This window comes from Melospiza melodia, chromosome 13, assembly GCF_035770615.1.
Source record: "Melospiza melodia melodia isolate bMelMel2 chromosome 13, bMelMel2.pri, whole genome shotgun sequence".
Classification (NCBI taxonomy): domain Eukaryota; kingdom Metazoa; phylum Chordata; class Aves; order Passeriformes; family Passerellidae; genus Melospiza; species Melospiza melodia.
In genome coordinates, this window is record NC_086206.1 from 20216762 (window position 1) to 20357990 (window position 141229).

The 141229-nt window shown below is 48.2% G+C and overlaps 4 protein-coding genes and 1 long non-coding RNA gene across 7 annotated transcripts; 2 read left to right on the forward strand and 3 right to left on the reverse strand.

Moving 5' to 3' along the window:
* Nucleotides 1-14556: 14556 nt before the first annotated feature.
* On the reverse strand, nt 14557-17485 carry FOXL1 (forkhead box L1). The gene is made up of 2 exons (XM_063167573.1): nt 17408-17485; nt 14557-16585 (listed from the first exon to the last, which is right to left on the reverse strand). The coding sequence occupies exon 2, from the start codon at nt 16451-16453 to the stop codon at nt 15608-15610; it is 846 nt and encodes a 281-aa protein (XP_063023643.1). The 5' UTR covers nt 16454-16585; nt 17408-17485; the 3' UTR covers nt 14557-15607.
* Nucleotides 17486-23439: 5954 nt separating this feature from the next.
* FOXC2 (forkhead box C2) lies at nt 23440-26334 on the reverse strand. The gene has a single exon (XM_063167574.1). It carries the CDS (start codon nt 25817-25819, stop codon nt 24335-24337), a length of 1485 nt encoding a protein of 494 aa, XP_063023644.1. The 5' UTR covers nt 25820-26334; the 3' UTR covers nt 23440-24334.
* A 4197-nt stretch (nt 26335-30531) lies between these two features.
* On the forward strand, nt 30532-49238 carry MTHFSD (methenyltetrahydrofolate synthetase domain containing). The gene is made up of 7 exons (XM_063168130.1): nt 30532-30660; nt 32014-32127; nt 33303-33416; nt 35849-35939; nt 36709-36821; nt 37032-37157; nt 45604-49238. The coding sequence occupies exons 1-7, from the start codon at nt 30532-30534 to the stop codon at nt 46090-46092; spliced, it is 1176 nt and encodes a 391-aa protein (XP_063024200.1). The 3' UTR covers nt 46093-49238.
* A 10982-nt stretch (nt 49239-60220) lies between these two features.
* On the reverse strand, nt 60221-64419 carry FOXF1 (forkhead box F1). Its single transcript, XM_063168129.1, has 2 exons — nt 63298-64419; nt 60221-61705 (listed from the first exon to the last, which is right to left on the reverse strand). The coding sequence occupies exons 1-2, from the start codon at nt 64355-64357 to the stop codon at nt 61545-61547; spliced, it is 1221 nt and encodes a 406-aa protein (XP_063024199.1). The 5' UTR covers nt 64358-64419; the 3' UTR covers nt 60221-61544.
* Nucleotides 64420-65599: 1180 nt separating this feature from the next.
* Nucleotides 65600-89020, forward strand: LOC134424393 (uncharacterized). Of its 3 annotated transcripts, none has more exons than XR_010029406.1 (4): nt 65600-65830; nt 82637-83944; nt 85608-86696; nt 87575-88280. It is a non-coding gene; the product is annotated as an uncharacterized LOC134424393 (long non-coding RNA). The 3 variants fall into 3 exon arrangements; XR_010029405.1 differs by lacking the exon at nt 87575-88280 and adding an exon at nt 88764-89020 and having other exon boundaries at nt 65601-65830; XR_010029407.1 differs by lacking the exon at nt 87575-88280 and having other exon boundaries at nt 65605-65830; nt 85608-86739.
* Nucleotides 89021-141229: the final 52209 nt, after the last annotated feature.

The following is a 141229-nucleotide window of genomic DNA, read 5'->3' on the forward strand; positions in this document are numbered from 1 at the left end:
CTGTATCTTAATGAGTCAAAATGGCAAGAGCTGACAGTGACTCGAGCCTGTGAATTTTATTCCAGTTAGCAAAGGAAACCTTTGTGAGATGAGAAGTTTCTGTGGCATTTCTGAAGACAGACAAGCTCTGAGTTCACCTGACACTCAGGAGAGGCAAAGCTGATTTAGGAGGAACAAAATGTCTGGGGATGAGCCAGGCAAACCCTTCATCACCTGCCTTCACCCAGCACCTCTGACTGGCATCCCACCAAATCACCCAACATTCAAAACACTCCCTTGTTTTTCTTTTGGTTTTTTTTTTTTTTTCTTCTTTTCAATTTCTTCACTTCTAAGTCCCAACCAAGATGAGAAGAGCCCAGAGCAGTGTCAGAGACAACAGCTCACTCTTCACCAGGAACAGGGCGAGAAGAAAATCAGAGCATATTTTCAAACCAGATAAACCAGTTCCCAATATTTATCTTCTGTGATGCACCAGTTTCATTTTTCTAAATGAATGGCTCATTCTCTCTTCAAAACCCACTTGCCAGAAAGAAGACTGATTAAATCAAAGGGAAGAGGACATCCCCAGAGCCAGGATTTGGTCAGTGGATGAACTGTCAGAAACTGAGGAAGGTAGAGGATAATTCCTAGTCAGAGACAGTGAAAAAGAGGGGGAAAAACAGGGAAAGTTTAAGACAGGATTGACTAAAAGATCCCCTGAAGTGGTGATTGTGTCTGCGTGAAATCCCCCACTGCCTTTTTCTGCACAATCTGCACCTTTTAAAGAAAAACCTAAAAGTGTCTCCCAGAGGTGGATGATTTGGTTTCCATGTGAGAGCCTGCAAACTGTGAATCCTGCAGCATCTGGTGCAGGGTCAGGGATCTCTGAGCTGATTGTTCCACTGTGTTCCACTGTTCCCAGCTCTGCTGGGCCAGGCTCTGACTGCAGAGGGGGGCTACAGCTGCTCCAGGCAGTAAATGTATTAAAGCAGCAGTGCTGGTACTCCCTGAGACAGCAGCCAAGGGAATCTGATTTCTTCTCTGCTGTGCTGTTTGCTCAAAGCATTTATAATCTTTATAACCTTTTCCATTTAGGAATGGAGGAGGAGAGGTGGGCAGCAACCCTCCAGCTGCTGGTGGCACCTCCAGGCTCCTCTGCCACAAGCTTTGAGCACTCAGAAGCAGCACAGCAAACAGAAAAAAGGGGTTTACTCCCTTAGGTAGCTCAGGGGGTGTGAGAAGAGAGGAATGTGAGCTCAGGGAGGCAAGGGGAAGGCCTTGAGCCCAGCCCAGCATCCCCTGTGGGGTGGCAGGAGGAGAAGGAGGTGCAGGAGGCCTGGCTCTCACCCTCTAATTTAGAGAGAGGAGCTCCAGCACAGAGGGGCAGCACTGAGAGCTCCCTGCTGAGGGTTCAAAAGGCCAAAGGGGCTGAACCCCAAGCTGATTTATTCACCCTCACAGGCATCAGAGGATGCCGTGTGGGGACAGGACGTGCAGGCTCTGTTCTACCCGGTGTCACCATCAGAGGGATCCTCTCGCCCGTCCCTGGAGGCTCTCCTGACATTTCTTCTGGAAATCAAGCGAACAAAGGCGTGCGAGTTGAGTGAAAGTGCAATTACACAAGGCTTTGAAGTGTCCTGCTAATCCTCTCCTCCCTCGGGACATGAGGCACAGCTCTGAGCGGTGACAGCCACGGAGCTTCACCCAAATGTTGGCTCTGGCTCAGAGCAGAGGTGCTGGAGGAACTTCTGCCTCAGGACAAAGCCACAGAGAGCGGCCCAAAAGCCCTTTCCAAACCCCCCCCCGCCCCCCAAAAAAAAAACCCTTTGTTTCCACCATGAGAGAGGAGGAAGGAGCCCAGAGAAGGAGGAGGAACCCCAGCAGGGATGAGAACCCCATGGAGGCGGCAGCAGCACCAGGACTGTGATGTTTGGGGAGCCCATCTCACCTCCTGGGATTGAAGGCTGTGGTAGCAATGAGGTCCCCACGTGATTTTAGGATGCATCAGTGCAGCTCCCCGGATGCTCTAAAGAAGAATAGGGCCACCTGAGGCTGGTGTGTAGCACACAAATCCTGTCTTCAGCTCCGAAATGAGCTGAGATTTTGCCTCCTGCCTTCCACCACCTTGGACCTCAGGGGTGCAGAGACAGCAGGAAATCACGGAGCTCACTGAGGGGCTGGGGAGAGGCGTTCCCACCTGCCTGCAGCACCTTGGCAGTGCTGTTTGCCCCAGTATTTACACAGCCTTTAATGCTCCTGATGTCAGCGTGGAGATGTGTTAATAAACCAATTAAACTGCTCACCCAGCTGCGCCAAATCCCAGCGCTCGGGGAAGGCCGGCGGGTTCGGCCTTGCAATCCTTGGGCCGCGTCACAGCACGGCTGCCATGTAACCCCAGCTTGTCCCCACAGGGATCTTGAGGAGGGTGGAGGCAGTGAAGAGCTAAAATCTAAAGCTGGATGGACATTGAACACCACCAGCACTTCCTGGCCATGTCAGGGGGACAGGGACGTGCGAAGCCAGCGGGTTCGGCCTTGAAATCCTTGGGCCACATCGCAGCATGCCAAAGCCACATCCCCATGGCTACCACATAACCCCAGCTCATCCCCACAGGGATCTTGAGGAGGGCGCAGGCAGTGAAGAGCTAAAATCTAAAGCTGGATGGACACTGAACACCAACAGCACCTCCTGACCACGTCAGGGGCACAGGGATGCGCGAGGCCGGCGGGTTCGGCCCTGCAATCCTTGGGCCACATTGCAGCACGCCAAAGCCACGTCCCCGTGGCTGCCATGTAACCCCAGCTCGTCCCCACAGGGGTCTTGTGCAGGGTGGAGGCAGTGAAGAGCTAAAATCTAAAGCTGGATGGGCATTGAACACCAGCAGCACTTCCTGACTGTGTCAGGAGGATGGGAGCATGCAAGGCTGTGTGTGAGACGTGGCAGAAGGTGCTCAGCTCGTGGCCTTCAGAGGTGAGAAACACCGACTGCCCTTGTGCAAAGGATGGAATTCCCATGGCAAAGGCACTGGGGGATGGCAGAAGAACCCAGCAGCTGGTGGGGAAGGTGCAGGGCAGACGTGGCACTGCCCACATGGGATCAGGGCTCAGGGCTGCCTTGACTTGCCCATGCAGGGTTGTCATTACTGTGCCTCTGCTTCTCAGCACCTCAGGAGAGCAGGAATGTTTCCCTGCCCCACTGGGAGACTCCAGTCACTCCTGTCCACTTGTGCTTTGAGCTCCCTAGAAGGGTGGGAGGGGGTGGTGTCCTGTCCCTGGGCTGCTTTTGGACCATTTTTTACTTTATTTTATTTGAGTTAGTATTTTTGCTGTAGTTGAGGTAGAGTTTGCTGAGCTGACCTGAGTAAATATCTTATCATGTGTGCAAAGTTATCAGCACAGCAAAAAAGGGATTTTTACCCAGCTTGAGGGAATCTTGAGAGCTGGGACAAAGGTTATTAAAAAGATTCGTCTGCTGGCTGTTCCTCCACTTCCCTCAGGTGTCCCCCATCAATGTAACCTCCATCCCCTTGTGGGACAAGGCTGGAAGAAAATTGACTGATTTGTGAACCAGGGGGACACCTCTGCATCCAAACTGATCCCAAACTTTTTGTTTTAATTCTACTTACTTGAGTTGAGAAAATGGGAAGAGGAGAAACAAGCACAGCTATCTCCCTCAGTTATCCTCTCCCTCCCTCCACCAGCTCTGTTTTGCAGAGGTGTTTGCTGGAAAGGATCAGCTGTTAATGTCCCTCCGTGGCTGTCACCCTCTGGATGTGTCTGTATGTCCACATAGACAATGGATCCATGTTTATATCTCAGTGTATCAACCACAAATATTTGAATATTGTGGTTTGTATTTCCTTTAGATTGATCCAACTTCCTTCTGATCAAAACCCATAAGCTCGAAATGCCCTCAGCGCTGTCCTCTGAGCTATGAATTTAATAAAAACTCCTGCAGGACCAAAGAAATTGAAAATTGTGTTAATTACTTGGTCCCACCAGAAGGAAAAGCCTCCCCTCTCAAGAGTCCTTAAGCTTGGATTTACCTGTGGGCATGTTTAGTGCCAGCTGAGATCCCCAGAGCTGAAAAACACATCCACGAAGCTGAAATTCACTCAAGAGCTGCTCCAAACTGGGACCAGCCTAAGCCTGTGCTTAAATATTTTCTTGAATCTAAGCCTGTATTAGTGGAAAAGTCATTGTTCCATAGTAGGTTTTTATAGGTCTGTGACTTTGGGATAGTTTTAGTATTCTCAGTAGTTTTTTTTCTTTGGATGGCTTCCTCCACTCATCATTAATATCTGGCGTCAACTGTCTTTCTTTCTCATCCATTCCCAGAGACAAGGAAAAATTTTCCCTTCTTTCCACAGATGTATTTATGTTCCCCATGGAAATTCCTCTCTGTGATATATGAACTATTTTCAGAGAAGTTTAGCAAAGCCTAAATCACAAAGGGGAAGAAAACCTCCTCGGCTTGAGTTCACGAGGGGAAAAGTTGGGATTGCAGTGACCTGTAGTGTGAATTTTTTCTTGAGTTTAATTGTTATTTCCATTCAAATCCCTTATATCCTTAGCCATAAATAACATTCCTGAATAATCCTTAATTTTTTGTCCCTGTTTCTGCCTCCCATAAAATTAGGAGGGAATATTTAGGATCTGCCAAGATGACAAAGTGTCCTTTATGGTGGCCGAATGAAAGGAAGAATATAACTTTGGGAGAAAGCAACATGCTTTTCTTCAGCGTAGGATTTCCTCCACAGAGACATCATCACAGACTGTCAGAAGCTGGGCAGCTCTCCAAAGGTTAGAGACAGGGCCAAAACTTACAATTTCTGCTCTGCACAGGGCCAGTTCTGTCTCGGAGATTTTAAAGGCTGTCTGACCACAGCTGTGAAATTCGGAGCTCGCGCATCGTGGCGTTATCTCACCAGCCTGGGCCAGCTCCCAGCCAGGCTGTTCCTGGGGAAAATAGCTGGGAATTGGTTGTAAAACTAGTTGGGAATTGGTTGTAAAACTAGTTGGGAATTTGTTGTAAATCTAGTTGGGAATTGGTTGTAAAACTAGCTGGGAATTGGTTGTAAAACGTGGCTGGCAGAAAGGACACAGGGAGTCCTGGGAGATGACTGCTGCAGCCACCATGGGAAAGCTCAGCTCCACATCCCTCTGCCTCCCTCCCTCCTCTCCCACACCAAACCACCCCAAAGCCACTTCCTACACCACGTCCCTTCCCCTTGCAGAGCTGATTGTGGGCCTCAGCTGGGTGTGAAGCTCCCTGTTGGGCAGCTGGGTCACCTCAGAGCTGTTGGGGTGGTGTGGGGCAGGACTTGGTGTGAGAGCTGTGTGGGGGCACAGGAAGGAGTGTGGGCTTGGATATGTCACATGTGGAGCTTCTGTGGTCCATAAGGTCATCATCCTCTGGGTTGGACACCCCTCAGGGCTCAGCTCCCACGCCTGCCCAAGCCAGGAGAGCTGTACAGAGAGGCCAGGCTCTGCTCAGGCCACCCAGGAGAGATGTTCTGCTCCCAGAACCCAAAGACTCCCTTGTTAGCTGAGGGTGCAGCTGACCTGGACAAAATGTGGGTGACTCACCTTCAATCCCACAGCATTCCTTAAGAAAAGAAGGAACCTCCTGGAGAGACAACCTTCACTGTCAAAACCTCCACGTTCACATCTCTGTGCCACAGCCCCAGGACTGCAGAATCCACACGGGACTGAGCAGCCACGACCTTGGGTTTGCATCCCAGCACTTTCCAGTGGACACAGAGCAGTCCAGGGAGAGCCTGAGCCTGGGAAAGCTCTGCACAGCCCAGCCCAGCTCTCTGGTGGTCACCCTTTGGGCCACAGCAGAGCTGCTTCTCTTACCCTGGCTGGGGCAAAGGCAGCCAGGATTTATGACTTTTGGATTTTATGGATTTTATCGGCTCCCAGTGCTGCTCCAAGCCCCAAAATGAGCAGACAGGAACCCCCAGCTCCCTGATCCTGCCCAACCTTAGGAAATCAGAGGAGATGGATTTTCCCTCAGACATCAGAACTGCAGTAGAGTTTGGGAGGCAAACACAGAGCCTCTGGCTCTGAGCCAAAGGAGTAAGCCTGGGATAGGTTTTCTTTCAAGAATTCCAACTCATTCATGTACTTTCTTAATGATCCAAAGTCTTCAAGGAGTTGCCTTTCAGCTTCAGCTCCCTTTCAATATTTGTCATGTATGTCAGAGTTGATTCTTCATGTTTCCTCTGTAGTTTTAACATTCTCAAAGAGAAACTTCATTCCTTGGATATTTTAAAGGTATTTTTTTCCCCCTATTGGTTTCTTTTCTTTTTTTTAATGGAAGAAAAGAAGATCCCTTTTAAAGCAAACAGGGGTGAGAGCAGAGGGAAGCTTGTCTCATTTGGAGATGCTAACAAAGAAATCTTAACAAAATCTGACTGGAAAAGGCCATGGAGCCACTAATTCCTCATCTTATTTGGATGAACAAGCAACAATCTATGAACAGTGACCACTTGTCCACCACTTCTGAGTTCTGGGAAACCCTGAGAGAATGCTGAGGAGCAGGAGTGGGAACAGAAGCCTCCCTTCATCCAGCTTTTCTCACAACCTGCCCCCACCTTTGGAAACTCAAGGAAAGGCCAAAAGGTCTCTGCTGAGCCACCAGGGTGGAGTATGACGAGTCCTGTCTTGATGAGAGACTTGACAAGAGCAAGGCAGAGAGGGCAAGGTTGGGAGGCCAACCCAACAAAGCTCGGTAGGTGCCTGCCCAGGCAAAGCCTGAGTGTTGCAAATTAAACACTCAGCAAAGCTTGGCTGAGCCCTGAGAGGCAGAACCCCCTCCAAACACCTCCAAGGGAGTCACAGCACAAGGAGCTTCCACAGCCAAGAGATACAGGAGAGCACCTGGGGTTCTGGGATGTGGGATGGGACTTTTTGTTTTCCCCAGCAACGGAAATCATGTATGGCTGCACTGAGAATTAGATCAGAAGACTTCAAAGGGCTGAATCACATCTCAGTCTGCTCTAGGGCTGGCTCTGCTCAGCCTCAAGCCTTATCAGGCAAGTTTGGCTAGGTGATTGCATTTCACACTCTAAACACAGTTCTTCTCCTAATTGTCTATAAACTACGCCTACAGCTTTTTGCCACTTGCTTTTGCCAGCAGCTGACCTGTTGATGCTCAAGCAAAGAAAAATATCTCTGAAATTAGCTAAGAAAATAAAACTGGGCAATCAAAGACTTCAAGACAGGCAGCAAAGCTGTGCAGAGCAGCAGCTGGGTGCCCTGGTTCAAGCTTTAACTTTGTCTGCTACTATTTACTCTCATTAAATCCAGAGTCGTCTGGCTTCATTTGGTTTGCCAGAAATTTGCTTTAGGATAATTTAGATCAGAGTCACCAGGCTTTCCCCCACCACCACCTTTTTAGGACAGAGGATAATAATAGAGGATTTTTTTTTTCCATGAAAGCATATGCAATTTCCTCTCTAACCATCCAAAACAAATAATCAGGAGATTTCCCTGTGTTTACAATGGGTCTTTCTACTGACCTTCCCTGCAAAGCACTTTAGGAGAAATCAGTGAAAAATACTCCATGAGAAGTGGGTCACAATTGCTGTTATTGTTACTCAGAAATTATGTAGTGTCTAATCTGAAACCAGACACAACAACTGAGGGCTTCTCTTTGCCCTTTTCATAACAAACCAATTCTATTTAACAGTAAATACAGTTAGATGGGAATAAATCTGGTTTGTACCGAGAGACGTTGCATGTTTATTAATAATCTTTGTGTTTAGTGTTTAGAGCAGTTCCAAATCTGAGCTGTAGCAATGTATAAAAACTTTTCTCTTGGCATGGTTGAGTCACTGTGACTGACTTGGCTCTGCCACTCTTTTTGAACAACCATAATTACATCAGTTTCAAACTGGCTACATGAGCCTCAATTTGGAGCAAAGCGAAGATGGGCAAAATTGAGGGTAGTTCTTTCAGATGTCTTGGGCAAAGGGATTTATTCAGCCCCTGATTTGAGGAGTTTTGACAGATTTCTTTACCTTTTACCTCAGTTTTGGGAGGAAGTGATGGGGCTGCTTTTAAGTCACATCACTGGGATTTGGGAGTTCTTGCTGTGAATCCTCAGCACAAGGAAAACAAGGATGCCTCACCTGCACTGCCAAGAACAGGTTGTAAGGAAAATAAATAATTTTGGGTGAGTGTAGAGAGGACAGTTTAGGCAAAGGTTGCATTTGCTGCAAGTGAAATTTCACCTCCCCTAATTCCCTAAACCACAGATTTATTTTATCCAGCCCCTCCACATAAAACCAAAGGGTGATTTCACCAAAGCTTGAGCCTCAGTGATTGGGAGTTCCAGCCCTCTGTTTTTGTGTCCTGGCAGGTTCTGGAGATAATTCTGATGGCCAGCTCAGAGCAGGAACTGAGCTGTTGTGTGATGAGCGTTGATGGAGGTGAATCTACACTAAGTGCCCTGCCCAGCTTTGTGTGAGTAAGGATGAAAAGAGATCCCTGGGAACCAGAACCCTCACCTCTGAGCTTTCATGTTTTGGGATGTGATTATGAAATGTTCATAATCATCACCAGGTCCTGCCAGGAGCTGTGGGTCCATACTGCTCTCAGGACGCAGATCCTGTCATGGAAATGAGGGAGTGCATCTGTTGAGCTCCAAAAACACAGTTTGAGGCTCTTGGTGTGGCTGATCCTCAGTGCCTGCTCCTTCAGGGGGTCTCACTCCTGTGGGGCTGTTAATGAGACAGGGACCAAAAGGAGAGAGATCACAGGATCATGGAATGGTTGGGGTTGGAAGGGACCTTAAAAATCATCTCATTCACCCCCTGCCATGGGCAGGGACACCTTCCACTGTCCCAAATGGCCCCAAGCCCCATCCAGCCTGGCCTTGGGCACTTCCAGGGATCCAGGGGCAGCCACCTGTGCTAGGGCCTCACGAAGAAGAATTTCTCCTTAGCATCCAATGCAAGCCTGTTCTTTTCCATTGTAAAGCCATTCCCCCTTGTCCTGTCACTCCAGCTCCTGATGAAGGATCCCACTCCAGCTTCCTCATAGCCTTTACAGATACTGGGAGGTGCTGTGAGATCTCCACACAATTTTGTCTTCTCCAAGCTGAGCAGTCCCATCTTTCTCAACCTGTCTTCAAGAAGAGGTGCTCTAGTCCCTTTATCAACTTTGTGGCCTCACCTGGACTTTTCCCAACAGCTCCATGTTCTTGTATGGGGGGCACCAGAGCAGGATGAAGGTGGGGTCTCACAAGAGCAGAGCAGAGGAGCGGAATCCCCTCCCCTGGCCTGTTCTCAGGTTGATTTTCAGGTGGAACAGGGAAGGGAGCTCTCCTCCATTTAATTTTCTGCAGGACTACCATGACCACCCAATCCAACCCTGCACAGCTCAGGAGTACAGAGAAAGGCACAACAAGAAATGAGAGAAAGTAGAGATGACAAAAGCCAACTTTTCCTATTTTATCTGTTTACCTTTAGGGAGGTGGATGCTTTCTGGTGCCCAGTCCTCACTCCTGGCTGGGTTTCTGCTGTGCTGAGGGATGGGTGCAGCAGGACAGCACCAGCTTCTGCAGGGGATGAAGAGCTCCTTACACACTGTGAGATCCCAAATCCATCACATGGAGCCTAATGAGGGGGCTGAGCCAGGCCAAATACAACTGTCTAACAGTTTATTTTAACCATCCAATGAGAGCAAAACAACTTAAAAGGATTCATGCTGCCAACAATCTTTTCCTTTTTTTTTTTCCTCTTCTTCCCCTCCTTGCATGGCATTTGTTAGAAATCAGGATTTTTCTTAACTTAATGTCTTGTGGTCTCCTTAGCTTTGTTTCTTAACAGGGTTGTCTTTATGTTAGTTTTCTTTGGCTTCCCAATAGAAGAGTAACAGATTTCTTTTGAAGTTTTTATTGATGAATGAGCTCCTATAAATAACTCTCTGTGGCAGCAGCTTGATCTCAGAGTTTACTCTGGAATAATAGTAGCAATGGGAATGGAGGAAATTTATGGCAGCATGACATGAAATAGTTTAATGGGCTTCATACTGTTTAACTTAATCTTTACAGATGTAAAAACAGAAATATAATTATTGTAACAACTATTATTACATATTGCTCTTCTAAGGAAAACAGAAACTCAGTAAGCAATTGGAGATAGGTAGTGAAGGATTAGGGGATCCAGCTCACTGTGGGTTTGGGAATTGCTAGGTTGGGCCAGTGGATTTGCAAAGGCTCATCTGGAAAGCTCTGGGAAGGATGGGTCTGCAGGTGGGAATTGGCACTGCCATGGAAAGCTGAGGCACAGGATGAAGGTGCTGGAAGCTGCTGGAACCACTGGAAGTGGTGGAGCTCTGACTTTGGAAGGAGAAGAAAACAACCCTGTGCTTTGCTCCACACCCCCTTATTCCACCTGTGTGCTTGGGGAGGAGCTGATCCCAATCCCACCAGAGGCAAGGGGGGTGCTTGGACACGTCCCTTGTGCCCTGCAGCCCCATGAGGGGCACAGCTGGAACCCTCCCACTCCAGGAGCAGGAACACCCCACTCACAGCAACCAAAGGATGGGAAGGATGGAGGGAGATCATCAAAAGTCACCTGATAAAAGAGAATTTAACTGCTCATCATGTCTGCTCATCACAGGTTTGCTCAGGTCTCTCAGAGAATATCACTTGAGGCAAAGGTGACTCAAATGTGTCTCTTTAAGCTGTGGAAGCTTAGGGAAGTGAAAATTTTCTGTCTGAAAAACCAGAAAATGAAAATTTTCTGTCTAAAAAACATTAAAATTTTCATAAATTTCTTCATAAAAATTTTCTGTCTAAACATCCAACCCAGAGGCTGGATGGCATTTCACCCAGCCCCGCATACAGCTGGGGGATGTTTGAACCAATGTGCAAGAGGTGGGTGTAAAATCCAGGATCAGAATTCCTAGGAAAGGTCACAAGACCTAATCCAAACCCGAGATTTGGCTCGTGCCCAAGCCCAGCTCCATTTGCTTCTTGGTGCTTTGCAAAGAGCTTGGGTAAATATTGAAACATGTTGGTGCTCTGCGTAATTTCTGTTTAAAAAAAAAGCTGACAGCTTTTGTTTCCTCCTTGAAGGAGCATTATTTGAAACCAAACTGCAGTGAAAATGATCGGCATTGTGCATTTCCAACTGTCTGTTCAGTGGGAAATTTGTGTCCTCCAATCCACGGAAATCGCCCATGCGAGAAAGAGCTCGCAAATTCTCCCTCCATTTCCAAAAATGTGGGAAAGTTTATTTATTTCTCCATGCATTCCTGATTCGCAATGTGCTCTCTAAAAATGTCCCTAAGATTTAGGCTAACCGAGCTCATGCTAAATTTAGCAACTATATTTTAAATAAACATTCTTTACGCTTTGCTGAGCCGGCTTTGAAGCTGGCTTAAAACAAATGGTGCTCGCATGAACACGAGCAATGTTTGACTTTGGCCTAAGAGAACATCTGAATAAGTAATAACGTATTATTCACTGTAATCCGAAAATGAGATTTTAGAGGTCTCACTCAGTCAATTTAGGAGATATTCCTGTGAGGGATAGCCTGGATTATTTCTGGAAGGACCCGTTCTGTTCTCTCTGACCACACAAAACTTCCTCTTGGTGTCTTGTTAGACACTGGAGCTGCGAGGCTCAGGGAAATCAGCTGTGACTTAGCACGCACTGCATTTGAGGAATCTGGCCCATTTTAAAGCACTTAATGATTTGTCTGGATAAAGCACTAAAAATATACTGTGGGGAGCAATTATGCAACGTCCAGACTGATGGATTGCATAACCTCATAGACCTTTTCCATCTGTAACTTCTCTCATTCTGTGATCTTGTCTTCTTGGTCTTTCACTTCAAATCAAATATGTGATCTGTTTAATATCCTGAACACAGTCTCCTGGGAGATCTCTTCTCTGGGTGTGTGGGGCTATGAATCAAGTGAGGAAGCAGATCCTTCTTCCCTTTTTTTGCTTTGGAAATTGGCTGCTTCTCACACCAGGCTTAGGAGGGGGCAACAGGAAGCCAGTGAGTTTTGGTGTGGAAAGGGATGGTCCCTCCTTTGTGTGTTTTCTGTGGTAAGGAATAGAAAGAGAATTAACTTTTAAAATGTGTGAAGGAGAAGAGGCTACAAAGTCCCTGAGATTTATGGCACCTTGGAATCAGGCATGGACAGCCACACCTTGAGTGACAAACCCTGAAAGTGGCTTCTGCTCATGCTTAAATACTTGATTATATTTTATCCATGCTTTGAGACCAACTTTAGGAGAACACACACTGAGCCTATTTAAAGACTGGAAGCCCCATTTATGAGGAATTAAACTCCGGAATTATTTTAATATGCCAAATTTTCAGTTCCCCTCATAGGAAACTCACGTTTGGAGCAAAGCCCCTCTGGGAACCAAACTCCTCTGTGATCTCCGTGCTCCTAGGAGTTAAAATTGGCTGCAGAGCTGGGAGAGGAGAAACCTTGCTGGGTTGGGAGAGGTCATTCCTCTGCAGAGGAAGGGGAAGGCATCTCCATCGCCCACACAGGCTGTGTGCTGTTTATCCTGCATCCCAGGCTGCTTCCACTTCTCCCCACTATTCCAGACTGGTGTTTATAGCCAGCCCTGAGAGGCTGGGAAAGCCAGGAGGAGGAAGATTGCAGGGACCAGTGAAATGCTGGGTGGCATTTCTGTGCTTGGCAGCTGCGTTTTTGGCTTGTGAAGCAGGTGTGAAACCACTGGCACCAGTTCCTTGCAGCTCCTCAGGTCCTCGATTTTTCCATGGCACCAAAATCCACGTGGATGTGGAGAGGATTAAAGGATGCTCAGCCCCATGCAAAGGGCAGGAATCGGTGAATTGACTGCACACTCATTGCTCTGCTGTTGTTTTCACTGTGTGTTTTTATTTTATGTTTTTACTGTATGTTTTTATTGTACCATGACTTCTCCCCTCTCTATAAACAGATGACGTGCAGAAGCCGTGTGTGGTTACTCATCCAGCCTGCTGGCAATAAGACCCTTTTTCTTGGTATTTATCCCCTGTAACAGCACTGGCCTGATCCCAATTAATTCCAAATTGCCCCTCAGAACTGCTCACCGGGTTCTGAGCTCATTGGAGTTAGTGTCACTTTTGTGCAGAGCATGTTAAGTTTACTAATTTCACTCCCTCAAGCAAAACCAAGATCAAGCTCAATGTGGCTTTTAAAGGCTGCAGCTGCACTTGGTCCCACTCCACTCCACCAAAACAGAAATAAGATCAAATGTCAAAGCAAAGCTTCACAAAGAAACAAATTCCCATTGCATAGAAAAAGCTGGGTCTCCAAAAAAAAGTGTCTGTGATAAAAATATACATTGTGTATTAAACTGAGACTGATTTTTTTCACCACTAAAAAACTGCTCTTGTGCAGAAAGGGCTCAGACAGGGAGAGGTCCCACATGGGTGAGTAGGAAAGGAATAAAAGCCCTGTTTGCAGACCCGAAAAGGTATTTTGGGGGCTGGAACAGGAGCTGAGAGGTGACAAAACTGGGGGTCACAGCTGGGAGACCAAGTCAGGATAAAGGGAAACAGAAGAGCTGAAGATGCAGGTTAAAAGTGGTGACTGAGAGCATAAATATCCAATTTTGGGGGGTGAAACCTTTCCATGGGCTGGGCTGTGGGGACGCCAGGGATGCAGGGGAAGGGCTTGATGGAGACCATCAAACAATTCCTGGGAGGGAACATCAACCTTCCACCCCACCCCAAACCCAAATCAGCACTGCTGGGCTTATTTTCCTCTCCCTGCAGCCTCCTGTGGCTGATGTCAGTGCCAGGCTGGAATGAAACCTCCTGGCCAGGTGGCCCCTTGTGTACCTGGCACCTGTCCCTAATGCCACACAGGGCCAAGAGTGGCACACAGGGACATTGAACCCTCACAGCACTCACCCAGCCCTGGGAATCACGCTGGAGACCAAGCAGTGACACCTTCACAACCTTTTGCAAGTGTTTCTTCATTTTCTAATTCGGTGCCAGAACTTTAAGCAACTCAATATTGAAACAGCAGCTGCAAGAAATAGGAAGCTAATAAAATAAAGTCTGTCTTGCAAATCTGATTTTAAAAAATAAAAAATATTTTTTATTGTCTTTTTTATTGAGAAACTCCAGCTCAGCCCATCCAGGGATCTGCCTATGAGCATCATTTTTTGGGGAAGCTAAATAGCAATTCTCACCTTTTGGAGATTTTCTGTCCTTCCCCACATAAGAACTCTTTGCCTTGGGCTGGAATGAGCAACCCTGGTCCAAACATCAAGGAATTGATGCCAACCTTCCTCTGCAAAACTGAATCAAAACTCACCTGAAAACCCCACATTTCCAATATCCAGGTGCTCATTTAAGAGCAAGCTTTGCTTTTGAGATGGGGTGGGATGAAAAAAGGGAAGGAGAAGGAGGAACAATCATTTTGGGGAAAGACTTCATCAGTTTCAAGGAACAGGCAATTTCCCAGGAACCTTTTTGTAGCCTCTCCCATCTTTTTGTGGCCCATTACATCAACAGCAGGCCCCACTCCTCCATCCTCCAGCACAAACCAAGGGGTGTTTCACATCACACCAGCCACAATCCTGAACAAAAATACCTTTATTGGATATAGGTTTAGTTTCATAATGAAAATTGAGAATATAATTTTTTTTCCCCAAAAGGGCATTTATCCACGAATATACAAAAAGCCTCTATTTACGGCAAACAAAAATACAAAATATTCCTTATTTCTTGCAGTGTGTCAGGATTCTTCTTTCTTTACAAAAATCTTTAGAAACGTTGCTGATGTCTCTTTTTATCTTTTTTTCTCCTGGCCTCCACAACCCTGCCTCAGTCTTTTTTGGTCATAAGAAACCAATCCCAGTAAGAGTTGGAAAAAGACAAATTTTCATGTTTGCACATCCATCTCCTTCTTTTTGGCCACATCCATGATTAGAAACTCTGTGGGGACACTCCAAAGCCCCAGTGCTGAGCAGGAAACCAGTTCCACACCATGCTGGGTCAAAGCAAGCAGGAATATTCAGGGTGAGCCTGGATTGCTTGGTTTGCCATGAGTTCAGCTCCAGTTACCCACTGGGAGGACTGGGCCAGCGGGGAACATCAGGAATTATCATGTGCCTGTGGGTATTGATGGCAAAATTACGGGCATTATTAACACCTGTGGCTATGGATGGCAAAACAAAAGGATGGCAAAACAAAATGATGGCAAAACAAAACCCTGCCTCCTCCCCCCGGCACGGGGCTTGGCTTTCAAAGGAAAAATAAAAGAAGAAAACAGAGACCTGAAGGGCTCGGGGGAAGCCTGCTCTGAGGAACCTGAGGGATGCAAAGAGTAAAGGTGCAGAGCAAAGCCCTCGGGGCTTGGGGCCAGCGTGGTGCTGCCTCTGCCTCCACCGCCCACGGGAGCACAAAGCCGCTTTTACCTTCCAAAGTCGCTCCGGCAGGGGCAAAAGAGAGTCCGCAGCAAAACGCGCCTTGAAAATGCCCTGAAATCCTGAGTCACCTTTCAAACATCGCTTTTGGGGGGGGATTTTTTAGGTCTTTACCCGCGTGGTGAGGTCTGAGTCCGATCTCTCCCTCCCAGCGCGCCCCCCGCTCGGCACCGGGGGCGCGTTCATTGGGGAGGGGGGAACTACTGGAAATTAAACATCGCCTCGGAGAAGGGCAGCGGGAAGCAGGAGAGGAAGGGGATGCCGATGTGGTAAAGCCTCCCGTGCACCTGGGAGTCGAGCACGAGCGAAGCGTTGAGGGCCGGCCCGAAGGCGCCGCCGGCCGCCAGCGATCCGCCGCGGCAGCCGGGGCTGGCCCGGGCCGCCTTGGGCGCCGCTGCCCCGGGCGGCGGCGGCCGCAGCCCCTGGGCCAGGATGCTCTCGATGCTGAAGCTGCGGCCCCGGGGAACGCTCTTGTGCGGCGGGGCGGCAGCGGGGGGCACCGGGGGCTGGGGACAAGGCGCCGTCCCCTCACTCGCCCGCGGCACCGCCGCGTCCCCCTTGGCCCGCTTGGGCTCGACGGGGCGGGCGGGCGGCGCCGGCTGCTCGGTGCCCTTGGCGTCCGGAGGGTTCGCGGCTTTGGGCTTCCTCTTCCTGCGGCGGTAGTTGCCGTTCTCGAACATGTCCAGGCAGCGCGGGTCCAGGGTCCAGTAGCTGCCCTTGCCGGGCCGGCCCTTCTCGCGGGGCACCTTGACGAAGCAATCGTTGAGCGAGAGGTTGTGGCGGATGCTGTTCTGCCAGCCCTGCTTGTTGTCGTGGTAGAAGGGGAAGCGGTCCATGATGAACTGGTAGATGCCGCTCAGGGTCACCTTCTGCTCCGGAGCCTCTTTGATGGCCATGGCGATGAGGGCGATGTAGCTGTAGGGGGGTTTCTGAGGGGGGTCCTGCCGGGACATGGCCCCGCCGGGGGTGAAGCCGAGAGCGGCGGGCAGGTAAACCATGGACGGGCTGCCCAGGGGGGACAGGTGGCTGCTGTAGATGTGGCTCATCGCAGCTCCGCGCCTTCCCCCTCGGAGCCGAGCAAAGCACGATCGTGAGTCCACCGGGGAGCTGTTTGTGCGAGCTCAGCTCCCAGCCCTGCCTGAAGGAGCTCGCTCTGCCTCTGTCCCTGCTTCATAGCTCTTAAAAAAAAAAAAAAAAGAAAAAAAAAAAAAAAGGGGGGGGAGGAAAAAAAAAAGTTAAATAATTGTTGTAAGTTTGCTATTATATGTTGACTTAGCGCTGGAAAATAAATTGTCTCTGATAAACAGTCGTTTGTGTTCTCAGCCCACCCACATTAATTAAAATTTCATTGCTACAAAACTCCGAGCTCTCTCCACGTGTCTCGCTGGTACCAGCCAATGGTCTCCGGGTTATTCCTTCATTTGTTTATAGAATTAGTCTGTTGATAAGTCTGCCCACCCAAGTCGAATCAAGCTGTGTTTATTTGGAAAAATTTCCGGGCACCCAATATATAAACGCACTGATCTGATGTTTGAAATATCACGTCCACCCTTTGACGCTGTAAGCACACACAGCAGAGCAGGATGTTCACTGCTGGAGCTGGGGAGCAGCGGGCAGGGATCCCCGCAGCCAAACCGCCGCATTCAACAACACAAAAATTTAAAAAAAAATAATTAAAAATGGAAGAAAAGAAGAGAAAAGGGTGGATGAGGGGAGGAGGCAGAGCTGCGATGAGGAAGGAAAAGGGAAGGGGGGATCAGGTGTGGAGGGGTCCTTGGCACCTCCCGATCCAGGTTTCCACCCCGAGGAGACCCCCGGGAGGGCGAAGGGGACCCCCGTGCAGCCCAGACTGCAGCAAGAAGGGGAATTTGGCAGGCCCGGGGAGGAGGGTCAGTATTTGTGAATGCGGGCCTGTTGCTTTATATTATGTACTTTCCTGTTTATAACAAGGAGGGGGATTATAACAACTTTACAAGTGCACACAGCTGGCCGGTGCTTACATTAGCAATTTGTGATGCTCTTTTTCTGTATAAACGTCCAGGTTTGGGGCTGTGTTTTCTGTTGTCGGATTTTTATTTTTTTTTTTTAATATATAATTTACTGACGTAACAGTTTTAATGCGAGGCCCCGAGGGATTCCGATGCAGTTGGAGGTGTCGCCTGTGTGTCCCCAATCCCCCCGCGGGTTTAGACCTGTCCTGTGGAGCATCTTGAGGCTTGAGGGGGATCCTTTTCTCCTTCAAACAGAAACATCCCAACAGCACAGCAGCTCTCACGGGATTTTTACCTGGCCGGGGAGGAGGTAAAAGCCGAGGTCCTGCTGTCCCCCAGCGCCACCCTGCCCTGGCCACGCCATCCCCGATTTCCCTGCAAGCCCCCCTTCACCCCTGGTGTTTCTGACTCAATGTCTCTCCCCTGTCAGGAGAAGGATTTTTAATCTTAATTTTTAATTTTGTAAAACCCAGCGCGATGCTGTGGAGCTCCGGGTAGGTCCTGCAAGCTGCAAATCGCCAGGAGAGCCTGGGAAAGGCAGCCGGGGTGAGCGGGGAGCGGCTTCTGGGGCGGGGGTGCGGGGCTCTCCCCTCTCAATGGCTGAGCCCACGCGTGGGAGGGGAGTTCACCCCTCTAACACCGCCCTCGCCCGTGATTCCGCATCCCTCCCGCACCCCCGGCAGCTGCAGCACCCGCCCGCCGTGCAAAAGCGCAATAAAGCCCCAAATAAATAAAGAAAGAGGTGAAAGGAGGGGTTTGGGGAGCAGCACCCACCCCCGAGCCGCCTCCCCGCCCCTGGAGCATCCTCACCGGGGAGGGATGGGATGGAGCATCCTCAGAGCAGCCACCGAGGGTCTTCCCCCCTCACCCTCCTCCTCCTCCTCTCCCTCCTCGGGGAGTCCCCCGCTCCTTGAGACACTCCAGGCACGGATTGGCAGCACAATAAATACTCGCGTGTACGGCCGGAGACAGTCCCGGGGCTCCCGCTCTCTCTCTCTCTCCCCGAGCTCCCTCCCCCAGCCAAATTCTCGCTTCCTCCCTTGTTTTCCCCTCTCGGCGGTGGGAAATCCTTGAAGGCGGGGATGCGGCTTTTCTCTCCGTTCCTTTTTCCCAGCTCGTGTGCGCTGCAGTGTTATTTATCCCTGTTATCCCTTCCCTGCCGGCGGCATCGCTGGAGCTCCGAACGGGATCGGCATCCGAGAGGCTCCGATGGCCGGGGAAAAGAGACAGAGGGGGGTTCTCGATGCTGTTGGTTCCATCGCTCTTTCCCTAAATTGAAAAAAAAAACAAAAACAAAAACAAAAAACAAAACAAAACAAAAAAAAAAAAACAACAAAAAAACCCAAAAAAAACCCAAAAAAAACATAAACAAAAACAAAACAAAACAAAAAAAAAAAAACCACACACACACAAAAAAAAAAAAAAAAAAAAAAAAAAAAACACAAAAAAAACCCAAACCAAAACAAAACCAATAAAAAAAAATAATAATAAACAACGCGGCGACGGAGGCGCTCCTGGATGGGTTTCCCCTCCTCTCTCAGGCTGACGAGCCCCTTTTAAAGCAGCAGCGAGGAGCGGTCCCGCCCGGAGCCCCCAGCAGGAGCACGGCACAAATGAGCTCTCCCCGTTCCTGCTGCATCCCGGGAAACGCGGGAAGAAAGGGTGGAAATCAGGGATTCCCAACCCTGCTGCACCTCAGGATTGGGGGAGCAGGAGTGGAAATCAGGGATTCCCAGTCTCGAGGGAAGAAGGGTGTGAATTAAAGCTCCCCTTTCCTGCTGCATCTCGGGAAACAGGGGAAGAAAGGGTGGAAATCAGGGATTCCTAATCCTGCATCCCAGTCTTGGGGGAAAGAAGAAGGCTGTGAATCAGGACTCGCCTTTTCTGACCCATGCCGGGAAATGGGGAAGAAGGGGTGCAAATCAGTGATCCCCCATTCCTGATCCATGCCGGGAAATGGGGAAGAAGGGGTGCAAATCAGCGATCCCCCATTCCTGATCCATGCCGGGAAATGGGGAAGAAGGGGTGCAAATCAGCGATCCCCCATTCCTGATCCATGCCGGGAAATGGCGGGAGGAAGCCAAAAATCAGAGTTCCTCACTCTGTCTGCATCACGATTTTGGGAGCAAGAAGGGCGGTAAATCAGCGATCCCCACTCCCGCATTAGTCCTGCCCGGGGGAAATGGGGGGTAAATCAGAGCTCCCCATTCCACCTGCATCCCAGGAAACGGGGGAAGGAGGGGTGTAAAACCGAGGTCCCCATTCCTGCTGCATTGAGGGAACTGCAGGAAGAGAGGGTGTAAATCACAGCTCCCCATTCCTGCAGCACCCCGGGATGTGGGGAGCAGGGCAGAAAACATTGTTCCCCATTCCTGCCGCATCCCGGCCTGGGGTAGAGCGGGATGTGAATCAGAGTTCCCCATTCCTGCTGGATCCCAGGATGTGGGGAACAGGGCAGAAAACAGTGATCCCTTCTCCTGCTTCATCCCGGCCTGGGGTAGAGCAGGAATGTGAATTTGAGCTCCCCATTCCCGCCGCATCCTGGCCTGGATAGGAGAGGGAATGTAAATCCTTGTTCCCCATTCTTGCCCCATCCCGGCATGGAGGGGAGCAGGATGTGAATTTGAACTCCCCATTCCCGCCGCATCCTGGCCTGGATAGGAGAGGGAATGTAAATCCTTGTTCCCCATTCTTGCCCCATCCCGGCGTGGAGGGGAGTAGGATGTGAATTTGAACTCCCCATTCCCGCTGTATCTCGGCCTGGATAGGAAAGGGAGTGTGAATTTGAGTTCCCCTTTCCTGCCCCATCCCAGCTGGGCACCTCAGCAATGTGAATTTGAGTTCCCCTTTCCTGCCCCATCCCAGCTGGGCACCTCAGCAATGTGAATTTGAGTTCTCCATTCCCGCTGTATCCCGGCCGGGCTCCTCAGGGATGTGAATTTGAGTTCCCCATTCCTGCCCCATCCCAGCTGGGCACCTCAGCAATGTGAATTTCAGTTCCCCATCCCGGCCGGGCTCCTCAGCAATGTGAATTTGAGTTCCCCATTCCTGCCCCATCCCGGCCGGGCTCCCCAGCGATGCCCTCCCGGTGGGCACTGCCCGCCCCTCGCCCCGGCCCAGCACAGACCCCGGTCTCTCGGTGTGTCCCCGGCATCAGGGATGTATTTCCTTCCAGTGCCCGCTATAGATTTCCTGCGAAGTCCCTTTGGAAATGACAGAGGAGCTCGTGGCCTTCCCCAAAAACCGCTCTCCCGAGCTCCAGGAAGGTGGGAGTGCTGGGGAGGGACGGGACGGCTCTGCTGGGCTGTGCGGGCATTCCCGGGGGGAATGTGTTTGTTCCACCGGGGAAACGCTGCCTTGGCCGGGCTGTGGGGAGAGATGGAAAACCGCTGGCTCGGCTCCCCAGGACCGAAACTGGCTGGGGTTTGGGACTGGTTTGCAAACCCGGTGGTGGATGGCAATACAATAAAAAAAAAAAAAAATTAGGAGACGAATCCACCATCCTCATCCTGTTCCCTGAGCCCCACGCAGCATGAGCCAGTGCCGGGGCCGAACCTGCCCCCTGAGCTGCGGGAGAGGGGCTATGGGGGGGTTGTGCTGCTCCTCCGGGGACTGCAAGACAAATCTGGTCATGGCTGCCTTCAAAAGTTACCCTGGGCCCTCCTCCTTCCTTCACTTCTTCATTCCATCCCCTCTGCTCCGGCCAGGCTGGAGTCACCTGTCGCGACAGATTCTGATCGCGGTACCGAGATCCCTATGGCAGCTTTTAAACAGTCAGCAAAGGATCCTCTCGCCTCTCCTGTGACACCAGCCCGCCCCAAAGGGCTGTCATGAGACAGCAACCCACCCTAAAAGTCTCTCCTGTGAAACCAGCCCACCCCAAAAAGCTCTCATGGGACACCAGCCCACCCTAAAAGTCTCTCCTGTGAAACCAGCCCACCCCAAAAAGCTCTCATGGGACACCAGCCCACCCCAAAGGGCTCTCCAGAAACACCAGCCCACCCCAAAAGGCTCTCCTGAGATATGAGCCCACCCTAAAAGGCTCTCATGAGACACAATCCCACCCCAAACGGCTCTCCTGAGACATGAGCCCACCCCAAAAGGCTCTCCAGAAACACCAACCCACCCCAAAAGGCTCTCCTGTGAAACTTGCCCACCCCACTGCGACAGCAGCCCACCCCAAAAGGCTCTCATGAGACACAATCCCACCCCCAAAGGCTCTCCAGAAACACCAACCCACCCCAAAAGGCTCTCATGAGACACCAGCCCACCCCAAAAGGCTCTCATGAGACACCAGCCCACCCCAAAAGGCTCCCCGTGGGGTGTTTGGGGTGACAGGGGACGGAGCCCGGGGACAGGAGGGGACACAGCAAGGGGACACAGCAAGGGGACACAGCAAGGGGACACAGCAAGGGGACGATGCTCGCAGCCCCACAGGAGCGGGGCAGATCCCGTGCGGGAGCGTCCTGCGGGGCGAGGTGGGGAAAGAAACACCAAAAAAAAGGAGTCTGGGGGAAAAAGGACATGCCAGGAACTGTCCAGCAGCAGCACGGGGGTGTCCCCGATCCCGGAGCCACATCTCATCCCTGAGGAAAAGGATCCCCAAATTCCCATCTTCCCAAGGAGCAATCAATCCTGGGATTGTTCCACGCGGGTGGGAAAAGCCACAGCAGGCACCTGACCGCGGCCATCCCCCCCAGAGCCACCCCGGGACCCACGCAGGAAAAAAATCCCACAGGAAGATGGTCTGGAGCAGGGAAGAATTCTTTCCCAATTCGTATTTCCCCCCTTTATTTCTCCTATTTATTTTCTTTTCATCATTTTTCCCCTTTATTCCCCTATTTTTTCATCCTTTACACTCTCTATTTTCTCTTATTAAGAGAGCACTTTGACTTTTATTTCATAAAAAACTAATAAAAAAGAAGAAAAATATAAAATTAGATAAAAAACTCCCTCCGACAGCCAGGAAAAACGGCGGGGAGGATTTTTTACAAGAATGTTCCTTAAAGTACAGATCAACTGAGGTTCAGACATTTTTTTCTCATTTAAATCGAGACTTTCGCTGCTTTTTGCCAGCTTTCAAGCGCAGGCGAAATTTAACCGGTCAAAACCAATTTAGATCATCGATTTTAACAGCCTGACGTGGGTATAACCCAAAAAATAAAGGATTTGAGGGGCACTGGGGGGTTGAGGGGGTGGGATGGGGTACGGGTGGGATTTTTTGCTGCATGGATGTGATTTTACAGCTGGGAAAGGAGCCTGGCTCCAGAAATCTGCGCTTGAAAAGTTCCAAAGATCTCCTAAACTCGGCTTTAGGCTTTGCCGGCATTCCCAGGCTCTCGGGATTGCTAAATCCGGCGCTTTGCCCTGGATTAAAAAGCTTGAACAGGTTCAAATAAAATTTGGGAAAAGTCGGAATATCTGACAGAGTCCGGCCTTGCGAACCTGAGCATCAATAAATGAAAATAAAAAGTTAAAATCAGCCAATTCTTCCGCCAAGAGAGGATTTCAAACCCGAAACGATTCCCGAGTGAACTTTCCACCTTTCTAAGACTCCGCGGCGAGGCCGGGTTGAAATGATCGCTCTCACTCCCAGGCACTCGGGATTCCTTTCAAGAAAACCAAATAAATAAATAAATGAAATGGATTTTTTTTTTTAGGGGTGGGTGGGTGTTTTCTGCCCTGGGAAGAGGCGGCTCCGGGCGTGCAAGGAGGGGGCGAGAGGAGCAGAAATTCCCCTCCCTGCGCCTCCTGTTTTCCTGTTTTCCCCATGGCAGGCCTGGGAAGAATCCCGAAATTTCACCCTGGCAGGGATTTGGGATTGAGCCCCGCTGTTTTTCCTTCCCCACCCTCCCCAGTTGTACAATTCCAGCTCTTCACGTGAATTCAACCTCGTCTCCAAGAAAGAAACCTCCAGGAAAATCAGTTTTTGTTTTAAAAACAATCGCTGCCATGTTTTCTGCGTGAAGGAAGGAAAAATAAAAAAAACCTGTTAAAAAATCCCCAGCTTATACACAGAGAAGCGGCAGACTTGGAGCAGAAAAAACCAGCATGGATTTATTTTAAGGTAAGTACAACAATTAGGACCACATAAGACAAACGAACTTTGAAGCAGGTTAAAGCAAATAAGTCCTTAGGAATGGTAAAGGTGAAATCTATTATACAAAACATCACACGTCGTAAATAATAATAAAAAAGTATCAGATACTTTGTCTATTTTTTTTCCTTAAAAAACAAAATCCACCAGCAAAAAATAAATTATTTCCTCGTCTTGAGAAAAGAACAGCTCTAAAACGAAAGAAAAATCTATTGCATAATTGTACAGAGAAGAAGAAGAAGAAGAAATCACTTGTCATGAATTTGGAAGTTAGGAACCGTTGGGCGAGACAAAAATAATCCAGTGAACTCAACTTTAAATATTATATTAATGGCTCTGAAAATCAGCCTGATTAGAAATCCACATATTTTTTACAGCACAACAGAGAACTCAAAAAATACCCAGGACATATATTTATATATATATTTATAAACTTTTTTTTTTCCTTTTAAAACGTATAAATGGTCGTTGTGATATTGGTCCATAACTTATTTTTCTGAGACCCCCCTATACTTTAGCATATAAAATTTGCCACTTTTAGATAAACATATATATAATTTTAAAAAGTTTTTTATTTTCTCTGTTTTTTTGGTTTTTTTTTTTTTTTTCTTTTTTAAATGAGAGATCCCCCATTTGTTTCAAGTAAAATCTACTTGTCCGCAATTTAAGGAAGCCTTTTTGGGATCTTCAAACTCTGTGGCCGCAGGGTCCACGGGGAAGCTGTGTCAGATTTATTTTTATTGCCGTGGGTTTATTTCTCCCGATTTTTTAAAAAATAATTATTATTAATAATTTTTATTTTTTTTTAATGGGTCTTAGCGGGGGTTACTGGCGGCTACTCAGTACTTAGTGCAGTCGTAGGAGTAGGGGGCGGCGTGGCGGTATAGGGAGGGCGCGGACCTGTAGGGGATCTGACAGGCGGAGTTGCTGCTCACCTGGTGCTCGCTCAGCGCCGCGCTCTCCATGCCCAGCCGGTGCGACGTGAACATTTCGCGCACGTTGGGGAAAGTCTGCTGCTGAGAGCCGAACGTGTGCCCGGGCAGGTGGCTCAGCTCAGCGCCGTGGTTCAGGTACCAAGAAGCCGCAGGTTGTCCCCCCGCCGCAGCCGCCGCCCCTCCGCTTCCTCCTCCTCCTCCTCCTCCTCCGTGGGGATGCGCGGTGCCCAGCGCTCCGTCCTGCCCCGCGGGCAGGCTCAGCGTGCCCAGCGGCGACGGAGGATGCTCGGCCATGCCGTCCTCCAGCGGGGCGCACATGTGCGCCGTTCTGTCGCCGCTGTAGAGGCTCATGGCCCGCATGCTGCAGTGGTAGCTCCCACTAGTGTCCAGCGCCTGGCCGCAAGCCGCGCCGTAGCCCGACGGCTGCCCCGCGGGGTACCCCAGCGCCAGCCCGCCGCCCGTGCGGCCCGAGGCGGCACTCACCGGGCTCAGCTCGGCCGCGGGGGAAGTCCGCAGGGTCATGATGCTCTCCACGCTGAAGCCCGGCAGCCCGTTGCCCGCAGGGTGATGCTCGGGCAGCGCCGCGTCCGGAGAGGCGGCGGCGGCGGGCGGCGAGGCGGCGCTGCGGGGGCTGTCCCGCACGGCCCCGCCGCTCGCCGGGCTCAGCGTCTCCACCTTGGTGATCACGGGCAGCTCGGGAGAAGCCGTCTCGCTCTTGATCACCACTTTCTTCTCGGAGGCCGGCGCCGAGGCGGAGGAAGAGGAAGAGGAGGAGGAGGCTTCCTTGGGGAGGTCGGCGCCGGGCAGCCCGGGGGGCTTGGGCTGCTCCTTCAGCAGCCGCTCCCGGGCCTCCTCCTTCTCCTTGGACACGTCCTTCTTCTTGAAGCGTCTCCGGCGGCGCAGGAAGCTGCCGTTCTCGAACATGTTGTACGAGTCGGGGTCCAGGGTCCAGTAGCTGCCCTTGCCCGGTTTCTTGTCGTCGCGGGGCACCTTGACGAAGCACTCGTTGAGCGAGAGGTTGTGGCGGATGCTGTTCTGCCAGCCCTGCTTGTTCTCTCGGTAGAAAGGGAAGCGGTCCATGATGAACTGGTAAATCCCATTGAGCGTGATCTTCTTGTCGGGGGCGTTCTGGATGGCCATGGTGATGAGGGCGATGTAGCTGTAAGGTGGCTTCACCAGGTCCTTGGGGGCGGTGGGTTGGTGCGGGTGGTAGGGGCCGTAGGAGCGCCCCATGCCCGCCGCGTACTGCTCGGCGTGGCCCGAATAGACGCTCATGGGGTTGCCCATGCCGCCGTAGGTCCCGGCAGCCCGGTAGTAATTCTGCTCGCTTAAATACGGCACCACTCCCAAAGCGTTGGGGTCCGAGACGGAGTAGCGAGCCTGCATCATGGAGAGGGGCTGCCCGCGGCCGCCGAGGACAGGAGGAAGAGGAGGACGGTGGAAAGGCCTCACCCCCGTCCGGGACCCCTCCGCGGAGAAGGGAGAGAGGGAGAGAGCGGGAGAGAAAGAAAGAGAGAGTCTCGGAGCCGAGCTCAATCCCAGCGTGTCCTCTAGCAGCGGCACCGCAGCGGCATCCTCCGGGTCGCCGGGGGCAGGGTGGTCTCTGGCGGCCTCTCCCTCCCTCTGTATGACAGTGATTCTGCTACACACGCCTACGGCCCGCTGGGGAGCTGGGCTGATGGTGGGGGGGGCTGTTCTCGCAGGAAAAGGGAATTTAAAAAAAAAAAAAAAAAAAAAAAAAGCAAGGCACAAACAAAACAAAAGTATAAAAAAATTTTTAAAATTTGGGGAAAAACGTAGAAAGAAAAAGCCGAAAAAGCAGCCTCGCGGAAAGCCCAGTCGTTGTCACGAGAGCGGCCCGAAGCGGTGCGGAGCCCCCGGAGGGGTGCGGGAGCCGCCGCCGAGCTCCCTCCCGGCCGCGCTGCGCAGCTTCAAAACCGCCCCGCGCCGCCGCCGCGCTTTTACTGCCCGCCGGCCCCGCCCCCCGGCGCCGCCGCCAGCCAATGGCAGCCCGCGGCGCCGCGGCCGCAGCCAATGGGAGCGCGGGACGCGGCGGCGCTGCCGGGCCGGGCCGGGCCCCGCTCCGGCACCCCCGGTACCCTCGGCCCCAGCCCCGCTCCGGCACCTCCGGGCCCGCCGCTCCTGCCCCAAAAACAGCCCCGAGCCGGGCCGGGGGTGTGCCCGCTGCCCGCTGCCCGCTTCCCGCTGCCCGCTGCCCGCTGCCTGCCCCGCTGAGTGCGGGCAGGTTGATGGCGGTGTCCCCGTGTCCTCCCCGGCCGTCCCGGTGCCCGGCCGTGCGTGCGGTCACGGTTTTTAATGTATTTCTATGGAATTCATCCGGAGAAGCCGCTGGGTGCTCGCACGGTAGCGGGGACATCGCGGCTCGGCCCCGGTGGTGCCGTCGTTGCGGGTTCAGAGCGCTTTGAATGTTGTGGGTTCAGCGGGCTCTGCCGCTTTTGGGGGAGTTTGGGGATATTTTATTATTATAGGAAAACCCCAACAAACCCCACAAAAAGCAGCGAGCGCATTTAAGTGTCTGTATTTTATTTTCGTTCCGGGCATTGAGGTGGATTTTCTCGTGGCTGTGAAATCCGCCCCTGTGCCTTGTCCCTAATGAGTTCATTAGAGGCAATCAGAGCGGGACAATTAGGGACGCACGGTGACCAAGTGTAAACTCAAGTGTTGGGGGAAACTGCTGAGAATTGTTCTGTTCCACCCGGGAGAAGCGTGGATCCGCCGGGAGAAAGAACCGAGGTGGAAAACCAGCGATTTCCCCGCTCCGCAGGGAAAAAAAAAATAAAAATCAGAATATATCTATAATAAAAAATAGCGCTGCAAAATCGATTTGAGCTGGAAAAGAGAGAGATAAGGTCGGAATGATTTTGCTGTCACTTCTCTCGGGCTCCTTCCCGCCGCCTCCCCGAGCCTGGCTGCTGCCGCTGTGATTCCCGAGCGGTGATTTTTGGGTTTCTTACACTGTAATTTTGCCTTGCCCTCCTTGCAATTTGTGCGGTTTCGTAAGGCTTTAAACAAAGATATTTTTTGCCCCCAAAGCCGGGCTGGGATTTTGGGCGGCTGCTGGCACCGAGGGTCCCTTTCCCGTTCGTGGGAACCCGGCGGGGCTCTTAATTACCGGAGATTTTCTTAATAAGAAAGGAAACGATTTTATGCGATAACTAAAGGGAGGGAAAAAATTAAATTATGAGGCAGGTCCTCTACAAGGAGGGATGGTTAAAAATGATCTGCGGTGGAAAAATTGATTGGGGAGGTTCTTCGGGTGTTTCAAAATTGTTATTTAGTTTTGACGGAAATAATTTTGAATGTTCGGGGAGGGTTTCATCCACGGAGAAAATGTGCGGGGATATTTTGTTTGGGAAAACAAATAGTGGATTCAGCGAGATAAGCTGATACTTTTCATGCAAATGTATGACCATAAGAGAAAACTTTTTTTTTTTTTTTTCTGGAATAATTTGAGAACGACTTCACACTTTTATGTTCGGTTTTCAAATAAATCACATTTCTCGTAACAGCTCGGGCGGCGTCTCATTGTACACAAGCAAATTGCATTTCTTTAACGATATACGTTTATAAAATGTTGGAATTTTTAAAAAGAGAGCTTGAGCAAAGCCGCCCCTGCGGTGTCGCAGTGCTGTCCCTTCCTAGAAGCCTGGAGAAATATCCTTGATGGAATCTTACCTCCCCTCGGCTGAAAACTGTACCGAGCTGGATTTCTACAGAACCCCCAGAAGCAGCAAAAGTTCTTTGCTTGCTGGAGCTGGGCACCGAGCAGAGACCGAACCAGCGGGCTCGGAAAAACCCAAAATTCGAATGGCTTGAATAAAACAAAACAAAATAAAATAAAAATTCGTATTATGAAAAATACGGGGGGGGGGGGGGAGCGCGGGGAAAGGAGCCCCTTGGAGGAGGAGGAGAGCGGGAGGCGCTTGGAAATGCGGGATTTTCCCTGCGGGGCTCCCTTCGCCCGTTTCTCCTCTCGCAGCCTTTACCGGCAGCGGCAGCGGAGATTTCGGGGCGCTCTGGGGGCCGTTCCCGGTGTTGTTCCCGTGGCCGCTCTGGGTGAGCTCCGGAGCCGTTTCCAGGGTCGTTGCCGGGCTGTTCTTGGGGTCATCCCCGGTATCATTCCCGGGCCATTCCCGGTGCCGCTCCGGGACAGTTCCCGGTTCTATTCCCGTTGTCGCTCCCGGTGCCGCTCCCGGGCTCGCTCCGCTCCCACCTGCCCGCGGGGGCTCCGCGCGGCGTGTGTCGCCTCCCAGGGGACACCGCGGGGACTGCAGCGCTCCCCGGCACCGCCCGGACACGGCAGGGGACGGGGACAGGACAGACGGACAGAGATAGGGACAGGGAGACACCGAGCAGGAAAAGAGGAAAGAGGGAGAGAGGATGGGAGGTGGGAACAACGGAGAGAGAGGGTGAGTGGAGAAAATGAGTGGGTAAAGGAAAAGTGGGGAAGGAAGGAGCAGAGAAAAGAGAAGGAAGGAAATGGAAGGAAGGAAGGAAGGAAGGAAGGAAGGAAGGAAGGAAGGAAGGAAGGAAGGAAGGAAGGAAGGAAGGAAGGAAGGAAGGAAGGAAGGAAGGAAGGAAGGAAGGAAGGAAGGAAGGAAGGAAGGAAGGAAGGAAGGAAGGAAGGAAGGAAGGAAGGAAGGAAGGAAGGAAGGAAGGAAGGAAGGAAGGAAGGAAGGAAGGAAGGAAGGAAGGAAGGAAGGAAGGAAGGAAGGAAGGAAGGAAGGAAGGAAGGAAGGAAGGAAGGAAGGAAGGAAAGGAAATGCAAGAAAGAAGAGAGAAGGAAAGCAGGAAAGAGGAGGAGAAAAAAGAGGAAGAAAGAGGAAAGGAAAGGAAAGGAAAGGAAAGGAAAGGAAAGGAAAGGAAAGGAAAGGAAAGGAAAGGAAAGGAAAAAGGAAAGGAAAAAGGAAAGGAAAAAGGAAAGGAAAAAGGAAAGGAAAAAGGAAAGGGCTCTGTCTGGCGCCAGTACAGCCAAGGCCCATTGATGCACATGAATCGCTCAGAGCTGGAGGGAAAAATTCCTGAATTCAGCAGAGTCATGGTCTTTGTGGAGAGAAAACAACTCAGAAAAGGAGTTTGCATCTGCAGCCGTCAGAGAGGAGCGTCCCAATTTATTCTGATTTTTTGGGGTGGCACAGCTGCAGCTGGCTCTGACCGAGGATCCGCAGCATCCCAGCCAAGTGGGGTATAATAATAAATATGATAATAAATAATATAATATCATATCTACAATATAATACAATACAACATACTACAATACAATACAACATAATAAAAATAATAATAAATATACCAACTCTGAAGACATCTCCCCCCTTCTCCAGCACGCTTTAAAATAAACCTTCATGAATTTTATTCGCCATTTCATTGTTCCTATGACCCCTCCATCCCTCCTCAGGAATGTTGAGATTCTCAAACTCCTTTTTTTGTGGTGGTTTTAGTAGAATGCTCTAATTCTATAAATAATAAATCGCACAAACAAATAATTTATTATCCAATTAAAGGCGAGCAAGAAATGAACTTGTGGGAAGGCGGCAGATTGGGGAACCCACGTGGAGGCTGGACATCGTTTTATTCACCACCGGCCAGTTCTAAATGGAAAATCAACTAATGTGAGGGATATTTTTACAAAAAGAGGGGTGGGATTTTACTCCCAGCCATAAAACGTGATGGAAGGCCCGTGATGTTTGTATAATCTCCCGTTAGTGCGCCAGCACAGCCTTTTTAATGTTTAATTCCATAAAGAAATCGGGCCCTCAGGGACCTTCCCTCACGGCGCTTCCCCAACTTTGTCTTCGAGGCGTTTTGAGCCCTCAGCGCCGCCGTAGCCGCCGCGCTCCCACCGGGGGCGTGGCCAACGTGGCGGCTCCGCCCCTCAGCGCTGATACGATGAGGGGCCTGGTTTATCTGCAGTGACGTCACTGTTTTGTGGGGCAGACGCGGTGCTGACGTCACGGTGATGAGTTAGTGAGGGGCGGGGCGTCGATGACGTCACGGCGCGGCGGAGAGAGCGGGCATGCGGGCGGGGATGGCGGTGACGTCACGGCGGGCGGGTGCGGGATGGCGGTGACGTCACGGCGATGGCGGCGGCGCTGCCCCCAGCGGGCCGCTCCAAGGGGGACATCCGGGAGCAGGTGTGGGAGCACCTGGAGGCCTCGGGCCTGGCCGACTTCCCGCGGCCCGTGCGCGGCCGCATCCCCAACTTCAAGGTACGGCCGGCGCTGGGCCGCGTCCTCCTGCTGCTGCTGCTGCTGCTGTTGCTTCCCTGCCCCGCTCCGCTCTGCCGGGAGTGGCGCCCAGTGCCCCCAGTGCCCCCAGTGCCCTTCCAGATCCCCCCCTTAGTGCCCCCAGTGCCCCCTCACTGCCCTTCCAGATCCCCCCCTTAGTGCCCCCTCAGTGCCCTCCCAGATCCCCCCCAGTGCTCCCCATTGCCCCTAGTGCTCTCCCCAGTGCCCCCCAGTTCCCCCCCAATGCCCCCCCCAGTGCCCGCAGTTGCCCCCCCAGTGTCCCTTCAGTGTCCCCAGTGCCCCCCAATGCCCTCATTGAACCCCTAGTTCCCTCCCAGAGTCCCTCAGTGCGCCCCAGTGCTCTCCAGTGCCCCCCCAGTGCCTCCAGTTCTCCCCTAATTCTTCCCCAGTGCCCCTCAGTTCTCCCCCAGTGCCGCCCCCAGTGCCTCCAGTTCCTCCCCAGTGCCCCTCAGTGCCCTCCAATTCCTCCCCAGTGTCCCCAGTTCTCCCCAGTTCCTCCCCAGTGCCCTTCAGTGCCCCCCAGTTCCTCCCCAGTGCCCTCAGTGCCCTCCAGTTTCCCCCTGGCTCTCCCCCAGTGCTCTCAGTTCCTCCCCAGTGTCCCCCAGTTCCTCCCCAGTGCCCTTCAGTGCCGCCCCAGTGCTTCCCAGTCCCCCCCCATGCTCCCCCAGTGCTTCCCAGTTCCCCCCAAATTCCCACAGTGCCCCCCAATTCCCCCCCCAGATCCTCCCCAAGTTCCCCTCAGTTCCCCCCAGTGCCCTCCAGTTTTCCCCCAGTTCCCCCTCAGCGCCCGCCCAGTGCCCTGGGCAGCACCTAGCAGCCCTGCAAGGAAAGCAAACAAAACCCCCTTGTCAATTCCTGAGCCACAGAGCGGTTTGGATATTAGGAAAAAAAAAATTCACCGAAAAAATAATAAAGTTCTGGAATGCTCTTCGCAGGGAGGTGTTGAAATCACCATCTCTGGGTGTGTTTAAAAGAAGACTGGACATGGCACTGGGTGCTGTAGTCTGGTTGAGGTGTGAGGGCATGGGTTGGACTCAATGATCTTTGAGGTCTCTTCCAACCTCGTTATTCTGTCATTGTGTCATTCTGGGATTCCATCATTCTGTGATTCTGTTTGAATTGGAAGGGAATTTAAAGCTCCCTCAGCAGCAACACCTTCACTATCCCCCTCCCACCCCTGTCCAAGCTGGCACTGGACATTTCACAGAAAATTAGCCACCCCTCAATAAAAAATCTGCAGAAACCAGCCTGTGCAGAGGGCGAGAGGTTCTTCATTACCCATTTCTGCTGTGAGCTGATATTTTATGCAAACAGGGCTCCTCCCACGCTGCCACCAGGCTCCTGGGCTTGCAGCACTTCCGAGCTGCCCGAGCAGTAAAAATAAACCCCGATGCTCCCCAGAGGAACGCCCGCTTCCTCACGCTGGAAGTAAGTGAGAGTGCTCGGAGTAAGTGCAAATCCTCTGCTCTTGGCTCCTTCCCTGTGCCAGGGCTCCCTCCAGGCCTGCTGCTCTCTCAGGGAGCTGCAGGTGTTCAGCAGAGCACGGGAGGTGAAGGTGGATCCTGACAAACCTCTGGAAGGCGCCCGGCTGGCGGCTCTGCAGGTAAAGGCAGCCCTGAGGAGAGGCTGGGAGGGAACGGCACGGCCTGGGATGTGTCCCCTGAGTGAATAAATGATCCTCTGTGTCCTTAAAAAGCCCAGAAATTTCTCTCCTCAATTTGGTAAAAAGCCACCTCATAGGGGACTTCACTTCAAACCTCAGGATACCAAATTTGACAGAAGCCAAAAGGTCCTGCCTAAGCAATTCACTAAAAAAAGAAGAGAACAAAGGAAATAATCCCTTTTGTGGGGTGTTTTTACCAGAAGCAAGAGCCCCCTGTCTCTGTAAGAGCTTTGTTATTTTGCCTGTCATTAAAACTTTTCTGTTTCCAACACGTCCTCAGAGCCATCCTGCTGATTTTATGCCATTTGGGGTAGCTGGGCTCTCTCAGGTGTGATGGGTTTCTCTGAGAGCTTCCCAGACCTGGCTGGAGGAGAAAATACAGCTCACCTCAGCAACACCTGCACTGCATCTTCAAGGGGTTTATGTGCACCTCAAATCAAAAAGTGTCATGGAATGGTTTGGGTTGGAAGGGATTTGAAGGATAATTCAGTTCCAGCCTCCTGCCATGGCAGGGACACCTTCCACCACCCCAGGCTGCTCCAAGCTCTGTCCAGCCTGGCCTTGGGTATTCCAGAAGCAGCCACAGCTTCTCTGGGCACCTTCTGGCCACCCTCACAGGGAGAATTTCTCCCTAATATCCCATCTAACCCTGTCCTTTGTCACTTTGAAACTATTATCTCATAAAGCTATTTAGAGACATTGTTTTAGAGAAGAAATTGTCTTTAAAGGTATGTCCTGAAATATCTTCAAATGTCTGTCTTACCTTTTATTTCTTCAATAAACCTTTTTGTGGAATTTTCCTGTATTGGAGGAAATTAATCTTACAAGCCCTTCACCACCAACAACATAAAAAATTAAAAATTTGGCCCTGTAGTTTTTACTGTATGACAATAAAAACATTTCTTCGGTATAAAATGAACCTTCTCATGTGGTTCCTCAGGCAAGGAAGACTTTGCTGGTTCCCACACCACGTCTGAGGACTGGGCTGTTCAACAGGATTGTTCCCCCTCCAGGTGCAACCAAGGAGATGCTGAGGAGATGTGCCACATCCCAGGTGGGACTGAGGCATCAGGGAGGGCTGAATTAACCTTGGAGCAGCTGGAAGTTGGAAAAACTGAAATATCTTCATGTTAGGATGTCATTCCTGGCTTTGTGCACATTGATAATGTTGAAATCAGGAGAAAATTCAGTCTCAGCAAGGTTGAAAGGGTTTTAAATTGATATTTCTCAGTGTCTTTTGGAAAACCATGACTTGAGGTGAATTAGATCTTTCTTCATGCTCCTCCATCCTGCAGTTTTGGGCTGCTGAGCCCTCTGGGGAATATTTTAGTGCTCTTTCCAGCTAGGAAAGTTACCAACTTCAACCAAGGAAGTGCTGAGGAAATGTGCCACACCTCAGGTGGGAATGGGGGATCAGGGAGGGCTGAGTTAACCTTGGGACAGTGTGGGCTTAGCATGGACCAGCTGGAAGTTGGAAAAACTGAAATACCTTCCTGTTAGGATATTATTCCTGGCTTTGTGTATATTGATAATGTTGAAATCAGGAGAAAATTCAGTCTTAGCATGACAGTATTGATATTTTTCAGTGGATTTTGGAAAATCATGACTTAAGGTGAGTAACATCTTTCTTCATGCTCCTCCATCCTGCAGTTTTGAGCTGCTGAGCCCTCTGGGGAATATTTTAGTGCTCTTAGGTGTTACCAGATAGGGAAGTTACCAACTTCAACTAAGGAGATGCTGAGTAGATGTGCCACATCTGTCTGACAGATGTGCTACATCTGTCTCAGGTGGGACTGAGGCATCAGGGAGGGCTGAGTTAACCTTGGGACAGTGTGGGCTTAGGATGAACCAGCTGGAGGTTTCTAAAACTGAAATACCTTCATGTTAGGATGTCATTCCTGGCTTTGTGTACATTGATAATGTTGAAATCAGGAGAAAATTCAGTCTTAGCAGGGTTGAAAGGGATTTGAATTGATATTTGTCAATTGATATTTCTCAGTGTCTTTTGGAAAATCATGACTTGAGGTGAGTTAGATCTTTCTTCATGCTCCTCCATCCTGCAGTTTTGGGCTGCTGAGCCCTCTGGGGAATAGTTTAGTGCTCTTAGGTGTTACCAGGTAGGAAAATGGAGTTTTTTTAGAGAACCCAAGACCCAGAGAGCCGTGAATTGAGACATTTGCATGCAGCCACGTGGGGAGGTCGGCTTTGCAGCGGTCTCTTGCTGCCCTCTCGTGTTCCAACCTCTCCGCACAGCCTGGGGCTGTGGCCAGCCAGCCCTGCCGCGTTTACATCTTTATTTGCCATGAAAAGCCAACATGAAGAGCTTACCACAGGGATTTGTTTCCTCCTTTATCTCCTGCTAAAGGCAATAAAGTTCTGCAGCAACCCCGTAAACAACCGAGGTTGTAAAGGCTGGTAATTAGTAGTGACTTTCTTTGTTGAGAGTTCTATTGCAGTCATTAACTAATGAAGCTGTTCAGGGCTGAAGAGCACTTTTGTAAGAGACCTTTCTCTTGGCCTGCTGTCTGATCTGGCCTCTTACCACCCTGTGTCTGGTTTTTCCCCCAGCCCACTAATGAAGAAATGCTGTTGGCAGTTTGTATTTACAAAGCGCTGTGCAAACAATCCTGACCACACTGCTGGGAGGTGCCTGATGGGTGTTAGTGCTGATAGTCAGCCACAAATTACTGAATTCTTGGGCTTTCAGCTCTGCACAGAAAATGTGTGGCTCTTTATTGGGATTTTAATATTGTTAATTTATAATTAGCAGCGAGTTGAGTTGGTGTGAGGAGCATTTGCAGTGTGCTGTACACAGTTATTGGGAGTGATTGAATCACAAGTTGGATTTTAAATAATTCTAAACCTCTGATATTTAAAAACCCAAGTAAAGATAATTTTTAATTTCTGCAATCTGGGCAGAATTTTCCTTAAGATGAGAACAGATTGAAGAGGAGTGGGTGGGGTTGAACAAGGAGAGAGGAGAGGAAAAAAAATAATTGTATCACTTTGTGTAACTCCAGATTTCTTTGTGCTGTAGCTGTCTGTGTCTAAATTAACTTGTGATTTGTATTTCAGAATTAATTGAAGCATTTGTAGTGCTCTGGTATTCCTCAGGCTTTTAGTAGAGTAGGGAAGTGTAAATAGGAAGTGTCACTTGTCCTCATTTTTAGGAACAGAGTTCCAAAAAAAATGTTTCAAAATATCAGCTTTTGATCCTACATAAAAAACCTTGCCTCTAAAAGTGCCCACCTCCCTCAGCTCTCCTTGCAGTGTGCCAAAATTCCTGTCACTCTAGTAGGGAATCTATTCTAGGATTCCCTGGGGGATAACTTCCCAGACATGTACAGCTTGGCTAAACATGGAGGAGACACTTGGAAACGTGGGGAGTTACTGGGATTTATCAAAATACCCTGGATTTCTGCCTCAGTCCTTGGAAGATTGTGTCCTCTGCAAACCTCAAATGTTGTTTGTTGTTTTTTCCTGCAGGGTGTGAGAGACTTCAGCGTGCCTGTGGGGCTGGATAGCAAAGCACAAGTGGACTTGGTTGTTGTGGGGTCAGTGGCTGTCTCTGAAAAAGGTGAGGAGAAACTTGCAGCAGAAAGCCCCAAATCCCAGCCCAGTGGCAGAGCCAGATTTCTCCTTGGAGCTGAGCTGTGGCCTTGGCTTCTGCCCCTGTGTGTGCCCAGTCCCTGCTGCCAGGGAAGCAGGGGTGCCTCAGGATGCAGGGGGCACACAGCAGTGGCCTCAGAGATGTTCTGGGGCTATTTCAGTGGTTTTTTTTTTCTTGAGGAAAGCAATTCTTTGTGTTCTGAAGGAATCCAAGCAGGCTCCCTGTCACAGACCTGCTCTGCTCACACAGGCTGTGTGAAAGGCCTTGTGTTAGACCTGCTGATTCAGGGCCTATTTGGGGATCAGATTTTGCATTTTCTAGTATTTTGGAAACCTGCTGGTGCTGAAAATTTTCCACTGACTTTATCCCTTGCCTAAAATAACACAGTTTTTATATGTGACCCAGACTCCTCTTTACCCACATTAACCTGTGTGGGACATGAATAGAAGGTTCTAAATACAATTGCTAAATAAACTGCTGGGTTAATTACCTTGAATTTGTTTATTCTGAATGGGAAGTTTCTGGGATCTTTTAGGAGTCATTAAAACTGATTTTTTTTATTTCATTTCAGTGCTGATTTCAAGGAAAGCTGCACTCTGTGAGAGTTGCTGATCTGATTTTTTCCAGAGTTACAGCTTGCAGACTGCTGGGTTAATTACACCATTTTAACAACTTTCCACTGTGCTGTTTGGGTTTGTTTTTTTTTTTTTTTCTTTCACACTTTTCTGTGCTTTAGGCTGGAGAATTGGCAAAGGGGAAGGTTATGCAGACATGGAATATGCAATGATGGTGTCCATGGGGGCAGTGCAGGAGGACACACCTGTGGTCACCATTGTGCACGACTGCCAGGTGAGCTGAGATGTTCAAATATCCCCTGTGCAGCTGGGAGGGAGCTCTGGGACACTTCTGCTCTGTCTGCAGAGGAGACATGGAATGAAGCTGGTTTGGCATCTTCCTTCCCATTGTCTTTGATGGATTTTCATGTGACAAGACATCAGGAATGGGGCACAGCTTTAGGGAGTTTGTTTTTAGCTACTTAACCAAATCTCTGCCTTGTAGGTGCTTGACATAGCAGAGGAGCTGCTGGGTGACCATGATTTAACTGTGGATTACATCCTCACTCCAACCAGGACCATCCAGACCCACTGCAAACGACCAAAACCTCAGGGAATAATGTGGCACAAGGCAAGTTCAGTTTAACAAAACCTCAGGGAATAATGTGGCACAAGGCAAGTTCAGTTTAATCCAGTTAAATCTTAAACCTTTGCTGCTGGTGGCACAAACCAATTTCAATCTTAATCCAATCAAATCTTAAACCTTTGCTGTTGGTGGTTTACTGGTACCAATAACCTGCTGATAAATCCCCCATTTTTATATAGAACCAATTTTTAAAATTAGAAATATTTGGTAAAACAGCAGATGTATTTGTCAGGTGAAGCAAAGCAGCAGCATCTGTGGGCAGTGGGGTTTTAGGTGAGGAGATATTTCCCTCCATCTGAGGTTGCTGTGTCCATGGGTTATCAGGAGGTGCTGCCCCATCCTGAAGTGTCCCAGGGGTGGGACTGGTGGGTAAAGTCTGTGCTGCTCTGATTGTGAAGGGAAAACACAACCTGCTGCTGGTACATTCCTGTCCCTGCAGTGGATTCACTTTCCAGGGATAAATCTGTGGCTGCAGCTCAATTTCAGGTGGAAGAACAGAGACTTTAAACATGAATCTTTATTTATTGGTAATTCTGCTATGGATTGGCCTTTTCCCCCTGCCCAGTGTCAGAAACTTCCTCAGCTTCCCAAGTAGTTTCAGGAAAGCCTGGAGTGAATTGTTTTACTGGAGGTTCCTGCTGGGAAAGCTTTTTCTTTGTCATTGGATTTTCATTTCTGAAATCATCCAGTCAGGGAGCAGACCCAGTCCTGCATGAGTGACTACAGCAGGAATCCTCATTTGAGGAATTGTGCACCCACATCTTACAGAAACTGAGCAATTTTAAGGGAATACTCCCAGGGAAGGAAATCAAAATTTGTTAAAATTTACCAACCAGCTGAAAGAGTTAAATTTCTTTAGGTAATGTATCTACAACAAACAAATTCTAGCCAGGACTATTTTTATTCCAGAAGTGGGAGAGCATTTTACCCTGCCTGTGGTCGAGGATTTGAGGTTATAAATAAATAAATAACAGCTCTGTCTGCCCTAGTGCATTTTTTCCATTGAATTATTTTTGAATTGTAATTTTTTTTTAGGATATTATTGAATGTAATTGTGTTGAAGGCCTACCCCTTGTGCTCCATCCATCTTGCCAACATATTTTTGATCAGTTTGTCTGCCTTGGTGTCAGACTTCTCAGTAAGTGGCCTTGCTGACACTTTTTTATTTCTTTTTTTGTGCCTTTAGCAGAAACTGAATTTTCTGCAGCTTTCACTGAGAATGGAGCACAGATTGACCCTTTATTTGAATATTTCAGTGTTGATTTAACACCTTTTGTTTGGAGCTGTATGGATTAAATAGGAATATTGGAGAAGACCAGGGATAATCATCACTTCTCAGTCTTTTTGGGATCAGAACAAAGTGTGGTGTCTGTATGAAGCAGAAATTACCATTGTCCCCAGGGAAACGAGTGACATTCATTTAGTGTGTGGTGTTCAGTTTTTGCACAGAGGGGTTTGGAGGTGGGAGGTCTGGTTAATCACAGGGTGTGAAAAAGGCAGCATTTGATAGGGGCTATTTCAGTGTTTGTCCTTTGGATTTTCCTGGCTACTTCTCCATCATTTTCTCTCCATCCTTTTCTCCTTCAAATCCTGGCTTTGCTGGTGCATTCCTGTTCCTCAGAGCAAAACTAAATGAACCAAGAGGCAGTGAGTGAATAAATCATCCACTTCTAAACACGGGCTTTTGTCAACACTGAGTAGCTTAACTTCATTGTGAGGACCTGTGAGGTGGAAAATCCATTGTTTAAAAAAAGCTGATCCTTGGGGAGCAGGGCTGGACAGTGTTTAGGGGTTTGAAATCCAGGTGTTTGCAAATACGGGATTACAGCTGAGGGTTGTTGTGGGGATGTGCTGTCAGTAATGCACACTCAGCTCCAGAGGGAAGGGAAGGGAAGGAGGAGCTCACCCAGCAAACAAATCCATGCTGAAGGAGCTGCTGCATTTTCCTGGAGTGCTTTTGTGTGTTCTGAGCTGTTTAAAGACTTCCAAGGAAGTGGAAGAGCCACAACGTCATCAACACCAAAGAATCATTATCAGGCACTCCAGAAACACTTCAACATCCCCAGTGCTGGGGGGTGTTTGTGGAACTTTTGTCTCTCTGAGGTCAGAGGTTTGGGACATCAATTTGAGTTACTGGAGGGCAGCAGGAGCTGCTGAGAGCTGAGCACTCTGGAGAACTTTATTTGGATGCCAGTGGAGAATTATTTGGCTTCATCTGTCATGAAAATCCAACCCATTGTTTCTGGGAACTCTAAATTCATGAAGCTACTTGCTTTTTCATTTAATATTTTCTATGGGTAACTGTGATCTTTATCTGGGACACTGGCTATTATATTTGTCCCAATTAGCAAGTTATTTGTGCTGTGCTTATTTTAAATTGAAACTGTGCAGACAAATTAAAATGTTTGAGTTCGTGAAAAGGGAAAGGAGAGTAGTTGGTGGAAAAATCACTAAATTTTAGCAAGTATTTCCTTCTGGCTTTGAAATAATTCTTTTGCTGAGGATTTTGTAGGAGTAGGAAAAGAATTTTCCTGAAATGAAATGAAATGAAATGAAATGAAATGAGATTAAATGAAATGAACTGGGGGGGAATCCCAGTGGCAGAGAGGGAAACAACAAACGACAGCTTTGGGTGTGTGATAGAACATCTGGAAAGGAGAGCTCAAAAAATGCACCCATCCAAGCTGGCAAATTGCAGCCAGTGTAGGCAGGGCTTTGTTTTGGTGTGGATTTTGGGATGGTTGGGGCAGGGAATGTTTCCACACCTGCTCACACATCTCAGCACCTTTGCAAAGCTCAGCCTCGCTGCAGAGTCCCCAGAATGCCCTGATGGATTCCCAGTGTGGGCTGCACAAGTTTCTCCTGAGGGACACCAGCAGGCTGCCAGCTCCCAGCAATGTGCCCTTGGGTTGTGTGCACATATTTGGACATTTTGTGCAAATGAATGATAAAATGTTCAACTGTGCTGGCCTTGCTGTGCTGGCCTTGTCTGTGCCACACATCCCTGTTTGCTCAGAGCTCCTGGAAACGAGGACACAGCATGAAAAGAGGACACAGCACAAGAATTTGGGTCTGTGCTGGAGGTTTTGAGCAATCTGGGGTCAGAGGCCTCTGAGGATGAACCTTGCAAGCATTTTGCCCACTTGGTGGATCTGCAGCCCTGGAGGTGTTGGGTGCTGTTTGCAGCCTGCCAGGGCAGCAGCATCACTCTCCGTCTTAAAATCATGGAATGGGTTGGGTTGGAAGGGATTTGAAAGAGAATCTTGTTCCAAGCCCCTGCACACCTTCCACTATCCCTGAGTGCTCCCCAGCCTGGCCTTGGACACTTCCAAATGTCCCCAAGGGATGTGGCAGCCACAGCTTCTCTGGGCACCTGTGCCAGGGCCTCCCCACCTCACAGGGCACAATTCCTTCTCTATATCTAAACTAAATTTTGCCCTTTTCCATTCTGAGGCCATTCCCCTTGTGCTGTCACTGATGTCACAGTCCCTCTCCAGCTTTCTTGGAGCCCATTCAGATCCTGGAAGGTGCTGGGATGTCTCCAGGCTGAACAGCTGCAGTTGGGAGGGGGACTGAGGTGTCCCAGTCCTCCTACCAACTTCATGGCCTCCTCTGGACTCAATCCAACATTCCACGGTTTTCTGCTGCAGGGAGCACCAGAGCTGAGCACAGGATTCCAGGTGGGGGCTCACAAGATCCAGGTGTTCCTGTGTCAGTGAGATGAGGAGCAGAATGAAATAGCAGGATAAGGACAGCCTGCCATCCCATCCCATCCCATCCCATCCCATCCCATCCCACCCCATCCCACCCCACCCCATCCCATCCCATCCCATCCCATCCCATCCCATCCCATCCCATCCCATCCCATCCCATCCCATCCCATCCCATCCCATCCCATCCCATCCCATCCCATCCCATCCCATCCCATCCCATCCCTCACTCCAGGGAGGTCTCAGTGCTCTTTGCCCTGCCCTGGCTGCCTCAGGGGTCAGCGTTTCTCACTCTGACCCAGGACAAACACATCCTTCATTCTCCACAGCAGAATGTTGGAAATGGCTTTGATCAGAGGTCCGGGATAGCAGAGGATGAGGAGAGCCCTGGTGTCCAGCAGGGATGCTGCAGGATCCATCTGCCACCACATTTTGGGGTCAAACCAGGTGTCATAGCCATGGATGCTGTGGGTTAAGTGCACTCAGCATCCAGGACTTTTTTCCCTCAGGTTTCTGTCAGAAAGGGGCCACATTTCCCTCCTCAGCTCCTTTCCCAGTAATTGTGTGTCAGAAGAATTTATCCAGTCTGCTGTCCTCTTTCCCCAAGGCTCTCCCAGCCATGGCAGGGATTATTAAATGATTAATTTGCTTTGGTGGGGTTATTTTTAACCCAAATCACTTCAGAGTTTATGGCACAGACCCATGAGCATTTCTTTGGCCAACCCCAGAGGGCCAAAGTGTGGAATTGCTCTGGGAGTTGGTGGTCAGGGGATGACAGGGAACTTCTTCAGCTTTGGTTTCACTAGCAAAGCTAAATCCCAACACTCAATCCAAGCTTTCAAAACATCAGTAAATGGTTTGGCCTTGGTTTTAAAGGGATGGGGGAAGCTCCAGTGCTGGGTTTGCCAATGTTCACAGAGATGGATCAACCAGACCTGGGCTGGAATATCCCTAAATTCTGGCTTAGCCTAAAGCAGTAGGCAGGGACAGGAATAAGGATGAGCAAGGTTAGAGAGGACTGACCAGCCATCCCAGAAGTGTGCAACTTGTTGAAAGAGAGGAGGAATATCTTTGGCCTCTCTCCACATGGAAATAAATCCTTGCAATCCTCCCCAGCTCACAGGACAAAAGGAACTTTTAGCATCATTGTAATTAGCAACACATTGTGCTATCACGGGGTTCTTTTGTTTGCTCTCTTGCAACAGAGCAGAACAAGCTTTTTCCTCTCCCCTGCCACCCACTGCCCCCTTTGCCCTTTTAGTTCTCACACTCAAAAACCCCAAAACCCCAATGGATTTATTTGTTGAATTGAAACCCCAAATGGAGTTTCTGCATTTCAGTGGCATAAAAATGAGAGAAAACAAGGAAGGGTTTACAAGGTTTGGTCCAGCTGAAGTGTTCTCCTAGAACCCAGAGAAAAAAGCCCTTAAGGTAAATCCCTGTGCCTCTTGTGACAGGAGGGTGTCAGCTGACAGTGGCAGAACTTGTCTGATGTTTTTTACAAATCTTTGCTAATACAAAAGAAAAAAGTCTTAAATCAGCTGCCTTTGTTGCTTTGGTGAAGGTCTGTTGCTGTTGTGCCTGCACAGGGCTGGATTTTGAGGCAATGACAGAATCACTTCATGGTGGGGTTTGATCAGAACTTTAAAGAAAAGAGTTCACAGCCCTTACAAAAATCCCAGAATCACTGAGGTTGGAAAACACCTCCAAAATCATCAAGTCCAACCTGTGACAGATCCCAGACCAGACTGCTGAGTTCCATGTCCTGTCTTTCCATAAACACCTCCAGGGATGAGGACTCCACCATGGGCAGATATTCCAATGTCTGATCTCCCTTTCTGTGCAGAAGTTCCTCCTAAAACATAAATGCTGTTGTCACTGCATCTTCCTGAGGCTGCCAGGAGCCTGAAACAGCAGCTCCAAGAGCTGCAGCTGATGCCAAAATCTCCGTAGTGAGAGGAGGTGCCTGGTGCAAGTCCCTTGGAGATTGTGCTGTTCCCTGCATTATCTAAACCCTGCCCTTGGATTGTCCTGGGAATTCCAGGGTTGATCCTCTCAGTGCCCATCTCTGATTCCCCAATCTCCAAAGCCCTGAGGGTTTGCCCTTGGTGGCATTTCCCTTTCTAACCAAACACCCAAGCCATGCCTTGGCAACTGAGTTTAATTTCAGGATGAAAGGAGCAGTTCTTGGGCTGTGCTTTGGGGCCAGGAGTGATTGGGTTGCATGAGAGCAGAAAAATGTTTTTCCTGTTTGGTTTAATTAGCAGAGAGCTTCCATTTCACATGGAAATTTGACAGAGGACAACAAACCTTCTTCATTGTTGGCCAGTACAAACAAAGTGAGATCCTTCAGCCCTTGGTTTGATGTTGCATCACTCAGGGAAGGGGGGTTTGCTGTCAAACACAGCACTTGGAATTCTTGGCTGAGAAAAACAAATCAGTCCCAGAACCCACAGAGTAATAACTCTGTAAAATGTGGAAATGCTCTGCACCTTTGTGAGTGAGGAGGCTCCTGGAGCATGTCCTTGCTGTTTGATGTTGTGTTAGCAGAGCTAGCACAGGCTTTATGGAAATCATGTTTTTTTTTAGTTCCAGCCTGAAATAAAACCTTGCTTGTTTGCTCTTCAGAAGATGAAGAGAATGCTGTTGAGTGACTTGCCTGTCACCTCATCCTGACACTGCCCCCACCCTGCCTTGGCTGTTCCTCGAGTCACTTCAGGGCTGGGTTTGTGTCCCCAGGGAGCTGAGCTTGATGCTGTGCAGACACAGGCTGGCTGTGCCTGGAGCTGCAGGAGCAGCAATCCAGAGGCTCTGGGTGTTTAATTCCAATGGTGAGGTCTGAGCTGCAATCCAGAGGCTCTGGGTGTTTAATTCCCATAGTGAGGTCTGAGCTGGGAGCTCTGCAGGCATACTGGGATGTACTGGTGCTGCTCCAGCCCAGCCTGCTCATGGTGCCCTCTCACATCCTGGGTCTCTGCTAGCTCAGGCATTGCCTCCCCAGGCTCTGCTTTGCTCCCTACATTTCAGCATTGGAGCTGGTGTTGATGGATGTTGGGCTTGTCCAGCAGCCAGGCAGGAATTCCTCCTCTTTCCAAGCTCAGTGTGCAAGCCAAGAGCTCAACCACATGAGCTGGGGAACCACTGCATTTCCTGCCAGTGCCTGAGTGCAGCCTGGGGCATCTCATGCCTCACATGGATGGGGTTCAGCTGTTGAGAGGAAGAGCCCTTCCAGAAAAGCTCTTTGGGTCAGGCACGGATGGATGGATGGCAGCAATAACAAACTCACAGTGTGAGTGCAGTGTCCCAGCACTTCTGTTCCCTGCTCCAGCCCAGCTGGAAAGTGGGGTCTGAGGAGCCGTGGGTGCCGTGGGAGGTCGGGTGGCACAGAGGGGATGTGCCCCAAGCAGGGGATGTGCCTCCAGCTGGGCCCACATGCACAGGAACCCTGCTCCAAGGCACGCTCCTGCTGCAGCTCCTCCATTGTGTGAGCCAGCCAGGGATTTCCTGTGCTGGGGCAAGAGAGCACCAGGAGCCCTGCAGGATGGAAGGGTCTGGCGGGTTGGGGTGGGTTCTGTCAGGGCTGGGGTTGTGTAGGATTCTGCCAGGACAAGGATTGTGTAGGATTCTGCCAGGCCAGAGATTGTGTAGGATTCTGCCAGGACAAGGATTCTGTAGGATTCTGCCAGGCCAGAGATTGTGTAGGATTCTGTCAGGGCAGAGATTGTGTAGGATTCTGCCAGGATAGGGATTGTGTAGGGTTCTGTCAGGCCAGGGGATTGTCAGGACAAGGATTGTGTAGGATTCTGTTAGGGAGGGGGATTGTCAGGGCAGGGATTGTGTAGGATTCTGGCAGGACAGGGATTTTGTAGGATTCTGCCTGAGCAGGGATTATGTAGGATTCTGCCAGGACAGGGATTGTTATGGGAGGGATTCTGTAGGATTCTGTCAGGGCTGGGGTTGTGTAGGATTCTGGCAGGACAAGGATTGTGTAGGATTCTGCCAGGGCAGGGATTGTTATGGGAGGGATTCTGTAGGGTTCTGCCAGGCCAGGGATTGTGTAGGGTTCTGCCAGGGCAGGGATTGTGTAGGATTCTGGCAGGACAAGGATTGTGTAGGGTTCTGGCAGGACAAGGATTGTGTAGGATTCTGCCAGGGCAGGGATTGTGTAGGATTCTGCCAGGACAAGGATTGTGTAGGATTCTGGCAGGGCAGGGATTGTGTAGGGTTCTGCTAGCACAAAGATTGTGTAGGATTCTGCCAGGCCAGGGGATTGTCAGGGCTGGGATTGTATAGGTTTCTGTCAGGCCAGGGATTGTGTAGGATTCTGCCAGGACAAGGATTGTGTAGGATTCTGCCAGGGCAGGAGCACAGGCTCTCAGTCAAAGCAAACACAGAGGGAGAACAAGGAGAATGCAGATCTGAAAGCACTGAGGTAAATAAATGTCACATTGGAATATTCCTGCCTTTGGTTGGGATTTGCCTGCTGGATCCACGTTGTGCTGCTCACTTCAGGAGTCACTGATGTTTATTTTTGTCCTGAGTGTGTATTTAGGGAGCCCTCCCAATCAGAGCAGCAATTAGGGACATTTGGAATGCTCTGGCTGTCTGCATGGCAGGAGGATAATAAGGTTCCTCTCTTTTTGTGGCACAAACAGCATAATCTTTTTCTGGAAGGCAAGAAACCCTTTTACAATAATTACATCCATCTTCCTCCTTTTTAGGTCAGCTCTGAGATGCTGGGAAAAATCCCCATCCTAAAGACTCTTCGCTGGAGGGAGAAGCAGGCTGGCAAGGATGTCACCCTCCAAGATGAACACCCAGCCCTGGCAAACACCAGCAGAGCAGCAATTCCAGACAGGAAGGTGATGGCTGCAAATCCCCAGCCATGGAGTGACCCTGTAAATCCCAAATCTGTAAATCCCAAATCTGAGGGCTCTGACACCACCACCACTGTGTACGTGGGGAACCTGCCTGGCAGCCTGAGGGTGAGCCAGCTGAAAAGTGTCCTGAGGGAGCTGCAGGTGCTTCCTGCTGCCCTGAAGTGGCAGGGGGCACAGCACAGAGCTTTCCTGGACTACAGGGACCAGGGGGCTGCACACAGAGCTCTGTCCTCCTTGCAGGGCCTGAGCCTTGGGGGCAATGCCCTGAGAGTGGAGCTGGCCAAGAGCCACAGGGACAAAGGGCAAGGAGAAATCAATACCCACAAATGAGTATGGAGGGGGAAAACCCACAAAAAAGGTGTTTTCATTGTTTTGTGAGAAACCAACCTGAAGTTTTAAGGTTTTTGTAACCCTCAGGTTTAACAAAACCAAATTTCTGCACAAACTTTCCTCACTTCTACACATGGACATGCAAAGGTTTGTCCCCACAAGTGGCAGAGGAGCCATTTCTCCATAAATAATTGCCCACAAAGTACCCACACTCTGGTTTTGGTGCTGTTTAGTGGTTTTGTTAAGCCTGGCTTAAAGCCCTGCCCCTTGATACCTGTGAGGTTAAAAGGCAGCAGCAGGAATTCTGTCCTGAGGGTAACAATTCTGTTTACTGAAAAATGGGCTTTGCCTGTTAGAAGTTTTCAATTTATTTTTTATAAAAATGACCAGGGAGAGAGAGAGATTATGCTTTTTGTGCCTTGCAGAGTGGCTGTGGAGACACTGGCTTTGTTCTAGCTCTAGTGAGAGCTAGTAACACCAGGTGGGAAAGATGGGAACCCTTTCTCAGCTTTTGGCTAAATCAGCCCTTGATAAACCTTTTATTTCTTATTTCAGAGCAAAACAAATACTAATTTCAAATCCCAATTTTCTTTGCTTTTCCCTAAAACTGCTTTTCTGATGGATCAGATAATGATAAAATTATAATTTTAGAATTTAGCTATATAATTTTATAATTTAGCTGTATAATTTTATAATTCAGCTGCTTTTCCTGATTGTCTCTTCTCATGGGATGTGATTCCTTTGCCTCTGTGAAATAACATTATTATTATTATTATTATTATTATTATTATTATTATTATTATTATTATTATTATTATTATTATTGTTATTATTATTATTATTATTATTATTATTATTATTATTATTGAAATGGAAAGCAGGCACACCATGGTCAGAACTTGTTGGTGCTCAGTCTGGCATGGAATTCTTTGGGAATTTGCTGGAGATTGATGCTTTGTCACCATCCCTGATGCTCTTCCACATCCCAGTGAGGAAGATGAGGCATCACCACTCAACTTCTCCAGCTGAAAATGCTCCCAGGCACTGTCCTGAACATGAACATTCCCTCCCAGTGGAATGGCCAATAATTATTTATCTGCTATGGCTCTTATTACCTTTTTTTTTTCCCTCTTGGGTTTCCTATTCCTGAAAAACAAGTTAAATTTTGGCCCAGCCATCCTTTCTAAACAGAAGCACTTTTGCCAGTGGTGCTGGGCACGTAGTCAAAGTAAGCATCTAAATGGATTTTTTTTTTTTTAAGTAAGAGTTGGAAAGTTTTTTCTTTTAGCCAGGGAGTACTGTTAAGTATATTTTAAGCAGATTATTATGCCTTGAGGGTCAGACATTTATTCCGTATTAAATATAAAGTTCTCATCATTTATGGGCCTGTAGGGAAGGGCTGAAGGAAAGCTTTGGAGTACAGGAAGGACAAAGAGCACCAGAGGAGGCAGCAGGATGGGCAGAGGGATGGAGCAGCTCTGCTGGGAGGAAAGGTAGAGAGAGTTGGGATTGTTCAGCCTGGAGGAAGGTTTTGGGGCGAGCTCATCACTTTCCAAATGGAAATGACTCCTTCTCCCAAAGGAGAGGGAGAGTGGATAAGGCATGGATGGACAGGACCCAGTGAAAGGCTTCAAACTGCCAGAGAGTGGATTTAGGTGGGATTTTGGGAAGGAGTTGTTCTCTGTGAGGGTGCTGAGGCCCTGGCACAGGTGCCCAGAGCAGCTGTGGCTGCCCCTGGATCCCTGGCAGTGCTGGACAGGGCTGGGGCACCCTGGCTTGGTGGAAGGTGTCCTTGTTCACAGTCCTTGTTCGCAGCACAGGAGCTGCAACAAGATGATCTTTGAAATCCCTTCCAACCCAAACCATTCTGTCATTCTGTGAACTTCTTGTAAGGTCAGCAAAGGGTCTGGAACAAATCAGGAGTCCCATTCCATTCTTTGTGCAGCTCCAAATGATTTCCAGTATCACTGAGCCCAAACTCAGGCTGCACAACCCTCTGGGTCTCATTGCAGCCCTTGGCATTCAAGGCTGAGAGCCAGGGTTATGTTACTGCCCAAACACACTCCCTGCATCAGCAGCTTCCAAAGCAGAGGAAAGAAAAGCAAAAAAATAATTATCCATCCCTGCCTGCCCCTTCCAAATGATGGCAAATTGAGTAATGAGATCATTTGCTGTTCCTTTTCACTCTGGGATATTTCTTGCTCTGCTGAAGATATCCAGGTGACCTTAGCAGTTAAAATCCAGTGACTCTGCCAAAGAAAACTTCCAGCATCTCAAACTTGCCCTGTTGCATTTCAGGTGTGACCCTTTTCTGGTCCCATTTGTGGGGATCACATCCTCTACCTTATTTCCTTTCTTCCCATCTTGAGTTTCAGTGCAGATCTGTTTGTGTGCTCTGTAAATGTGGTGACTTTGCTTGCTTTCCTGTCAGCCCAGCCTGCAGCCAGGGCCCAGCTTGGTTTGGACAAACATCTGGATGTTTTTCTGTTTGCAGTTGTGGCTCTGGGTGAACCCACAGGTGAGCAGTGTCCAAAACCTTGGCTCTTTCCAGCCTGTCATTTGTTTCTGTCGTGTTTCAATGCCACTTTTCACTGTATTTACCCAATATCCTTTCCCAGCTGAGAGTGAAACTCCAAACCATGCCATGAGGAGTTGCTGACTAGGGCCGTGCAACAGGTTGGAAATCAGGAGGAATTTCTTCATGGAAAGGGTGGTCAGGAGGTGGTGGAGGTGTCCAGGGAAGGGCTGGAGCTGGCACTCAGTGCTCTGGGCTGCTGACAAGGTGGGGATGGGTCACAGATTGGATTTGATTATCCTGGAGCTCTTTTCCAACTTTTATGATTCTATGAACTGTGGTTAGGAGAAAAAAATAATTACTGTAAGCGTATTAGCATTTTGAATGGATTGGAAAAATGCTGCAGAATTTTGTATTTTTGATCAGGTTATTAATAAATATCAAGGTTTTTCAGGTGCTGCCGTCTCAGTCAGTAAATCCCTGTCTGAAATCAGGATGGGGCTCTTGGTGCTGCCCTTCTCCAGCTAAAAGACATTTCAGTGCCAGCTGCCAAACTGCTGTTGAATAAATGAAATTAATTAAACACAGGAATGGCCAAGGCACAGCCCTGCATGGCCTTCTGGTGTCTGCAGCTGTGTGATGTGGATTTTCTCTTGTGGGCTGACCCTGAAGGAAGCAGCAGATTGTGTTGAAAAAGTGAATGGGGCAGTGTGCCTGTGTCAGAGCTATTGTTCCAGGCTCTCTGCAGCCTCAGGAAGGCATCACTGAGAGCAGGCAGGAGGGATTTCTGTAACTTCACAAAAATCTGAAGTGCAGGAGATTTTATTGAATCCTTGGGTTCTGATCTTATAAGTAATCTCGAGGAATTGAAGCCTGCTATGTTTTACTTTGGCCTAGATCAAGGCTATGCCAGATACCAACAAATCATAAAATCCACAGCCTGAAATATTCTCTGAGGGAATGAACAGCATTTAAAGAGCAGAATATTTCCTCAAGTCATAATTCCTCATTCTGTGCCTGCTGTAGTGTGATACTAAGATCCCAACAATCAAAACATAAAATTCACAGCCTGAAATATTCTCTGAGTGAATGAGCAGCCTTGAAAAAGCAGAATATTTCCTCAAGTCATAATTCCTCATTCTGTACCTGCTGTAGCTGTGACCTGTGATACAAGATACCAACAATCAAACCATAAAATCCACAGCCTGAAATATTCTCTGAGTGGATGAACAGCCTTGAAAGAGCAGAATATTTCCTCAAGTCATAATTCCTCATTCTGTACCTGCTGTAGCTGTGACCTGTGCACACAGACACAAAATGTGCCTCATCTCAGGGGCGTCCTTACTCAGTTTTACTGCTTAAAACTCATCAGAAAATCTTCAACAGGGGCAAGGCAGTGCCTGGATGCTGCAGAAAGGTCTGAAATGCTGCTGATGGATCTCTACTCTGCTTTTGATGGGGAGTGAAGTGATCCCCAGCCCAGCCCTGGGTGCAGCAGCAGCAGCAGCAGAGCTGTGTGATGAGCAGAAACATTCAGCAGTACAATGGGAAACGCTTTCCTGAGCCAACTTTGTTCCCAATAATTCAGACTGAGGGCTCTCTGTTCTCTGCACAGCCCGATGGCCTGGCCTGTCATGTGGCCAGGCACATTCTTTCCACCTCCTTTCATGGCACAGACACTTGGGATGCTGCTGTTGAGCTGCTGTTGCTGCTCTCCCTTCTTTTTGAGGTTCACTGGGGGAAGATGCTGGCTTGGAGTGAAGCCCTGGAGCTGGGTTTGGGACCAGCAGTGACCACCAAGGTGTTCCATGAGGGATGTGACCTTCCCAGGACCATTCTCCCTTTCTCCCTACCCTCATTTGTGGGAGAAATGCAGAGAGAAACCACCATGGGGTGGATGGAGCCTCCACCAGCTCCACGAGGGAGAACAGGGTGACTCTGGAGAGGGTTTTTGTTGGAGGCCATCAGTCCCAGCGTGGTGTGTGGCACAGAGCAGCGGGGCAGGGCTGGAATCTGCTAACAATGAGGCTGAGGTGGCTCCGTGCCACCCCAGACTGCACAGGCGTGAGGGTTTTCCTTCAGCCAGCCGTGTCCATGCATTTCCTGGAACGGGGACAAGGCCACACAGCTTCAAGCCACCAAAGACAACAGTAAACAAGCTGCCTTGCTGGGCAGGCTCTGAGTTACAGCAGTCACACACGGTTTGTTTCCAGGGAGAGAAAAGGGGAGAAGAAAATCTCTCCCCATCAAGGCTTTTTCCTGGATCTCACATCCAGGCCCAGCATCGCCCTGATCCCCTCCCAACAAGCAGCCTGGAAGGACAGAGGTTTTATTCCATTATCCCAATTTAAAAACTCAGGAAAAGGATGGTTAAACACTGTCTCCAAGTCATGTCTTTATTTTGTGTTAGCTTTTTTAAAATTTCATCATCTTCTACTGCTCCAAAGGGAGAAACAAACGGCTTTTAGGGGAATATTTCCATTGAAAAATCCAGGGCTGTGATAATTCTCCCTAGGGGTGAGGAGGGGGAGGAAAAGTATGTGCAGGGATTTCTCTTGTTCTGGTTCCTCCCAAGGAACAGCACTTCAGGAGTGCTGTGGAAGGACAGAGGTTTTATTCCACTATTCCAATTTAAAAACTCAGGAAAAGGATGGTTAAACACTGTCTCCAAATCATGTCTTTATTTTGTGTGTGCTTTTTTTTAATATTTCATCATCTTCTGCTGCTCCAAAGGGAGAAACGAATGGTTTTTAGGGGAATATTTCCATTGAAAAATCCAGGGCTGTGTTTTTTGTGCCCAGGGGTGAGGAGGGGGAGGAAAAGCGTGTGCAGGGATTTCTCTTGTTCTGGTTCCTCCCAAGGAACAGCACTTCAGGAGTGCTGTGGAAGGACAGAGGTTTTATCCCATTATCCCAATAAAAAACCACTCAGGAGAGGGATGGTTAAACATTGTCTCCAAACTATGTCTTTATTTTGTGTTTGCTTTTTTAAAATTTCATCATCTACTGCTCCAAAGGGAGAAACAAATGGCTTTTAGGGGAATATTTCCATTGAAAAATTGGAAATATTTTTCCCGGGGGTGAGCAGGGGGAGGAAAAGCGTGTGCAGGGATTTCTCTCGTTCCGGTTCCTCCCAAGGAACAGCCCCTCACAGCACTTCAGCCTCTGGAGGAAACATCTGTGGCCATGGCCACGTTCCTGAGGCAAACCCCCCTGCTTGGGAGGCTGCTGTGTACCAAAGGCTTTGATTTCCTGGTTGCCATCTCTTAAAGATTATCTGCCTCCCAGAAAAGGGCAGCGTTTCCCATGTTCCCGTGTGTAATGTCCGTGATGGCTGCTGTAAACATCATGCGACGTTTCCCCGGCCCTCCTCTGACATAGGTAGCAAAATCTCTGCTTTTCATCTTTTCAAAGCCCTGCAGAAATGTTTAGGGTCGTGTATCCTGCCATTGTTCTGGGCTGGGCATCCCACTGAAGTGCCTGGGAGAAATGAGTTCAGGATATGGATCTATCTCTGCTCCATCTCTGCTGCAGCCCCAGGAACGTCCACATTTTACAGAGGGGAGGGCGGAGATGGCTCCTGATAGACTGGAGGCAACTGCTCCTTTGGAAAACAACAGCAGGACAGGCCAAAAACTCAGCCAAAGCTCTCAAAAAGCCTCAACCCAGCCTCTGTTGGGCATTTCTTTGTGACATGAGTGATCCCAATGGGGATTTTGATACCTGGAGCTTCAGGGTGGCTCTAATCCCACAGGTCCTCCTGCTCCAGAACTTTCCATCAAGGTACCCAGCACCTTGGTATGCCAAGGGATAAGCCACAGATCCTGCTCTGGGAGACAAGGCACCAAAGATTTTTTTTTTCCCAGAATTTTGCCCCAAGAGCATCCACATTTTATAGATGGAAAGGCAGAGATGGTTCCTCCTGATAGACTGGAGGCAACTGGTCATCCCCACCCTTTGGAAAACAACAGGGAGACAGGCCAAAAACTCAGCAAATGTTCTAAAAAGCCTTAACCAAGCCTCCCTTGGATTTTCTGTGTGACAGAATTGATGTTCCCAATGGGGATTTTGATACCTGGAACATCAGGGTGGCTCTAATCCCACAGGTCCTCCTGCTCCAGAACTTTCCATCAAGGTACCCAGCACCTGCCAGGCACAAACCACAGCTCCTGCTCTGGGAGACAAGGCACCAATGGGAACTTTTATACAGAATTTTCACAGAATTTTGCCCCAGGAACATCCACATTTTGCAGATGGCAAGGCAGAGATGGTTCCTCATAGACTGGTCATTCCCACCCCCTTGGAAAACAACAGGAGCACAGGCCAAAAACTCAGCAGAAGTTCTAAAAAACCTCAACCAAGTCTCTGTTGGGCTCTTCTGTGTGACAGAATTGATGTTCCCAACATTTTGTCTTGCAGGGATTACCTGGAGCCTTTGATCCCCCTGGTTCTCCTGCTCCAGAACTTTCCAGCATATGCCAGGCACAAACCACAGCTCCTGCTCTGGGAGATAAGACACAAAACAAATTTCCCCCCAGATGTGCCACCTCCAGAGGTGTCTAAGTCACACAGATTGTTATCACCCCCCCCCATCCCACACTTTGAGCCAAGCCAGGTTTACCTTTCCTTAAAGAACAAAGCAAACAACACAGGGCAGTGAAACGGGATCAAAAAAAGGCCAAGGAAAAAGAGAAACATTCATGTGCTGAAAGCTGCCCCATTCCTAAGCACCACCAAACCCACGCTACCACTCCTTCAGATTTCAGGTGAATAATTGTTGAGACAAGAGCCATGCTTGTGTTTTTCAGAGGGATCTCAGAGTGTTTCCAGGCCCCTGCGCTGCTCAGGCTCTGCAGTGTGACATTTCCATCCCTCTGCAGGGATTTCTCCTCACCCCCACACAACTGCTGCAGCAAGTTCTGCTCCAAATGAGCTCCTGGTGCCCCCAAAGTCCCTGCAAAGCTTTCCAGGCCATGTCATCCTGCCTTCCCAGGTGTGGCTGTTTATTTTTGCAGTAATTAGGCTGAAGCTGAGCTGAGCCACAGAGCTGCACTTTCTGTGCCATTCCAGGGGGTTTTTTGAGCCTTGCTGCTTTAAATAAAGGCAGGTCTGTGCTCAGGCTGCTGTTCTCACTGCCAAGTGGCACTGCCAGTGTCCTCACATCCCTTCCCATGATTTAACCATGGTTTGACCTCTGGAGTTGCCATTTGCTCTCCGGTGCTTGTTCAGAGATCTCTGAGGTGACCTGGAGAAGTGTGTGAGGAGAGGAAATCCCTGTTGATGGCACAGTGACTCCTCAGTGAAACTTTCCAAAGGATCTGCAGCTCCCCTGAAAAAAATTAGTTTATTTTAAGACTGGAGTTGGAATATTCATCAGAAGTTGGATGAAGCGAAGCAACCTCTGATTCATGGAATGGTTTGGGTTGGAAGGGACCTCAAAGCTCGTCAAGGCAGGGACACCTTCCACCATCCCAGGGTGCTCCAAGCCTCATCCAGCCTGGCCTTAGATCCAGGGGCAGCCACAGCTGCTCTGGGCACCCTGTGATAATGGAAATTTGGATATTGAGCCAGAAGCTCAGTAAGATTTATTCCTTCTGTTATGTTTTATTAATAATAAACCCACAGGATCATTTAGATTGGAAAATACCCCCTGGGATTATCCAGTCCAACCACTGATTTGAATATTCTGGTTTTAATTCCTCTGGATTCTGGCAGGGAAAGTTACTAAAGAAAACAGGGCAGCCCCTTGCCTCTCCTCACTCAGCCTGAGAATTTCTAGGAATAACATCAGCTTCCAGCTGCAGAGCTGCTCTGGGGACACCTCCTGCTCCTCAGGGGCTCCTTTCATCCACCTGTTTGATCCCTGAGGGTGATTCCTCGTGCAAAGATTCCTTGGCAGGGATAAAGCCCCCAGGAGCATCCCAGCACTGCCTTTTCTTTTCCTGCAGAGCATCAGGCAGGAGTTACGCTTGGAAAGGGAGCAGATGTTCAGGTGTGGCCTCCCAAAAGCATTGCAGAAATTGAAGTCCCCTCCCAAAGTGACAAGAGCTATTCTTTGATCCCCTGAGGTGCACAGATCCCAAATATTTTGGTTTTGAGGGAGAAATCAGGCACCCACTGATTCTTATGGATCTCAGCCTTTATACCTGCTAAGAACTTGGTGCCAGACTCATCCCTTGGTATCCCAAATACCCATGGAAGGTTCCAGGTGTTGTTGCCACAGGTTAAATCTCCAAGGTTTTCTGTAAATCTGGATAATCCAGCCCATCTGCGAGCATCCTGTGTCAGATGCCTGCATCCATTGAACACTCCATGCTTTTCCATGCCAGCTATTCCCGTCTGTCCCACCTGGGCACGGAAAAGGTTTGATCCCAAAGTGCTCCGTAAAGGAGTTTCACCTGTATGAAGATGGGATAAAGGGATGTTCCCCCTCACAGGTCTGGACGCAAGAACGGGAAAATGAAAATAAAATAAATATATTTAAAAAGATATTTAAAAAAATTAACTAATAAGGAAAGAAACCCCGAGATTTTTAGCATCCACCAGGTGGGGAGAGGCTCCAAACCGGCCCCACCTGGACGGGCTTGGAGCCAAATCTTGGGGCAGCCGCGGGCCGGCGCTCCCGCTCGCTGCCGCCAGGTGGCGCTGCCGGCACGGGAACGGCACCGCCCCCCAAACCCCGGGATCGACAATCCCGCCGGGATCATCCGGATATATCACCGGGATCATCCGGATATATCACTGGGATCATCCGAATTTATCACCGGGATCATCCGGATATATCACCGGGATCATCCGGATATATCACTGGGATCATCCGAATTTATCACCGGGATCATCCGGATGTATCACCGGGATCATCCGAATTTATCACCGGGATAATCCGAATTTATCACCGGGATCATCCGAATTTATCACCGGGATCATCCGGATATATCACTGGGATCATCCAAATTTATCACCGGGATCATCCGGATATATCACTGGGATCATCCGGATATATCACCGGGATCATCCAGAATATATCACCAGGATCATCTGGATATCACCAGGATCATCCCGAATATATCACTGGGATCATCCCGATATATCACCAGGATCATCCCGAATATATCACCGGGATCATCCGGATATATCACCGGGATCATCCTGATATCAGCAGGATCATCCCAAATATATCACCGGGATCATCCCGAATATATCACCGGGATCATCCCGAATATATCACTGGGATCATCCAAACCCACAAGGATCATCTGAATTTATCACCGGGATCATCCCAAACCCACCGGGATCATCTGGATATCACTGGCACCATCCGGATATCACCAGGATCATCTAATCCCACTGGGATCATCCCAATCCCACCAGGATCATCCAACCCCACCAGGATCATCCGGATATCACCAGGATCATCCAATCCCACTGAGATCATCCCGATATCACCGTGATCATCCAGTCCCAGCAGGATCATGCAGATCTCCCTGGGATCATCAGCACCCCAGGACCATCCAAATCCCACCAGGGTCTTCCAACACCCCTGGGATCATCCAAATTCCACCAGGATAATCCAAACCCACCAGGATCCAGCACCCCCGGCATCATTAAACAGCCTTGGTATCATCCAAACCCACCGGGATCTTCCAAACCCCCAAGGATCCCTCAAACCCACCTGGGATTGTCCAAAAGCCCCCAGGATTCCTCAGCTCCCAGGACCCCTCAGCCCCTCAGGATCCCTCCAATTCTCCCACAGGATGCTCCAGTCCTCTGGGATCATCCAGTGTCCCTAGGACCCTCCAGAACCCCCAGGATCCCCCAAACCCCTCAGTATTTCTGAAAGACCCCTCACCACCAACCCCACCCAAATGCTGCCTCCCAAAAAGTGCAGCAGATCATCCCAATGGACCCTCCTAAAAATGTGTGCCTCCACACCCCCACATCCCCTCTTCCAGGCCTTCCTTGGGATCCCTGCACCATCCCTGTGCTCCCTCCAGCTCTGTCCCCACGTGGGGCTCACAAACACCCCTGGGGACACGACCCCTCGAGCAGGTGACAGTGACAGACACAGCTCCAGCTCCATGGGGGCCTTGTGGGGATGGGGGGAAACCCTGGGAGAAACGGAGGGAAGCACCAGAATCTTCTGGATTTGCCAGAATTTGCCACCAGAATCCCTGCACAAGGGACACCAATGTCCCCTGATCCCGAGGGGGACAACCTGCCTGGAGACACCAGGCCCTGTTTGTCATCACGGTCCAAAATTTTATCCCTGTAGAAAATTCCTGGGCGATTTCATCCCTCTAGAAAATTCCTGGGTAATTCCATCCCTGTAAAAAATTCCTGGGCAATTCCAACCCTCTAGAAAATTCCTGGACAATTCCATCCCTCTATCCCTCTAGAAAATTCCTGGGTAATTCCATCCCTGTAGAAAATCCCTGGGCAATTCCAACCCTGTAGAAAGTTGTCAGGCCTGCACAGGACATCAGCAATGAGAAGCTGTTTCCTGCAGTAGAAATGCCAAAATCCCAAAAGAAAATGGGTTATTTCCCCTTAGGATTGGGATGTGAGGATGAGGAGCAGGGAGCTGGTGCTGAGCTGAGCCCCAGCAGCTGAGCTCAGTCGGATCTGAGCCTTTCCAGCAGCAAATCCCACATTTCTGAGCAAGCCCTGCCTCGCTGCACTCCCAGGGCTCCCTCAGCATTTCTGGGCAAGTTTTTCCCTCCTCACCTCCTCTCAGAGCCCAGCCACTCCTGGAAATGCACAAACAGCTTGGGGTTTGTTAAAAAATCCTGGGGTTTGCTGAAAATACTGGGGAAAATTCCACTGGGCTTTGCAGATGGAGAGTTGGGAGGTTTTGAAGGATTTGGAGGGGGTTTTACGGGAGCTGGGGAGGTTTGTCTTGGGGTTTGCCATCCCCTGGGATTGAAAATATTGGGAAAAACCCCATTGGGCTTTTGGAGATGGAGAGTTAGGGGGTTTTGCAGGACCTGGGGGGATTTTTAGGAGCTGAGGGGTTTTGCAGGAGTTGGGGAAGGTTTTGCAGGAACTGGGGGAGGATTTTGCAGATGGAGAGCTGGGGGATTTGCAGGAGCTGGGGGCTTTTGCAGATGGAGAATTGGGGGTTTTGCAGATGCAGAGTTGGGGTTTTGCAGATGGAGAATTGGGGGATTTGCAGATGCAGAGTTGGGGATTTTGCAGATGCAGAGTTGGGGTTTTGCAGATGGAGAGTTGGGGGATTTGCAGATGGAGAGTTTGGGGTTTTGCAGATGCAGAGTTGGGGTTTTGCAGATGCAGAGTTGGGGGTTTTGCAAATGGAGAATTGGGGGATTTGCAGATGCAGAGTTGGGGATTTTGCAGATGCAGAGTTGGGATTTTGCAGATGGAGAATTGGGGGATTTGCAGATGGAGAGTTTGGGGTTTTGCAGATGCAGAGTTGGGGTTTTGCAGATGGAGAATTGGGGGTTTTGCAGATGGAGAATTGGGGGGTTTGCAGATGGAGAGTTGGGGTTTTGCAGATGGAGAATTGGGGGTTTTGCAGATGCAGAGTTGGGGGTTTTGCAGATGGAGAGTTGGGGTTTTGCAGATGGAGAATTGGGGGGTTTGCAGATGGAGAGTTGGGGATTTTGCAGATGCAGAGTTGGGGTTTTGCAAATGGAGAATTGGGGGTTTTGCAGATGGAGAGTTTGGGGTTTTGCAGATGCAGAGTTGGGGTTTTGCAGATGGAGAATTGGGGGTTTTGCAGATGGAGAATTGGGGGGTTTGCAGATGGAGAGTTGGGGGTTTGCAGATGGAGAATTGGGGGTTTTGCAGATGCAGAGTTGGGGGTTTTGCAGATGGAGAGTTGGGGGTTTGCAGATGCAGAGTTGGGGTTTTGCAGGAGCTGGGGGGTTTTGGTCCCTCCTGGCTGCTGGAGGGCTCTGGGATGGAGAGCTCCTGTTTAGACTGAGCTCACTGGCTTGAGGAATATGTGGCGTCCCCGGAATGCAGCTGCTCTGTTTTTCCAGGTTTGGAAAGCCACGGGAGGGAGGGGAATGAATCACATCAGGCTTTGGTGGGGAGCAGATACAGAACCCCTGCGAGCTGGGCCCGAGCCTCCCCAGGTGCTGCCTGCCCTGCCCAGCCAAGCAGGACCCAAAATCAACCACAAATCCACCCAAAATCAACCCCAAATCCACCCAAAATCAACCCCAAAATCAACCCCAGATCAACCCAAAGGGATGAAAACAAACCTTCGAGTGACCATGGCATTTCAAAGAGCTGAGCCCCCAACCCTGGACCATTATTGAAGCCACACCTCGTACAGATGTTTGCTTCAGGAGTAAAAAACCTTCTGGTTGCAGCTTGTACCTAAAAGGATGGAGACAACGTGCTCACCTCGGACAGGGATGTGGGAAAGATCAGCCCAGAAAAGCATAAAAACAAGGAAAAGCAATAATGCTGCAGGCAGATTGCTGCTGGCTTAAAGAGAGCTAAAATAATATTTTAAAACCCCCAAAACATTAACAAAATTAAAAAAAAAAAAAAAGACACCCCAAAGCCCACAATGCTCCTCAAAAAAACCCCAGAAAACAACAATTAAAACCCCACTCTGAAAAGGCCTCCCCCAGCACTAATAAAGCTTTGCCTTAATTACAATAATATTATACATTTCTCCCTTGTTATAGCAAACTTGGATTTTAATTAAACTGGGCTAATTAGTGTGCAGTGATTAAATTTCCCTCTCTAAAGGCAGAAATCCACAATCACATAATCAGATTAATTCCCCTGCATCTCTTTTTTATGGGCGTTAATATTGAATATTAATAGAGACAGATTGGCCCAGGAATTAAAGCAAAAAATTCTGAATACTGGAGGATCCTGAATTAGCCAAAATCCCTCAAAATTTCGCAGGAAAATACAAATATTTAAATGCAGATTTATCACTGCCTCGGGCACAAGAGAGATGATGCAGTCGATCTGCTTAATTTTTATCCTGCTTATTAATTCCTGATAATTTGTGTTAATTTGAGTACATTTCCTTCGATTTTATGAATTTTTATTTATTTTTCACGAGGGAAAATAAATTATTTAACTGCCGGCTCAGAAAATTCCCGGGATGGGGGAGGAGGAAAAAAGGAACAGGAAAATTCCCGGGATGGAGGAGGAGGAAAATGAACAGGAAAATTCCCGGGATGGAGGAGGAGGAAAAAAGGAACAGGAAAATTCCCGGGATGGAGGACGAGGAAAAATGAACAGGAAAATTCCCGGGATGGAGGAGGAGGAAAAAAGGAACAGGAAAATTCCCGGGATGGAGGAGGAGGAGGAAAAAGGAGCCGCGGGTTTCATCCCGGCAGCCTCACGCCTGGAATTCGAGGGAGAGGCAAAGAGCTGTCAAACAGCGCCTTTAGCCTTGGGAAAAAAAAAATGGAATAATCCTAATAATAAAAAGCTAAAAATAAAAAGCACCGCCGCTTTTCCTCCTGCTGCGTTTCAATAGCCTCAATTGAAATATTTCCCAGCAGGGAAATTGGCAAGCAGGACCCCGCCAAGGTGAAAAAACCCTAAAAAGTCGATTTTGAGTCTGTGCCGGGATAGGGAATTATTGCCCGAGGGTTTGCAGGGCCGGACTGCTCATTAATTAAGCTTAATTACACCGCATGCTCGTTTATTTGCTGCTCATACAATCGCGAAGCCCATGTACAAATAACATACAGGTTTTATTTTGGGATTTTTTTTTTCTTTAGGGACAAAACATACACAAAAAAAAAAAAAGGCGAAAAAATCAAAAAAACAAACCCACATAATTACAATTTTATACAGTGCAGAAAGAATTAAAATAGGTGTCACCGAACTGTACAACGTCAGGGTGGAAAAAAAAAAATAGAGAGGGGAGGGAGGGGAATAATCCTTCATTATATATATATTTCTATAAAAACATATGGAGGATTGTCTTTACACAGAGACCACGGTCGCTTGCAAATTTACAAAGGTTAACTAAAAAAACCCAAATCCATATGGCAAATATTGCCAACAGAGATTCCCCGATTTAATACTGATCAACTGAGACTATTTGTGTCTCGATTATTAGCAACAACAACAAAAACAACAAAAAAAAAGAATTGTAGAATAAATAACAGGATGAGCATGGCTGTCTCTTTCCAAAGTGCCTTGTTCTCTCTGCATAGGGTCTGATCCTGCAGTCTTTATGCAGGCAAAAAACCCCAAAATTCATAGTTCCGAAAAATCCCTCTGAGAGATTTTTTTGCCCGCTGGGTGTTGGCCGGCAAAAAAAAAAAAAAAAATTAAAAAAAGGAAGGAAAAATTTTTTAAAAGCATTTTTTTCCGGGCTCGAAGTGAGACGGCACCGAGGGGATTTGAGTTTGGGGTCTTTTCCAGCCCCCATCGCTCGCCGCCAACTCCCAAACTGAGTTTGCAATTTCTTTTTTTTTTTTTTTAAGAAGCATCAAAACCTTCATTTAGCAAAGCCTCACCCCAAACTCGCAGCCGGGGCTTTCGGGATGGACGGTGGGGCTGCTTTTGCTTTCTCCTCCATCCCTCCCCGAGCAGAAGAAGGAGGCACAGACGGGCTCGATGCTCAGCTCGCTGCCGGAGCTCCGGTCCGTTCCTGCTGCCCAAAGCCAGGCTGGGACATGGGCACATAGGACATGGGACATCCCCTGGCACCCAGAGCGTCCTGGGGGATGCTCAGGGCCCGGTCTGGTCCATTCCTGCTGCCCAAAGCCTTGCTGGGACATGGGGACATAGGATATGGGACATCCCTCGGCACCCAGAGCGTCCTTGGGGGATGCTCATTGCCCGGTCCGGTCTGTTCCTGCTGCTCAAAGCCAGGTTGGGACATGGCACATGGCACATGGAACATCCCCTGGCACCCGGAGCGTCCTGGGGGATGCTCATGGCCCGGCTCCGGCCCCAGGAGCGGCGTTTGTCGGGCCCGGCTCGGCTCACATAACGCACGGCTTGATGTCCTGGTATGTCACTTGTTGGTGGTAATAGGAGCCGCTGCCCGCCGAATGCATGGAGGAGGAGGCCATGGCGTTGAAAGAGAAGACGAATTCCTTTCGGTCGCACATGCTCGGAGACTGCGAGTGATACCGCGGGATGCCTGCGGGACGGGGGAGAGATGGTCAGCAGCGCCAAGAGGTTCAGCAGGAGAGGGCGAACAACATCCCAGCAACGCGGGATGGGGTTAAAAAAATTCCCAACAACCCAACCCGCCAGCACACCCTGCTCCGAGCGCGGATTTGGGCTGTTTTGGCACATTGGGATCCGCGGGTGCGGGCAGGTGCGGCAGAGAGAGCCCCGGGACGGCGATTCCCTGCCCGGCCCGAGGGCGCGGCGAGCAGAAGGGATTTGCTTTGGGTTTAGGGGTTTTTGGTTTTGTTTCAACACTTGGATTTATTGTCTTTCGCCCCAGCTGCTTTTCCCACCGCCTCGGCCCGTGCGGGAAATGCGCCGGGCGCGGAGCGGGGCAGCTCCGGGAGCGGCGGTGGGGCCGAGAGCCGCCGGGAGCGGGGCTGTTCCCGCCGCCCCCTCCGCCACCTCGGCATGGAAAAGCGCCCCGGGAATTGGGGGTGCCCTGGGCAGGGGCTGCCCTGCCCCGGAGCGCTCCCGCCGCTCCTTTGGGTGAAAATCTGAGCGATTCCGTGAAGGCCGCGCACGGGCCCGCTGGCTCCTCGGGGCGGATTCCCAGCTCCGTTTTCCAGAGGCCCTGGATGCGCTGAGCTCCGGGAACCGCCCCGGGACTGGAGGGTGCCCGTGGTGGGCACTGCCCGGGGCCCTGCCCGGGTTCTGCAGCTCCGGCCCGGCCCGGCTGGTGCATTTTCCCCGCTTCGCTTTGTGTTTTTGGCCCATTTGTTCTCCGCTTTGCAGCCGTTCCTGTCAGGCACGTCCCGCTCCCCCGAAAGCCCGGGGTGATGGGCAGGGACCCCCAAATCTGCCCCATCACCCGCCCATGGCTCGGGGGCACCCCCGTGCCACGAGAGCCCCGCAGGCACCGCAGCCCGAGCGGAATTTGGGCAGCAAAGCGAAACCCAGCGCTGGCCTCGTCCCTTCCGAGGCCTTTTCCCGGCCAAACACGAACTCGGCTCCAAGCCTCAGGGCAAATGCAGCCCCGACAGCTCCAGGGACGAGACCCAGCCGGGGTTTTGGGGAGCGGGAGGATTTGGGGGATCCAGGACAGGGGATTCGGCTTGGGCGGCGGATGGAGGGAAGTGATGGGCCTGGAAAACACGGCCTTGAGATGTGTGAAAAACACAGCTGATGGCGGGGAAGGGGCCGGGGTGGCACTGGGTGGGATGGCGATGGGGAATTCCTCCCTTTTCTCTCCAAGTGCCGAGGGAGGTGGGAGAGCCCAAGGGGGCATTCCTGGCCTCTCCTTCCCGCAGCTCCCCGCTGCCTCAGCCCACCGGCCTTAGGCCTGGGGCGGCCCTGGACGTGAGGGAGCCGCCGGGAAAAGCGGAGCCCCGGGCCGGGAGAGCAGAGCCCCGGGCCCACAGCGGGGAGAACCCCGACGGGCTGCCCCCGGGAAAGGAGGCGAGGAGCGAGGGCAAGGCATCCTCCCCTCGGGACCATCATTAAAGCCGCCCACGAAGCGGGATCCCAGCTGGCAGCGGCACCGCCGGGATCCAAGCCGGGCCCGCAGCCCCGGCCGAGCCCCGTTTGCGCGGGTGCCCCTCACGCGTGGCCGCGCCTTACCTTGGAGGTCGGCGGTGTTGTGGCTGTTCTGGTGCAGGTAGGGCTGGTCCAGGGAATGCGTGGAGAGGCTGGAGGAGAGCGGGTTGGCCGTGGGGTTGCAGGGCGACAGGGGCTGCTGCTTGATGTAGGACGCGCCGGTGTTGAGGGCCGCCGAGGCGCTGGGCGCCCACGCCGAGGCCGAGCTGGAGTAAACCGAGTGCGGCTCCATCACGCCGCCGGCGGGGAGCAGCGGGGACGCGGGCACGGAGCTGTCGTGGTGCGGGTATTCCCCGGCCGTGGAGCCGGTGCAGCCGCCCATGTAGCTGTGCCCACCGTTGGCGGGCAGGTGGGGCACGGAGTGTCCCGCCAGGCCCATCCCCTCCACGTTGCTGGACAAATGCCCGTTCATCATCCCCAAGCCCCCTTCGAGGGAGAGGCTGTTGGGGGGGCAGGAGAGCCCGCCGGCCGAGCCCTGGAAGCCGTAGCTGTCGGGGAGGTGGTTGAAGCTGAGCCCGTTCATCATGCTGTACATGGGCTTCAGCGCCTGGCATTTCCTCCGGAACCCGCGGGGCCGGCGGCGGAACGAGCCCTCCTCGAACATGAACTCGCTGGCCGGGTCGATGGTCCAGTAGTGGCCCTTGCCCGGGCGTCCCAAGCCCTTGGGCAGCTTGATGAAGCACTCGTTGAGCGAGAGGTTGTGGCGCACCGAGTTTTTCCAGCCCTGGTAGGAGCCTCGGAAGAAAGGGAAGCGGCTCTGCAAGAACTGGTAGATCTCGCTGAGGGTCAGGCGTTTGGAGGGAGAGCTCTGGATAGCCATGACGATGAGGGCGATGTAGGAATAAGGCGGCTTCTCCGGCCGCCGGATCCCCGCGTTCGTCTTCTTCGCCTTGGGGCCGCCGCCGCCCGGGGCCCCGCCGCTGCCCGGGGCGCTGCCGGCCGCGCCGCCGGTCCCCGCGGAGGCGGCGTCCATGGCCGAGCTCTGCGGCTGCTTCTCAGCCACCGAGGACATGGGGCCGTAGCTGCTCTGCACCGGAGGAGGAGGGGGCTGAGAGGACAGAGCCTGCTGCGCTTCTGCAGTCATCTACGGCCAGGTCCGCGGCGGCCAGCCCCAGCCCCGGCCCTCCTCCTCCTCCTCCTGCTGCCGCCCCCCCAGCGCCCCCGCGAAAGGCCGCGCTGCTGGGGGCTCGCCACTCACCCACCGCCCTCCCTCCGGCGTCCTCCCGGCCCCCCGGCGGCTTCGCTTTCCACCGGGAGACTTCACCCCTCCGTGGATAAACAAATGGAAGCGACGACACCCCCCACCCCCCCTTTGCCTCCTCCTCCTCCTCCCACTTTATCCCTAAATCCGAGCGCGGCTGCAGAAGGCGAGCGAGAGGCGGAGGGTCGGGGGGGAGGCGGGATGGGGGGGCGGGTGGAAGCGAGCTGAGCTCGGCTGCTGCTGCTGCTGCTGCTGCTGCTGCGAGAGAGCCGAGCCGGGGCCGCCGCCCGCGCCCGCCCCGCTGCCCCTCGCCGGCCCGGGCTCCCGGGGCCGCCGCCGTCCCCTCCGGAGGCTTTAGCTGGGCTGGCGCTGCCGCTGCTGCGGGGAGCTGCTTCCCATCGCGGTGGCTGTCGAGTCTGCCCCCGGTCCCGCCGCTCGCCTTCTACTTTATCTCTCGCAGCGGCGTCTGCCGCTCCTTTGACAGACGTAAGCGCGGAGCGGAGATCCCCGCCCCGAGCCGCTCCCCCCCGCCCTCCCGGCCCCGTGCCGGCCCCCTCCGCCGCCGCTCCCCGCTGGTGGGCAGCTTTTAAAGAGCCCTTTCCACGCCGCCCTGCCCTGCCCCACCCGGGGGGGCTGCCCGCCGCGCCCCTGCCCGCCGCGGAGAGAACCGCGCGTGTATCTCTGTGCGTGTGTCTGTGTGTGATTTATGCCACGCGTGACCGTGAGGCTCCTCCATCCCCTCCCTGCCCCTTTTCCCAGCCCTGGAAAGCACAGCCCGGGCCCCGCGGGCCGGGGAAGGGCGTGCGGGCAGCGCGGAGGTTCCGCGCGTGGCGTGGGGCAGCGCGGCGCTGCCCGGCCCCGGCTCCGCGCTGCGCGCAGCTTCGCCCACTTCAAACCCCCTCTTCGTGCGCTCTTTTTAAGCTCGGCGGGCCCGGGCAGGATGTTTATACTGCGCAATGTAAACACGGGCTCGGGGGTGCTTTAATAAAAAGAAATCGGCGAAAACTGCCGCTGCCTCGCGAAATGCCCTTTTCTGCCTCCGCCGCCGCGAACGGGGCCGCGAACGGGCTGCGGACCCCTCGCCCGCTCCGGAGCTGCTTTAGGGATGAGGGTGGGTTGGTTCGTTTTGGGTTGTTTGGGGTTTTCCTCAGGGGGGTGTGTATAAATCCGTGCTGGAGTTTCGCGGCTCCGTGCCCGGAGTTTGTCGCTCAGCTCCGGCCGTGCCGCGGGCACACGCGGCGGGTGGGGGGCAGGAGAACAGAGCCCCAGAGGGGTACAGACCCCCGTTCCTCCCTCCCCTGTCCCCCTAACGCCATCTCTCTGAGCACCGTGCCGCCGGCAGAGCTGTCACTCGAGGTAAGTCCCTCGGAACCTTTGTCGCCTTGTCGCGGCCCGCGCGTGGAAAGCGGCGCGGTGCGGGGGTGGTGACATTGTGGGTGGGCACGGGGGAAGGAGCCTGGGCTCTCGGGGCTGCCGATGTGCCTGCCGCTGCCGTCTGATCCCTTCCGACATCGGGGAAAAGAAAAGAGAAAGGAAAATGGGGGGGAAAAAAATCCATCCCGTCCCCCCGCACCCGCTACAGGCCTCGCCGCAGGGCTGTGGGCGCATCCCTGAGCAAAGAGAAACAGGGGACACCCCCCTCCCCAATCCCTTCGTCTCCCAGCTTCCCTTTTCAAGGTTTTTATGATAATTTAATACCTTTTAAAGGAAAGATAGGCACCGGTCGGGTTTCCAAACTCCCTCCGCGTTATTGGCGAGCAGTTGTGAGCAGCCTCCGGGGCGCCTGGCACATCTGTGGTACGACCAAGAGGGATCTCACATCAGCGTTTTCTTTTTTCTTGCTTTTTTACCTTTCTATCCTCCCCCCTCCTGTCTTTTCCCTCCTTTTGGGGGGGGGAAAAAAAAAATCATCATTCAGGCATCACCGGCCTTCCCGTTCCCGGTGCAAACGGGCCCGGGACAGGCACGGGAGAGCCCCGGGCAAGCCCCGGGCCGGGGGCAGGTAGCCAGGGAGGCTGGGAGGAGGTTGGGACAGTTATTTCAGTTATTTCTGGAGTTTTTCCCCGGAGCAGGAGGAGAAGGAGCAGCTCCTGCTGCCCTGGGAGGCGGCGGCCGCTGCTCCCTCTGCGTGGGGCTGCTCGGGAAGGGGGGAAAGCCCCCAAAAATCGCTTTCTATTGGGAAGCAATCACCTTCCCCGGAGTTTACATCCCCGGGGAGGCTGGTGCAGAATATTCCCTCTACTTCTCGCTGTATTTCTTTATATTTTTGCTGTGGGAGCGCATCTCTGACCGCGAGCTTTGCTCCGCATCGAATGTTCCCCCCCGGCTCGCGAAAAGGGTGGATTTCTTTGTTTTATATCACTCTGCGTCCGAATCTCCCCGTTCTGCCCCAAAACACCCGGGGATGGAGCTCTAAACACAGCACAAAGCCCCCGTGGAAAAATCTCGTTCAAATCGTTTGCCACCGGCAGCGTTTCCACGAGGAAATAAAATATCTCCGAGTTAAAAAAACCCCAAAACTCTCCTTGGAAATCAAACTATTTCCCCTCAAAGAAAATCACTTCCTTCACGAGTGCCCTTTCTCCCTCTTGCAATATCTTTTAGGAGGGGAAGATTTGGTTTGCGATGCATTTATTGCAGCTAGCAAAAGTTTAAAATGGGAATATCTCGCTCCGGGTCCTATAGGCCTCGTCGTGGGAATTGCAGAAATGTTTGGGGGTTTTAATCGGAGCGCACATGTTGGGGAAAGGAGTTTTGGGGAGGAAATGCCTGGTGTACGAGGAGGAGGAGGATGGTGTGGGGGAAAACGAGACTCGCTTTTGGTGTTGTCTGCTCGTGATTTGGGTGGCTTAATCGGGCCCTCCCCAGCCCCCGACGGGCAGAGATGAAAAGAAGGGAGGAAAAGAAGAAATGACAAAAATTAAATTATCATCTGGCGCAATTAGCCTCTGCCATCCCTCTCGGAGCCGCTTTCCCGACCCCTCCAACACCCCCGGCCCGGTTCCCTTCCCACCCGGCTCCTTCCCTCCCTCTCCCTGCCCCAAACTCGGGCCGTGTTTTGTGTAAAAATAGACAAATCCGAGCTTTCTTCCTTTTCCTGCGCCCAAGGTATTTTTCCTAGCTAATTGCTTAAGTGAAGTCAAGTCGGCTCGCAGGCCGGTGTAACCCGAGGATGGAAATGGATCTAGGTGGGATTGTTCCAGGGTGCTGCTCCGCCAGGGGCCGGGCTGTGCCTGCGAGCCCGGACCACCCAGGCCGCGGGGAGTGACCGCCCCGTGTCCCCCTCCCCGCTGTCCTGCTTTGCATTAACACCCCCCTGTTCCCCAGCACCAGCCTTTCCCCCTCGCCTGCTTTGGGGGTTTTTATTTTTTATTTTTTATTTTATTTTTTTTTTCCAGTCGCCGCCATCCCCGTGGCCGCTGGCCCCAAATCCGCGGCGAATTGATCCCTAAATGTTTATTTAAAGGCGAGGGGGTCGAGGATGGAGGGAGGAGAGCTGGGGGAAGGTGGAAGCACCGAGGGAGAGATGTTTTTAGGGACATGCACGCACACCCCAAATATTTTTTTTGCGGGTCCAGCGCACGGCACCGCTTTGGGTCTTTCCCATCCCAGCCTTGGCCTCTCGCATTCCTGGCGGCAAAATCTTCTCCAGGAGAAGATTTTTGGGAGAGCAGAAGCCGAAATTGGGAGCGCAACGAAGCTGCCCAAGTGTGTGAGGCGGCTGCGGGGAGGTGCGGGCTGGCTGTCACCGCAAGTTCAGGCTTTGGTCAGAAAGGGAAAAAATAAAAAACAGAAGAAAATCTTAATCTGCCCCTTTTTGTCTCCGTTTCCCCCCTCTGCCCGTCCCGAGTCTCCCCCCGCCCTTCAAGCCCAGATTTTCCATGACGTCCTTCAGTGAAATATTGCAGCACAGGAATTTACAGCCTTCTTCAGCTCGGGATTTTTTTGCTGTGCAGTTTTCTGGCAGGAGCCGCTCCCTGCAATACAAATCGGTTCCAGCGATAATAAGCTCGGAGCGCTACCACTCAGACACAATCGCTTCCCACAGAGATCTTCCAAATATCTCCGGGTATTTATATCCCCGCTCAGGGACGGATTGCTAGAGTGTTTTCCCGGGGAGATGCTTTTGGGCTGGCTGGGGTTCAGCCCCGGAGAATTTGGTACCGAGGGAAACAGCGGGGCTGAGACCCGGCAAGTGATGCTCCCACATCGCACAAATTCGCCCTTAAAGGCAGCTCGAATTGTAAATCCAAGTGTAAATCCAGGTGTAAATCCAGGTGTAAATCCGTTCCTAAGGCATTCAGGCTTTCCTGGACGAGGTTTCTTCCCTGGGGGCCCGGGGTTAGGGATGCTCCCAAAGCAAACAACCCTTGGGATGGGATTTCCCTTCTCCCAACAACTTGGCATAGCAATGGCATCCAAACAGAATTCATAACCACTTCCAGCTTTTCCAGCACCGAATCCCGTCAGGATAGAGATAAAATTGTGCTGGAGAAACCTTTCGATTCGCTGCTGAGCTTTTTGTCATCGGGAACCACCTCCAGCCCCCGGCGACTCCCGATGCCAAAAGTCCGGCTGGGCCAAGCCGGGCCGGGGGTCTCCACTAAACGAGGAGGACGAGGGAATTCCAGGGCGTTCAGCCTCATTTCCAGCCTTATGGAAGCTCTTTGTTGGTTTTTGGTTTGTTTTAGTTTGTTTTTTTCCCCAAGTTTAAAGCAAAACGCTGTCGAAATCCCAGCAATGTGCCGGTGCTGGTGGAAAGGGGAATTTTAGCATCAGGCAGGCGAGGGTCACCAGCCCCATTTTGGGGTGTCCCACAAAATCCGTCTGCACCGAGAGGTGGGAGAAATTCAAACGGAATATCGCGATAAAGGAAGAACAGGTGATTTCTTCCACGGGTGCCAAAAGCCGCAGGGACCGTCAGTTCTGGGGATAAATAACGAGCGAGGTGGCGGCGTGGATCGCTCCTAAACATGCGGGGAGACGCGGACAACAAACACAGCGGGTCTGGGGAAAGATCCAGGGCACAGCACCCTGGGGGTGAGGACAGCGTGATCTCTAAGAGGAAAACCCCGAGGGGAAACTGGGGGGACCCACGGGTGCAGATCCAGGTGGGCTTATTGCAGGGAAAAGGGATTTTATCCAACACAGAGCATCACCCGGGCCGGGGTGGCAGCACCGGGCACTGCCCTGGGCGGGTGTCGGGGTGCCCAGCAGGCAGCAGCCCTTGTCCCTTGTCAGCCCTTGTCCCTTGTCACCTGCCCAGCGGGCAGAGCCACCCGGGCAGGACAGGGACACGGAGGGATGCTGAGAACGGGGATGTCCCTGGAGGTATCGGGGCAGCAAAACCTCGCTGCGAGAAGGTCCCTGGGGCTGCAGAACCCTCCTGTTCGTGCCCACGGTGCAGGCACAGAGCACTGCAAAAGCAGCTTTGGCTGTAGGGAAGCTTGGGGTGTCCGTGTGGAGAAAGGGAAATCGCGCAGCAGCGGGGCTGGGCTGCACAACGGCCTGGTGGGCTGCGGGCTCTAAACATGATTCCTACACACACAGAAACTCCGTGTCCCTCTTTTCCCAGCCCAAAGCAGGGGTTTGTGACACGCTGTCACAAATACCGTCAGAAATTCCCTCTGTAAAGAGAAATTCCCGCTGTTGTGCTCTCCCCGATTCTTTCTTTGCAAAAATCTGAGCATAGTTTTCCTTGGAATCTTTCCCGACAAAATACTGTTTCCCACCGCCAGAATTCCCAAATAATGATGTTGTGCATCAGCGGGGTCTACGTGCTGCAGGTTCGTGCACCCCTCTACTTTACAGCTGCCAGAGCAGAGAATTAAAATACACCAAAAATTGGTTTGTCATCTTTCCCACCTCCCGATAACAGAGCAGCTCCTCGTAAATCGATCCCTTGTGCACAACCAGCACCTACTTAAATATTAAAAACGACCTGGAGGGGCTTTAAAAATATTCTGCCGGGAATAAAAAGCTCGGCCGGCATTCCCGGGAAAGATGAGCTGTAGAAACATAAAATGCCCGAGCCAAGATGGGAAAACTTTCCCCAGCTCGGGTTGTTGTGCCCCGAAGTTTAACGATTTCTGCAGCAAAGGGATTGATTTTTATTTTGGGAGAATCACCCTGGGAACGGGAAGGGAACGGGTGCATCCATGTGTCCATCCTCCCGTTGTGAATATTTTGGGGCTTTTGGGGTGGATGTGCCAGAGGGACTGGAGGAATTCCGAAGCCAGAGAGGAATTTGGAAGGATTTTGTAAAAACACCCAAAAAACCCGAAAGAACGATCCACTGAAAACAACAACAAAATACTGCCGCCTAAAATAAAGAAAAACCGCACCAAAACTGGCCAAGAACTCACTAAAAATTCGAATAATGAACCCAGAAATGGTTTTGCTTTTCCCGCTCTCAGAACCGCTCGGGAAATTGCAGAACTCCCTGGGCGATTTGCGCAGCACCCTCAGCTCCTCTCTCCCAATCTCCCTCAAATTCAAGTTGTTAAAATTCACCAACTAATTTTGCATGAACCCTCCTTAAAATCAGGGAACGAGGGAGTTTCTGCAGCTCCTCTCTCCCGCAGATTTCGCGGGATACCTGCGCGCAGAGATGCTGCCCGAGGGCTGGGGCTGCAGCATCAGAATTTTCCTTGCAGGATTATTCGTTTTTCCTCTGGAAACGATCGAATTTGATCACTTGGCTCAGAACAGCGAGGGCTGGAGGAGTTTTCCCCCACTCGGAACCGCGGTTTCTCCCCGTATCCCGCGTGGGGACCCGGCTGAGCCCCAAAAGCGATGGAAAAGTGCCCGAGTGGGAGCGGGGCCGGCCAAACACAACCGAGCTGGGAAATCCGCGCTGGCACCGCAGGAAAAGGATTTTTCTGTCCTCGGGAAAAGGGTTTGGAGCTGTGCTGGAGCGCAGCCCTGGGTCTGGTTTGCCCCGCTGCCCCAGGAAAGGAAAACAGAAATGTTTCCAAATATTGCAATAAATAAATGTACGGAGAGATCGTGCTGGAGGGGAGAGAGGATGAAAGAGAAGGAGAGAAAACAGAGAACGGGCGGGATGGGCAGGAGGGAGGAAAGAAGGAGAAATGAAAGAGAGATGGGGGGGGAGAGAAAGAGGGAAAGAAGGAAAGAAAGAAGGAAAAAAAAGAAAGAGAAGAAAGAAAGGAAGAAAGAAAAGAAAGAGAAAAAGAGAAGAGAAGAGAAGAGAAGAGAAGAGAAGAGAAGAGAAGAGAAGAGAAGAGAAGAGAAGAGAAGAGAAGAGAAGAGAAGAGAAGAGAAGAGAAGAGGAAAAGAAAAAAAAGAAAAGAAAAGAAAAGAAAAGAAAAGAAAAGAAAAGAAAAGAAAAGAAAAGAAAAGAAAAGAAAAGAAAAGAAAAGAAAAGAAAAGAAAAGAAAAGAAAAGAAAAGAAAAGAAAGAGAAAGGAAGAAAGGAAGAAAGGAAGAAAAAGAAAGAAAGAAAGAAAGAAAGAAAGAAAGAAAGAAAGAAAGAAAGAAAGAAAGAAAGAAAGAAAGAAAGAAAGAAAGAAAGAAAGAAAGAAAGAAAGAAAGAAAGAAAGAAAGAAAGAAAGAAAGAAAGAAAGAAAGAAAGAAAGAAAGAAAGAAAGAAAGAAAGAAAGAAAGAAAGAGGAAAAATTATATAAAGAACGAGAACTAGAAGGAATGTGAGGGAGAAACTGAAAGAAATAAGAGAGGAAAGGAAATTAAGACAAATGAAGAGCAAGAGAGTGAAAAATAGAGAAAGGGTGAAAAAAACCCCGGAGGAATGGGGAAATGGAGAAGCAAAAAAGGAAACAAAGAATAAGAAAGAAATGAGGAGAAAGAGAAAAATAAAAGGGAAAGGGGAAAAGCTGGAAGAGAGAAAGAGAGAGAGAGAGAGAGAGAGAGAGAGAGAAAGACAGAAAGAAAGACAGAAAGAAAGACAGAAAGAAAGAAAGAAAGAAAGAAAGAAAGAAAGAAAGAAAGAAAGAAAGAAAGAAAGAAAGGAAGGAAGGAAGAGAAAGAGAGAAGGAGAGAAAATGAAATGAAGAAAAAAAGCAAAGGGGAGAAAGGAAGGAAAAATAAAGACAGAAGATTTAAAAAGAACTATTAAAAGAACAAGAGAAAAGACAAAAGGAAAGAAGTGCGAAAAAGACAGAAAAGCGGCAGAACAAGAGAGAAACCCCAAAATCAAAAAACCCAAAGAAAGCAACACAGCGAACACGAAAAGGGGAATTATTTCTCTGCAAAACCAAGAACACTACACGGACAATTCAATTTTCCCCCTGTCAGACGGGGCTGAGCGGGAGGAAAGCGCAGCCCGGAGGGGCCCGGCCGCTCTCGGAGCGCGGGGAGCGGCTCTGGGCAGGGCGGAGATGGCGCTCCGCGATCCCTTCCCTCCCTGCCCTACCCCCGGGGCACAACACGAGAGACAACAGAGATTTAGCAGCGATTTCCCCGTGGGTTTTCCACGCGGGGCTGCGCTAAAGCCGGGTTAACCCGCGGGGAGCGCGGCCCCGCGCTCGCTCCCTTGGTGGCCGCGTGTATTTGGGTTGGAGCCGTGTTTATGTTCATGAAAAAAGGCTGAGATTACAAACAGACCACTGAATGCCCGCCGTGGTGCTGCCGGATTGGTGGAAGATGTGTACTTTTAACCTAATCGCTTTTAGGGGCAGCAAATCTGATTAAAAAAAAAATGATGGGGAATTATTATTTTTAGCGGGAAGGAATTAGGGAGCTCCAGGGCTGCCCGTGTGGTTTCACAGTGGAGAAGGCTGGGATGGAGAAGGTTTGCAGGGGAAAAACGACAAAATTTAGCCGTAATTCCGACAAAAACGAGTCCTGGAAATGGGCAGAGAAAAGGGGGGGTTCGTCTTGCCCTCCCTGAATCCTCCATCCCACCGAGTGGGTCCTAGTGGAAATGGAATTTTGTCCCTCAAAACCTCGGCTGCTGGAGACATTGTGCTCAGGGGTTTGTCCTTGCCGGGTGGAGATTGGAGGAACCTGAAATTCACTCCAAAACCCCCGTTAATTCGCCCATTTAGGATGGGATAGATATGTTTGTATATATAAAATAACTCCGGTATATATATATATATATATATATATATATATATATAATAACTCCAGTACATATATAATCTCTCCAGTCCTTATAAATGCAATTAAGAAAAAATAAATTCATTAATTTACATTAAAAGTAAAATATAAGGACTTTTAAAATTAATTTTTGGGAGTGTTGGAGGAGCAATCATCATCCTGTAACTTTGTTTCTGAGTCTGGTTTTGGGGTCAGTCTCTTTCTTGTTTTCTTCATAAAACCTCTCTCCAAAATCATTCTTGACCCCCCAGCTGCGTCTATCCCCATCTACATTTGAAAATTAGAACAGCTGATAGTTAAAAAATCAGATTTTTACAGATTTTTTCCCTCGTACCCGATAAACCCCCAGCACGGAGGGATTCACATCAGGTCCCAGGCAGAGGATTATTTTCCCCCAGGAGCCCTGGGAGCGAACGTGCGCGCAGCCTTTGGCATCTCCCTCCTTTCCAACACTTTCCTTTTGTGGACAAAAGCTCTCGGCGGAGCAGCCCGAGCGGCAGAGCCCGTCAGACCTGCAGGATTTGGACATTCAGATATTTTACTGCTGTTAGAAACCCCCATTCACGGAAGAACAAAGAAAATCCATCCAATTTCGCGTTGGAAAGGGATGCGAACAGAGTTCGGGGCGAGGGAGATTTTAGCAGGGAATGTGTTAAAAAAAAAAAACAAGGAGAAAAAGAAAAATCCTTTAAAATCCCCCAAATTTTCCCCGTGCAACGGCCGTGCTGCAGTAGGGATGCAGGGCAGAATTCCCCCGGGGTTTGGAGGCAGAGGAGTGCTCTAAAAACAGCTTTTTCTGCCTTAAAACATCTTTAGGGTGTCAAACCATCTCCCCGAGCCAGAGAAGTCTCGAGGTGCGGGGCTTAGAGCGACAGCAGCGGGCTTTCTTTGTTCTCTCCTCGCACCTGGAATTAACCTTTATTCCCTGATGCTTTTTTCCCCCCCTCTTTCCTCGGTGTTGTGTTTTGTTAGTTAGTTTGTTTGGGGTTTGTTTGGTTTGGTTTTGGTGTTGGGGTATTTTTTAGGGTGGTTTTTTTTTTTTTTTTTTGGTTTTTCTTTTTTTGAGAGTGCGAGCATTGCATTCCCTCGGTGACATCCACCGATTCCGTCCGAGGCACAGAAAAAACCAAAACCCCGAACGCAGCGAGTTTGGCTCGAGCATCACCAAACGCAGCCCGGCGCCGTGCGAGCCAGGTAGGCCCTGCAGAGCCGCCGGGGCTGGGGGACACCGGGGCTGCCCCAGACGCGCTGCTGGGTCCCCGAGGGACACCCCGAGCTGTCCCCTGCCCTGCCACCCACCCGGGGACACCCGCGGGGCTGCAGCCCCCGGAGCGCCGCGGATGCCGCGCGGGGCGAGGCTGGAGCAGATGAAAGCGATGTCACATTAATGTCAGCTCGCAGCTCGAGCCCACACAGCCTTGATTGCTCTTATTAATCTTGCCAATTTGTCTGTCAGCACCCGGCTAATCCCTAAATAGCCTCCCAACAGGTGCCGCTCGCCCTCCCCGGTGACAGCGCCTCTGTCCCCGCTCGGTGTCCCCACCGGGGCTGCAGATGTTGTTTAGTCTGTCCAAAAACGGGTCCGAGTTTTGGGCTTCTCAGAAAGAAGTGATGAGCGCGCTGGGGGGAAAGGGGAGATGCTGGAAGAGGGGTGAGCAAACCCTCCGAGTGGTTTGTGCCTTATCAGGATTAGAAAACTTATTTGTGTGCTGCTCTTGTTTGCGGTGGGTTTTATGGGCAGAGGAGAAGATTAAAACAAAAAGTCCAAGCTGAGGCTGCAGTTGAAAAGCCAATTTAAGCCTTAAGTTTTGTCATAAACTCGTGGAGTGGTTTGGGTTGGAAGGGATCTTAAAACTCATCTCGTTTCAGCTCCCTGCCGTGGGTTCCAACACCTTCCACCAGCCCAGGTTGCTGTTTATCCTGCACTTAAGCTGAGGGCTGATTATTTTCTTTACTACTCTATCAGAAAATCCACTGGCTTGTTGTGGTGTGTGCTCAGCCATGAAGTCCCAGCCATGTCAACTCTTTAGTAAAAGACTAAAATTATTGTGTTGTGAGCCTTAATCTTCCTAAAGTCGTTATTAACACAGCAGTCTTAAATCACAAAACACAGATTTTGTGTTTGGAACTCTTAATTGCTAAACTCAATTAACTGCTAAACCCTTTACACTGCTAAAGGAGAGTTCAGGTTGTTTTCCTCTCTCGGCATTAAGAGAAAAAGAAAAAAAAGAGATTTATTTCTGTTTGGCAACTCTGCTGCATGAAATGTTTTACACACAGGTTACAACCTGGTGATTCCTCACCTGGAGGAGGCTCTGCTCTGGAGGAAGAGCCACCAAACCTGGCTTCATGCAGCAGGTTCCTATTTTACATCCAAAGCTGGCTGGGGCTGTTCCCAACCCAGCAGGAAGGAAGAGCTTTCAGGAACATCTTCAGCCTTTCCTCCAAGAGATGAAGTGCTCTGGGTCCACTAAAAGAGCTCTGAGTTGCTCAATGTTAACCCTTGGGTGCTCCAGATCAGATCCTAAAAGCTCCTAAAACCACCATTCCCCACTGAAAGCTCTTTCACTCCATCCTGGCCTGGATTTATTACCGGGAGACAGATTTTTGTTTTTCCTTTTCTTTCTCCCCGAGCCATTTATTTCGTCCATCCATCACAGCGAGCTGGAACCGACCTGGGATCCCAGGATATTCTGAGCTGTTGCAGCGTGTCAGGAAATGGGCAGCAGCCCCTGTGATGCAGATACTTGGACGAGGGAGAGGTAGGAAGGATTGTCCAAATGTTTACTGAAGGCTGTTGATAGCCCCAGGATTTATAACTGGTGGATAAGGCCTGCCCCCACACTGCTCCTCCAGCAGGTGCATCCAGTTCCCACATGACACTGGGATGCAGGACAGAGCCAGCTCGAGGATCCAGCTCCCTTTTCCCAGCTGCTTCACTGGTTTGGAGCCCGTGGAGCAGCAAGACAGGAGCTCAGGATCCACTCCAATGATTCCTGCCCCTGAGAGCAATTCCAACCGCTGGAAAAAACAAAACACAACCAGTTGGAATTTCTTAAGTGAAACCAATGCTCAGGGCTGTTCAGGCCCATCGAAATGTTCCCTGTCACTCCCCTTCAGTGTTGTAGAGGAGGAAATTCATGGCATTGTTGTGCTTGTTGTTCTTGGCATTTCAGTTCCTCGCTTCCAGCACCAGGATTGGAGCTCTTCTGTCTCCCAGCAAGCCCTGACTGCTGCTGGGGGCACAGCAGAAGTGCTGGCAGAGCACTCTGAGCCATTCAAACAGCTCCAGCTTTTCAGAGCCCACTGGAAATGTCCCATAGCTGCTGCCAGGTGGCCTCTTGCAGCCAAAAGAGGGGAGTACATCCAACAAAAACCAGGCTGATGGACTGGAAATGGGAGTGTAGTCAAGGGAAGGCTCTGCTGCCTCAACAGCCCCTCCTGTGACCTCCTCAGGAGGTCTCTGCATGATCCAGAGGGACCTCAGAGGGTCCAGCCCAGATTTCTGCTCAGGGCAGGTCCATCAGCAGCTCTGGGCAGGGTCAGCCATGGCTTTGTTCAGCTAAAACCTCCAAGGACAGGGTCCAACAAGCAGGACTATGGACAGCCCAGCAGCAGAAGAGCTTTCAATGCCCTCATGCCCATCCAAGCAGGGTGGGAGGCTCTGCTATCAGAGCAGAAGCTGTTGTGGCTGTGATTCCCTCCACTGTGTGATTGAGGAGCAATAACCCATGAAACTGAGAGATCAGCACGGGGCTGAGTCACTCAGCTCTGGGTGTCTCCTTCCCCTGCACCATTTTGCAAGTTCTGGTGATGCTGGGAACATGAACTCAAGGATTTAACGTGCTGCAGACACCCAGACAGCTTTTCTTAGCAGCAAACAGCAGCTGCATCAGCTGCAGAGAAACCTTTAATTCTATTAAAGAACTCTATTAGATATATAAAGAATTATTCTATTCTATTCTATTCTATTCTATTCTATTCTATTCTATTCTATTCTATTCTATTCTATTCTATTCTACTCTATTCTACTATTATTTTGCAAGTTCTGGTGATGCTGGGAACACGAACTCAAGGATTTAATGTGCTGCAGACACCCAGACAGCTTCCCAGACAGCTTTTCTTAGCAGCAAACAGCAACTGCATCAGCTGCAGGGAAACCTTTAATTCTATTAGAATTTAATAGAATTAAATAATTAATTCTAATATAATTTAATTTTATTAGAATTTATATATCTAATTCTGTTAGATATATAAAGAATTCTAATGAAGAATTCTAGTATTTTATTCTATTGCTATTTTGCAAGTTCTGGTGATGCTGGGAACGTGAACTCGAATTTAACGTGCTGCAGACACCCAGACAGCTTTTCTTAGCAGCAAGCAGCAACTGCAGAAAAACCTTTAATTCTATTAAAGAATTCTATTAGATATATAAAGAATTCTATTAAAGAATTCTATTATTCTATTCTATTGCTATTTTTCAAGTTCTGGTGTTGCTGGGAACACAAACTCAAGGATTTAACGTGCTGCAGACACCCAGACAGCTTTTCTTAGCAGCAAACAGCAACTGCATCAGCTGCAGAAAAACCTTTAATTCATCACAGCCCTGCAGTTTCCCAACTGCTCTGGTGGGGAACACAATGGCCTCATTGTTTTTGCAAGGGGAGATTCCTTCATTTCAGGCTCTTGCATAAACTGTGTGTTTTCCATTTGTCACCTGACTCATTCCAGTGGCCTCCCTGAGATGGGACTGAGATCAGTGGCAGGGATGAAAGGAGCCCTCTCAGGCTGAGGACCAGAGTGTCAGAGTCACCTCTTCTGCTTTGCTTCACAAACTGGGAGGAGAACCCGGTGTTCTTCTGGGGGGAGAAAGTTGTGTAATAAAATATATGGGAAAGAAAGGAGTAAAGCTTAAATTCCAAAGTCATCTGCTGTGCTCCATGAAATGTTTCCGTGCATTGAAAGAATTCAATCCTGTGTTTGATGTCAGATTCTCGAGGTGACCTTAGATGGGGAGTCCTCACTCAGGCTCCTCTTGCCTTGAACACATTTTGCAAATGTTCCCAGTGTTGGCAACTCTTGGTAACATCCCAAAAATGCTGGAAATGCTTTCCAGGCAAGAGTCTGGAGCCACCCAGATGGGATACAAGAAGAACCAGTCCCAGTGGCTGGTTGGTAGCTGGGACCAGCACTCGAAGTGCAGGAAGATCTGAAGGTTTCATGGTGGCCACGCATTGATATCTTCAGGTTTCCTCAGCTGTGAGCCTTGGGGTTGTGTTTGGGCTCCAGAGGGGCTGGAAGAGCCTTTCCTGCAGGTTTCCCTCCTTGGAGAATGGCCAGAGGGATTGCACATGGGGGGAACTGGCATTCCCAGTGTGTGCAGCATGGTGGGAATGTCAGAGATCAGGTGAAGATAAAGGCAGGGTGTGTTGGTGGGGACACACACACAATCCTTCCACCAAATTGATCAGTGAAATGCCCCCGGAGAAAGAATTTAACTTTGTGTTACCTTTCCACACTGCTGTACATCTGCGTTGGGATTAATTCTCTCTTTTCCAGCCAGGTGAGGGAGATTGATACTTTTATTTAGCTCTGACCCCACCAAGCCCTGAAATCCAAGCATCTCTATGGGTTTTCTCACCTGGAAATGCTGCTGCTCCTCTTGCCTCACTTTGCTACTGAAATCCAACCAGGAGAAGGCTGCAAACCCAGGGGGATTTGGGCCAGGGTTAAACAAAGGAGGAATAAAAGAGCTCAGCACATCCTGTGCATTTGGGCTTGGAGGAAGTGAGCCTTGGCTTGTGGTCCAGCCCAGCCTGGTGCTTTTAGCTGTACAAAATTGCTTTTTTTCCCAAAGCAAACCATTGCTGACAGATTAAAAGGGGTTTATCCTGCAGAATTTCCCCTGCCTCATCTGCCAGGGAACACACAGGGCTCTTGGAGTAAATCACAGTGTAGGGCTGCCTTATCTCAACCAGAGCCCCTGAGCAGGAATGTCCAGCCCTGGGCCACCCAGCCCTAATCCCAGGAATCAGGGTCTGCTCCAGGCCCCTGCTCTGACCCTCCAGAGCCATAATTTAGCAAGGTCAGGAGGTTGGGTGGTAAAAGGGGAAGAGCATATGGTAAAAGGGGAGAGATTCAAGGCTGGCCCTGCACGGAGATTTCATGGAAATGTTTACACTGGCTTGGAGGGGAGACTTGAGCCTGTTTCCCTCTGCAGATTTGCTGGAAATCTGCACCAGGTTATGGACACAGCTCCAGCTTCCAAGTGTCCTGCAGGAGGGTGGCTTCACACCCTTTTCAGTGGTTGTTTTAATGGATCCAGGTGGATTGAGGGAGGGTTGGATGTGCAGCCAGCCCTGTTGGGCTTCATCTCATCCCTGGTTCTTTCCTAGGACAACGAGGCTGCTTTTAGCTCACGGGGAAGGATAAATAAGCAGGAAAATCAGATGGGAGAAGGGGAGAGCTCTGTCAGATGGAAGTGAATGGGTGGAGAAACAGCTCTGTGCATTTCCTTCATTCATCACAGAATATTTTGTGTTGAGTTGAGGTGGTTCAGCACCTGCCAGCCTGTCAGCAGAAAGGATAGCAGTGGGCAGAGAAGGTCCACTCCGTGGAGGAACCATTCCCTCCTGTGTGGAAATGTTCTTTGGGATCAGGTCAAAAAATGATTTCCTGTGAATTTTCTCTGTGAAATCTCGGTTGCATTTGGCTGGAAGGGCCAATTTAGGGGCTTCATCCAAGAAATGACTGTGCAAAGGGTCACTGAGTGTGGGCTGAGTGTCCATCAGGAACAGGGAAAGGGTGTGTACGACACCATTCCCAGGACAGATTTCAGTCAAGAGAATGAAAAGGAATACAAGGGAATGCTGGGAGCAAAATTCTGATTTTCTCAAGTTGCTAAACTGAAATCATGTTACTCTTTCTTTTTGTGTATAAATCCTTCTTGAATGTAGGGGGAAACATCATTTCCTTCTCTCTAAGGGCTGGTATCAACAAAGGATGTGATCCACTGCCCAATGGAGCAACAACTGAGGGTTGAGTATTGAGGTTTGCACGACTCATTAAAATGAGCTACTCCAACTCCTCCTGAGCCTTTTGAGGGGCTCATTTTCAGGAGTGAAGCTCAGGAAGTCATTCTTGCTCAGCTGCCCATCCCTCCCATCCTGTCCCTGTCCCATTTGAGCCACGCACAGCAGCATCCCTGAATTCCATTCCCATTTCAGCCCTTACTTTGCTCCATGGCAGGGCACAGGAATCTCCTGTCACTGCCATATTTTCTGGAAAAATCCCTTTTGCCCAGGATTCGTCTCCTGGGAAGCCGAGAAGCCTCAGAGAAAAGGAGAACAATAATTATCTGATTTGCTTCTCCTGTGTTTTGCTGCTTTGGAACGTGTTTGGACATTGTTTATCCAACAGGTGATTGTTTCATTGGTTTATTGTGAATTGTTTTGACTCATTGGCCAATCAGGGCCAAGTTGTGTTGGGACTTTAGAAAGAGTCACAAGTTTTATTATCTCCTTTTAGCCTTCTGTCTGTATCCTTTCTGTATTATTTAGTATAGTATTCTTTACATATATGGTATATATAATATATATACTATATATAGTGTATATATATATTATATACTATATTAGAGTATATAATATATATGCTATATATAGTATATATATAAAGAATATATATATTCTTTATATGCATTGTATGTATATATACATACATATATATAAGTACATATACACATATACATACTGTATATAATATAATATAATATAATATAATATAATATAATATAATATAATATAATATAATATAATATAATATAATATAATATAATATAATATAATATAATATAATATAATATAATATAATATAATATAATATAATATAGTTTATATTGCATTATATTATATTATATTATATTATATTATATTACTTATATTATACTTACTTATATGTATGTAAGTATAATATATATATTCTTAGAAGGCTAATTTAAGAAATTAATAATTTATTATTAATTAAATTAATTAAAATGCTTATAATAATATATTTATTATTAATAATATATTATTAAATAATAATTTTAAATAATAATAAATAATAATTTAGCCTTCTAAGAACATGGAATCGGATTCATCATTCCTTCCTGCCATGGGGCACCCCCAAATACAACGGTCTCCCTCCTTCCTCCCTCCTTCCCTCCCTGCCTCCCTCCCTGTCTGCCTCCTTCCCTCCCTCCCGTGCAGATGCTGAGCTCTGCGAGGGAAAGGCTCCCAGATGTGCTGGGGAGGGAGCAGGCAGAGCCCTGAATTCCACTCCTTGCCGTGTGGACTCTTTGTATATTTTGTTTGAAGGAGGAAATATGTGGAGTCCTTGGAGGAAGGCTGGGGACCAGGCACGGCCCTGGCAGCTCCGGCACCGCGGGGCTACGAGGTCCTGCAAGCCCCCTGCCCTTGGCCCGCAGCATGGGCCAGCTGAAACCCATCAGCATCACCCAGCAGGTCCCCAAAGCCTCTCCTGGGGATGGCTCAAGGTGACCAGACCCTTTGAGAAAACGTGGCTTGGCTCAAAAGCTGGTAACACCTAAACACCCACGGCTGGAATTTTCGGTATTTTTGGCTCACGGGTGATGTGCTGTAGCAGATCAATAAATATTCACACGCTCCAGAGCGTTTTGTGGGGTTGGTTTCAGTGCATTTAGCTGTGGCACTTGGTAGCTACTTGATTATTGCGTGAGACAATACGTTTATGAAGTGTTGGCCTTCATTTAGTTAAACACTTCATTGATGTCTAAGACCAAAACGGCATGAAACTAATTGTTCCCGTGGAAACAGGAACCCAGAGAATGATTTTCTATCACAGCTTGGCAGCAGAAAAAGAAGAAACCTCTGTAATTGTTCCCATTAACCCAGAGCAGGGGATTCATGCTCAATCTCTACTGAGCTCTGCTCCGCTTCTGCTGTGAATTAGGGGACAAAAAGTCAGCAGAGAACCACATTAAAAAGGCCCGAAACAAGCTGTGCTTTATGGAGCATTTGTAGTTCTGCCACCAAAACCATTTTTCTCTTCTGCTTTGCAGGTTTCTGGCCAGCAGCACTGAGCACTGTCACTGAGGCCAACTTTTGGAAATGCTGGGTTTTAACTGTGTGCCTGCAGGAGGGACAGGGACATCCCTGGCTGTGCTGTGGGCTGGAGACAGGACAGCCCTCAACCCCTTCAACCCCTCAACCCCAAGGGTGAGTGCTTAGAAAATGCAGGCAAAACCAAACCTGCAGTGAAAAATTAGGGAGAGTGAGAGAGGAGCCATGCAGAGCAGTCTGTGTGTGCAGGAAATATCCTGAACCTCCTGCCTGAGGTTTTCCCTTTCCCCCATGGGATGTGCTGGTGGCTGGGGCATCTCAAGGGCTTTGTTGCTGTAGAAAATCCCTGATATCTCTGTACCAGAGGAGCTCACATCTCCCAGATCTCCAAATTCCCCATCAAACTGAGAAATCCCCACCCCAGTGAGTTGCTGCAGCCCCTACCAAGCCCCCATCATGGACCATCCCTTGCAGGACAGTTTTGGGAAGCCCAATGGCTCTGCAATTCCTGTCTGGGCACCCTGTGAAGGAGGGGGGAGCCTCTCACACCCTCTCCTTGCCCTGATGGAATAATTTCCACCATTTTCCCACTTTTAGGCTTTGCCCCTAAACCCAGCCCCACAAAACCAGCAGGAAAATGGAACCAAAAAACCCAAACCCATCCTGGCCATCAGGCCAAGCCCACAGCTCCCGTGGAGGGACCAGCAGACACAGACCTGCTCCATCCCAGCACAGAGCAGATTTCCCCTGCACTAATTACTGCTAATTGAGCCACTTGACTGTGGGGGAGCCCTGCCCTGGCCAGGCTGATAGAGTATCAGGGAGATAAGGAGCACTCAGCACAGGTAACGGGGAAGTGTTGGCAGAGCTGTGGTGGCACCTTCTGGAGGGGTTATCTCCCCTCCCCAGAGCACAGGACACCCAGTTCCAAAGGGAAACACTCTGGCCCTGAGGATCTGTGCAGAGCCTAAGAGTGATCTTCAAGAGAGGCTGAAAAGCTTTTCTAGGAGGTGCCCTGTGGGATTTTGGTGACTCAGGAGCTCAGCAAATCAAGCTGGCATTCATTTCTGAGTAACTCTTTTAAATTTCCTTAACATGCATTTTATTCCTTTGGCTGGCTTTTGCTGTTGTTAATTTAACACCGTGCAAATGAAACTTTAAACATTTTTCCCCCTTTTTTCTTCCCTACAGAGAAATAAATGTTTTTCTTTTAACAAATCCTGTCTCTCTCAGCACTTTTGTTATTTTTCACCACCTCCACTGGCCTACACAGAGTAATTCAGCTCCTACACCATCCTGAGCACCAGGTAGGAGTTACTCACACCTACTTACCAAAGTGGAAACTTGGACGGGGTGACATTGTTGTTCTGTTTTTTCTTTTCAATTACTCACAATTGTAAATAGGAAATCAAAATTACTGGATATTTTTGCAGCCAACTCTGAGAAAAATCCTGTGTGTGGGTGCAGTCCCTGGCTGTGGGTGCTGCCACACCTCACACCTGGGGGGTGAAGCTCACAGGGTCACAATCCCTGCCCACAGCAGTGCCAGTGTTTTGTCTCAGGGATGCAAAACCCAAGAAAACATCATCACTTCACTCCTGGAGGAGCCAGCAGAGCGTGTCCATGGCTATCAAATCAATGAGAGGGCACCCACACACCTGAGAAGCTGCTGGGTCCTCTAACCCAAAATTTAGGATGTTTTCCTTGTCAAGTATCCCCATTTTCTTCCTTGAGGCGCCTCAATCATCTGCTTCTCCTCTTACCCCTGTGCACTTCCAGTTTGGTTTAATTTCCCAAAGTTTCCCAGCTTGTTACACAAAGCTCATAACAAAGTCTGTGGCCAGCTCTCTCTTTGATAATTCCTTCCCCCCATTTGTTTATCTCAAGTCCTGAGCTTTGTTCCAGGCCCAAAACCAAAAGCCTTTCTACCCCGTTCTCCTCTTGACTTGTTGCAGATGTAACGAAATAAATCTTTAGAAAGAACAAACCTTCACTTCCTCTCTCCCGTCTGATTCAGTCACAAACCCCAGGAAAGAAAAATAAATCACAACCTGAGCTCGCCTGGTCTCCCAGGATTCCAGTCTGGTCCTGCAAGCCACCTTCCCAACTGGATGTGTCCATTCTTAGAGAAATCAGTGAGCACAGCCACCAAAAAGAATCTGATAACCATGAAATCCTTATTTTGAACATGGCCAAAGTAAAAAAAAAACAACTCGTGATCAGCCCAGATTAAGGTTGATGTGGTGGTTGATGAGCATGACCAAGCTGGTGGTGCCTTCCTAGAGCTTGTCCTTGGCACTGAAGGGTGATGTGATGTGTCCCTGCTTTGTCTCTCTGCCCCTCTTTTCTCCCCTAACACCCCCACCCCAAGGAATTTTAAATCACAATCAGAAAAATCATCTGTTTGGGCTTCCCAACCGGCCACAGCAGAGGTGGAAATACTGTAATGTTGTGATGGCCCCGACGAGGGGAGAGAACGATGTATTTGATTCTATGGATATTAGAAAGCTAATTAATGTCTCTACTATATTCTATACATTTAAAATTGAATCTGCCAAGCACTTAACCCTGCACACACTGTTCTGAAGCCCATGACTGTCACCCAACAGTCCTGACACCCTCTTGGCCCTGACAGGCCAAGGAAACAAACCACCATGATTTTGGGTAAACAATCTCCATATTGCATTCTACTTTTGCACAAACACAGGCACGGCAAATGATAAGAATTGTTTTTCCTTTCTCTGAGGTACAGAGAATGTGAATCTCAGAAATATTCTTGGGAAGAATTGTGCCTTGTTTTTCTCTGTGCAATGTGGCTGCAGTGGAAATTCCCTCCCAACAGAGTTTGTCCTTCTGCTGAGAGCTGTTTCTGTGTAAAACCTCTGTTAATCTCCCATCAACATCAAGAGGTGCTCAGATTGTCTCCAAACACACCCCAGCCATGAGGTCTGACCAAATCCCTGTTTCCAGCTGGGCATTCCATGGAAGTCCTGCTGCCCTGACCCTGCTCTGGGATCAAGCACTGTCACTGCAGGACACAAAATAACATGACGTGGACACACTGCTCTTTTCAAGGTAAAAGGGACTTTTTAATTTCTGACTCCAGCATTTGTAGATTTCCAAAAGTGACCGTGGATTGGAGGGTGACAGTGCCGCCTCTCCAATGACACTGGACAAACCAACAGTCCATCAGATTTCTCTTCTTCCATGAAATAATGCAAAAAATAAGTTAGTTTCATAAAGTGTGTGGAAAAGTTCATTACAAGAATGTAAACCTCAGAAGGCTTAGAAAAACTTAAAAAATCAGGGTGACACCACACATCAGCCCAAGGGCCTTTCCAGAGCCCACCTCCCTTGGCAGCCTGGACTAGGAGTGGACAGCAGGACACAGGGATGCCAAGTGGAGAATAATAATTTCTTAAAACATAGGACTGCCTGTGTTTGCCTAACCAGGTCTTCTCTTTGGTCTAAGTCAAAGCCAGGCTCAGCTTTAAGCTGGGAAATACTGGAGGTGTATAAAAGGGATGATTTGATTTCCCAGGTATGTTCTGCCCAGTGGGTGCTTGGGGGAAGATGTGCAGAACCACCACAGCTGTCAGAAGATTTTTGGGTTGTGTCCCTAGCCCTGACTTTCACTGATGAACCGAGGCTTTTCTCTTTGTGTGTGTTTTGTTTTAAATTTAAACAAGGGCCCTTTGCACACTCGACACAATCCATCCACTTAGCACTGAAGAAAGTGTAATTAGACACTTGGAGAACTGGAAGAAATTAACTCCGACCACAGCCCGTCACTCAGACTATTACTTAATAATATTTCCCAAATGTGCAAAGCACTTAGTTCTGCAATAACAGGAAAGGAGTGTAACTTCTCACCCTGAGCAGGGCTCTGCCGTGTGGAGCACACAGGAAAACCTCACCAGCACCAGGAGATGTTCTGCCACCTCCCATCATCACCTGAGAGCCACCAGGAGATGGGAAGGATGCCATTCATGGTCCCCAGTCCATGGCACTGAAGGGCTGGAAGGGAGTCAAGGGCAGTGCCCAGTCCAAGGTGCTCAGGTGTGGTGTTTGTGAGAGATGAGAATCTGACTCCAAGTTCTCAGAGGGCTGATTTATTATTTTATGTTATATGTTATATGATTTATTTTATTATGTTATATTAATATAATATGTTATAATATGTCTATTAATATGTTATGTTAATAAAATATGTTATAATTAATTATATTAATTATAACTTATAATTAAGTATTAAAGTAATTATAAATTATTTAAAACATATAAAATATCTTTATACATTTTATTATATTTAAAATATGTATTCTATATTAAAATATAATTACATAATACATACTCTATATAAAATATTAATATAAATATTTATAAATATATAGTTATACATAATTATTTTTATATAATTAATTATATTATAATTTATTAATTATTATTATTAAAATAATTAATAAATCAGAGGGCTATTATATTATATTATATTATATTATATTATATTATATTATATTATATTATATTATATTATACTATACTATATTATATTATACTATATTATATATAGTATATAGTATATAATATATAGTATATAGTATATAGTATATCATATATAGTATATAATATATAGTATATAGTATATAGTATATCATATATAGTATATAGTATATCATATATCATATCATACTATACTAAAACTATACTAAAGAAAGAGAAAGGATACATCAAAAGGCTTAACAAGAATGAATAATACAAACCCGTGACTGACTCAGAGAGTCCAACACAGCTGGCCATGATTGGCCAGTAATTAAAAACAACTCACACAGAACCAACCAAACATTCACCTGTTGGTAAACAACGCCCAAGCCACATTCCAAAGCAGCACAACACAGGAGCAGCAATCAGATAATTATTATTTTCATTCCTCTCAGCTTCCCAGGAGAAAATCCTGGGCGAGGAGGATTTTTCAGAAAGCATCCTGGTGAATTCGGGCTGCGTGCGAGGAGATCTCCCCCAGCTTCCAACACGCCACGGAAACCGCGGAGAAATTGCTGCTTTCCTTCTCCTGCACGGCCCGGCCTCAGCCCTCGCTGCAGAACCCTGGCCAGAAAGGGATGATTGTGATCCCTGCCCGTTTCTTTGCTCACTAAAAGGGCCCATTCATCCTGGCTAATTCTGAGGGGTATCAGTGGCAGGAGCTGGAGCTGAGTGTCTCCAGCCCAACTAGGGAAACAGATCTCCTTGCCTCGGAGCTCTGGAGGGGAGCATTTCTCTGCTTTTAAACACAAATGTCTTTGCTGGCCATGGCAAGTTTTAAAAAAGTCCTGACGAAGCAGGGCTGGGTCATTTTCCCAGCAAAAACAAGAGGCTGTTTAAAAAGTGGGGGGAAAAGGTTGTTCTCATCTATTTCTGCTTCAGGAGCCAACACAGCCACCTTCACCTGCTTTAATTACCCCTCACATATCAATGAGGCCGTGTCCAGAACAATGAACCGCTTGCCTTGTTGCAAGACATTGAAAAAATTTGATTTTTTTAATAAAAACATCCGTGATGCCTTAAATGCTGAAGTCATTGTGAATTCCAGCTCCCAGGATTTCCCCATGTGTGTGGGAAGAGCTGCAATGTAATTGCTTTCAGCAGAATATCGCTGCAGTCTATAATTAAAATATATGAGATTGCCAGTTTCAAAATATTTAAGTGATTTCATCTGTACTCAGGTCAATGTGTCTCTCTGAGCAGCTCATTTAAAATGATATTTCTATTTTCAGTGCATAAAAAGGGTCCTGGGTGAAAGAAAAGGATAATTTTGTTGTCTTCTTTGTCTGAGGATGTACCTGGGGAAGGTTGGAGACACAGAGCTCAGAATTCAACAGAGTATTCCAGTTCTGGGGAAATATGTGGTGAAAGCTGAAGTGACATTGCAGAGATGGAGGGGGAGGTGTCACAAAATAAAAATAAAAATGAAAATGAAAATGAATATGAAAACGAAAATGAAAATGAAAATGAAAATGAAAATGAAAATGAAAATGAAAATGAAAATGAAAATTAAAATTAAAATTAAAATTAAAATTAAAATTAAAATTAAAATTAAAATTATTATAATAATCCTCTAATTCCCAGTGTCCCTGCAGGAATGAGAGAGTCCCATCCTTGTCTGCAAAGCTGAGTGAGGGATCTTCACTCAGAGGATGAAAATAAAGAATACAAGAAGTCAAAGATGATAATGTTGAAGCTGTAATGAGACACAAATGCTATTCTGATGGTTTTCTCTGAAAGGAATACACCAAGCCCAAGTGGTTTAATTGAAGATCTCCCAGGCTTTGCAATCAGCAGGGCCACAGATGAAGGGAAATCTTTTTTTATGTGGCAGAACATGAGTGGTTTTCTCAGTAAAATAAAAAGAAAGATGAAAAAAAGGTTTTAAAGAGGTTTTTTTCTAATAAGGACATGACATGAAGGTTCCACATTGTCAGTGTGAGAGAGTGATTGAGATTAGATCAGATAAAACACAGAATTTGGGGTTGTTTTATGACTTCGTGGCATTACACTTGTCAGCTTAACACTGAGCACATCTCCAAAGAGCCCTTTGGAAAATGTTTTTGGGGAGGAGAAAAGGGAGAAACTCCTGGGCTACTAAAGATGCCAACAGGTGGAAATAAACATTCACCTATTCGCATTCTGAGCTTTTCCAGAACAACCCCAAAGATCAGGATGCAGCTTTGAAGCTGCTGAGATCTTCAAATTGAAGTGAGATGGGTCACTGTTGGATTTTACTTCTTTTTGATTTAGAGATGGGGTAACTGAGGCGTTTTAAAAAATTTTATATTATTTTTAGTCTCATGAGAAGGATGAGACAATACAGATATGATCATTCACACTACTACAATTAGAAGCTATTTAAAAATTTTTCTACAAACTCATTTCCCACAGGTCAGTCAGCAAAAATACAAGTTTATTTTTGGCAAGGAAGCCTGGAGAAAGTGAGGATTTTTTTTTACCTGAATGTCCACAGGAGTCTCTGACCACCTGGGAGGAGCAGGAAATGCTGTGAGGAAATAACTCCTGTTTCCTCTCGAGGCTGAGAGGGGCACAGGACCCCACAGGCACCCAAAGTTTGCTGCAGAACACCAAAGAAAAGGCAAGAGGGCAAATTAATCCCATTTTCTCTGAAAAAAACCCCATGATTAATGCAGCTTGGAGGGAGCTGGAGGAAGGGGAATTGCTGAAAATCATGGAAGGAAGAGTGGCTGTCCCTGGTTGATGCTATATATGGTGATTGGGCAGTTGTGCTCAGAGAGCAGCAGCCAGGATTGCATTTTTATTGTATTTCTTTTGAAAGCAGAAAGAAAAAAAAAAAAGGTCAAATAACTCAGCTGTGTTCAAAGAGTTCGTGGTGATGGATGATGCTGTGAGTGGCAGCTGCTGGATTTCCAACCCTGAGAGCATTTCTGGGGCTGCTGGAGGGGTTGTGTCAGTGGCCTGTCTGTTCCCATGCCTTTGGGATTCTTCCAAAGCCAGTTTTGAGCACAAATTTCCAGCCATGCCTTTGGGATTCTGTTCCCATGCCTTTGGGATTCTCCCAAACTCGGTTTTGAGCCCAAATTTCCAACCCTGAGAGCGTTTCTGGAGCTGCTTCAGGGGTTGTGTCAATGGCCTGTCTGTTCCCATGCCTTTGGGATTCTCCCAAACTCAATTTTGAGCCCCAGTTTCCAGCCATGCCTTTGGGATTCTGTTTCCATGCATTTGGGATTCTCTCAAACCCAAATTTGAGCCCAAATTTCCAGCTCTAAGAGCATTTTTGAGGCTGCTGGAGGGGCTGTGTCAGTGACCTGTCTGTTCCCATGCCTTTGGGATTCCCTCAAACCCAGTTTTGAGCCCCAATTTCCAGCCCTGAGGGCACCCTGAAATCTCAGTGCCCCTTTCCACCTGCCTGGCAGCTCAGGCTCACCTAATGGGACAGGAGCATTTATTCCATCATGAGCTGGATGATTTCTCATGGTCGGGGACATCAGGTTGTCCCTCCTCCTTTCCAAACACTCATTTAGGGCCCAAAGCATCTGGGGCTGCATTTGCTGCCAATCCTGACAGGCTTTTTCTCCCTGATAGCCAGCCCTGCACAAAGTGCAGGAACATCCCCCCTTCCCTGCACTCCCCCTTTTACATCTGCTCCACATTTGCATCCCAGAAATTAGAGAACTGAGTTATGTGGAATTACAGAGCTGGAGTATGGAACTCATTGGGTATTCAAGCTAAATAAGATGAATTTAAAGATCTCTCCAGGAAATTGAGTGGAACACCCAAACTGACATGGGGTATTAAATATTATATTTGTGCAGTTGCTCTTTAGAGCCCGTTGGCATCGAACATCTGGGAGCACGATTTGGAGCACAAAGAAACTGAATACCTGCTCAAAATTATGCTCATCAGAGCTCAGAAATTAAAATATTACTGGCTACACTCTGAGCCAGCCCTTCCCTACAAGGTAGGGCTATTAAAATATGATTAGCTGAGCCCTATCTGCTCTCAGAGCTGTCAGGCACCATTACAGCTGAAAGGACCTCGATGCAACAGCCGTGGCACAGCCCCTGCTCCATCAGCAGCAAGATGCTGGAAAAACTGAACCAAAAACTGAACTGAACCAAAAACTGAACCAAAACCTGAACCAAAAACTGCACTGAACCAAAAACTGAACCAAAAATTGAACCAAAAAGTGAAACAAAAACTGAACTGAACCAAAAACTGAACCAAAAACTGAACCAAAAACCGAACCAAAAACCAAACCGAACCAAAAACCAAACTGAACCAAAAACTGAACTGAACCAAAAACTGAACCAAACCAAAAAGTGAACCAAAAACTCAACTGAACCAGAAACTGAACCAAAAACTGAACCGAACCAAAAACTGAACCAAAAACTGAACTGAACCAAAAACTGAACCAAAAACTGAACCGAACCAAAAACTGAACAAAAACTGAACCGAACCAAAAACTGAACCAAAACCTGAACCAAAAACTGAACCAAAAACTGAACAGAACCTTGCAAATGCTCACCCCAGGAGGAGGGGAAGTAAAAACAATTAAATGAGAAGTTAGGGGGTCTCAGAGCAGAGGTGGCTTTGGGCTGCTCTTTAAGCTGAAAGTTTGGAGGTTTGGGGTTTTTTGTGATGTGGGAAGAGTTTGCCCTTCACTGCCTGGAGCGTGTGCTGCCTCTTCATCATCACCCAGCGCAGAGAGGAGGATTCCTTGCTGCCACAGCCCCCTGCAATCACAGCTCCCTGTCCCCACCGTGGTCACATTTCCAGAGCTCTCCGTGGGTGGTCAGGATTGCATTTCCCCTTTCCTTGCTGGGGAATAAAATCCAAACCATCACAGAAAACCTGCAGAGACTGGACTCAGGTTGGGATAATTACCACACTCTCCTGCTCCTGGAATCACAGTGAGATATCCAAATATCTGCATTTACAGACATAAAAAATCTCCTCCACCATGTGACTACCACATATACATACATATATATACATATATATATATAATTTTTTTAAAGTGTGGCTGCACTAAACCACACTTAAATATATACATATATATTTATAAGGAAGAAAAGGCTGCACGAAACCGCACTTTTATATATATATATATATATATATATATTTATATATTTATATATATATGAAAGAAAAATATTTATATTTATATTCTCAAAATATATTTTGTATATTAAAATTATATTTTATATATAATATATAATAAATATTATAAATAATATATAAAATATATTATATAAATATATTTTATATAAATATATTCTAATACATATATATTTATATATGTATATATGAATATATATACATCTATATGTGTATATAAATTTATATTTATAAATATATATAAAATATATAAATGAATAAATATATATAGGTAAATATATATTTATATATGTACATATAAATATATATTTATATATAATATATATTTATATACACATATAAATGTAATATATATAGAAAAATATATTGTATATGTATTTGTATATGTATATGTATATGTATATGCATATGTATATGCATATGTATATGTATATGTATATGTATATGTATATGTATATGTATATTTTTATATATATTTTTTCTTCCTGGGACACCCAAGGAAGAAGCGGCTTTGCAAACACAAGGCAGAAATGCGAGTTTTTTGTTGTTTTTTGTTTTTCTCAGGGCAGAGGCCAGGCGAGGTGCCAGGTGCCAGCCCCGTGTCCCCCTGTGCCGCTCCCTAAGCCGAGCACAATTCCCGCAAAAGCCGAGGCAGCGCTGCCGGCCGGGCCCGGCGGGAGCCTGCCCGTGTCAGGGCTTATTACTGCGTGTTTTCACACTTATCCCCAAGGTGTTGAACTCGCCCCCAAGGTTAATTAGTAATTTATTGCCCTGTCATCAGTTCGAGGCTACTAATGGCTTCAATTTAGCCCCAGGGCTTTTGGTTTTCTTTTTCTTTTTTTTTTTTCTTTTTCTTTTTCTTTTTTTTTTTCATTTCTTTTATGATTTCTTTTTCCTCCTGCCGGCTTTGGAGGATCAGCGAGTTGAAGCAAATAGGAAAGGGGTAAATCTGCTTGGAAAAGTGCCTGTAAAAGGAAAAAGATGAGGATCACAGAATGGGTTGGGTTGAAAAGGACATTAAAGATCATCCCATCCCAACCTCCTGCCATGAGCAAAGGAATTTTTCTACATGGGACAATTTTTCCCCCTTTTCCATCCCTGGGAGCAGCAGGAGTGGGATGTGCCTGGGTGATTCTGGGTGCCAGGCTCTCAGTGCCATCCACAGGGCAGGAACTGAGTGATTTTAGGGAAAAAAGGGAGAATTAAATAGCATCAAGAATACTGGGGAGGTTATTTCAATTAACAAATTCCCTTACAACTCACCCTAGGGAGGGATACCTGGGCAAAGCCCAGACCCAGAGGGAAGCAGGAGATTTGGGATTTGGGATTCCTGCCCATCCCTGTGCTGGGATGAGCCGGTGCAGCTCTCAAATCCCTGTGAGCTATCAGCCAGCAAGGAAAAAGGTATGACATCTCTTTGGATTTGGATTCAAAAAGGAAAAAAACCCCTCCAGTTTTCACCTCCATGCACATGGATTCCCGGAGCAACATCTGCTGTTCCCCTGCTGCTTTAATTTATGTCCATTAACTTCAGGGCTAAGGACAGTTTATGGAAAAAAACACCTGCTTTCCCCTTCTCCCGGGGCAAGGGTGGAATTTTCTGTGACTCTGCATCCTAAATAAAGCTCCCTGGTGATTCATGCCACGGCTCTCACACACACATGCCTTATGTTAGAGGCCCTGTCAGGATGCTCGTGCCCCTCTGGAGCTGGAGGGCTTTGCACAGAGCTCATTTATCCCCATCCCCAGGGCAAAGCTGAGCCCTGTGGTGGCCAAAAAAATCGGATTAGTTTGGGTTGGAAGGGACCTTTAAAGGGCTTTTAGTCCAATCTTCCTGCAGGGACATCTTCAGATAAATCAGATTGCTCCTTGTTCGACCTGAACTTGGATTTTGGGGCATCCAGCACCTCTCTGGGCAAACTGTGCCAATTTTTCGTGTCTTTAATGTGGAAAACTTCTATCCACGTGCCAGCCTCTTGCAGAAAGTGCTGGGGAGCTCTGTCTGCATTAGGGTCACTGCAAAGCCACCAAGTTTTGCTTCCAGCTTGGATTTCCACATCCCAAACCCATCCCATCCTTTCCATCTCGTCTCCAAACCCACCTTACACCAGCACCAAGCTCAGGCCAGACCTCGTTGTGCTTTCCCAGCCCTTTGACACAGATGCCTGGCTCTGCTTCTGTCATTATGAAAGATTGGCTTTCCCTGATGGAGGAAAAAAAATAAAGAATTAAGGGAAAAAAAAAAAAAAAAGGAAGAAAAAAAGAAGGGAAAGAAATCAAAATGAGACTTGTTGGCAGCAAACTGAAGATAAAACCTGGACGCTCATCCAAGCTTGTGTTTGAAAGCTGATAGGCAGCACTGGGCAGCTCCAGAGACCCCCCAGGCTGCGCAGACCCCTCACCCAGAGCAGGGGGTCCCACACAGGGCTGGACCCCCGGGTTTTAACCCTTTCCCACACCCACACCCTGCTCCAGCCCAGCCCTGGGGCAGATTTGGGTTTTGGGAGGGAGAGCAGAGTGAGGTGCCGGGGGGGGAGAGGCCTGTGACTAATCTTGTAACCTTTCCTTTCAGTGTTTAAGGGAAGGCAAGGCTGTTTACAATAAAAGCCAGTGATATTTTTCATCCTTCCAAATGGAGCAGGGGTTCTGTAAACAGAGGAGGCTCAGACACAGCAAACACCTGCTGAAGGGAACCGGCCTGAGGAGACACGCCAGGGCTCTCTGTCCATCTGTCCATCAGAGCTTCCTCTGTCTGTCCGTCCATCAGAGCCTCCTCTGTCTGTCCGTCCATCAGAGCCTCCTCTGGCCATCCATCCATCAGACCTCCTGATGGATGGAGCCACTCGAGGCCAAGTTCAAGTTGAAGAGCACAACTGTAGTGGGGAGGATGGGATAAGCAAAAGCATGAGCAAAAATCCCCTGGTTTTCCTTGGGAGGTGGTGGATGGAGCAGGGAAGAATTTCTACCCCCTAAATTTAGTTTAGGTTTGCACACTCCTGGGTTATTCCTCAGTTGGATTTTGGAGCAGGAAAGAGAGTTCTGCCCCCTGGATTGAGTTTAGTTCTGCACATTCTGGGTAATTCCTCAGTTGGATTAGTGGAGCAGGGAAGAGATTTCTACCCCCTCAACTGAGTTCTTCACGTTCCTGGGTTATTCCTCAGTTGGATTTGTGAACTGGGGAAGAGATTTCTACCCTCTTGACTGAGTTTAGGTCTGCACATTCTGGGTAATTCCTCTGTTGGATTTTGGAGCAGGGAAGAGATTTTTGCCTTCTGGACTGAGTTTAGGTCTCCACACTCCTGGGTAACTCCTCAGTTGGATTTGTGGACTAGGGAAGAGATTTCTACCCCCTCAACTGAGTTCTTCATGTTCCTGGGTTATTCCTCAGTTGGAGTTTTGGAGCAGGGAAGAGATTTTTGCGTCCTGAACTGAATTTAGGTCTGCATGTTCTGGGTAATTCCTGAGTTGGATTTTGTGGAGCAGTTTTTCCTGCTGTGTGGTGTCACACTTGCAAGGAGGACCCCCGGTTTGGGAAGTTATGGAATAACCTGTCAGAGCTTCCCTGCAGCCCTTGGCTCAGGTTTCAGCCCTGCCCCAAAACATGTAAAGCTTTGATTTCATCCAAGCTGCTGCGGCTTTGAGCCTTTCCCAAACTAATCAAATCAAACACAACCTTGCTCACATAATCCTGCAGGCTGGGGCTGAAATCAGCGACTCCTCTGGCTTCAGCCGTGTCTTGTGGTGGTGAATTCCAAGGATTAATCATGGATATCTTCCCACAATACAGCCCTGGTAATTACTGACCTGAGGGAGCTAAATCAATCTCATAGCCTCTTCATTTGCTTTTGTTTTACCACAAAACCACCCAGAATTGTGCCAAGGAGCACCTGTGAGCCACCCATGGGTTTGGGATCATGGAATGCCCTAAGTGGGAAGGATTCCACGAGGATCCCACTCCCCTGAGGAGTGATATTCCGCATGAGCTGCCAGAAGAGGAATTTCCAAGGCCATTGTTCAAAACCATGACAAGTCCATCCTCGTTATGACATCTCTTCCTTTTCCCACCCTTCCAAGAGCAAGGCAGAGAAATATCCTCAATTCCAGCCGGGATTTCTCAGCTTGGATAAATCAGCCCAGCCCCACCGACGCTCTCCAAGTTACACCTACTCCAGAACCTGCTCTCCCATATTTTATATCCTGCATTTCCCTGGCTGGGGACGAGCAGGGCTCCATCAAAGTCCCTGTTTATCTGACATCCCATCCCTGAGGGCGAGCCAAGAGCTCGGCGCCCATCGGAAGCGCGGCTGATAAAGTGCAAAGGGAATCGTCGTCTTCCGCGGCTGTAACTCTTCCCAAAGCTCTGCTTCCAAAGCATTTTTCCACCTGTCACGAGCCAGGCTGTCCTGCTGTGCCTGGGCCCTGGGAGTGTGTGCTGACAGGCTGTGTGTGTAATGTCATCTCCCTGCTCCCAGTCCCGCTCCAACTCGGGAATGCAGCGGGCAGGGCTGGGGATGGCTCTGATGGGAAGGGGAGGATGAAAAGTTTTGTTTTGTAATTTTAATTTAAGGGCTTGGGTTTGGTCCTTTCCTAATGAAGAGGTTGGCACAGGTGATTTGTTATCAACAGGGTTTAAAGTCAGGCTGTCCTTCGGAGCAGTGTCTGTGGTCAACCCACAGCAGCCTCTGCATTCCCTCCCCATGAGAAATGCCCAAGGTTTTGTTCCATGTGCATTTCTGTATCCTATGAAATGGATTGATACTCACAACTTCTATGGGTTCAAAAATTAGAGCAGTGAAGATCAGAAAATATATCATAAAATCGTGGAATGGTTTGGGTTGGTAGGGATTTCAAAGCTCATCTCATTCCACCCCTGCCATGGGCAGGGACACCTTCCACTGTCCCAGGGTGCTCCAAACTCTGCCCAGCCTGGCCTTGGGCACTGCCAGGGAGCCAGGGGCAGCCACAGCTGCTCTGGGCACCTGTGCCAGGGCCTCACCTCCCTCACAGTGAAGAATTCCTACCCAATATCTCACCCATCCCTGCCCTCTGGCAGTGGGAAGCCATTCCCTGTGTGCTGTCACTCCAATTCCTTATACACAATCTCTCTCCAGGCATTGGAAGGCTGCAAATAGATCATCCCAAAACCTTCTTTTCTCCAGGCTGAACAAAGCCAATCCAAGGTACCCATCAAGCCTTGGCCACAGCAGTCCTTTCTCAATACACACCTTTATCTCTTCTCTACCAAAACATCTCTATCTAGGAAGATAATTCCCAAATAATGGGAGTTTTGTTTCCTGGCCCTGCACGTGAGACACACTTTCTGTTTTTTTGGGATTTTTTTGGTTGTTTTATCACTTCTTTTCTGTGAAACTCTTTGTGTTGGAAAGGAGAGAGTCACAGAGCTGCTAACATTTTCTCTTTATGAATAAATGTGCCTTTTCATCCTTAAATAATTATTCATCTTGTTCCTTAATATAGACTTGCTATAGCTGCCTTACAGTGTTCCAGTAACAGCCAGGCACTATCTCAGAATCGTGACTCATCTCCTTATCCCAAACTATCCCTGTTCCTTACAAAAACACCCGGCTGAGCGCACTTAAATATTTATGTCATCCCCAAAAGAGCGATAGGACTGGTATCAGCAGATCTGCGCCCAGGCTCACGTCCAGGTTTAGAGCCCAAGTTCTCAGCTCACCCTGCATTTTTTAGAAGGGTCAAACCTGAGCAAATCCAAAATTTGCCTCTTGGCTTGGCTTGGGGTTCTTTAGGAGTAGGAAAGCAATCCCATCCTGAGCATCCAAAATTTGCCTCTTGGCTTGGCTTGGTGTTCTTCAGGAGTGGGAAAGCAATCCCATCCTGAGCATCCAAAATTTGCCTCTTGGCTTGGCTTGGGGTTCTTCAGGAGTGGGAGAGCAATCCCATCATGAGCAAATTCAAAATTTGCCTCTTGGCTTGGCTTGGTGCTCTTCAGGAGTGGAAGGCAATCCCTCCTGTCTTGGGGTTTTCATTTGGATGAACAGAACAGAGCAATGAGGGGAATCCAGCACAGCTCTTGTAGGCTCAGAGCTCCTGTGGGGCATCCTCAAGGGACAAGAGGATGGGCAGGGGTCCAACACCTCAGGACCAGCAGGGGAACAGGGCTGGGGGTTCACCTTTGAGTTCCCAGCCCGGTGTTGTAGGGTTGACCTTTGGTGGTTCAGTTTGGACCCCATTTGATCCCACTTCCCCTGGTTTTGTAACATCTCAAGGAGTGCTGACACCGACCAAGGCGTTCCCGTGTAAACACTGGGAAATCAGGCAGATGGAACTTGGATCTGGACAAGGGAGCTGGGATCCAGCTCGTTGGCCTGAACTCCCTGTAGCTCACATCCAGCTTGGGCAAGGAGAGCAGCAGAGCAGAATTCATGTGACTTTCTCCCCTTTCCCAGCCCGTCCATGGATTCCTCGCTGTCCCAGGAAACATCCATGGTTCCTAACACTCCGTGCTCTCTGTAATTCCACACTCCCTCCCTCCCTCCAGGTCACCTTTTGGCTGCTTCTTCTGCACCTCCCCGAGTCCAGCATTATCTCTGCTGATTGTTTCCAACTATAACACATCCTGGATTTCTGGTTTTTTTTACTTTCCAGATAATATCAAAACTTCTTCCAAGCTACTTTGTCCTCCAGCCAGTACCTTGTAAAGCTGACAGGAGATGAGTGTGACTTGTATCTCACAAGGCTGGCTTTCCACTCGAGGAATGTGGGCACAACACAGGAGTGCCAAAGAATTATACATAACACAGACTTGGACAAATGCAAAGACAGGTTTAAATAAAACTCAGTTCCAAATGTGTCAATACACTGGTGTTGATTTGCTGGGCTGGTAGAAATCCAGGCTGGATGTACAGACTAATAAAACAAGAACAGTCACAGCCCAGAATGAGATAACTGCTCCTCAAACTGCTTCTTACAGAGTCCTGTAAGATCTTACAGAATCCTGGGTGGGATTGAGCTCCATGGTGCTGTGTCTCTCCCTGGTTTCCGTGGACTGAACACAGAACCAGGATCTGTTTCCATGGACTGAACACAGAACCAGGCGCTGTAAGCCAAATTCAAGCACTCAGAGCAGAGGATCTGCCCCACTTCAGAGGGTCCCACCAGAAGTTGTGCACAACCACAAGGCTGGGCAGGCTCCAGCAGAGCAGTGACAGCTGCTCTGTTCATGCCAACCCCACCACAGCCCCATGGCTCTGCCTCTTTGCCTTCACCTTCCTCCTCCTCCCAGCACAAGCCCGTCTTGGCTCTGGTTCCCAAGCCCTTGGACCACAACACTCAGCTTTGCCTGGGCTGATGTGAGATCCTGAGCTGCTTTTCCACCATCCCACTCCCACCAAGGCCCCGTGTCAGCTCCTCAGTGGCTGCGCTTCCCCCTGAAGCCACCGAAGCCAGCGGGGCTGAAACTCATCACCCGCCTCACTTGGCTCTGCACCTTTGGTTGTGGACTTCAAGGAGAAGAAACTCCAGCACTCCATGACTTTTTCCTGACCCCAGAAGGGCTGAAGTAATGCAATGTTCTCTGGTCATGTCCAGATCCCACAGGAGCCCTCGGTGGAAGAGGCCACGAGGGCGTGCGAGGTATGGAGCCCGCGCTCGGGGACCGCGGCCCGACGGCTGAGAATGTTAATTGTTCTCCATCGCCCCCAGTGATTTTAGCATTTCATAATTCCTCCCCTGGCTGACAGCTGGATTCTTCCTTAATTACAAACCCGTTGGAGCTGAAAAATCAGACATTTCCTGGAATTTAAACAACCGATTTTCCACCCGTCAGCATCCAACAACACAACCCCACAGCTTCGTTCTGGAAAAAAGCCTTCAGAGCACGCTGGATAAACGGGGGGGAAAGGGATTTTGGTGACTTCATGCATCCAAATGCAGCATGCCTGGATCTTTGGATTCCATTGAAAGGTGGAAACAGCACTGACAGAACCACAATCCCATGTTTGTAAAAGGCAGCATGTGGTTAAATACTGTGGATGGATCTTTTAAACACAGCGTTGGCATCTGACTGTGCAATTATTCCTCCCTGCCTCAGGAAACACATCTTCATTCAGAATTATTGCGGAATAAATGTTGATTTTTTTTTTCTTCCCCCTCACCGTTTGCCACAGGATTTGTTCATTTTCTCTCTGCAGCAAATTGTTATGGCAGTAAGGAAAAGCTGCAAGGTCCCAGTTCTCAGCCTATTGAAAAGACAAAAGGGAAAAAAACCCCTTGGACATCTGCTGGCCTCCAGGAAACTCCAGGAATGGAGACCCACCGTGCTGCATCCTAATTACATCCTTGGGGAACAGCAAAGAGCCCCAAACACTCATCCAGCAGAGGCAGAAACAGCAACACCACTTGACAGGACATCTCAGCTGCTTCTTTCTCTTCCAGAACCCACAGTTTCAGCCATATGGGCTTTTATTTTATCTTTTTTTTTTTTTTTCTTCTTTTTTTATCAGTCTCTATCTCTCGTGGTCATGGGAAAGAAATAACCCTTCATCTGTAACTGATTAACGAGGTTGGTGCTCGAGTTTGCAAGGAGCCTGCAATGAGAGCTGGTGGAGATCTGAAGAGCCTGGCTTGCTCCTGTGAACTGTCTGCTGTGACCTCCTGGAGGGATGTCACTGGATGGACTCTTTGCCTTGACAGAGAGAGGACAACTGCAAATGGAAAAAAAAAGGGAAGAAAAAAGCATCATCACATATCCCAAAATGACCTTTGAAGCTGGGACTACACAGAAAGCTGCCCCAGCTTGGAAACCTTGAGGCAAGGGCTTGGAAGTCACTGAGTCTGGGGCAGCTGTGCAGAGAGGACTTTCCAGAGGAAGCAATTTTACTTGGGAAAGCAATCCTGGGACTTGTAGTCCTGCTTGAGCAATGGAACTCGAAGAACGTTTGCGTTTTGCATCGTTTTGGGTTTGTTCTCCCCTTGGGAGCAGCTGGGTTTTCCCCATCTTGTCCCATTCTCATGGATTGGTTCTATTTTGGCATCACCTCAGTTTTTCCTGGTTTTTCATGTTTTTTTTTCCTGGGGGAGGAGGGTTCCGTGGACAGCTCCTGTGGGACACAAACTGCCCCCATCTCTGAGCCTGGTGCTGCACCTTGGCCAGGGCTCTCAGGGGAAGGAATTGAGGACCCAGCAGGGATTTGCACTCCTGGGACATTTGAACCAAGCCCAGTTTAAACCCTCTCATCTCGGAGCATCTGCAAAGCCCAGCCTGGGGGGATGATGCAATCGGGACCACTGAGATTTCCCCATCCTCGGCTCATTTAAAGCAGGTGAGAAGCTGTGGAAATGCTCTGGAAGCAGCACAGATTGTGGTGGGAGATGATTTGTCCCTGGACAGCCGAAGGAGGGGCTGCCAAAGGCGTTTAAAGAGCTCCCTTGGCCTTCAGCAGGGAGAGGGGAAGCCAAGGAGGAACACCTGTGTCAAGGAATAGGAGCAAACCTGGAGAGCGCTTGGAAAATGGACTTGTCAGGCAACTTAAATGGAAATGTTGTTCCTGAAGTTTGTTGTCAGATTTGTGCATACCTAACCCAGAAACCCACAGCAAAAAACCTAAAAAAATACAGGATAAAAGCCCTGAGGGTGAACAGAAAGAAGAAATCCCATGTGGGTCACTACAGCTGGGAGAAAATCTTTTTGGGAGAGGCTGCTTGAGCCATTTTTTCTGTCAGCATCTCGCTGGATGCAGCTCACCAGAGAATTTATTTCATCCTGTTAAACTCGATTCAGTGGGAGTAGCACAGCCCGTGGAGGAAAATCAACGATGCCAAGGTAAATCTTCCCCCAGTTATTAGTGCTGGGAAGGGCTGGGAAGATCTTTAATAATAAGGGAGGCTGAAGAGAGATGTCTGTTTTTCATAATTGCACAGTGCTCCCAAGACAGCTGTTCAGCCATCTTGAAAATCAATGTTTTGATGCCCTTTGAACCTTCTTTTCCTGTTGAGTGTCTCTCCTACAGGTTGCTCCCCAGGATGAAAACAATAAAAGCAAATATATAACAGTAAAGGCCTGAGGTTAATGTCTTTAACAAGATAATGTTACTTAAGGGAACTGTAAACCAAATCATTCCTAAATTCCATTTGTTCTTTGCAATCTAGGATATATTATGAAACCATATGTGTGCCTATGGATTTTTTACAGGAACACAACTGCATTTTCACATTGTGTGTTCCAGTATTCCAGTACCACGCCATTTGCTGACAGTTATTTTTATTCTAACTATTAATACTTCTATTAATATCTTGCTCTTGCAGCTGTGCCATAAAGAATCACAGCCTAACATGTCTGGCCGTGGGTTAAATGTGCAAGATCTAAACAAATTTGCACCAGGTCGTTTTACCAGGAATGTCTTTCTTTGGATTGAGTATCACAAGGAAATTCAGTCCAACCAACTGGCACATGCCCTTATTATTTTTAAATTTTCACCAGTGAAGAGCTTGCAAAAATTGCTTCAAGCTGCCTTCTTTGTGTGTTTGGGAACTTCAAAAGAGAAAAGCAAACAGGAAAGGGTAAATAATCTCCTGAGCACATGTGCTGGGTTTTACACCCACTGGAAATTCCACTCAGGCCGTGTTCAGGTAACTCTGTCCAGAAATTCCTCCTGCAGAATTCTCAGACATTCACTGCAATTCAATTAGCTGTGAGCAAATTTGATATGAAATGAGACTCTGACCCTCTGTGTGTGTTTTTTGCCTTGATTTTCAGGGAAATGGGAGCCACAAAGAAGTGCAGAGCAAAGGAGCGAGTCGAGTTTATTTAACTTTCTATTATCTCCAATGCTATAAAGCCTGGAAATGAAACAGAAACAGAATCCTGCACAGCATTTTGGAGCTTGTCCAGAAGAAATCTAAGGACACTTGTTCCTGCTGATGTCTGCACCACTGGATTAATTCACATTAAGCCAAGGGAAGGAAAAAATCCCTGCCAGTCACAGTCACTCCAGGATGGCAAAAATCTCCATTTCTTGTGCCTTCAAATGACAGACTTACACAGAAGCAATGGATGCAAGAATTTAAATCACCATGAAAAACCCTGAAAGTTTGGGAAATGTTGGCCTGAATCCAATGTTTTCCCCTCTTTTCCTCCTCCTGAGCCTGTCAGGAATATTTGGCTTCATGTCTGCCACAGGGATCAGGCAGAGTGTGAACCAAGAATCTTCACGTGGTCAAGATGGAAAAAGCAAAGTTCCTTGCCCTTATTTATTTCATGGATGGGTTTAATCAGCCCTTTTAATTAACCCAACCTTCCCACACCATCTCAGCTGCCCGTTAGTTGTCCAAATTCTTCCCTCTGATCAGAACCATTCCCAGGACAAAATTGTATTTTCCCAGCTCAGGTTGCACCTGCCTTCATCCGTGGGGTGTTTATAATGGGACACAACAGAAAATGCTGCTGTTTAAGCCAGCAGACATTTCAATTCATATTTATTAAAGAAAACATGTTAGCAAGGTGACAGTTTTCTTGGTAGCAAGCATATTCCCAGAAATAATATCTTTTGTAGTGGATTAAATGAAAATAATAAAAGAAAATTACAATAACTTTCAGTGTCTCTCAGCTTTTTTTACACTTGGAGTAAATCCTGAATTATGACTTGGAAAAAAAGAAGATTTGATAAACATTTGATTATGAATGGCAGATTAAGGTCATAAACAACAATTACTCATTATTTCTTAGAAGCTGGACATTTCAAATTAAATGTTCAGCTGCGGTTCTAAAATGAAAAGAATATATTTGTTTTTACATTTCATAATTGCATAATTATAAAAAACTGGCCTAAGGATGTTTTGAGTACTGAGAGCGCAAAGTCTAAAAATCCACTTTTTGCTGTCACTCGGAAAAGAATGACAAATTTTGAACAAAAATCAGCATATTTATATCTAAAAGCCCTTGAGCACTTTTGGCTCTCAGCTGGTTTAAAGCTCCTCGTGGTGTGTGAGTGGTTTTTCAAGGGATCAGATCCTGCAGCTCTTTGCTGTGTGTTTGCAGTGTGAAATTCTCACTCTGCAAAAAAAGCAGAGGGGTTTGGGGTCCCTGGAGGTGGAGACACACGGATTTGGAACGCCTGTGCCAGAAGAACAAACTGACACTCCATCCTCACAAACACATCCCAAAACAGCCAAGAAACATTTACCTCAACCTCCCACCAACCAAAGTTATTTTTAGATTTTTTTTTTTTTTCCTAAATTAAAGAATAACCACAGAAAGCCCCCAAAATCTTTTAATCTAATCTTGGCTATATTTTCCCCTTCAATGCCTGAGGGATACAAGATTATTTATAACAGGAAACCTTTGATTTCAGAGCTTTTATGTTTGGGTTTTTTTTTTTTTTTTTTTTTTAATTTTTGCAACGTTCCAACTCACAAAACACAGAGTAGTTGGGTTTTTTAGGGAAAAAAAAAAAAAAAACCAAAAAAATTGCAAAGTGCCTCCAGGGCTAATTGTGCTGCTGGAGCAGGATGAGCTCCATGGGAAGGGCTTGGATGGTCCCACCCTTTGGAGAGCAGCATCCCTGGGTGTTCCTGGCACGAATGGCCTGGACACAGCAGGGACAGACACATTTAGGGTCCCCTGGGGGATTCTCCTTCCCATTAGCGCGGCCAGTGTGAAATCTGCAGCGGGGTCAAGGCAGGGCTGAGCATCTCCCTGACGACAGCACGGCCAGAGGGGCCTCCCCAGCCTTCCCAAGGTCCATGGAAATAAAGTTTCCCACTGATTTCACAGCTCAGAGCCAGGGCCATGAGAAGCGCATGGATGGTGCCATCCCATTTTTCCTCATTTATGGATTTTTCCTTGTTTCGGGAAAATCTGTAAATTCTGTAGGGAAAAGCTTTAAAACCAATTCTGCCCCTTGGGAAGTCTTGTGTGGACACAAAGTGTGTTCTTATTTTAAGGAAAATTTTTCCTACAGGACACAACCCAAAGGAAAAAAATCATTTCTGACAAAATTTCAGCTGGATGGAGGTGATTTCAGGAGTTGGCCATGAGAAGCACGTGGATGGTGCTGTCCCATTTTTCCTCATTTATGGATTTCTCCTCATTTATGGATGTTGGGAAAGTCTGTAAAACCTTTAGGGAACTACTGTAAAATCCAGTTTTGCTCCATGGGAAACCTCAGCTCGTGCATTGCCCTCTCAATGTGACATCCCAGCAAATAAACCTGGCTTAGCTCTGCCAGGCTGATCCTAAAGAGGATTCTCCACTCCTCTTCCCTCCATTTATTCCTTAATTTGGGGATGGATCCCAAAAGAAGGAGCCCCTGCCTTTCTGAGTGACAGGTGTCAATCATGGCAGGTGGCATGATTGACTGGGCATTTGTGCAGACACAAAGTGTGTTCTTATTTTCAGGAAAACTTTTCCTACAGGACACAACCCAAGGAAAAATTCCTGACAAAATTCAGCTGGATGGCGGTGATTTCAGAACAACCAACTTCTCTGGAAAAAAAAATTTCTCCAACTTTTTAATGAGACCCAAAACTCTCCAACTTCTTCAGAGTCCATTCCACTTTCTTAGCAAGTTTAAAAAATCTTCTCTGATGCCTTGATCCTGTGAGGGCTCAGATTAATGTTATATTTATTATGAAAAATCAAAATTTTTAATCAGAATTTTCTTCTTTTATTCATTTAATTATTAATAAACTCACTAAAAACCCAAACCAGTGAACATTGAACAATGTGAGTAAAATAGAATGGGAATAGTTGAAAATCACCATCAGAGTCTAAGTCAGACCTAGAAATGTCTTTAATAATAAAAAATATCCTCATGTGGTGATACTTTTCGTGCAAGCTTCAATGCTTAGAAAAACAGGAAAGTTTCTCTGCATGTTATTTTTTTTGAAATATAAATATGTGCATGTGTAGATTTAATCAGGTCCTTGCAGGGATCAGGGTAAGATCAATGCCAGGCTCAGCTTATGAAAGATAAATCAGATTTCTGCACACAGAAATTTTCCCCTTGTTGCCTGCACAGGTTAAATGGGATTTTAATAAAGGTATTTAATCAGACCCTATATAAATTCTGCACCAACAGCTTTTTATTGTCCCATTTAATCCTGCCTTGATTATGGTTATGATGAAGGTGATAATGATTTCTCTCTTGCTGGCAAGAGGAGAAAATTGATTTTATACTGAAATATATTTTATATTTTGCCAGGCATTTTCCAGGAGGATGGGCAGAGCCTGGTTCCAAGCAGGGTCTGGGCTTGGTTGATCTCCCAGTTCCCTCACTGGGAGGATGAGGATGGACAGAGGAGGCTGAAGGGAGAAAATCCATGAGCCAAGAGCACATTCCTGGCTGTGCCATCCCATATCCCATATCCCCCATCCCATATCCCATATCCCATATCCCATATCCCATATCCCATATCCCATATCCCATGTTCCATGTCCCATATCCCATTTTCCATATCCCCCATCCCCCATCCCATATCCCATATCCCATATCCCATATCCCATATCCCATATCCCATATCCCATATCCCATATCCCATATCCCCCATCCCCCATCCCATATCCCATATCCCATATCCCATATCCCATGTCCCATGTTCCATATCCCATGTCCCATGTTCCATGTCCCATGTCCCATGTTCCATGTCCCATATCCCATTTTCCATATCCCATTTTCCATATCCCATATCCCATATCCCATCTCCCATATCCCATATCCCATATTCCATATTCCATATCCCATATCCCATATTCCACATCCCATGTCCCATTTTCCATGTCCCATATCCCATTTTCCATATCCCATATCCCATCTCCCATATCCCATATCCCATATTCCATATCCCATGTCCCATTTTCCATATCCCATATCCCATATCCCACATCCCATATCCCATTTTCCATATCCCATATCCCGTATCCCATATCCCATATCCCATATCCCATATCCCATATCCCATATCCCATATCTCATCTCTGACCCAATCACTCTTTTTCATGCTGTTTATTCCCTCCTATCCACACTCTAAAAAAACCCCAAAAACCAGTGGTTTCTTTCCTTCGTGACCAAACTGGAGCCATCACAAATTTCCGGGAAACAGAGAAAAAAATTAATTAACCTGTTTAATGTAAAACAAATACTTTTAGGACAGGACAATATTTTTATTGCTCAAGGCTGGGTAGAGAGGCAGGGGAGAAGGAAAAGGTGACAGAGAGTGGTGGGTGAGGATGTCACTTCTCCCATTTTTTTGAGGTTCCAACCACTTCAGCCACAGCCACCAGCCAGGAATCCAAACCCAGGGAGTGGAATGCATCCGAGGAGATCCCTTTGAACTCAGAATAAAAATAATAAAAATGAAAAGTCTGCCCTGAGCTCTGGCAAGCCCATTCCTCTGAGAGCTGAGTTCTTTTCTTTCTCCATGAAAAATGATGGTTCCCACTGGCTCTCCTCTCCCTGTGATCCCAGCAATGCTGCATTTATTCCAGCTGACCATGGACTTTCCTTGTCCTCTCCCTCCCTTTCGGTTCCAGAGCATTCATGAATGGGAACATTTTTCTTACTTCCAGAGACATTTTGAAAGGTTTCAAAGCAAATTCTCTGGAAGCCCAAGCAGAACCCACACTTCCCCCTGTAGTGTGTCCGTGGAGAGAGGAGAAATCACCGTGACCCCTTTTCCCTCAGGTAAAATAAATCCCTTTCCTTCCCTCTGAGCTGCAGCTCCAGGTGGAACAATTTAAGCCTTTCCTGCCACCTCCAGGCACTGAGGTTGGTAATTGAAATCCTGAGGATGGGAGTTGGCTGGTGGACAGACAGGGAATTGCCATTCCTTTGCATCTGCCTTGCTTTTGGATGGTTTCACTGCCAATTGATCTCTGTTTTCATTAATAATAAATTTTTTTTCCTCTTCCTCTCGAGCAGGGCAAGGTGTTAGGAGTGTTACCCTTTGGAATTTCCATCCCACCGTGTCCCTCTGTTAAACTGCCTCCAAGCCAGCCAGGAGGCTCCTCCAGCGAGGGCTGAGGAAACCATCTGGCTTTTTGTGGAATGCTTGAAGTGCTCCAGCTCTGTTCCAGGAGGGAGCTGAGCCCTGCCAGCTCTGGCAGGAGGGCTTCCAGCATGACTGACTACCAGGAATTGGATGGACCTGAGCAACCTTGGGCAACTTCAAAGCTGCTCTGGCTCGGACAGCCCTGGAGAGCTTCAGAAATCCCTTCCAACCCCAATTATCCCATGGTTTTAATGTTTGAGCTTCAATCTTCCCGAGATGGTCAAGCTCAAAGGATTTTTATGGAGTATAATCAGAGAAATCATGGAATGGTTTGGGTGGGAAAGGACCTTGGAGTTCATTTTATCCCAGCCCTGCCATGGTAGGGACATCTCCACTGTCCCAGGTGCTCCAAGCCCTGTTGAGCCTGGCCTTGGGCTCTTCCAGGGACCCAGGGACATCCACAGCTGTTCTGGGAATTCCATTCCAGTCCCTCGCCACCCTCCCAGCCAAGAATTCCTTCCCCAAATCCCATCTAAGCTCACTCTCCTTCAGTGGGAAGCCATTTCCTCTCTCCATCTTCCCTGTAGGCCTTCAGGCCCTGGGAGGCCGAAACTGGGAAATTGGGTCACTCCAAAACTTTCCCTTCTCTCCAGACTGAACAACCCCAATTCCCAACGCTCCAGACTCCAAGGGAGTCTCCGAGTCGTGGAAAAAAGATTTTTAAAAATGAATCCTGAATCAGAAGAGTGGGAAGAGGGAGGCCAGGAGGAACCATTTAGGTGAACTCCAGATACCAGAGGCGTGGAGCTCCAGCACCCAAACTTTTACCAAGGTCCTTCCTAACATCTCCCCAAGGCTGAAAGAAACCAAAAATTCCTGCCTATGGACATATCTGCTCAAAAAGGACTCCCTGAACCAAAGTTTGCATCTCATCCATCTCTGTGCCTTGATCTACCTGTGGGGCAAGAAATTGGCTTTAATTAAGGTAAAAGCAACCTTAGGGAAGGATCTGCAGACTACCACAACATATCCCGGGAGGAAACAGCCCAGATGTTCTGGACAGGGAGAGCTCACTTTGGTCCTCCCAGCTTTATTTTCCAGTTCCAAAGTTCTCTGGAATTTGGACTCTGGAGGTTTTTATGCCATTTTAGGCAAAAAATCAGCATCCACACATCTAAAAATCTACAGACAGATTCTGATTCTCTCCTCTGTGTATCCCCCCTCAACGAGCACTTCACCAAATGTAAATAAAAACAGCTTTTCCTCTTCTGACTCGTTCCATGCAGCTTTGCTTGGGCCTCCATGTAATCCATGGGATTTCTGCAGCATTTAGTTTTAACTCAGTAATTTGTACGGCTGCCTGAGGTGCTTCCAAATGCGCTGGAGCTCAGTGTTGGTCTCTTCCCAGCCGCCTAATTCAAACCATGGAATAAAAGAGTTTGGCTGAGGTGACTTTTGATTCTTCTCTCCTCCTCCTTTTATTTTTTAATCAAAAGAAATCTTTGGAGTCAGGGGATTATTCCAAGCAGCCCTTTGGAAAGGACACCTGCTGGAAATGCTACAGAGGAGTGTAGGAGAGTATTTTAGACTCAGACTGAGTAACAAAGGTTATGGCACACGCAGGAAAAATCAAATTGCTTCTGATCCTCCTCTTATTGCAGAATGCCTTTCAGAATGGTGCCACGAGGAAAAGAAGATTTTTTCCCCCCTTAATGAGGATTTTGGAGCCTCTGATGAGGGAACAAACCATGGGTTAGGGAGTCCTTTTTTATACAGATATGTCCATAGGCAGGACCTCAAACCATCCCTGATCTCTCCGGGTTTCCTCATTTCCACACAATTTTCCTTTTATTCCTTTGTTGTTGCCCATTTTTGTGGGTGACAAATGTGCTCGAGGGTGTCCTTTGGGGGATCAGCAAAACCTGGGAGCACCTTCCACATCCAGAGGAAACCTCCAGCCTGCTGCAGACTCCTTTATGGGGAAAAAAATCCAGTGACAAGAGGCAAAATCTTCCCCTCAACACACAGAGAGTGAATTTGGAAGCCTGTGAACAAGGAATGACTTTTCTCCTTGTCGTGTCCATGCAGCCAAGAATCAAAATCTGGGCCTTGTAATTGTTTGGTGCAAGAACTCCCAGCCTGGAGTTTGGGTTTCGTGGTATCTGGCTCAGCTTGTCCACCTCATGTGGATCAAAGCCTACATGGGAGAATTAAGCAAATACAATCAGTGTAATGTGATTCATTCTTGTCCTGCTCAGCAGATGTTGGAACAGATGTCAGGTAAAAAAAAAAAAATCTGCTGGGGAGTGAATGTGTTATTTTGAATTAGTGCATTTAAGAGAAGGGAGTATCTTTATTAATCCCATTGAAGGTGAAAGAGAGTATTTATGGCTTTGATTCCTGGGAAATTATCCTCCCTTTGCCTTGGATTGTGGGCAGCAATCTGTGGTTCCCTATCAGGAACAGGGCATTGCTGGTGGGCTGGGATCCTTTCCTATCATCCTGCTCAGCCTAAATATCAGAAACAACATTTAAAACACTAAGCAATAATAGGGCTGAAAATTTGGAGTTATTTCTAACCTGCTCTCAATCAAAACATTTAATTTGGTTGGTGTTGTACAGTTGCCTCCATTATATTCTTGGTCTTTTCTCCTGTTTGATTAACACATTACCAAAAACCTTCATTTTTCTGGGATTTCCATGTCAGCACTAAAACCAAAGGGGTTCTGTTACACATCTGATTAACCACAGAATTATAGTAACTAATTAGTGAGGCAAACTCTCTAATTTTAGGCATTTATCTGCAGCTTTGGTGACCACCCAGAGATCCCATCTCCCAGTTTGGAGTCACAATTGGAGCATCCCCGCTCTGCTCAGCCAGGAATGCTTCTGCAGAATTTAAAAGCTCTGCCTCCTTTGCTAGCCAGAACTCCACAAACCCTAAAAAACCCCTCGTAGCTGATAAGGAGCTGCTTGGAAAAGTGCCTGGCTGTGAGTAACCCATCTCAAATTCCAGATATTCCTAGGAAAATCGCTTGGTTTGCCAGAGCAGTAGTGCAGGACAGGTTGGTAGGGATGGGAAGGGAATTTCTTCCATGCTCAGTGAGATTCCTCTTGGATTATTGTGGATTTTAATCAGCTGATGGGAAAACCTCAGGATCCAGGTGGTTTTTCCTCATTAGTTCCATTGGCTGGAGAGCTCCAGCCACCACTCTTTTAAAATGAGGAGAAATCAAAGCAAACAAATGGGAAACTTCGGGGTGACTCTGCTCCTCCACTCAGCATTTTCATATCAGAAAATAACATCAAGCCCTTCATCTTCGAGGGTCATTAATTTCTTCAGGGATCCTGGATGGTTTCCCTCTGAATCTCTGTGGAGATGCTGCTTTTTATAACCAGCCCATGTCACTGGGGAAAGTTTCTGCAGCCAGCACATTCACTGAGCCACCAGTGCTGACATTTCCCCTGTGATGTGGCTTTGTTAGCTCTGTCTGGCCATCCACATAAGGTCATTCCGAGCAATTCCACGTCTGCACTGCAGCAAGCCAGCAAAATCCGGGCTTCAGCCACATTATTTCATTTATTACTCATTGCCCTTCATGATAATTTCAGTCTTTTTTTTCTGATTTTCTCCTTTTCTTTGCTCTGTCCACTGCACACAGAGAAGCTGCCATGTTTTGGAAACCTTTCAAGTGGTGAACATATTTAGATGTGTGCCTGAAACGCGAGCTTGTGTTGTTGCTATAAGGGTATGGATCTTACTTTAGCTACAAGGCTTGGGAATTCAATTAGGGGAAGAATGTGGAGCAGGAGGCCGCAGAAAGCTGCTGGTTCAAACTCTCCCTAGTTCTGATTTTCTCTGGGACCCTCATCCCAGCACTTCACCTCCACACATGCCTGATCCTTTTCCATTCCTCATTGCCCCCTTTGCACAATCTGCTCCCAAATTCAGCACACGGGCTGGATTTGGGATCCAGACCCCAAAGCTCCTACCTGGGCTCATTTCCAGCTGTGTATTTGTGAAAAGGCTTTTCCCGAAGAAGACTTTTCAAAGAGAACAGATGCCCACACCTTGCTGTATTTTGGAGACAGCTGAAATGATCCCTGAAGCAAATCCCTCCTGCGATCCAGGGGCTGAATTCTGTCCTGTTTTTATACCACGATGCTGCTGCTTGGCCACCACGGGGATTTTATTTTCATTTTTTCCAAAACAGAGGAGACAGAGCAAAGAAACGCTCCAGGCAAAATTCCTGCACACAAAGTGCTCGAGCCCTAAAGGTGTGATGAAAGCATAATCCTGCACATAACCCTCAGTTCTGCTGCCTAAAATAATACTCCAGGATGCTGGCAGGGGAATACTACGCTTCCTGTGAGTGTTTCAGTTCACATTCTCCCAAAAATAACACAGCGACTGTTAACACCTGCACTTTTCAACATTTCCTTGCTAACAACAAGGAGATTAATGGGTTCCATTCAAAAAGACCTTTTTGACCTCATTTATGATGTTGAGAAAGTCAGGAAATTGCCTGCTAATCCAAAACTCGATAATCCCAGGTTTCTTCAGGAAAGGTCCCAGCTCGAAGCGTTCTGTGGGAGAAAGGCTGGGACAGGATCCACAGGGAGTCACAGCAGGTGAATCCTCATCCCTGTGTGTTAAGGGGTGAAAGGAGAGGTGGGAATGCAGGAACAGAAGTTACTCAACCTTCCCAGCGCTGCAGATCACAGGGAAAACTTCATTTGGCCAAGATTTGCTCCCATTTTGGAAAAAACATGGGAAGAGAGGAGCCCGGAGGGATTGCAGCATCTCCCAGGGTGAATCCTCTTCCCTCTGTGTTAAGGGATGAAGAGAAGAGGTGGGAAGGCAGGAACAGAAGTTACCCAACCTTCCCAGTGCTGGAGACCACAGGGAAATCTTCATTTGGCCAAAACTTCACTCCCATTTTGGGAAAACACAGGAATAGGAGAGTGTGGGGGAAATGCAGCAGCTCCCAGGGGCTCTGGGCAGGACCAGGCCAGGCTGAGCTCGCAGGCAGGACCTGGAGTGACCCTGGAGGGTGTCCTTTTATCTTTTCTTGTTTCTTTTCAGTGTATTTGTGTATTATAAATGTGGGCCAAACCTCCAAGAGTTAGTCAGAGAGGTCCAGGCTTGAGAAAACAGCCTTGCCCAGAACTGTTCAAAGTACAAATATATCAGCACCTCTACCTGCTTCTGCTTCAGGAAACAGTCAGCCAGTTGATCAAATGCCATCTTAATGACAAGCTTTGCAAAGAGCCAGGAAAAATCAGAAATAAGGAGCTGTGCAGCTCCTTCCCAACAGGAGGGGAAACAAACATGAAACCAGTGCCTGGATTCAGCACAGAATGGGCAGGGACAAGTGAGGATGCTTCAGAGAAGGAGCAGCCTCAGAGAAGGAAGGTTTGTGCAGGACAGAGCCACTTCTGTCTGATCAATCACAGAATTCCAGTGACTGATGCAAATCTGGTAATTGGTGAGGTGAACTCTCTTTGAGCCACTTATCTGCAGCTTTAGTGACCATGCAGAAATCCCATCTCCCAATTTAATTCCATAGACACATCTGGAGCAGACCTTGAGCATCCCCACTCTGCTCAGCCAAGAATGTTCCTGCAGAGTTTTCCATTTCCCTGAAATCCCATTTTAAATGTTTCTTTAGACTTTTCCATTTCCCTGAAATCCTATTTCTCCTCGTGAAGAAACTCAGCCCCTAATTAATTCAATTAAGAGCTGCCTTTCCTGGGGAAAGAGCTGGGTGTTTCTGTGGCGTTTGTTTCTGGGTGTTTCTGTGATGTTTCTGGGTGTTTCTGTGGTGTTTCTGTGATGTTTCTGGGTGTTTCTGTGGTGCTTCTGGGTGTTTCTGTGGTGCTCTGTTCTTCATCCCCCTTTTCCCCACTCAATCCCTGCACCTCTGGGAACTGGGAAGAGCAGATTCCCCCTGGAAATCCCTGCTGGGAGGAGGTGCTGGGATGGGGATGGAGCAGAGGGCTCAGGCTTTCTGTAGGAGTGAGGTTCCCAGGATCATGGGCACATCCAGAGGGTGATGCCAGCCCAAAGGTGGCACAGACAGACCCAGCCCCACATTCCCAGTGCTCCCTGCTCTGATCCCTTTGCTTTCATTCCCATCTCCTCCCTCCTCCTGCTCCTTCACCATCCTTTAATGCCCATCCAGACCTCTCTTTCACCCCAAACATTCCACCTTCCCATTAAACCATCCAAACAAACTCAATAATATTTGATTCCCAGAGCCAGCCTGGGGTGCAAATCCACCAGGAAACAACAAGGTGTCCCCATTGGGGAGATATTTTTTTCCCCAAATTGTACTGATGGAGTTGTTTTGTAGGCCTAGAGCAGGTCAGGGGGAGGGAAACCACTGTGGGCATTTGAGTCCTTTTGGTTCCATAGGAAGTTTTCAGGCAGCTCCAAACAATTGGGGCTGAGAAGGTGCAGCTGACGTTGTGTTTGTGCACGGGGTTGGATTCCATTGTTCAGGAGCCTGGGTTCCCCACGGGGCTGCAGGAAGCTCAGGGCACAGCTGAGGAGACCCTGGCCAAAGGTCCTGCAGGGAGTTTCCCAAGGCATGCTTTGTGTGCTGCTGGAAAAACAGAAAAATCAGAAATATATCAATAAGCATATCGGTGCTCATCTTTTGGGGTTGATCAGAGTAAAAATTCAAGGAAATCTGGTCAAAATGCTTTAAAATTTTGGTTTTCTCTCAGTGAAAAGTTAAAGCATTAAACACATCCTCAAGTGCCTTCTGATGCCTTTTTTCCAAGTTCCTCACTCATTCAATTTTTCCAGAGATTATTTTCCCTCTGGAAATGTAAAGAAAATTAAAGAACTAAAGGGAATTTTATTGACAACTATTTGATTTGCTTTGTAATTGAGGGAAATGTTTGATCTGCTGATTTCTCACTGTTCTTCATGACCACGCTCCAAAAAATGCCTCAATTCCCTTAAACTACAAATTAAATGCCTCTGTCACTGCAAATGACGCTGAAGATGCTCAGAAATCTTGAAATCTCTCTCAGCCTGAGAGCTCTTAGTGTTCTTCAGGTTCCCTCAATGAGAGTATCACAAAAATTCCATGTACAGGTCCCTCAGTTGTGTTGTCACCAGCTCCACTCAGACCCAGGGATTAATAATTGCAACATAATAAATTTCTCAGCTAAAAGGTAAACTGGGTGATGGGAAGAATATAAAAAATACAGAGAAAGAATAAAGAGAAAGTGTAAAATGGTGCAGGAAGTTGTTATCTCTGAGGAGAAAAAGTAAATATTTTTATCCAAGAAGGATGTAAAATTGAGATATCTTCTGAGCTAGTGAGAGAGTGAAATGTCCTGTCCTCAAGAGCAACGGATAAAATAAAGACAGGAAATTGAACCCTGATCAATGCATTGCTCCAAGTTGACTTGAATTTTATGTGGATATAAACCATGGCAGGAGGTGGAAGGGGATGGAATTTAAGGTCCCTTCCCACCCAAACCATTCCATGATTCCATGAAATTTTCACATTGTCATGGTTCCAAACCTGCATTTTCCCTGGCTGACCTTCACTGGTCGCCTCCTGGGTGTACAGGAGCCATTTCTGATGGGTTGGAGAACAGCAAAAAAATCTAAAATTGCTGCTGAAAGCCTTTCTCCAATGGTGAGAAAAATAAGGAGGGAAATTCCCACCCAAATCTGAATCCTGACAAATCACTGGAAAAGCCACTGAATTTTGGGATGGATTGCTGATTTCTTCCAAGATTAAACCAGGATTAGTCTCAAGTAGCAAAAATATTTCTGAGAGGGGGGAAAGGCTGAGCACGAAACTCAAACTCAAGAAGAGCCAGAGTGCAGCAATGGTTCCACCCAACCACAAGTAATTAAATTTTTTTTTTTTTAATTTTTTCCTGAGAAATGAAAGAGTTGATTCAGAGATAATAACCAGGATAAAACAACTTTTCCTCTGCTCATCCAACCTCCTCTGCACTGCTTGGGTTCCAAGACAAACCCAGATATTCCGAGGAACGGGAGGGATTTCAAAAAAACCTGTAGAGCCACCAGACGTGCGCAGAGCATTTTGTGCTAATCAGGGAGCAAACTCCTCTGCAAAATATTATTCATGGGACTGAACATCAGCCAACTGCAAAAACATTTTCTTAACTTGTGGGTAAACAGTTTCCAGCTCTGGCCTCTGCCTCCCTGCATTATGGTAATTTCACACTTGAAAATTTCACAAATAAAACGTCCAGAGCCGCTCGCAGGAAAATTGCGGTGAATTAAAATAAGCAGCAATTCAGTTTTGTCTAAGCTGCTCTGGTCTTTGTTTCAATTTCTTTGCCTGATTTGAGCTGAGCTTCTGAATTAGGAACAGGGAATCTGGGATATATTTTTTAAATTTATTTTTTAAGATGCAGTTTTAGGGGGCAGTGTTTTATTCAGAGAGCAGCAGGCAGGGAAGGAGGCACGCTGAGGTCAAGGCAGAAAGGAAAAGCCAAGTGGGAACTAAAGAGGGGTGGAGTGTGCCCAAAACCCACCAGATTAATCCTGCCTGCATCCATCTTCTGCCTCATTTGGTGCTGGGCTTTGGGACACAGGGCCAGGGAGCTCAGAACAGGTTGCAAATGAGATTTTGAATGCCCATGCTAAGTATCAGGGTAATTAGGGAGGTTGGATGACATTTTGATCCAGGGCACCTTCACAGGATCTTTTTGTGAAGCTCATTTATGGTTACCCAAAGGAATGAGGCCAAAACTCTGCCTGGGACATGCAGGATTTCCCTGAGCCAGGATCCCAGCACAGCTCATGGGCTGATCCAGTTCTGGCTCAGCACTTCCCTCCCCACAAAGCTGAGCTCAGCCCATCCTGCCCTGCCCGGCAGAGCCCAAAGTCCCTCCTGAGCCTCAACACCAGCATCACCACGTTTTGGGGCTGTTGGAATGTGACCTTTCCTCCCTGGTCCCTCCTGGAGAGAGGGAACATCTCCATGCAGGTCTGTTGCCCACGTCCCAGCTCGTTTTTCACCCCACTTTTGACACTCAGATCACTCATACACCTCAAGCCCTGGAACGTTGAATTGCAGCTCGTGCCGTCATTTACCTCGTCCACTAAGCCTTTGATTACATTAGGCAAGAAAGAAAATTTCATCTATGCTCTGCAGCTATTCCTCGGGCTGAAAATAAAACTGGAATTGGCCAGAAAGAGATGACATTTTTCTTCAAGACAGCTGAAGGAAGCATGAAAACTTCTGTCCAGGATATCCGGGACTTGGCTGGTTCTTTCTCTTCCCTGAGTTTTCTCACCAAATGATTTTTTGTTTATTTTATTTAAAAAGTCTGTTCCTCTTTGACAGGTGTCCTATAGGCAGAAAATGTGTCTTGGCTGAGGGCAGGGAGGGAATTAGTCCTGGGTTTCTTCTCAGGAGTAATGGAAGTTTCTCTGCTGAAGGTGCACGGCAGAAATATTCCTGTGTTTAACTCAGTGTGATGCACTCAGGCACAGAAATTCAGGGGGGATAAAATTATGGAGAATTGAAAGGCTCCGATAAAAATGGAAGTGAACTTGCGATGGCAGGTGGAATAGGAATTTTGGAATTGTAAATTGAATAGAACAGAGTATTGAACTTTGCAGAGGTTTGGCAATTGCGGAAAGGAGTTTTTTAAAAGTAAAAGTCTAAATAAAAAAAAAAAGCAACAACAACAACAAAAAAAAAAAAACAAAACAAAAACAAAAACAAAAACAAAAACAAAAAAAACCAAAAAAACCAAAACCAAAAACAAACAAAAACCCCCCCAAAAATAAACCACAATAAAAAGGCAAATGGGCAGTTAGCCAAGATCCACTCACCCTTTAAAACACTCAGTTATCAGCAAACACATCAATTTAGTGCAAAGTTCAGTATTCTGCAAGCTTCTCTAGCAGGAACAGTTGGGTGAATCTGCTCTAGCACTAAAACTGGTTACCAGGAGCACCTTAAACCAAAATTATGGTAATTTCACACAAAAACTGCCAGCAGAACAGACCCCCATGCTCCCACAGGCAGGGGTCAGTCAGTATGTCCAATAAATTTCAGAGCAGACAATTTGTACTTTGAGTAGAGGTACAAGGATGCTACATGGTAATTCTTTTTTTATCTTTTATTTCATCTTCACAGTCAAACTGCCCATTTGGAAACCTTGTTTTGAAAAGAAAGCAGAGGATGTACCCTTTTAAACAGATTTTGCAAGTAATGGATGGATTTATTGGTTTGGGGAATGGAAAGAAAAAAGGAATTTTCCCTCACACAAAGCTTTTTGTGAGTTCCCAGCACTACAGGATTGATTAGGAAGGCTCCTTGTGACTAATGTGTGGATGGGCTTTATTTTTCCTAGAAATTTTCCCCACAGTGTTAAATTTGGAGGACCTGTGCCCAATTTCCATGGAAATCTGCTCCTTGAGACCCATCTGAGCACACGATGGTCACTTTTGGGCCCTGAGAAATCAGAGAGGACACTTTGACATGGTGAGGGGATGCCAACCGTGGGTGAAACTAGTGCACCCCAGCTCAGGCAGAGATCTGAAGTGTTTTTAGGATATTTGAAGGGGAGATCTGAAGTTTTTAGGATATTTCAGGGGCATCTTCCATGCTCTCCAACGTGTTGATCCATCCAGGGATGGCTGTTCCCTTCCTCCCCTCCACAAGTGGAGAAGAGAGGAGGAGTCAGAAAGTCGACATGGCAAATCTCCAACCTTCTCCAAATACAATTTATTAAACTCAGCAATTAATATCAGGGAGCAGTGCCTGCTTCAGCAAAGACAGTCCAATACGTGGGGAAGAAGGGAGAGCAGGAGTGATTTAGAAACTCCCATTTCTTGGACAGGGGCACGCTTAAAAAGGCTGCTCTCATAAATCTGTGGTTTCTGGGCCTTTTTGGGCTGTGTGTCTGAGCACTCCCACAGCAGATAGTGGGACGTGTAACATTCCCAAGTCCATGAACCCCAGTCACATGATGGTAATTACTGCAGACCTTGAAACACAAAGACCAATAAATTCAGCATTAAGAGCGCAGCTCCTGTTCGCTTACTCACAGCGCAGAATTTGGCCAGGATTTGCATGGGAAGGTCTTATCCCTTCAAGAATCTTGATTTCTCAACATGTTGTTGATCCTCTGGATACCTCTGGCCACATGTTGGACAAAGAATATTCCACTCAAATGTCCTTAAAGGGTCCCAAAACTCCAACCCAGCGGGTGCTGGCTCCCGATTCCTTGGGCCTCTTCAGAAATTCAGCACCAGGAGCTTTTGAGAGGGGGGGGAATTATAATAAAGTATAAGTGAAGTTTTCCTTTCCAAATACAGAGATCCTTTAGAGCACATGGCTGAGTATCTTGGACTGACAGGATAAATATGGGATCGCTTCATCCCAGGGAAGATGGATCACATGTACCCTGGTTCTGAAATGGGGAAGCAGGCAAAAAATGGGGTGGGCAAAGAAGAATCCATCACAGACAAGCACCCACAACTCAGCGTCTTCCCAGAGCAAACTCCTAGAGCCGAACTCTGCTTATTGTACAAAATTTTAGAGGTTATTAGAGGGAAAACCAGCATTATCCATCCCTCAGCTGCTCCATGGGTGTCTGAGCTGGGTCCTGGTGTGGTCTGTGCACGCTGGTGCTGTGACTCAGAGCTGAGCAAGCACAGCCTGCCCCAGGGCTGGACCCTGCTGCCACAGCTGAGCTGCCAGCTCTTTGAAGGAGATAAAAGGTCCCCAGCTCGGCCAGGACAAATTGGCACCTCTCCACCTCCTGGGAGATTTACATATGTATTTTCAAAATGAAGCAGTCATTAAAAGGCTGCTCCGCTGGGATAATTGCAATTATCCCATTCTTTCGGTGGCCCACTGTAAACAGAGAGTTCAGTGTCTTGTCTTGTGCTGGAGCAGGAGTCATCCCAATCCCAGCACTTCCTCTTTGGCAAGAGGCAATTCCATCTGAATCACCACCCGGCTCTTGCTCCATCCTCAGGCTCTGATGGTCTGATAACATTTACTCAGAACTCCAGGCAATTAAAACCAAGATGACACATTAAAACAATCCCAATTTAGAATCCCATCTTTAAATCATTATTTGGAGCCGATTGGGAAACGGAATTTCTGCTCTGCAGGGAAGTCGGACATTTCAAAATTCCCTTTCATCACAGCCTGGAATGCAACCTGAACTTGGCTTAAATCCCATCTTAGTTGGACTTTCAGCACCTGGGACTTGCAAACTGCTTAATGTCAGCTGTCACTTCATCCCAGGGAAAAGTGCAGATGTTTCCACATGGGGCGACAGAGTGGCCTCCATTAAAATGCACTCAGCACTGTCCCGTTAATTAGCCTCAGGAGAGGCACAATTCCTGCTTTTCCCCCAAAGCCTTCACGTGGGCACAGCTGTGCCCAGATCACACCCAACACATGAGGGACAAATCCATAGTCATGAGCACAAAATACAAGAACTTTTGCCCAGCAGAGCCAGAGTTCATAAAGAGGGAGTTGTGACCTCTCTGAACTGGACTGGGATGAAATTTCCACTTTTTCATGGGAGAATCCACCCAAGGACAAACAGGGGATGTCACAAGAGGATTTCTCCCATCCTTTTTTTTTACATATAAGGGAAAGCAGCAGTCAGTGTGTGCAAGGAGCTGTCAGTGCCCATCAGGGAGATGGAGATGGAGATTCCCCCCGACAGAGGAGCTCTGTGGTCTCCCTTCTCACTCCTCACACACTGCAGGCCCTGAATTCCCTTCTGTAGTGATGGATTCGTCCAATAAAACCAGATCCAAAACTATGGAGCAAACCACAGGGAAGGCATCACACAGGAGCATGACTTTTAATCCCTCTTAGTTTTGAGGGCTATTGAATTTACCTGCTGTAAATTCACCCGAAGGTGAATTTAACTTTTCAAAGAATAGGAGCTTTCTTTTTTGGCTGTTGTTGAAGTGTGGGTGCTACAAAGTCTTTTCTCCTTTATTTTAGGGATGGAGGAAGTGGGAGCAGACCCACTTCTTACCAGAAGGGAACAGAGGTTTTTATTGGAAGTAGCTGGGTTTGGTAAGAGTTTTGTACTGGTGTTTCTGGCCAAAACCGTGCTCATCCACACTCTCTGCCCAAGTTCTCTGTCATTCTTGGCTACCTGTCTCAAGGGTTGAGGAGAATGGGTGGATGAGGTCCAGACACTGCTCCTTCCAAGCAGGAAAATCTTTGCTCCCAGGTTTGTTTGAGTGGTTTTCTTGATGCTCTCTGTCCATGGATCTGACAAGAGCTGCCCTTCCCTTGCTCCTGGAGCTGATGGGGCTGCAGTGCTGCAGCAGCCCATGATTTTACCACCAGTGTGGAAGATGGAAAGCCTGAAACCCCTCCCTGTGCTGCACAATCCATCTGCTCCAGCACTTGGACATGCCTGAAATTTTTTGTCCAAGCCAGGCCTGAGATGGTGGCAATTAAAGGCACCATTCTTCACCCCCGAGTTGTAAAGGGCTCTCCTCTCACAACTGCCTGACTGACGGGTCATTACTCAGCTGCCTTCACAGAAAAAAACCACTATTTCCAGTGAGTTCCTTGGAAATCAAACTACTTTCTGGTTTATTGAAGTGTCGTTGGCTTGAGTGGCCTTGTCATCACCGAGTGCCTTTGACTCCTGCAGCAAAACAGCCCCAAGGAAATCCTAAATGAGCAGGTGGGGGAAGAGGGGGCAATGGCCTTTGGAGGATGGAAACACATTTCTGACTCTGAAGAGCTCCTGAGGAAGAAAATCAGAATATGGGCTCTGATTCAGCAAAGCAATTAAGTATGTGCTTTAAGTCGAAGCCTTGCTTAATTCCTTTGACTCCAATGGGATTTAAGCAGAGGCTTTAGACTGAGCTGAATTCAGGTCTAAAAATTCCTCCGACGTTTTTTCCCTCCTGGATTCCAGTGAAGGAAAGTGGTTACGGTGCATGCCTCGAGAAGCAGAGGGGTGATGAACTGTGATGCACATCCAGTCTAATGTAAAGCTTTAAAAATCACTTGGCAGGAGCTGAGTCATAAATTAGGTTGCTCAACTGGTCGTGCTGTGCAACCAAAGCCATTGTCTTCCAAGGGCTTGAGCTTTACAGCTTCCCAGCTCTGCTGTGGCCCACCAGGAGAAACTTTACACTTGATAAGTCCTCTAATATGGCAGGGAGAGAACCTCCCTCCCTTCCCTCCTTCCTCTTTAATGAGCATCCCCATTAGCTCGGGAGTACAAAGGGAGTTCACTCTGCGAGCCTTTGTGTTCTTTGCATGTTAGGAGGGCTAAGGAGCAGTTCAAAAAGCAATCTGCCCAGAAACCACAGTTTATGAGTCCCAGAAGTTTCATTTGCTCAGGTCAGACTGAAAGCTTGGCTGAAGACACAGCAGAAATTTTTCTCTGTCAGGCAACAGAAAACAGTACAAAGAACCCAGCTGTTAGGTCTCATAGCCCAGGCCTCTAATTAAAACAGTGGAAAATTAGATAACTTCACAAATTCATCACTGCCACCACTGGCTGTCAAAAAAAAAAAAAAGCTCAGGGGTTACCACCCACCTTTTGTTTATGTTGCTAACCAGTGTCTCCATCTTGTGTGTGTGTGTGCGCACAGAACTGAATTTTCCTCCCTTCCCCCTGCTCGCAGCCACTTTTTTGCACCTCATTCAAAAAAACTTCAGCCGAAACTGGAAAAGGGCTGTAAACCAGGTTTGCAAACGTGCCTCCCCACATAGATTTTTAAAGTGGTTTTTTTTTTCCTATGGGGGATAATGAAAAAGGCTCAATTTTTATTGTTCTTAATAAAAGGAGGAAGGGCAATGGTTCTTCCCAAAAATGCAAGACACAGTCGGTGTGGTGCTTCTGAATATCTGGCATGAGGTCAACAAATGTCATTGCAGCTCATGATCAACTCTGTATTAAAAAAAAAAACAAACCCAAGCAAACAATGCCTCCATCCCTAAAATAAAGGAGGAAAGACCTTGTAGCACCCACGCTCCAACAACAACCAAAAAAGAAAGCTCCTATTCTTTGAAAATTTAAATTCACCTTTGGATTATAGCCCTCAAAACTAAGAGGGATTAAAAGTGTCTCTTGCATTAAGCCTGGCTTTTAGAAAAAAACCATAAAATGTTCCTTCAAAGAACAAAGGGGAGAGATTCACACCTGAGCAAGCCACACCAGGTATGAACGAGCTTCTCCTGCAGAGGTCCTGGCACAGGAAACCAGAAGGGGATGGACCATGGATCCACACAGGATGAGAAGGAGCTTAAAGATACAAACATTTCATAAATACAGGAGGGGAAAACTAATTTAGGGTTGGGCCTCGGAATTATTCTCAACTTAACTTTCATTTGAGACTGTGGGGCAGAGTAGGAACAGGGCAGATGCATCAATCCACAGGGTGACATCCAAACGAGGCGGCCAACTCCATGATTTGGTGTTTTTTTTAATTATAAACCCTGTGTTAAAAAAAAAAAAAACCAAACTGTTTTTTTATTTAATTATAAACACCTGAATATTCAATTCTCAACTGAGTGCCTGAATTTTCGGGCAGAGCCCAAGCAGCCAGGGCTGGTGAGGGCAGCAGGTTCGATGTCTCCTGTCCCACCTGCCAGGGCTGGGGACCTGCAGCTTGTGCTGCTCCACTGCTTTCCTTGCCCTGCTCTCCTGCATCATCTGGGAAACATGGAAAAGGAGCGCTGTTTTGGCAGGAGAAGCAGGATTGCAAGAGCGTGGATAAGAATAGAGCTAATAAAGACACTGTCCAAGATGAAGAGAAAGATGAGACAAAGATCTACGTCAAGACCGCGGCTACATTGACCCATTAATTAATTTCCAGTCACAGAGCAGGAATAACTTCCATTCCAGAGCAGGAATTTGCTCCCCTAGTGAAACAAAACATATTTTCTGGGAGCCATTTGCTGAAAGGCTGCACGGAAAGCGCATGTGGTCACTCCAACCAAACACATTTCCCCTCGTGCCAAGGGGAGCCAACGCATCCAGAGCCCTCCCAGCAGCTCCAAAGTGGCTCCATCAAGGCTTTGTGGGATCAAACACCACGGCTGCTCCTGGGGGGGCCCTGAAGGATGGAGCTGAGGGTGAGCACGTGGCCACACAGCCCTGGCTGGAGTCGCTGCTGGCATCAGGGGCTCCCAGCCAGCCAAACCGCGGCGATTTGTGCCTTTCTATAATTGGCACAGTCCTTCCCAAAAGGAAAAAAAAAAAGCAGCACTACCAACCCCTTCCCAGCTCTCACCAACAAAAGGTAAAGACGTTGAGGAGGACGGCGTTCTCTTGTCACACATTACCTTCTAAATCTTGAGTCTTCCTTTGTACTCTGACAGTAATTTCACATATAGACATGGCTGCCAAGCGAGGTTTGTTTGATGTTCTTTCCTGCCTTTGTAATGGAGTTTCCTTTTAAGCAGGAGGAGGCGGAGGGAGAGGGGATGACAGGGGCTTATAAATATGGAAAAGACACTTTTTGGCATAAAATTCACGTCGCATTTAAAATATCTCTGTGTGACTCTTTTTCTTTTTCCCGCCCGTGAAGCTGGCCACCTTTGGGATTGCCCGCTTGGAAAATCTACTGTTAAAAAAAGAAGCACAGAAGGGAAAATCATCATGGCTGGAAAATATTCAAGACTTTGGGAAGCAAAAAAAAAAAAAAATAGCCCAAAAAAAATCCTCTGCAGATGCTGGAGTGATGTCAGTGTTCTCTGAAAGGCCACACTGGCACTAAGGCACCTATGACAGGTAAAGTCAAGGGAGCAAGGAGTGAGTTGATACTCTCTGGAGTGGCCAGGTCTCGGAAAACTTATGCATTCTATAAGAGAAAGGCCATAACACCCATGCTAGGTCTCAGCAAATAAAGTTTGGGATGGCTTCTCCCTGTTCTCCATAGATAAGGCAAAGCTGGTGAGGATCCAGCCTGCTGGGATTGTGATTCACCCATCAGAGATGTTAAATTACACATCACAGTGAGGGATCCCAAAAATCCAAGTGGCATTCCCAAGGTTCCACGGGAAGATCATGAGGGAAGGCAGTGGTGGTAATCCAAAAGGCAGGTGCCTGATCCTCAAAGTCACCTCAAAGTGCTGATGCTCCCAGAGGACCAGACCTGGGATCCTTCCACATCCAGGGCATAAAAATGACTTATCTGGAACAACACATGGTGAAAAGGACGGGTTGGAATTGTGTTACTGGGAATTGTGTTATCCCAGGAAAAATCTGAATGGAGGATGAGGAATCCACCAGCCAAATGCAGACAGTTGCTGTCCATGGGTGGCTGGTGAGCCCAGGGCTCAGCTCCACTCAGATCCCACATCTCCATTCCCTGGAATTCGCTCGGAGCTCCTCAGGAAGGACCCACACGTCCCCCTGCCTTTTAGCAAATAACGGATGTGCCTTTCATTTATCCCCAGGACTCTTTCCTTCAGATTGCTCTTGACACTCCACACTTTGCCTGACACATGAAACCCCCCTCCTCTGATAAATTTATGTGCCTTATAAACAAAAGCTACAAAACATCCAACGGCCCCACATCCCTGCCAATTTCAGCATATGGAAGAGCAAGGAGAAGACAAGGCATATATATATATTTTTTATTTTTTTTTTGTAGGAACACCAGAGTTTGAAGCAGAAAGCTCCATTAGTCCAGCTAATGAGAGATTGTTCCCCGTGGTATATTCCCCTCAGCACTAAATGACTCAAATGATAGCCCTTCCAACACTTCCCAGGGGAAACTATTCCACAGCCTCATAGATCACACTGTCAGGAGCTTTTGGCCAGATGGATTTCAAAGGCTACGAAATGTGCTCCAGTGTTTGGCTTGGAAACCCTTGAAACGGCTTTGGGCTCTCATATTTGTGATACCACAGGCATGACTTCAGCTGTTGGAGCTCAGCACCCAGGTCCTGCACACCTCTGTCCCCTGCACACGTGGGATGGGGCTCAGGGAAAGCTGCTGCAGCAAGGACAGCCCTGAGTGTTTGTTGCTCTCTGGACAACTGCAGCCTAAATTGTCTTGAAAGACTCGGGCTGTTGTTACTACAGGGGGAAAAAAAATTAAATCAGGGTGTTTGATGTCGTGGTGTTGCCAAGAAGTGTCTGTGAAGCTACCAGAGAAATTCTGCTGGAGTTCCCCTGTTGAACGGGGGCCCAGGAGCAGCAGATCTTGGTTTTCTGCAGGTGGTTTTCTGTCAGCCCGGCTCCAGAAGGTGGAAATCCCATCTGGCTGTGCAGCAGGTGGGATCTGAGCTCCTTTCTGGAGCCCATCCCCATTTTGGCTCAGTGGCACTGGACACACTTGTCCTGTGGATAAACAGAGCCAAAGAGGGAGAATTTGGCAATTTCCCACTGGAAGGAGAAGAATGGCTCTGCAGAACCCATCCCTAGGAATTTACCTAGAGGAAGTCAATTTACCTGAGGAATTTACCTAGAGGAAGCCAATTTACCTGAGGAATTTACCTAGAGTACCTAGAGGAATTTATGTGGGTGAATCAATGCTTCCACACAGCTGAAAAACAATTTAAAACAACAACAGGTTGTTTGGAGTCTTCCTTCACCTGGAAAGCACCTCCTGCTCTCTTCCAACAGCACAGGTTGGATGTTTCACCCACAGATCCACTCTGGGAGAAGGCATTGCTTGGGAATAATTCAGGATTAATTCAGAGGAGCCTCTTCCAGGCAGGAATCTGGGACTGGATGTTCTCACACAGCTCAGCAGCTCAAGGCTTTCTCCCTTCTCTAAGCTGACCTCAATTTACCTCCTTCAGCCCCAGCTTTCTCCCCCTAGAAGTTGTAAATCTGATATCCCAGCTTTCTTCGAAATGGGGATCTTGGCAAAGCTTTGAGGTGTTTGAGAGGGGGCAGAACAACCCCCTTTGTTATCATCTGCATGAACACAATGCCTGGAGTTATCTGCCAGGACCCTGATGCTGTGCAAACACAGAAATGGGACCTGCTTCACTCTGAACTGTTTAATCCACCCGGGCTATGACTTCAAATGTTCTGATTTTAGACCTAAAAATAACCCAGAATAGAATGTACTCTTCTCCTGTTACCATCCCTACCACCAAGGGGAGAAATAAGGAGAAGCCCAACCACTTTTGAGGATGAAATGTGATAACAGGTCCAGCGAGGGAAATAAAAGCCATATAAACCCATCTAAATGCATGCAAAATGCACTCACTTTCTTGGCAGGATGAATTTTTATGCAACTCAGGCAGGGAAGTTACATAAGGAATTCCTCCCCATGCTCTTTACTGGGAAGTAAAGATGTCACTGGAATTCCTGTGTGATTAAAGCAGAGGAGAAATGTTTATGGGAGAAACTGGTCTGAAGGAAAAAAAACCTCACTGGTGCTTCTTTCCCAGCTCTTTATAGGGTTTGAAATCCCTGTGATGGTGTGGGTAAAATTTTTGTGGGTAAAACCCTTTGAAATCCCTGTTCTGGTGCGGGTAAAGTCTTTGCCAACCATCCAGGTTCATATGGGGGATTCCATTTCCACTGTCAGAGACAATGGGGACGGGATGAGGATTAAGGCCCTGCAGCTCTTTGACACCTTTCAGATCTCTGGAAAGGGAAAATTGGGAATAAGTCATTCTTCTGGCAGATGATCCAACAAAAACACTTCTGGGAATCGGGGCCGGTCTTTGATATGGCACACAGGGGGATTTTTGTTGGGTTGTGTAACACTACACCAGGTAGATATGAAAATGAGAGGCTTTGATGGATCACACCTCTCCCAAAACCCATGGAAGAGGCTCTGGGAAGCAAAGCTGACAGGGATTACTGCAGACAGAGCTGCATTCCTGCAGCACATTAAGCTGCTTTACGCCATGCCACGACTTGATATGATAACGTAACACAATAGGGCAGGAGAGCACAGGGAGAGGAAGAGAAGGGAAGGAAGGGTTTGTTTGGGGAAGGATTATCTGTTTCCGATGAGGGCACTCCCTCCCAGGGCTGGGTGGGTGCTCAGATGGGGAAGGGTCTGCTAAAGGACAGGTTTTGGGTGTCCTTGGGCTTCTCAACACGAACAACCTGGAATCAAAAGAATTAAGCTCAAGTGCGGGCTGAAATTTTAATCTTTCCTCACATCCAACCCAAACATTGTCCTGCTTTCTTAAGGGATTAGTAATTATTATGACAAATAACATTGCTTCATCCCCAGTTACCCTGGAGTTTCTTGTGAGCTGCTTCCTCAGACCTCACACGGCTGGAGCAGCCACCACTCATGAGGAGAGTTTGGAGAGTCATGGGTTGGGCAGTCAAGAAATAAAATACTTCATTTAGGCACTGCCTCTTTTTCCTTAATTCTATTCCTATTCTTATTCCTTTTATTTAACTCATCCATTTCTAGATAACATTATCCAAGCAGCACCACTTGTGATGAGAGTTTGGAGAGTCATGGGTTGGGCAGTCAAGAAACAAAAAACTTCATTTAGACACTGCCTCTTTTTCCTTAATTCTATTCCTATTCCTCTTATTTAACTCATCCATTTCTAGATTACCCAAGCAGCCACCACTTGTGATGAGGGTTTGGAGAGTCATGGGTTGGTCAAGAAATAAAGTCCTTCATTTAGGCACAGCCTCTTTTTCCTTAATTTTGTTCCTATTTCTCTACTCTTATTTAATTCATTCTATCAATTTCTATCCATTTCTAACAAAATACTTAATTTAGGCACTTTTTCCTTAATTCTATTCCTATTTCTCTACTCTTATTTAACTCGTTATCCATTTCTAAATTAACATTATCCAAGCAGCCACCACTTGTGATGAGAGTTTGGAGAGTCATGGGTTGGTCAAGAAATAAAATACCTAATTTAGGCACTTTTTCCTTAATTCTGTTCCTATTCCTCTATTCCTCTATTGCTCTACTCCTCTATTCCTCTATTCTTATTCTTACTCTTATTTAACTCATCAATTTCTAGATAACATTATCCAAGCAGCCACCACTTGTGATGAGAGTTTGGAGACTCATGGGTTGGTCAAGAAATAAAAAACTTCATTTAGGCACTGCCTCTTTTTCCTTAATTCTATTCTTATTCCTCTACTCTCATTTAGCTCATCTCATCCATTTCTAGATAAACGTTATCCAAGCTGAAAGTTTGGCAAAGGTGCTTTCAATTCCCTGCAATATCTTGGCTATTGTAGTCAAACCACCTCTCAAATTTCAGTCTATAGAGCAAAATACTCAGTTTCCTATTAAAAAAATAATCCATTTTCAGTAAAGGCTTTCCCAAAATCCACTTATCTTTCCTTCCAATGCATTTCTGGACCTCTCTCTGTTGCAGAAGGCACAGATTGATGGCTGAACACTATGGGAGGAGGAGGAGTTTATTTTGAAAGGTATATCCTAAAAAATACCTAATAATCCTTTGGAAAGGCCACATTGGAACAGACTCTGCCCATGGCAAGTGCTCTCACTAAAACCTGAGCACTCATTTAAGTGCTTTGCAGAATCAGGGCTTAAATTCCTGGCTTTATTCAGCTTGATAGCAGTGACAGAATGAAGACAGGAGGATTATTTCATAAAAGGTTCTTTTGCCTGTGTTTCAGCAGCTCTCACTGAGAGCTCAGCAACAATCCCAGTCCTGTAAAACTTTTTCAGTGAGGAGAAAGGACCGAACACTTAAAATTGATTTGTAATATTTGGCAACACCCCTGAAGAAGAGATTTTAAATCCATCCTCAAGGATTGTCATCAAATTCCACTTTGAGCTGGGGTTTGGAGCCCTGAGCTCTGGGGGAGGCTGTGCCTGTCACCTGAGCAGGGCTGTGCTGCTCTGAGCCAGGTTTTCCTTGGAAAACAACCTGGACATCTCCTGATGCTGAACTTCATGTCAGGATGAGCGTAAATCAGGAGAGCTCTGTGCAGAAACACAAACGAGCTGCAAATCCCTTCCAAGGAGCTGGGGAGAGCTTTGCATGAGCTGACATTCCAGCTCTGCTGGGTTTGAACCATCTTGGATGGGACAACATCAGCTGCGTTCCCAAGAAAGCTCAGGGGAAATTTGTCAGCTGGAAATTCTGCCTTGTTCGCACACAAAAATCCCAGAGAGTAAAGAACTAAGGGGAAAAAAGGTGACAAACAGTATAAAAGCAACGTGCATTAATCCAAGATGTTGTTCCCAAAGAGGAATAAAAAGCTGGTGAGTTTTACAGCAAAGTCATGCACAAGCTCCTGGGAAAATCTTTCAGGTGGGTGTGAAAATGTGAGGACACAGAGAAATCTGCTTTGGTGCCTGGCAATGGATCTTAGGGAGGCCATAATCAACCTGCACATCCCACCTTCCATGGGTCAAAGAGCCATGTGTGTTTAAATCAAATTTTCAATTCTGTCTTCAGCTTGGCCCATCATTCTGAGAGCGTGAGGCCAAGCAATGATCTTTGGTTGGATTGAAGGTTTTTCAGTGTTTTCAGGTGTCAGTGCTGTTTTGTTAACACAGTTCCAGCAGGGCTGGAGGCACTGGTACAAAGTTTTCAAGGAAAACAACACCTACACTTGTGCCAGGTCATTTTAGAGCAAAGCCTGAGGTGCAGCCTAACCCCAGCAGGATTCTTTGCCCTTGGTGTCAATCCAAACCTGGTGTTTATGCCCACTCCTGATGAGAGCGATGGAATCCACAATATCCTCCAATTATTCTGAACTTTCAGCATTCAACTTTCCCCATTTCAATCTCGAGCCCGGTCCTTGCTGTTCCAGGGGGTTTTGTCCATGGATGGGCTGTTGTGACACCAACCAACATCTCCTGGTGTGCCTGCAGCCCCAGCATCGACCTCACCAGGGTGGGGATGGGACAAGGGGAGAGGGGAAAAAGGGAATCGCTTGGATTCTTGGTCTCAAGCCTGAGTGCACTCACAGAAAGGGATTTGTTCATCACAAAAACTGAATTCACACCATTTCCCTGCCCCAAGAAGACAGATGACATCAGCCCCTTGGCAGGAGGTGCTTCAGAGAAGATTCTAATCCATGTTCTGACAGCAGAATTGACTGGAGCTGTTGCTCACGCTCTGTCCAAGGTTTGATCATGGCTTGAATGTGGACTTTGTGCTGGCTGACAGCAAAAAAAGCTTTATGGCAGCTGACAAATGAGGTGGCACCCTACGGATTCAAGTGTGATTGCGATGTGCAGCATCAGCCTCAGAGCCTGAGCTGAGCAGGGGATAAGGGCTGACACTGAAATCTACTTGGGCTCAAAACAGCAGCATGTGCTGCACGCTCCCCAGACTGCTGCATCTTCATCTCTGCCTGTGGGGAAAAACAAATGGACATGTTGGACCAAATCCGTGGTCCCTGTTGTTTTTTATGGCTGCCTTACAGGCTACAATTCACAAGTGAGTAGATAAGGCTGATCTAGAGTAGTTATCTGGAAGAAAACCACGGGAATATTTCACGTATTGAGCACAGTGAAGGACTTGGTTTCACAGCTTGAGGTTGGATCTGTTGGGATTTATCATCCTTATCCAGAGCCCAGGGCAGCTGGCAGTGGTAGGATGGGTTTCAAGTCCAGAAGCAGCTGAGGAGTCAAAAGGAATTATTTCTTACTGGGAATATATCAGACAAATCTGTTGGTGCTTAATTGAACCTGTCATTAGCAGAGTGCCCATCTAATAATTACAGCAGCCCAAAGATGTGGCCTCGTGTCCCAGCCCTCTGCCATGGCAATGGCCAGGTTTTATCGGGGGTGAAAATCAGGGACCATTCCAGATTCCACTGAGGATTGTCCCTAAATCCACCAAAGGAAACAAGGAAAGGGGATGCAGACAATGATTGAGCTCCTGAAGCCTGGATTTCCACCTTGGCCACTGACAGGCTCTGGTCCTAAGTCCAAATGAGAAGTCCTCTCCTTGTTGCCCACATGAGAAGCTGAGCCCAGAGCAATTCTGTGGGTGTGGTTGGAAGAGAGAAAGGGTTGAGGAGGAAGTAAAATGAGACTTGGCTGCAGGTCACCTGCCTTAAAAGCAGAAAGTGCATCTCTCCTTTTGCCCAAACCTCATCCAGCAGCTGCAAGTCCAAGGCACACCTCCCTGTCTGAGCCCCCTGAGCTGCAGCTGCTCTGCATCTCCTCTATTCCAAGCCAGGGATTTTCTGGTGCAGCCAGAATGATCAACCCAAAGGAAAGTGCTGCCATCCTAATTAAACCTTTTTTTCTTGTTCTTCATTCTGCCCATCTTGGCTCATGTTCAAGAGAACAAGGAGGAAATAACCAAAACCCACAATTAAAAAACACCAGGAGTTGGTTCAGTTCCTCACAGTGTCCAGCACAGAGAAGAGCATGCCAGCAGTTACAGAATCATTAAAAGGTTGGAAAAGACCTCCAAGATCACGGAGTGAAACCTTTCTCAGTACTCTCTGCAGCTGTGCCTGGAACTCGAATTGCTCTGGAAGTGCACTACATGTGGACATGCTTTAAAAAAAGATGTTGAGATTAGGAAAACATTATTTCACTGCAGGAATAACACATTTCAGCTGCCTCTGCTGCTGCTGCTCAGTGGGAAAAATCCTTTCCAGCAGAAAGAGGATTTCGTGAGGGAATAAAGGGACACTCACTAGAAGAAGCTGGGATTTGGGATCTGGGTGGTTTGAGCAGTAGAGGGGATGGAGAACATTTTAAACTGGGTTTTACCCAGGCTGTGCTGTCCCTCAAAGGGTTCAGTGAGTGCAAGAGGAGCAAGGTGACACCACAACTCCTTCCAAGGGGAATCTGGCTCTGAACATCACCATGGCACCATCAAAGGCAGATCCTGAAACCTCCACCTGGAGTTGCTGTGAGACGTGGATGTGTTCAGTGCCAGGTGGATCTGACACACCCTGGAGCATCCTGCTGCTGGGAACAATGGCCAGACTTCCACACAAGCCCTTCTAGTGGTCACAATCCCACAGTAGCCACCAACCTGTCCAGCTAGCCCTCAACCCAGAGCTGAGACATGGAGAGGGGTGATCAGCTTTGCACAGTTTTACACAACTGACACCATTTACACAGCACTTGTGCTTCTCTAACAGGACAGGAACTGTACAAAACTTTATTTTGCCTCTCCCAGAACCCTCTGCCCATCCTTTGGAGGGGTGGCCAGGCTCAGCCACCCACCAGAAGCAGGTTTGTAGGTCACTGGCAGAGCTGCCAGAGCAGAGGAGGCTCTGCCTTTCCCAACGCCCATCCCACTGGATGACACCAGAAAAAAAAAAGATTCAAATTAGGGAGTGTTTTTGAAGGCAGCGTTTTTGAGAGTTTGTTTTTCTGGCTCGTTGGCCTTTTCTCCAAAGGGATAGAGTTTCTCCAAGGGAAGTTTCTTTTTGCAAAGTGACTGACCCGCTGGCAGCAGTACAAAGTTTTGGGAGATGAACTCATAGTTCTGAGTACGATCCCTCTGCGCTGTTGAGAGCTGCTAATGAAGAGGAGCAGGGAGCAGCTAGAAGGGAAACCAGAGCCAGCAGCTTGGGAAACAGAAACAGGGAACAACAAGGTCCTGCTCTGCCACGAGCATCCCCAAGGCAGAGGGGTCAAACCCCCAGAGAGGGGGAGCTCGAAGGGTCCTCAGTGGTATTTGAGCCTCAAAATCCCTCCTCCCTCCTTCTCATCTGCTGCCTGACTCTGGGAAGCCGAATCTTTCAGGAGTTACTTTGAAGTTAGGCAGGGATTTAGATTTGTGCCTCTTTTAAGGCAAGGCAGAGCCCTGCGGGAGAGGAGAGCAGTGACGGGAGCACTCTTCACCTCCCTAACACAGAGCAGGCACTGAGGGTGACATCCTCATCCCCTCCTCCTGCTCCTCCTCATCCCCTCCTCCTCGCATGGCAAGGCATCAAACCCCCCCTTCCCAGCCCTTCCCAGCCCTCCCGTCCCCATCCCATCCCTTCCATCCCATCCCATCCCATCCATCCCATCCCATCCCATCCCATCCCATCCCATCCCATCCCATCCCATCCCATCCCATCCCATCCCATCCCATCCCATCCCATCCCATCCCACCCCATCCCATCCCATCCCACCCCATCCCATCCCATCCATCCATCCATCCCATCCCATCCCATCCCATCCCATCCCCGTCCCATCCCATCCCATCCCATCCCATCCCATCCCATCCCATCCCATCCATCCCATCCCATCCCAGCCCAGCCCATCCCATTATCCCATCCCATTATCCCATCCCATCCCATCCCATCCATCCCATCCCATTATCCCATCCCATCCCATCCCATCCCATTATCCCATTATCCCATTATCCCATCCCATCCCATCCCATCCCCGTCCCATCCCGTCCCATCCCGTCCCTGCCTGCTCTGCCCAGTCCTTCCCCCAGTCCTGGGATTCTCCACACACTGAGATTTTGGAACCCAAATTCCTCCACTGCCTGCAAAGTCCCCCAGAGCTGCCCTGAAGGTGCTTCCCATCTTCCCTTAGCTCACAAGGATGGTGAAGAGGAGCTGGACCAAGCCTTGCAAAGGGAATCCCAGATCCATAAGAATCCAGGGATTTTTAGAAACCTCCTCCCATCACAGAGATTTCCACCCCTGAACCTGGTCCACAGCACCTTCCAGCCCAAGCAGCTCTTCCAGTGTGCAGAGGGGAACACGATCTGTGCTGTTCAAATCCCCTGAAGATGGATTGCTCTCCTTCCTCACTTCCTTTCCAAGGAAGGAGAGCAGAGCCAATGTCAGGCTGTGAGTCACCGGAAGAGTAAAATTGAATCCTTGGGGCCAAAGCTTGAAACGAGCATTGCCAGGGATTTTTCCCTCCTGTTTTTTAAATACCCTTGAAGTTTCTCCCCCCTCCCTTGTCACTGGTCCACAGCGTTGCAGAAAAAAATGCCTTCAAAACACCAAAAAAGGGTTTTCACTTGCCAAACTACTGAAAATCTACCTGCTCCCCCCAAATTTCTTATCACTGTTAAAAAATCTTGTTATTCCTGGGGGCTCTTGACTCATTCTCCTCTAACCCCCAGCCTTGCCCAGCTCAATGAAGGCTGCTGGAAAGGACACCTGGCCCAGATGTGCCAGATGTCAGGAAGGTCACCCAGCCTTTGTCCCCTGGCAAGGAACACAAAATTCCCAACTCCAGGTGCATCCACCACTCTCCAACCAGGACAGAAGGTGGCTGGGATAATTTAATGTCTCAGAGGGGCTTTGCTCTGAGCCTGTGGGGGCATCCAGGCAAGGGTTTGATTCAGGGCAGTGTGAGATGTGTAGCACCTCTGGGGTTTATAACTTGTTGGAGCTTATCTCCTTTGCATCGAGAAGTGTCTGGGAAGCAGCCAAGGGCACACAGCACAGGAGATAGCAAGTGGGAAGGGAGAGGAAAAAAGTCAAGGGGAATACAGGCATATTTATAAAAATCAGAACAATAGTTTCCCAGAGCTGTGATAAGAACCATTTTCTATTTTCTACCCACAAAAACGCAACACTGATTTTTTTTTTTTCCCACATGCATTCATCCTCTTTTCTTAAAAACAAAAATCCAAACCCCAGCACTTTGCCTGAAGCCAGAGAGCAGCAGCCAAGGTGGAAGGGGTTAATCCTTGTGCCTCCCAGGTGGGGAGAAGCCTGCAGCCTTGGGGAAGGACCCTGGCGGTGCTGCCAGGGTGAGTGTTTGTTAAATCAGCCCAGGGCACAGCGCTGCAGCCTGAGGGGATTGGCAAGAGCATCTCCAAGGGTGGCCTGGAGTCATAAACAAGCAGGGCTTTGCATCCCCAGCCAGCAAGGCTGAGCTTTGCTGGCACAGCTGCCTCGAGCAGGATCCCTCTGGCTCCCTGCCTGGCCCTTGCAAGTGTTATCAATCCCTGCTTCCAGGGACATGAAAGAAATCAAACTTTCCTTCTTTGCTCTTGCACCCCCTCCCTTTAAATAGCAGCTTAAAAGGAAACAAATTTAGAGCAAGGTCAGAGGGATGCAGAGGCTGTTTCTCATGCTCTGAGGAAATCCTAGCTGGTGGATGGTGGAGGAGTTATCTCCCAGCCCTATCTGTGCATGGATTCAGAGCAAGGCTGGGAGGGATTTCCCAGGAAATGGCAATGCTGCCCCCAGCCCCTGTTCCTCGTGGCAAGGCAGGATCCTCTCTGCTCACCATTCCCAGCAGGTCTCAGATGCCACACAGCAGCCCTGTCTAGGATGGGTGCATCCCTGGAATGTCCAGGCTGGATGGGGTTTGGAGCAAGCTGGGATAGTGGAAAGTGTCCCTGCTCACGGCAGGGCATTGGAACTGGATTATTTTAATAACTCTTCCAATCCAAACTGTTCTGGGATTCTCTGATGATTCCGTGGCTGTCATTCAGCCTCTGTGTCCAACAGCAACATCTCCAGACCAAAACCCCCTGAACTGACATAGAACCACTCCTTTGAATTAAAAACCTGCTCACCTGAGCCCACCCCAGGACTGAATCGCATTTGATCCCCACTACATTCATATTTGCAGCTCCCTCTGGGATTGAAGCATTACTCAGACACGCTTGAAGATGGAAGCAGCGCTTTCAATATCTATTTACCCACGCAGAATTAGATGTAAGCTTCCATAATTAAACACATCCTTGCATGAAGATAAGGAAAGCCACAGAATGTTCTGTTCTTTTCCAAGGTATAGCAGAGTATTTCAGTACCTAGCTGAACAAGAGTTTTAACAGTTTTTAGCTAAAACCATTCTCTCTGCCACCCTTGCAATTTCTCATGGGCAGATCTTTGCTAGGTGAGGAGTGACCCACTCAGCTGCACCTGGAAAACAACAGAGTTGGGAGAAGAAATCAAATCCCACCAGGATTCCTCACCCATGACAGGGGAAGTTCCCCCCATCCCCAACCCACTTAAATCCCAAGGTAACATCTCCCCTTCTCATTCACCCACTTAGCCCAGGCAAATCCAAACAGGGAGAAATCAAAGAAGGACTTTAAGTCCATGTTTAAAACAGCTTATGGATTTTGGAGCTCCTTCCAGCTCCATCTCAGCAACGTTGTGCTGCAAGCCAAGGTTTCAGACGTGTGTCATCGGGGATCGCAGCTACAAATGAGATTAAGGAGCGAAATAAAAATCACTTGAGCTGGAGATAACTCACTTGCTGGCAGGCAGCGAGGGCCTGAATTGATCTCCTGGCCCATGCAGGCTTTTCCATCTGCCAATAACACCCAGCAATTCGTCAGTGCTGCAGCATGCAGTGTTTATAGCCTGGGGTTGTAATGAAATCAGCATCTCCCACAGGGAGCTTAACCCCTCCGCAGGCTGACACAAGTGGCCCTGGTGGAGCAGAAAGGAAATATCCAGCCCAGATCTGGCTTTGACACACAAAAGTCTCCGGAAACATCAGAGCTCTTACAGGGTTGTGGCAAACTCTGCCATATGAACGCCTGGAGAAGGGTTTTACATCTGGTGGGACGCCCAAAGCTGCTCTGGGAACGTCTACAGGGCACAGCTCCACCTTTCCCTCCTCTGTGGATGGATTCAGGTGAGCATCAGCGTGGGCATTGCTCCTCCACTCTATCAGCCCTTCAGGGGCCAGGCTCTTGGTCTGTCAGACCTGGAAATCCATTCCAGAGGGGTTTGGGACAGCTGAGAGAACTTCACTTGGGATCTCTGTCCAGTTGTCCTGTATGGACTCCATGCGGTAACAAACACAGACCATGGAATCAGCCTTCCCACACAGGCAGGAGCCTGGATCTGGATGCATTTAGAGTCTCTGCAAAGCCTTCCAGGGTTTCCAGTCACAGCCCTACCAGTGCAGCCCACTTCCAGATGTTGGAGATCTTCTCCATCTGCACTTCCAGGGGCAGCAGAGCTGTGCCCCCCACTCAGCCAGCAATGACTCTGAGCCTGTCCTTCCATCAGCACCCCAGAAAAACTGCTGTGGGATAAATCACACCCTATAGGCACTGCAGGGCCTTCCATTTGCTTTTCCTTCCCCCAGCAAACTCCTTTAGGCACGAGACATTTTTTCCAGCCCACGCTTTCCTAAAGGACACTGTGAGGTTTTGTATAAACAAAGAAATGAGGCACGACAGTTCGAGACTGAGGAGAAAATATCACAACCATCCCAACAACATCAACAGTTTAGAGAAAACACTTGGAGCTGTCAATACCCTGCTCTGAGTGGTGAAAGGTTTGGGACATATTCCAGTTTCGAGTAAGAGACACTTTGCTGGTTTGCTTGCAAATCTTGGGGTCAGACTGCACTGCTCAGCTGCAATCCAGAAATGGTTCTGACTCCGTGGCAATAAGAACATGGAAAAGTCCAAACCAGGATAAATGCTCGCAGCCATGAAAAATCTGAAATTAAAGAGCTCTCTGCCAAGAGAGGAGCTCGATAGTTTGGCTCCCCAAAGCTCAGGTCTTAAAATATATCTCAGGGATCCATGGCTGCACATTCCTCACCCCAGGCTGCTGTGTGCAAAAAAAGTCGGGTTGATCCTGGTAGGCGCCTGGAGCTTCCTTCCTTCCAAAACAAATATCCAGTGGGGCAGTGATCCCAAAGAGCTCCTCAATGAAGCTCTACAAGCCCTGCTGAGCCCTTCACTGTGCCATGAACCCACACTCAGGGCCAGGCTCACCTTTTGGGCACTGATTTCCATGTTCTGGGCACGGCTTTCACAGAACTCTGGGAACGGAGCCCACGGGAGGATCTTGACCAAGACAAGAGCCAAGCTCAGCAGACTGAGCCATGTTTAAATCCAGGTGCCAACAGCAGAGATAACAGAAGTGAAGGACTGAAGTAATCAAAGGTGTTACTCATACATGACTTGGAGTGGAAGCAGAGCCAGGAGCCCAACCCAGGTGGAGAACCAGCAGTGCCTGTGTGGATGGGCACCATCCCAGTGTCCAACCCCAGAGGCAGCAGCTGGCCAGGACAAGGGGAATAAGGGAAATCAGGGCTGGGATAATAAAAACAGAGCCCAGGAAGGCAGGGATGATGAGTTTGGGTCACCTGTCTGATGGGGAGAAGGAACCACCAGCAACTGAGGCCTGAGGTCCTCAGGAAAGTGGTTGGGCTCAGGTGCTGGACTTGAGTGCCTCTGCAGGGTTTGGGGATGAAGAGCTCCTGGATTATTGGGGTTTCAGCCCACCTGATGCAAGTCAACACCCCAAATGCCCTGCAAACACCCAGGCTGGGCTCAGCACAGCTGTTTTGCAGCTGCATTTCTCTGGTGCAGCAGCAGCAGCAGCCGGCTGGGCCGTGCAGATGGGCCCAGAGAGGCTCCTGCAGCTCCTGAGCTCAGGCTCAGCTCCCATAAAGCTGGGTTTTATGGGCCTCCCCCTGAGCGTGAGCACGGCTGTGTGTGTGTGCAATCCCAGGGATTTACAGTCCATCCAGGCATCGCTTGGGGCCAGCATTTTCAAATGCTGTATCCAGAAGCCTGGATCCACTGGGTCTTTGGGCTGTTTTAAAGCGAGTTTATTTTGGATTTGGAAGCACAGCCCCGGTTCTTCAGCACAAATTGACTTCCTGAGCTCTCCTGCTTCCTCCAAACTCTTCTCCTGGCAGCTCTTGTTGCTTTAGGATTTCTGCACAACTCTCCAGCATCTCCTGAGGACCTTCCTCCCCCTCCAACCTTTTCCCCTTTTGATCACTGCAAGGCTGCTAATTCAGCTGGCAACAAAACACTCTCTCAAGAAAAACTAAGACAATGAGCTGCGTCAAATCTCAGAGGCTTGAATGAATTTTAATTTGCAATATTTGCTTTTTTTTCCTCCCTTTTCCTTTAGGCTTTGGATTCTCTGACTTTATTTCACAGCTAGATTTCTACGCCGTCCATCTTTCTGGGCGTATTTTATGTTTGACATTTCTCAGTTTTCCCCAAACTCTCAATCGCGCCTTCCCCAAGATGGGTTTACACGGAGACAGGGGATTTTCTCAGGAGGTTTGTCCCACACTGCCCTGCTGGAAGGGAAGGCCATGTGGGGAAGCTGCATCCGAAGGAGGCTCAGCAGGACTCTGAGCAGAACTGTCAGCAGCAGAAGTGGCCGCCCTGGGGGAACGGCTCCGTAATGAAACCAAGGTGGCCGAGCTGCTGACAGCTGCAGAGCAAGGCAGAGGAGAGGTGGGTTTGGGAGCAGAGGGGAATATTTCATCCTCTCTGACTTGATGAGTTTGCATTGGCACAGGACAATGAGGAGCAGATGTCAGCCAGAGATGCCAAACTACCCCGTACATTTTTACAGCAGGAATAATGACACTCCTTCAGACCACTAATGTTTGCAGTTACTCAACAGCATGGAGTGATTTTTAAGTTTTTTTTTAAGAAAAACCCTCCTCGAAGTTCTCCAAGAAGGGGTTTTAGCCAGTGCTGATGGCAGCAGCAATGATTTCACAGGGATAATCAGATAAAAGCCCCTTCCCAGGGCTAATTGGATGCTGCAGTGATTCTGAGCCATCTGCATCCATCAAAGCACACTTACCTGGGACCATTAAATGTGAATTTCTTCCCCAGAACTTTCTCATGGCCTGAGTAACTTTTTTGCCTTTCCTTTTGCCTGAGGGCTCTGTTAATTCCTAGAAATTGTACAATCATTTAGGTTGGAAAAGACCCATAAGATCATTGAGTTCCGCGTAATAATTCCTCTATTACAACAACTTTGGAAACTCTTGGAAAACTGAAGAGCTCAGCTGGGCTCAATTTCATCGTGGATGTACTTTTGAATAAACAAAATTTAGGAAGTTTCAGACCCAGAAAATGACCTGTGAGCATCCAATAGATTCAAGGTTAAATTGTTGAGCATTGGAAGGGGCTGTCCAGGGAGGTGGTGGAGTCCCCATCCCTGAAGATGCTCAGGGAATGACAGAGTTCTGGTCTGGTTGACAGGGTTGTGGTTGGCCAAAAGTTGATGATCTTGGAGGTCTTTTCCAGCCTAAATGATTCTGTGATATTGGAAAGTTTAGGGTTTTAAGGTTTTGTTCTCACGGGTACCTGTGGAGGATTAATATTCTGGTTTGGTTTTACCCTTCTTTTCTTGGCTCTGCACTTCCAGGTGATCACGTAAAGCAAAATATTTTTGAA

What these genes read in the sequence shown, in the direction of transcription:
- FOXL1 (XM_063167573.1), bottom strand. Translation starts at nt 16,453, where the DNA reads ATGAGCCACATCTACAGCAGCCACCTGTCCCCCCTGGGCAGCCCGTCC.
- FOXC2 (XM_063167574.1), bottom strand. Translation starts at nt 25,819, where the DNA reads ATGATGCAGGCTCGCTACTCCGTCTCGGACCCCAACGCTTTGGGAGTG.
- MTHFSD (XM_063168130.1), top strand. Translation starts at nt 30,532, where the DNA reads ATGGCGGCGGCGCTGCCCCCAGCGGGCCGCTCCAAGGGGGACATCCGG. An exon ending in GCCGCATCCCCAACTTCAAG is followed by an intron (nt 30,661 to 32,013) that starts GTACGGCCGGCG and finishes TTATGCAAACAG; the next exon opens with GGCTCCTCCCACGCTGCCAC. An exon ending in CCATTGTGCACGACTGCCAG is followed by an intron (nt 36,822 to 37,031) that starts GTGAGCTGAGAT and finishes TCTGCCTTGTAG; the next exon opens with GTGCTTGACATAGCAGAGGA.
- FOXF1 (XM_063168129.1), bottom strand. Translation starts at nt 64,357, where the DNA reads ATGACTGCAGAAGCGCAGCAGGCTCTGTCCTCTCAGCCCCCTCCTCCT. An exon ending in CAACACCGCCGACCTCCAAG is followed by an intron (nt 61,706 to 63,297) that starts GTAAGGCGCGGC and finishes CCCGTCCCGCAG; the next exon opens with GCATCCCGCGGTATCACTCG.